Here is a 143,829-nt window from a genome sequence, read left to right as displayed (position 1 = left end):
ATGAGAGAACTTGAAAAACAAAAACAGATGTTGCAGAAGAGCATTTCCATTCAATTGTTACAAGAGGCTGACAACCCTGAAAGAAATAAGGACTACTCTTGAGGAAGAACTTCATTGACAAAATGAGCCTATATCTCATCTAAATCTGAGAGGCTCACTGGACCTCTCTCCTGGCCCGTAGCCAGAAAAGTTCTGGGGGAGGGGCCCCAGAGGATAAAAAATTGGTGGTGGGGCTGCAGAGCAGCAGTGGGGAATTCTGGCGAAGGCTGCAAGAATGGTTATGAGAGTGGGGGCCACCAGAAAAGCGGCGGGGAGTTTGGGAGGGGGCCGCAAGAGCAGCGGCGGGGAGATCGGGCGGGGGCAGCCACACCAGCATTGCGGAGATCGGGCGAGGGCTGCAAGAGCAGCGGCGCAGAGATCAGGGGCCGCAAGAGCGGCGGGGAAAGGACGGACAATACTTGTTGAGGGGGGGTTGGGTAGAGGGGCCTTCCCCCCCTGGGGCCTCCCTTAGCTACAGGCCTGCCTCTCTCGTAATATTTTAATGCGAGAATGGACCTTTCTTGTGCTGTTGTAATGTACAAAAAGATTATATGGTTTCTCCAAAAAGGTTTTACCAAACATTGTTATCCGGGACACCTTCTCAGGCTTCGGTGACGGCCACAACACTGGTCTCAGTCGCCCCTCACCAAAGCTGGAAAGGCCTCAACATGATGTATTGCTGTTCAACAGTTTGATTCCTGCATCATCCCAGGGGCACCAACTCACACCTTTGGCCCTTGTGAAAGCTCCTTACCCAGAGAGATGACGCTTCCATAGTTCTCCCGCATGACTTCCCTGTAGAGAGTCCTCTGGCCCGGATCCAGCAGGGCCCACTCTCCTGGGGTGAAGCAGACAGAAACCTCCTCAAAGGAAACGGGGCACTGAAAGAAAAAACAGATTCCCTCGTCAGCGATCACAAAATCTAGAGTTGGAAGGGACCTCCAGGGTCCTCTAGTCCAACCCCCTGCACAATGCAGGAAACTCACAAAACCCTCCCCCTAAATTCACAGGATCTTCATTGCTGTCAGACGGCCATCTAGCCATGTGTCTTGTTTTCTTTCTTTTTAATGGTTTTAACTGTTTAATTTTAACTGTCTTATTGTGGGATTTAATTATTTTATTATATTGTAATCTGCCCTGAATCCGACTTGGGAAAGGGCGGACTAGAAATCCGCAAAATAACTAAATAAAATAAATAAACCTCCAAGGAAGGAGAGCCCACCAACTCACAAGGAAGCCTGTTCCATGCAGGACAGACATTGCACACTAGAAGGGAGGAGTCTGGGGCGGAACAGGATATACGGCTTGGCATGGGGAAAGGGAGCTGCATTTAGATCCTCTCTCATATGGACCGTTAGAGAAACTGTGGGAGCAAAAGCCCTCCTCCCTGAGAAAGAAGGGAGACCCAAGCCGTTTCCCGCTCATCTCCCCTACCTGGACTGGAGGTAAAGCAGCCGTTTCCACACCTCCAGCAAGACAGCGGTTCAACAGCGTCTCTCCACTGCCTGTTCATAACAGAAAGGAAGAAGGGAGGGTGTTTGACTTCTTATTCCATTTGCTTTGTCACTCCCTGCTTCACGCACCCCCTTCCCAGGCGTCCGAGATGTTGCCCTGTGTACACTCAACACATTCTTTCACACTTTTTACTAAATCCTGGGAAATGCAGAAGAGAAATACCCAGAAGCCTCAGGCTGAAAATCTCTGCCAACATATTTCAGACTTCAAACGTGCTCTGGGAACTCTGGAGTTCCTAAAGTTACAGCATCCCTGCTGGATCAGAGCACAAACTCAGGAATCCCATTCTTCTGCCGGCTGGGCCCTTGAGTCTGGGCTGGGGGTGGATATAGACAGGGGTGGAAATGACGTTGCATGAAATGTCACCATCGCATTCAGCCCAAATCCCAGATGTCACTGGAGCATTACTGGAGATTCCAGGGAAGGGGTATCAAAGAATTGGCCCGCATGCTAGAAGCGGCCCACCCCGGCCTTTGATCAGGCCCACGGAGCTCTTTTCTGCCCCTCTGGTGCTTACCCTTTGAACCTCGAAGACTACCTCCCTTTCAGTTTTCAGGCTCTTAGAAGCTCTAAGGCAGAGTCTCCTTCAGCTGGTAGCTTCAAAATCTCTTTGAAGCCCCCCTTGAAGCTCCCAGGCTGAGTATCAGTTCCCAGCTCTTGCTGCCTTCCTTTGCTGCTGCTGCAAGGAAAACGTGGGGTGGATTTTAAGGTCCGTTCCATGTTTTCCTTGCAGCTTTGTCTTTGCTCTACAATGGTTTCAAATGGAGTGGAGAGGGTTACATTTTCAAAGTTCCTATAGGCAGCTCAAACTCCCACTTCCTGGAGTTATGTCCTTGCAAACAAAAGGTTGATGCTTTCAGCCAGTTTATCCGTTGAATGGCCCCAATCTAGTGAGTACTCTAATGTGGGAACCCACAGCCAAAGGGGGATATTGTACTGGAAAGCCATTGCCAACCTGAGTAGTATTGGGGGTGGGGGAGAAGCTTACAATGCCATTTCACTGTTTCCACAGAGTTAGGCCCTTTGTGCTTTTTTATTTCAAAATTGCACTGCCAAATTCCACTGATCCTCCTCCTTTCAAACTTAAAAAAAAATTGGAAAAGTTTCAAGCATGTTTGTATTAAGTTTAAAAATATCTTTTAACTGTGTTTGTCTGTGTCCGTTATAAAGTTTGTATCTCCACCAATGTTCCCCCTAAGCTGAGTTAATGTGAGCTATCTCACAGTTTTTTAGCCTCTAGCTCACACATTTTTGTCTTAGCTCAGGAAAAATAGCCCGAGAGGAAGCTAATTTATGCAGTACCTCATAGCTTTATTGCCAATAGCTCACAAAGTAGAATTTTTGCTCACAAGACCCCACAGCATAGAGGGAACATTGATCTCCACTACCTGACAATATATTTTATGAGACACACCGCCTGGCCCCACAAAGTCCCATTTGTGCCAGCTCCAGCCCTCCTAACGAAAGAGTTTGACACCCCTGATCTAGGGTACTCTCCGTGCCCAGCTTCACACCAAGGCCTCCCCAAATCTCCTGGGGTTCCGGCCACACCCTGTCATCCCAATTGCACAATCCTGTTTCCCACAGTGGCCCCTCAGATGCCCCTATAAGCACAGGCACAGAAGCCACATCTCCCCCTTGATTATTGGCCTCTAGGAACTGGTTTCCAGCGCTCTGCTGCCCCAGAAGGCTGAAGCTCCCTATAGTCACCAAGCTGAATAGCTCTGCCCCAGTTTGTCTGCATTTCTTTTTGAGCCACCTTGACCTCCTCTGATGGAAGGAAGGTGGAAGATGAATAATGAGTGAGAGGACTTGCCCTCCACGAATTGGTCTGATCCCCGTGGAGAAGAATGAGGGTTAGTGGATATTGAGTGCTGTGTGTTCTGTGGAGACCTATTTAATTCCTTTCCTGACCTTAATGCTCTCCCCATCACATTCACGGGGTGCCCCAATCGCCTCCAGGCACAAAGAGTCCTTACCAGAGGAGAGGGCATCTTGGGCACCCTCCTGGGCCTGCGCCCCCTGTCCTTCCTCCAAGGAAGCTCCGTCTGCCCCAGAGAATGCAGCTTCTGCCTTCACCGATGGTTCCCACATCTGAAACAGCAGTGAGGGATAGGGGTCAGAGATGGAAAGGAAAAGAGGCCAAGCACTGGATCCTGCCCCACTCCCAGACTCTGCACCCTTCCATCAGCAGACCTGGACACTTATCTGGAGGGAGCAGAAATTATCTACTAGAAGAGGCTGCTGAAGGAGGGATTAAATCTCCCATTTGGAGGATTAACTCTTGGACAAATTTCCCTCAGGGAAACCTTAGATAAGGCCAGATATTGTTTTAAACAATTTATTGGTAGCATATGGTTACAAAGCTTATCTATTTCTTAATTTTTTTCTTTTTTTTCACATTAACCCATATGACATTTCCATCCCCCCTCCCTCCAATGTTGACTTCCCCGAGGTTATAAGTTCAAATCCATACTAAAGGCACTTCTGATTGCTCAAAGTTCCGTATATATATTCTTACAACTAAAAAAATGTCCAATATTTCTTTACTTTCCAAGTTTTCTCCATATATCCTTTAAATTTTCTCCACTCCCTTTTGAATATCTCTAAATCATAGTCTCTTAGTGTTCTGGTTAATTTGTCCATTTCACACCACGATAAAACTTTCATGGTCCATTCCCATTTCTCTGGTATTTTTTCTTGCTTCCAAAGCTGCGCGTACAAAGTCCTAGCAGCTGATAACAGGTACCAAATTAAAGTCCTGTCTTCTTTTGGGTATTTTTCTAATTGTAATCCAAGTAAAAACGTCTCTGCAATTTTCTTAAAATCATAGCCCAAAATTTTGGTGATTTCTTGTTGTATCATCTTCCAGAATTCTTTCGCTCTTTCACATGTCCACCACATATGGAAGAAAGAACCTTCATGTTTTTTACATTTCCAACATCTATCCGACATTTTCTTACTTATCTTAGCCAATTTTTTCGGAGTCATATACCACCTATACATCATTTTAAAACAGTTCTCCTTAATGCTTTGACAAGTTGATATCTTCATTGAGTTCTTCCAGAGGTGCTCCCATGTTTCCATTTGTATTTCTCTATTCACATTAATTGCCCATTTGACCATTTGAGACTTTACTACTTCTTCTTCTGTAGACCATTTCAATAATAACTTATATACTTTTGATATCAATTTTTCATTGTCACCTAACAGGACTCTTTCCAGTTCTGTTTGTTCTCGTCTAATCCCCTCTGATTTTATGTCATTTTCCATCAAACTTTTAATTTGTTGCATTTGAAACCAATCATAATTGTTATTTAGCTCTTCTGAGGTTTTTAATTCAATTTTGTCTCCTTGAATCTTAAGCAGTTGGTTATATGACATTTCTCTTTTTTCTTCAGAATCAGCTGTTATTTTTATTACTTCTGCTGGCACTATCCATAATGGTTTTCTCTCGTCCCCGTATTTCTTGTATTTTATCCAAGTATTTAGTAATGTATTTCTGACATAGTGGTGAGAGAAAAAACCATCCATTTTATTCTTCCCATAATACATGTATGCATGCCAGCCGAATCTATTTCCGTGAGCTTCTAACCACAAAGGTTTTTTATCTAACAGCATTATCCAATCTTTTATCCATGTCAAACAAACTGCATCGTGGTATAATCTTAGATCGGGAAGTTGAAAACCTCCTCTCTCTTTGGCATCCGTTAAGATCTTCATCTTTATCCTTGGTTTCTTTCCGGCCCAAATGAAATCAGAGATTTTCCTTTGCCATTTGTTGAATTGTTTTGCTTCTTTTACAATCGGGATGGTTTGAAACAAATACATTATCCTTGGCAAAATATTCATTTTGATTGCAGCTATCCTGCCCAGTAAGGACAAGTTGAGTTTATTCCATTTCATCAAATCTTTGTCCATCTTACACCACAGTTTTTCATAATTGTTTTTGTATAAATCAATGTTCTTCATTGTTATCTCTATTCCAAGGTACCTAACTTTGGTTGTGACTTCACAACCTGTCACCTTTTGTAGTTCGTTTGTTTTATTTGGTTGCATGTTTTTACAGAGGAATTTCGATTTCTCCTTATTTATGTATAATCCTGCTAGTTCTCCGTATTCTTTTATCTTAGCTAACAGCAGTGGTGACACTTGAACCGGATTCTCCATTATGAACACTATATCATCTGCAAAAGCTTTATATTTATAAGAGAATCTTCTAATTTTTAGACCTTCTATTTTTTCATCTTTTTGAATTTGTTGTAACAAAATTTCAAGAGTCATTATAAACAACAATGGTGATAGCGGGCATCCTTGCCTTGTTCCTTTACTCACTTTCAATTCTTTGGTAAGGTCTGCATTTATACACAATTTTGCATGCTGATCTGTATATATTGCTCTTGTCATTTTTATAAATTGTTCCCCTAAATTAATTTTTTCCATTACCGCAAACATAAAGTCCCAATTTAAGTTGTCGAAGGCTTTCTCTGCGTCAACAAAAAATAAGGCCACTTCTTTTTCCGGGTGCTTTTCATAGTATTCCACAACATTAATAACAGCTCTTACATTGTCCCTTATTTGTCTTTTAGGAAGAAATCCCGCTTGGTCTTTGTTTATAAAGTTGGTCAGGTATTGTTTCAGTCGCTCTGCTAAAATTCTTGTATAGATCTTATAGTCATTATTCAACAATGAGATTGGTCTATAATTTTTTACGTTTGTGCTATCTTTATCTTCCTTAGGAATCAGAGAGATTACAGCTTCCCTCCAGGTCTTTGGGATTTTCCCTTCTTCTCTTATCGTGTTTAACAACTTCAACAGTTTGGGTGTTAATTCATCCTTGAGAGATTTGTAAAATTTTGACGTGAATCCATCTGGCCCTGGAGCTTTACCCTCTTGCATTGCTATTATTGCTGCTTCTATTTCAATTTTCTCTATTGGGTCATTTAATATCTTTTTCATATGTTCCGTCAAAGGTGCCACCTGAATGTTTCGTAGATACTCTTCCACTTTTTCTTTACTTACATTCACACCCTTGAATAAATTTGCATAGTATTTAAAGAATTCTCTTTTAATTCCTTCTTGATCCACTACTGTTTTCCCATTTGCCATGATTTTATTTATAGTCTTATTTTCTTTCCTTTTTTTTAATTGCCAGGCCAGGTATTTACCAGGTTTGTTTGCACTTTCAAACGATTTCTGTTTCAAATTTTTTAAATTCCATTCTAATTCTTTATTCAGCAAATGTTTAACTTGGGATTGTAATATCGTAATTTCTTTTATTAATTTTTTCTTCCCTGGTCTTTTTTTTAAGTCCTTTTCTTTTTTATCTATTTCATTTTGCAGTGCTGACAGCCTTTCTTCTCTTGCTCTTTTGTCTTTATTATTCAATGTAATTAATATACCCCTCATTACTGCTTTATAAGTGTCCCATACTGTTGGATATTCCATATCATCCGTTTCATTTATTTGGAAGAATGCTGCAGTCTCCTTTTCTAAGAATGATACAGTGTCTTTATTTTGTAGTAAATCCTCATTAATTCTCCATCTTCTTGATTTTCTTTGCAATTTTGTTGACCAGCATATTGGATTATGGTCCGCCCAAACCTTTGGAAGAATCTCAATTTTTTTTGTTATGAGGCCCAAGCCTTGGGAACCCCACAACATGTCAATTCTAGAAAAAGAATTATGCCTTGCTGAGAAAAATGTATAGTCTCTTACCTCAGGGTTGAACTTTCTCCAAATGTCTTCTAGATTTTCCTGTTTAATCAACTCAAAGAAAGAATTGGGCAGCTTCCCTTCTTTATCATTCTTCTTTGGACTTGATCTGTCAAGGTTATTTTGTATTGTCCCATTAAAATCGCCCATCATCAATACCTGGTCATAAGTCTCTTCGTCCATTTGTCTATTTATGTCTTTAAAGAATTTGTCTTTCGCTCCATTGGGTGCATAGAGCCCTAGTAGTAACGTTTTTTTCGCCTCTATCGTCACCTCAACAGCAATGTATCTTCCTTCTTTGTCTTTAAAGATTAATTTTGGGTCAAGTTGTTCTTTAATGTAAAAAACCACCCCTCTTTTCTTTTGCTCTGCTAGTGAAAAAAATTCCAACCCCAAATTTCTATTCCACAAAAATTTACTGTCCTTGCGTTGTATATGAACTTCCTGTAAACAAATTATATTACATTTTTGCTTTTTAATCCAATGAAATGTTCTCCTTCTTTTCTGTGGTGAATTTAGTCCATTTATATTCCAAGATAGTAATTTGTACTCCATTATGATGTTGGTTCTTTATTTTCTTCAAAAAAGCTATGCATCTCTTGTTCGCTTCTTATTGTAATCCTTTTGCCATTTTGTTCAAATCCAAGACCCTCTGGTATTATCCATCTATATCTTGTGCCCTCTGCACGCAACTGATCGGTTAGCTTCTTGTACTTTTTCCTATCGCTGTTCACTTCTCTTGGTAGCTCTTTCATTATTTTAACTCTGCTCCCTTCTATTGCCCAGGCTTTTTGGTACCCTTTCCTCAAAATTTTCTCTGCCACTTCTTTTGATCTTAATCTTATGACGATGTCTCTTGGCAGACCTTTATTTTTCGCATAAACTGAGTTGACTCTGTAGGCACCCTCCAACATACTCTTAAATCTGTCAGGGTCTTCTTCTATGTACTCAGTGATGATATCCACCATATAGCCTTTTAAGTCTGTGTCTTCTTTTTCAGGTACCCCTCTTAGACGCACTTGTGACTCCAGCAACTTACAGTCGTGTATTATGACCTTTTCTTGAATTTTTAGCAAGGCAGAGGCCTGTGTATCCACTTTCATCTCTACCTCTTTCACTTTATTTTGAGTCTCTTCCTTAAAATTCTCTATCTCCTTCTTAAGGTCTCCAACTTCTTTTTTAATATCTTTTTTTATTGCCAAATGCAATTTGTCCATAGCTTTTAACATTTTTGCCTCCAGAGCGTCAAATTGAGCCTGCATCTTGTCAAATGATTGGGCTCTTGCACGTGTTGTTCTTTCTACTGACATATAAAAAATCACCAAACCTTAAAAAAATCCCCACATAAAATTTAGCATCCAATCCAATAGCTTAGAGCCAGTTCTTTCAGATGAGACTAGTTTCGTTTTTCTCCCTTCTTCCTGAGCAAAGATATTGAATTTTAACAATTTTGACAGTTTTTCTCCCTTTTAAAATGGCAATCGTTATTTCTCTATGGTACAGTTCCAGCCTAGAGAGGTCTCTCTTCGTCTTTCTTGATCTGAGTCTTGGACTCAATTCCTTCCTAGTTCAAAGGTCGGATGTCACAGCTCTTGTTGTCCTTATAGGCTCTGATTTATTGTCCAGCCCCTTTTAGTTTCACTTCCTGTCACAGCTTAGACTGATCTCGTGTCTAATCTCGCAGTTTTTTGATCTGCATGAAGAAACCGCAACCACAAAAATTCACAACAATATGTCCTTTCTCCAAAATATCTTTGAAGGCAATTGTTTTTACGGCGTTCAGTTTTCCCAAGCTGAATTCTTTTCCTGCTGTGCCCCCACTCAGCTCAGTTCATTCTAGGTTCTGCAGTTTATGGGCATATATACACGGCAACTCTCTTTTCTTTCTTCTGCGTCACCAGCCTCCCATTGCCAACTTTCACTCTTATCTTGAAAGGTTTTTTTTTTTTTTTTGCTGTTGTTCACATCCAAAGCCACAGAGCTCAGCTTAACAAGGTAAAAGTTTTTTTTTCCATTCAATTATGCTTTGCCTTCGTCTGTTATTAATCCACTCAGTGTTTAAACTATATTCAAAGTCTCTCAGAGTGAAGATAAGAATGATGAGTCTACCTTTTAGATGTTCTCAACTCCCCCGGCTGCTATTTTCTTGCAATTAAAATCAGTCCTTCTAGCGTGCTTGGATTCCAACAGCCTTAAGTGACCGAAGTCACTTTAGAGTCACTGCAGACGATGGTTGACATTCCATTGCCGGACATCAAGAAATGAAGGAGTCAGCTCCCTGACTGCTCCAGTTCGATATCAACAGCATTAAAGGAAGATAAGTCGTCTTGGGTTAACCCTTGCCTAGGGTTAATGAGCATAGACCTTATCAGGGGTCTTTAATACCCTGAACAGTGACAATAAAATCCCCCTCTGTTAGGGAGCTGCAGACTGTCTTCCAGCCAAACAGGAAGTCGATAAGGCCAGATATTGAATTAGACGCAGCCGGAGGAAACCCCCTCACCTGCTGCTCTGGCTGCCTCTTCTCCTCTGCCTGACTCAGGAGGAAACCTTCGGCCAAGGCCACCGCCTGGGAACTGGTCTCCGGCCCACATCCTCTGACCCAGCACTGCATTTCCTGGGGCAGGAGGGCCAGGAACCGCTCCAGAACCACCACATCCAGGACCTGCTTCTTGGTGCGCCTCTCTGGCTTCAGCCAGTGGTTGCAAAGGCGATGGAGCTGGCTGCAAACCTCTCGGGGCCCATCAGCCTCATGGTAGTGGAACTGCCTGAAGCGTTGGAAATGTGCGTCTGAGGTCAAGGTGTCCTTAGGCAGAACCTCTGGCACAGGGCTTTCCCAGAATTCAACGTTGCTCCCAGCTAGGGTGGGACGGGGGCCTTTGCTTGCCGTCTTCCCGGCTCCACGTCCTTCTAGGTCCTGTTCTTCCATCTCCTTCCCCTTCTCTTGTGCCACCTCCGTCTGTGTCAATGTCCCTTTAGTGAGTTGGCTACAAAGAAAGGTTTCTTTCTGGGGAGGGGTAAAGAGAGACAGAGACAGTTAGATGTCACAAGGAAAGCAAATGAGAATTGCCCCAGTGGATCAGTGCAAAAGTGCTTCTTGTGGTTGGTAGATCAGGTTTATTTCCATTTTGCTATAAAACATACCAAACTATTTTAGATAAGTCTCCCTCATTCTTTTGGGAAAGTTCACTGTCTCTGTTTAGTTCTTTAAGGATGTTACAAGCTTAACCTCTCATTACATTGGTTCAGTCTGTCCCAGGGGTGAATTCATCAGGTAAACTGAAGCCCCCAAAGGACCACAGGGACTGGTGACCTCCTTCACCATTGCTTCTATCCCCTGCATAGACCTGAACTATTAGGCAAGAGCGCCTCTTTCAAAAACCATGGAGCGAGCCCCCCTTGGATCTATGGGGCTCACTTGGTCAGATCCGGGTTAGATGTCCAGCAAAGAGGTATTTGGGGGAGGCTGAAAACCAGCTCCTCAGGGCTCTCCTCTCAGCTAGAAGGAAACTCTCAGTGCAGTTGCAGGATTGCAGATCATAACAGAACAACAGGGTCTCAGTTAATGACTCTCAGCACTCCACAATTAAGAAGGGTACATTTACACATCAGTCTCCAGTTTCCATATATTTATTTACTTCCCTGTTTCCCCTGGCCCAGTATTCGATCCAAGCCAATGAGGACCATATAAACTAACCATGTTATTCCTGTTGGGTCCTCGCATCTCTTAAACATCTTCATCAGATTGTATGCTAATCTGCTGCTCACCTTCTTTGCCTATAGGTATGGACATTTCGGTGTATCTGAGGAAGTGGGCGTTCACACAAAAGCTTATACCTTGGATAAAACTGTTGGTCTCAAAGGTGAACATATGAAGCTGTCTTATACTGAATCAGACCCTTGGTCCATCAAAGTCAGTATTGTCTTCTCAGACCGGCAGCGGCTCTCCAGGGTCTCAAGCTGAGGTTTTTCACCCCTTTGCCTGGACCCTTTTTTGGAGATGCCAGGGATTGAACCTGGGACCTTCTGCTTCCCAAGCAGATGCTCTACCACTGAGCCACCATCCCTCCCTCAGTTCAGGTGCCACTGAACTCAAACACTATTCAAAATTAGCCAAAAATACTGAAGAATGAAAAGCTTCTGGAGCATGAAATTTCTTGGAAAAGGCTCTGTAAGTGTGGGATTTAATAGGAATAGCAAGGAAGCACCATTGCTTAATCATATTTGTATTACTTGCACTAATAAGTTCTTGACTGTAAATCAAACTCACTGGCACAGATGTGGTCCTTGCAGAATAGGAAAGCCAAATGTGTAAAAGTATTTTGATGTTTGCAAATGGGTAGCTATTCAAATCCCATGCATGTTGGCATACAAAATATTGTGTCCGGAGATCACGGAGTTAATTTCACCAGACTACAACTTTCGCACAAGAAAAGGAAGGGGAGTTCCCTAAAACAGACAAGTGTGTCTTTGGACTTTGTGCTTCTGACCGTTTGTATTTTTTCTTAGCCTGCAAGGAAATTTTGTATGCAAAAACTGTACGGGATCTGAATTGTTACCCATTTGCAAGCATTGTAATACTTGTACATATTGTTCTTTATTCAGTATTTTTCAATACACTGCTATATTTACAGCTGGTGTGGCTATGAGCATTTGTGCTTTTTCTTCTTTACTTTTACATGGCTTCCTCTTCTTTGGGTATTGAACAGCAAAGCCGACAGAGCGCCGAGAGATTCTGATTCCCAGAGAAAGGAGTCTCGTAAGCTGCCTATAAACCGAGTGTCAGGGCCACCCTGCTTCTGAGAAGGGATCCACAAGGGAGCAAGGAGATTCCTGCATTTTTGTTATATTGCTAATGCTAAGTCCACAGAGGAGAGAGATCCAGGCGGGCAGCCGTGTTGGTCTGAAGCAGCAGCAGAACAAAGCAAGAGCCAACAGGAACCTTTAAGACCAACAAAGTCTTATTCAGTGATGAAGGGTGCTTCTAGCACACCAAAGCTTACATTGTGAATCCACAGGACCCTCATTGCTGTCAGAGGGCCACGCAGCCTCTATTGAAACACCACACAGGAAGGAGAGCCCAGTTAAAGCACAGAATCCTAGAGTTGGAAGGGATCTCGAGGGTCATCTAGTCCAGCTCTCTGCACAATGCAGGAAACCCACAAACACCTCCCCCTAAATTCACAGGATCCTCATTGCTGTCAGAGAGCCATGCAGCCTCTCTTGAAACACCTCCCAGGAAGGAGAGCCCAGTTAAAGCATAGAATCCTAGAGTTGGAAGGGACCCCCAGAGTCATCTAGTTCAACCCCATGCACAATACAGGGATCTCACAAGCCCCTCCCCCTCAATCCACAGGACCCTCATTCCTGTCAGGGGGCCATTCAGCTTCTGTTGAAAAACCTTCCAGGAAGGGGAGCCCAGTTAACGCACAGAATCCTAGAGCTGGAAGGGACCTCCAGGGTCATCTAGTCCAACCCCGTGCCCAATACAGCGATCTCACAAACCCCTCCCCCTCCATCCACAGGACCCTCATTGCTGTCAGACGGCCCCGCAGCCTCTCTTGAAACCCCTCCCAGGAAGGAGAGCTCAGTTAACGCACAGAATCCTAGAGCTGGAAGGGGCCTCCAGGGTCATCTAGTCCAACCCCGTGCCCAATACAGGGATCTCACAAACCCCTCCCCCTCCATCCAGAGGACCCTCATTCCTGTCAGGGGGCCATCCAGCATCTGTTGAAAAACCTCCCAGGAAGGAGAGCCCAGTTAAAACAGAATCCTAGAGTTGGAAGGGATCTCCAGGGTCATCTAGTCCAAACCCTGCACAATGCAGGGAACTCACCAGCCCCCCCCCCCCCCCGGAATCCACAGGACCCTCCTTGCTGTCAGGGGCCCCGCAGCCTCTCTTGAAGCCCCTCCCAGGAAGGAGAGGCGGGTCCTTCCCTGCAGGCTCCCGGAGCCCTCTCTGCTTGCCAAGCCCTCCCGCCTCCTTTCGCGGGGCTCCGTGCATTGAGCGAGCGGGGCTGCCTTCGGGGAGCCAGAGCCGGCGTGCAAGAGCAGCAGGAGGGGGCTGCAAGACTCACCAGTCCGCCGGCTCCGTTCCCCCAGGGCCTCCGGGTGCAGCAGCCACAATGCGCCGGCCTTGCCGAGAAACTGCTCTCCAGCCCCTGGGTTCCGCGCCCCAACAGTTCCGGCCTCCCCGCCCCCTGCCTGGCCCAGCGGCACCGGCCTCCCTCCCTGGGACTCCCTTCCTTCTCTCCCTCCTTTCTTCTTTCCTTCCCTCCTTCCCTCCTTCCTTCCTTCCTTCTTTCCTTCTTTCCTTCCTTCCTTCCTTCCTTCCTTGCAGATGGGCGGTCCTTTCCATGCTCCGTCTTTTAGCCCGGGCCGGTAAACGCAACGGGACCTGCTCCTGCTCCCATTTCCTTGCAGAGCTCTGCGTTTTCTGCGTTGCAGAAGGGCAGGCAGAAGCTCAGCGGGTGAAGTTCGGGACCTTGCATTAGGGATGCCAAGTCCCATGCAAGAAATATCTGGGGACTTTGGGGGTGGAGCCAGGAGCAAGGCTGTGAAAAGCACCATTGTACTCCAGATTTGACTGCACACCTTTTTAAATGCCTTCCCTCCATGGGGAAAAATGAAGGATATGGGCACTTTCTTTGGGGGCTCATAGAATTGAACCCCCTGGTGCGATCTTTTTGAAACTTGGAAGGCATTTTGGAGAGAGGCACTGGATACTATGCTGCAGGTTTGGTACCCCAACCGCAAAAAAGAGCCCCCCTCCGAGCCCCAGATACCCGCAGATCAATTCTGTATTATACCCTATGGGAATTGGTCTGCCTAGGGAATAATGGAGTGCTCGAAGACATTTTCCTCGTCCTCTGCTTTCTGATGACCCTGAAGCGGGGTGAGGGCCTCTAAACAGCTCACCCTCTCCAGGCTACAGAACCAATGGATGCTTTGGGGGGGGGGGCAGGGAGTGGACGGACTCTATGGCATTGCACCACAGCTAGGGTTGCCAACTTCCAGTTTGGGCCTGGAGAGGGATCTCCTGGCATTGCTGCTGATCGATAGTTAACTAGAGAGATCAGATTCCCTGCTTCAGCAGTCAACCCCTATAGCCCTGTGCCCTGATGAGCTCTCCTCCCCAAACTCCTCCCTCACCAGGCTACACCTCCAGATCTCCAGCTCTTTCCCAACACACACCTGGCCACCCTACACCCCACTGAGTTCTCCCTCCTCCGCTGGCTCCACCCCCAAATCTCCAGCTCTTTCCCCACACACAGCTGGCCACCCTGCACCCCACTGAGGTCTCCCTCCTCCGCTGGCTCCACCCCCAAATCTCCAGCTCTTTCCCCACACACAGCTGGCCACCCTGCACCCCACTGAGGTCTCCCTCCTTCGCTGGCTCCACCCCCAAATCTCCAGCTCTTTCCCCACACACAGCTGGCCACCCTGCACCCCACTGAGGTCTCCCTCCTTCGCTGGCTCCACCCCCAAATCTCCAGCTCTTTCCCCACACACAGCTGGCCACCCTGCACCCCACTGAGGTCTCCCTCCTCCGCTGGCTCCATCCCCAAATCTCCAGCTCTTTCCCCACACACAGCTGGCCACCCTGCACCCCACTGAGTTTTCCCTCCTCCGCTGGCTCCACCCCCAAATCTCCACCTCTTTCCACCGCCAAATCTCCAGCTCTTTCCCAACACACAGCTGGCCACCCTGCACCCCACTGAGGTCTCTCTCTGGCGCCATGCCCAAATCTCCAGGAATTTCCGCACCTGGAGTTGGCAAGCCTCCATCTCCAATCCCCCACTGATTTATTGATTGATTGATTACTTATTAAGAGCCCCGTGGTGCAGAGTGTTAAAGCTGAAGTACTGCAATCCTAAGCTCTGTTTATGACCTGAATTCGATCCCTGGCGGAAGCTGGTTTTTCAGGTCGCCGGCTCGAGGTTGACTCAGCCTTCCATCCTTCCGAGGTCGGTCAAATGAGTCCCCAGCTTGCTGGGGGGAAAGTGTAAAAGACTGGGGAAGGCAATGGCAAACCACCCCGTAAGAAGTCTGCCGTGAAAAGGTTGTGAAACCAACGTCACCCCAGAGTCGGAAACGACTGGTGCTGGCACAGGGGACTTTTCCCTTTCCTTTCTTATTACTTTAGACTTTTTTCCCGCCCTCTCCGCAAGCGGACTCAGGGCGGCTAACAATCAGTCGAAACATCTACAATTACAATTTTAAAACGATAAAAACAATTTAAAAACATTTTACTGTGCTGCTTAACTTCAGTGTCGGCGGGATCTTTCTTTCTTCTGCCAGTGATCGGAATTCCTCAGCAGTGCAGGGGGGCAGGCCTCTCCCGGTTCGGTGTCGAAGATCTGTCAAAACTATTCAGTTTTGCAGGCCCTGTGGAATTGGGAAAGATCCCACAGGGCCGCATCTTTGACACCCCTGCCCTAGCCCGTGTAGAACACAGTCTGGCCTCCCTTGATCCGGGGATAAACGGTAGGTTTTGTGTCCCTGAACGCAGTGCTCTCTGGGGAACAGGCGGAGAAAGGCGGTCCCATAGGTAGGCAGGGCCCCGACCATATAGAGCTTTAAAGGTCAATAGCAACGGACACGGAACACAATAGGTAGCCAGTGCAGCTCTTTCAGCACCGGTTGAATGTGCTCCCATCGAGGGAGCCCCGCTAACAGCTGTGTTGCAGGGTTCTGCACTAGCTGTGGTTTCTGAGTTAGGGTCAAGGGCAGTCCCACAAACAGAGCATTACAGTGATAAATAACCTGTCACCCCTATCCTGGGACGATTACAATTCATTTCATTAAGCTTCACCTTTCCTTATAGTTCAAAGTGGTTACAATAACGGTTGAAACTGTTTTCATTTAAGGAAGAAGAAAAGGAAAGGTCCCCCCTGCAAGCACCAGTCGTTTCCAACTCTGAGGTGACGTTGCTTTCACAACGTTTTTACGGGGTGGTTTGCCATTGCCTTCCCTGGTCATTACACTTTCCCCCCAGCAAGCTGCGGACTCATTTGACCGACCTCGGAAGGATGGAAGACTGAGTCAACCTTGGTCAGGCTACCTGTATCCAGCTTCCGCCCGAATCGAACTCAGTCGTGAGCAGAGAATTCAGACCACAGTACTGCAGTACTGCTGCTTTACCACTCTGCGCCACGGGGCCTTTCATTTAAAAATACTTTTAAAAATCCCTAGTCCTCCCTCCGTTAAACGAGATGCCTGCCAATTCAAACCCTCCCCCCCCCCCCGGGATACTCGGTCTTTCACCAATCACGGATGAGCGGGCGGGGGGGGGAGGGGTAGCACTACTCATACGGGAGGATTACTCCTTTCGGGCTCTCCCGGATCCAAAGATTGATGGGATTGAATGCACCGGTCTGGCATGGGATGTTGGAGAGGGGTTGGCGGTTTGGCTGGTGTACCGTCCGCCCAACGCACCAGCTAACGCCTTACCATCACTATTGGAGGCAGTGGCGGGCTGGGCGTTGGAGTACCCGAGGCTTATGGTCCTGGGTGACTTCAACGTCCATGCCGACGACACGGCCTCCACTCAGGCGATGGACCTAGTGTCGTCCATGGCGACACTGGGACTCTCTCAATTTGTCACGACTCCCACGCATCAGGCCGGGCATACATTAGACCTGATCTTTGCAGCCGGGATTTTGGTGAACGATATCGCCGGAGAAGCGGTACCATGGTCGGATCACCTAGCCCTTAAGGCCCGTGTGGGGATGCCGCCCCAACAGTACAAGAAAGGTCATTCTCACATTACAATATTACAAGAAAGGTCCAATGTGCACCCAGAAACTCACCATTCAATCCTTTTGGAGCTTGCATTCTGCCATCAAAAGGAAGGGCTTGCTCCTAATAAAAATATTGTAGAGAGCAATTTGCCAGCAAGCTCCAGAAGGCTTTTGCATCTGCTTAAAGAAGTGGTTCAGGACTGGCTTAAGCTCCTAATAAATATATATATATATATACATACACTTGTGGGATTGAGTGGCAAGTTTTTAACAAGAATTTACAATATCTTAAAATTTAAAAATTATCTATTTCCACTCAGCTTTGTGCTGTGTCCTGTTGTTATCGCCATGGTTTATCCCACGATGAAAGAACTTGAAAAAAACAGATGTTGCAGAACAGCATTTACATTCAATTGTTACAAGAGGCTGAGAACCCTGAAAGAAATAAGGACTACTCTTGAGGAAGAAGTTCATTGACAAAATGAGCCTATATCTCATCTAAATCTGAGAGGCTCACTGGACCTCTCTCCAGACCCGTAGCCAGAAACTTTCTGGTGGAGGGGCCCCAGAAGAAAAAAAAATTGGTGGCGGGGCTGCGGAGCAACAGTGCAGAATTTGGGCGGAGGCCGCAAGAGTGGTGATGAGAGTGGGGGCCACCAGAAAGAGTTTAGGCGGGGGCCACAAGAGCAGCGGTGGGGAGATCAGGCAGGGGCAGCCAGACAATCAGTGCGGAGATTGGGCGAGGGCCACAAGAGCAGCGGCTTAGAGATCAGGGGCCGCAAGAGCGGCGGGGAAAGGAGGGGCCATACATGTGGAAAGGGGATTGGGTGGAGGGGCCGTGTCCCCCTGGGGCCTCCCTTAGGTACGGGCCTGCCTCTCTTATAATACTGTAATGTGAGAATGGATCTTTCTTGTGCTGTTGTAATGTACAAAAAGATTATATGGTTTCTCCAAAAAGGTTTTACCAAACATTGTTATCCGGGACACCTTCTCAGGCTTCGGTGACGACCACAACACTGGTCTCAGTCGCCCCTCACCAAAGCTGGAAAGGCCTCAACATGATGTATTGCTGTTCAACAGTTTGATTCCTGCATCATCCCAGGGACACCAACTCACACCTTTGGCCTCTGTGAAAGCTCCTTACCCAGAGAGATGACGCTTCCATAGTTCTCCTGCATGACTTCCCTGTAGAGAGTCCTCTGGCCCGGATCCAGCAGGGCCCACTCTCCTGGGGTGAAGCAGACAGAAACCTCCGCAAAGGAAATGGGGAACTGAAAGAAAAAGCAGATTCCCTCGTCAGCGATCACAAAATCTAGAGTTGGAAGGGACCTCCAGGGTCCTCTAGTCCAACCCCCTGTACAATGCAGGAAACTCACAAACCCCTCCCCCTACATTCAAAAGATCTGCCTTGCTGTCAGACGGCCATCTAGCCATCTTTCTTGTTTTCTTTCTTTTTAATGGTTTTAACTGTTTAATTTTAACTGTCTTGTTGTGGGATTTAATTGTTTTATAATATTGTAATCAGCCCTGAATCCGACTTGGGAAAGAGCGGACTAGAAATCCGCAAAATAACTAAATAAAATAAATAAACCTCCAAGGAAGCCTGTTCCATGCCGGACAGACATTGCACACTGGAAGGGAGGAGTCTGGGGCGGAACAGGATATACGGCTTGGCATGGGGAAAGGGAGCTGCATTTTGATCTTCTCTCATCTGGACTGTTGTAGAAACTGTGGGAGCAAAAGCCCTCCTCCCTGAGAAAGAAGGGGGACCCAGGCCGTCTACTGCTCATATCCCCTACCTGGACTGGAGGTAAAGCAGCCGTTTCCACACCTCCAGTAAGACAGCGGCTCAACAGCATCTCTCCAAAGCCTGTTCATAACAGAAAGGAAGAAGGGAGGGTGTTTGACTTCTTATTCCATTTGCTTTGTTGCACCCTGCTTCACACCCCCTTCCCAGGTGTCCAAGACGTTGCCCTGAGTACACTCAACACATTCTTTCACACTTTTTACTAAATCCTGGGAGAAGCAGAAGAGAAGTACCCATGAGCCTCGGGGCGAAAATCTCTGCCAACATATTTCAGACTTCAAACGTGCCCTGGGAACTCTGGAGTTCCTAAAGTTACAGCATCCCTGCTGGATCAGATCACAAACTCAGGAATCCCATTCTTTTGCCGGCTGGGCCCTTGAGTCTGGGCTGGGGGTGGATATAGACAGAGGTGGAAATGACGTTGCATGAAATGTCACCATTGCATTCAGCCCAAATCCCAGATGTCACTGGAGCATTTCTGGAGAATCCAGGGAAGGGGTATCAAACACGCGGCCCGCGTGCCAGAAGCAGCCCACCCAGGGCTTTGATCAGACCCACGGAGCTCTTTTCTGCCCCCTCTTATCCTTGCCCTTTAAACTTCAAAGACTACCTCCCTTTCAGTTTTCAGGAGCTTTGAAGCTCTGTGGCAGAGTCTCCTTCAGCTGGTAGCTTCGAAAGCTCTTTGAAGCCCCCCTTGAAGCTCCCAGGCTGAGTCTCAGTTCCCGGCTCTTCCTGCCTTTCTTTGCTGCTGCTGCAAGGAAAACGTGGGGTGGATTTTAAGGTCCATTCCATGTTTTCCTTGCAGCTTTGTCTTTGCTCTACAATGGTTTCAAATGGAGTGGAGAGGGTTACATTTGCAGAGTTCCTATAGGCAGCTCAGACTCCCACTTCCTGGAGTTGTGTCCTTGCAAACAAAAGGTTGATGCTTTCAGCCAGCTTATCTGTTGAATGGCCCCAATCTAGTGAGTACTCTAATGTGGGAACCCACAGCCAAAGGGGGATATTGTACTGGAAAGCCATTGCCAACCTGAGTAGATTTGAGGGTGGGGGAGAAGCTTACAATGCCATTTCACTGTTTCCACAAAGTCAGACCCTTTGTGCTTTTTTTATTTCAAAATTGCACTGCCAAATTCCACTGATCCTCCTCCTTTCAAACTTAAAAAAAAATGAAAAAGTTTCAAGCATGTTTGTATTAAGTTTAAAAATATCTTTTAACTATGTTTGTCTGTGTCCGTTATAAAGTTTATATCTCCACCAACGTTCCCGCTAAGCTGAGTTAGTGTGAGCCATCTCACAGCTTTTTAGCCTCCAGCTCACACATTTTTGTCTTAGCTCAGGAAAAATGGCTCCAGAGCAAACTAATTTATGCAGTACGTCATAACTTTAATGCCAATAGCTCACAAAGTAGATTTTTTGCTCACAAGACCCCACAGCATAGAGGGAACATTGATCTCCACTACCTGACAATATATTTTATGAGACACACCGCCTGGCCCCACAAAGTCCAATTTGTGTCAGCTCCAGCCCTCCTAACGAAGGAGTTTGACACCCCTGATCTAGGGTTCTCTCCGTGCCAAGCTTCACACCAAGGCCTCCCCCAAATCTCCTGGGGTTCCGGCCACACCCTGTCATCCCAATTGCACAATCCTGTTTCCCACAGTGGCCCCTCAGATGCCCCTATAAGCACAGGCACTGAAGCCACATTTCCCCCTTGATTATTGGCCTCTAGGAACTGGTTTCCAGCGCTGTGACCTTAATGCTCTCCCCATCACATTCACGGGGTGCCCCAATCGCCTCCAGGCACAAAGAGTCCTTACCAGAGGAGAGGGCATCCTGGGCACCCTCCTGGGCCTGCGCCCCCTGCCCTTGCTCCAAGGAAGCTCCGTCTGCCCCAGAGAATGCAGCTTCTGCCTTCACCGATGGTCCCCACATCTGAAACAGCAGTGAGGGAAAGGGGTCAGAGATGGAAAGGAAAAGAGGCCAAGTACTGGATCCTGCCCCACTCCCAGACTCTGCACCCTTCCATCAGCAGACCTGGTCAGTTATCTGAGCAGAAATTCTCTAGAAGAAGCTTCTGAAGGAGGCTGAGAAATCTCCCATTTGGAGGATTAACACTTGGACAAATATCTCTCAGGGAAAGTTTATATCTCTCAGTGGGGTGCCGCAGGGCTCGGTACTGGGTCCCATGCTCTTTAACTTGTTCATAAATGATTTAGAGTTGGGAGTGAGCAGTGAAGTGGCCAAGTTTGCGGATGACACTAAATTGTTCAGGGTGGTGAGAACCAGAGAGGATTGTGAGGAACTCCAAAGGGATCTGTTGAGGCTGGGTGAGTGGGCGTCAACGTGGCAGATGCGGTTCAATGTGGCCAAGTGCAAAGTAATGCACATTGGGGCCAAGAATCCCAGCTACAAATACAAGTTGATGGGGTGTGAACTGGCAGAGACTGACCAAGAGAGAGATCTTGGGGTCGTGGTATATAACTCACTGAAAATGTCAAGACAGTGTGCGTCTGCAATAAAAAAGGCCAACGCCATGCTGGGAATTATTAGGAAGGGAATTGAAAACAAATCAGCCAGTATCATAATGCCCCTGTATAAATCGATGGTACGGTCTCATTTGGAGTACTGTGTGCAGTTCTGGTCGCCGCACCTCAAAAAGGATGTTATAGCATTGGAGAAAGTCCAGAGAAGGGCAACTAGAATGATTAAAGGGCTGGAACACTTTCCCTATGAAGAAAGGTTGAAACGCTTGGGACTCTTTAGCTTGGAGAAACGTCGACTGCGGGGTGACATGATAGAGGTTTACAAGATAATGCATGGGATGGAGAAAGTAGAGAAAGAAGTACTTTTCTCCCTTTCTCACAATACAAGAACTCGTGGGCATTCGATGAAATTGCTGAGCAGAAAGGTTAAAACGGATAAAAGGAAGTACTTCTTCACCCAAAGGGTGATTAACATGTGGAATTCACTGCCACAGGAGGTGGTGGCGTCCACAAGTATAGCCACCTTCAAGAAGGGTTTAGATAAATATATGGAGCACAGGTCCATCAGTGGCTATTAGCCACAGTGCATGTGTGTATATAAATTTTTTTGCCACTGTGTGACACACAGTGTTGGATTTGATGGGCCGTTGGCCTGATCCAACATGGCTTCTCTTATGTTCTTATGTTTAGGAGAAGGTCAGATATGGAATGGGACATAGCTGGAGGAAGCCCCCTCACCTGGAATGGGACATAGCTGGAGGATAACCCCCCCCACACAGGAAAATAGTCATTGCAATATCACTCTGAAAGCCCCTGAAAGCAGAGAATCATAGAGTTGGTAGGGACCTCCAGGGTCATCTAGTCCAACCCCCTGCACAATCCAGGAAACTCACAAATACCTCCCCCTAAATTCACAGAAACCTCATTGCTGTCAGATGGCCATTAGCCTCTGCTTATAAACCTCCCCAGAAGTAGACCCCACCACCTCCTGAGGAGGCCCATTCTACTGAGGAACTGTTCTAACGGTCAGGAAGCTCTTCCTAATGTTGAGCTGGAAATTTTTCTGATTTAATTTCAACCCACTGGTTCTGGTCCTACCTTCTGGGGCCACAGAAAACAATTCCACACCATCCTCTAGATAACAGCCCTTCAAGTACTTGAAGATGGTGATCATATCACCTGTCAGCTACCTCCTCTCCATGCTAAACATGCCCAACTCCTTCAACCTTTCTTCATAGGACTTGGTCTCCAGACCCCTCACCATCTTCGTCGTCTTGCTGAAGGAAGCTGAGAAATCTCCCTTTTGGAGGATTAACACTTGGACAAATATCTCTCAGGGAAAGTTTAGGAGAAGGTCAGATATTGAAAGGGACGTAGCTGGAGGAAACCCCCTCACCTGCTGCTCTGGCTGCCTCTTCTCCTCTGCCTGACTCAGGAGGAAACCTTCGGCCAAGGCCACCGCCTGGGAACTGCTCTCCGGCCCACATCCTCTGACCCAGCACTGCATTTCCTGGGGCAGGAGGGCCAGGAACCGCTCCAGAACCACAACGTCCAGGACCTGCTTCTTGGTGCGCCTCTCCGGCTCCAGCCAGAGGTTGCAAAGGCGATGGAGCTGCCTGCAAACCTCTCGGGGCCCATCAGCCTCATGGTAGCAGAACTGCCGGAAGTGTTGGAAATGTGTGTCTGAGGACACGGTGTCCTTAGGCAGGACCTCTGGCACAGGGCTTTCCCAGAATTCAACGTTGCTCCCAGCTTGGGTGGGATGGGGGCCTTTCCTTGCCGTCTTCCCAGATCCAGGTCCTTCTGGGTCCTGCTCTTCCATCTCCTTCCCCTTCTCTTGGGCCACCTCCGACTGTGTCAATGTCCCTTTAGTGACTTGACTATAAAGAGAGGCTTCTTTCTGCGGTGGGGGAAAGAGAGACAGAGACAGTTACGTGTCACGAGGAAAGCAAATGAGAATTGCCCCGGTGGATCAGAAGAAAAGTGCTTCTTGTGGTTTGTAGATCAGGCTTAGTTTCATTTTGCTATGTAATGTAATGTATGTAACATACAAAACTATTTTAGATATGCCTCCTTGGTTCTTTGGGAAAGTGAATTGTCTCTGCTTGGCTCTTGAAGGATGTTACGAGCTTAGCCTCTCCAGCAAAGAGGAGATCTTTGGGGGAGGCTGAAAACCAGCTCCTCAGGACTCTCCTCTCAACTAGAAAGAACTCTCAGTGCTGAGTGCACTTGCAGGGAGAAGAGCATGACAACAGTTAATGACCCTCAGCATTCCACAATCAAAAAGGGTACATTTGCACATCAATCTCTAATTTCCATATATTTATTTGCTTCCCCATGTTTACCCCCAGAACTAGATACAAACAAATGCAGTCCCTACAATGGTCCGGGTGAGAAAGGCTCTGAGCTCCGCTCCCTTCACCAGTGTCAAGCTATACATCCTGTACCGTCCCATCCTGTACCATATGGGGACCATATAAACGAAGCTTGTTATCCCTGTTGGGTCCTCACATCTCTTAAACATCTTCACTATGTTGTGTGCTAATCTGCTGCTCACTCTTTTCATTTTAGTGTATCTGAAGAAGCAGGAGCCCTAAAGCTGCTTACAAGTACAAACAATGAGGTAAGGAGGATGACCCTCCACAAACATGAAAATAGTCATTGTAATATCACCCAAGCCCCTGACAGCAGAGAATCCTAGAGTTGGAAGGGACCTCCAGGGTCATCTAGTCCAACCCCCTGCACAATGCCGGGAACTAACAAACCCCTCCCCCTAAATTCACAGAATCCTCATTGCTGTTAGAGGGCCAACCAGCCTCTGTTGAAAAACCTCCCAGGAAGGAGAGCCCAGTTAAAGCACAGAATCCTAGAGTTGGAAGGGACCTCCAGGGTCATCTAGCCCAACCCCCTGAACAATGCAGGGATCTCACAAGCCACGCCCACTCAATCCACAGGACCCTCATTGCTGTCAGGGGGACAGGCAGCCTCTGTTGAAACACCTCCCGAGAAAGAGAGCCCAGTTAAAGCACAGAATCCTAAAGTTGGAAGGGACCTCCAGGGTCATCTAGCCCAACCCCCTGCACAATGCAGGGAACTCACAAGCACCTTCCCCTCAATCCAGAGGACCCTCATTGCTGTCAGAGGGCCATGCAGCCCCTGTTGAAACACCTCCCAGGAAGGAGAGCCTAGTTAAAGCATAGAATCCTAGAGTTGGAAGAAACCTCCAGGGTCATCTAGTCCAACCCATTGCACAATTCAGGGAACTCATAAGCCCCTCCCCCTCAATCCACAAGACCCTCATTGCTATCCGAGGGCCATAAAGGCTCTGTTGAAACACCTCCCAGGAAAGAGAGCCCAGTTAAACATAGAAACCTAGAGTTGGAAGGGACCTCAAAGGTCATCTAGTCCAACCCCCTGCACAATGCAGGGAACTCACAAACCCCTCCTCCTCAAGTCACAGGACCCTCATTGCTGTCATAGGGCCATCCAAACTCTGTTGAAAAACCTCCCGGGAAAGAGAGCCCAGGTAAAGCATAGAATCCTAGAGTTGGAAGGGATCTCCAGGGTCATCTAGTCCAACCCCCTGCACAATGCAGGGAACTCACAAGCCCCTCCCCCTCAAGCCACAGGACCCTCATTGCTGTCAAAGGGCTATCCAGCCTCTGTTGAAAAACCTCCCAAGAAAGAGAGCCCAGTTAAAGCATAGAATACTAGAATTGGAAGAGACCTCCAGGGTCATCTAGTCCAACCCCCTGAAAAATGCAGGGAACTCTGAATTCTAGAGTTCAGCCCCCCGCACAATGCAGGGAACTCACAAGCCTCTCCCCCTCAATCCACAGGACCCACATTGCTGTCAGGGGGACAGGCAGCCTCTGTTGAAACACCTCCCGAGAAAGAGAGCCCAGTTAAAGCACAGAATCCTAAAGTTGGAAGGGACCTCCAGGGTCATCTAGCCCAACCCCCTGCACAAGGCAGGGAACTCACAAGCCCCTCCCCCTCAATCCACAGGACCCTCATTGCTGTCAGAGGGCCATCCAGCCGATGTTGAAAAACCTCCCAGGAAGGAGAGCCCAGTTAAAGCATAGAATCCTAGAGCTGGAAGGGAGTTGGAAGTTGGAAGGGACCGCCAGGGTCATCTAGTCCAACCCCCTGAACAATTCAGGGAACTCACAAGCCCCTACCCCTCAATCCACAGGACCCTCATTCCTGTCAGAGGGCCATTCAGCTTCTGTTGAAAAACCTCCCAGGAAGGAGAGGCCAGTTAAAGCATAGGGGATCCCAGTGCTCATGGGGAGGGGAAGGTATGACGGTGGGAGCAGACGGAATTATGCGGGAAGGAGGCGGAGACAAAACAGTGCTCGGCCCTCTTCCGGTCTGCGTCCCATCCCGAGGGTGGCAGGTAGTGGGGCCAAGAGGGAAAGTCAGTCTCCGTCATTGGTGTTATGTAACGCCAGGTCCATAAATAATAAGACCTCAATCCTCAGGGATTACCTGCTTAAGCAGGATATGGACCTGGCTTGCGTGACCGAGACCTGGGTGCGGGATGGAGAGACGGTGGGTCTCTCCCAGATGGCGCCCCCAGGCTACTTGGTCTTTCACCAATCACGGACAACTGGCCGGGGGGGAGGGGTGGCGCTATTCATACGGGAGGGTTACTCCTTTAGGGCTCTCCCGGCCCCAACGATCGATGGCTTGGAATGTGCCGGTCTGGCGTGGGAAGTGGGGGATGGGTTGCCGATCTAGCTGGTGTACCGTCCGCCTAACGCACCAGCCAGCGCCTTACCGGCCCTGATGGAGGCGATGGCGGGCTGGGCGTTAGAGTTCCCAAGGCTTATGGTCTTGGGTGACTTCAACGTCCATGCAGACGACGCGGCCTCCAATCAGGCGCTGGACCTAGTGTCTTCCATGGCGACACTGGGACTCTCCCAATTTGTTACCACCCCCACGCATCAGGCCGGACACATGTTAGACTTGATCTTTGCGGGATTTTGGTGGACGGTATCGCAGTAGAAGCGGTGCCATGGTCGGACCACCTAGCCCTCAAGGCTCGTATGGGTGCGCCTCCTCGACCCTGTACAGGCGGCGAGCCTATTTTGGCTCGCCCGCGGAGTCAGATGGACCCTGAGCGGTTCCAGAGGGCTCTGCGGGACCCCTGGCCCCCTAGCAACTCCCTTGATGACCTGGTAGATACCTGGCATGACAGGTTATCCAGGGTCATCAACGAAATTGCACCCCTGCGTCCTCTGCGCCCCCGAAGTAGGCTGGCTCCTTGGTACACCTTGGAGCTACGCCAACTGAAACAGGGACTCAGACGACTAGAGAGGCGGTGGCGGCATACTCGTGACGAAGCGACGAGAACATCCTATAGAACGTTTATGAAGTCTTATGAGATGGCAGTCAAAGCCGCAAAGAAGGACTACTTTGCGGCTAGGATTGCATCTGCAAATTCGCGCCCAGCACAATTATTTAAGATAATTGAGAATTTGACCACTCTGCCCCAAGGCAGACCAAACATGAGAGAATTGGAAATAGGCTGTGAGGCTTTTGCGAATTTTTTTGCAGATAAAATCTCGTCGCTCCACCAGGACTTTCCTGCCACATTGAATGCAGTAGATGAACCCGGGGCTCCGTACCTGTCTTCTGATGTTATCTTGGATCACTTCGACGCGCTTAGTCTTGGGGAAGTCGACGAAGTCCTCTCAACTGTACGCCCTACAACTTGTGACCTTGACCCATGCCCCTCCTGGCTAATTAAATCCTGCCAGAGGGAGCTTAGATATCCTATACGGGCTATCATAAATAGATCCCTCTTGGAAGGGCAATTCCCAACATCTTTGAAGGAGGCCATGGTCCACCCTCTCCTAAAAAAGAGTACAGCAGATCCGGCCGAATTGGCAAATTATCGACCGGTCTCGAACCTACCATTTTTAGGTAAGGTTATAGAGAGGGCAGTGGCGTTACAGTTGCAGAGTTTTTTGGATGACACTTCCGCCTTAGACCCTCACCAGTCCGGCTTCCGTCCGGGTTATGGGACGGAGACAGTGCTGGTCGCCTTGGTGGATGACCTCCAGCGGCATCTGGATCGAGGCGGTGTGGCGGTGCTGATACTGTTAGATCTGTCGGCCGCATTTGATACGGTTGATCATCAGTTACTGGCCCGCCGCCTCGCCGACACGGGGATTGGGGGATTGGCCTTACAGTGGCTTTCCTCCTTCCTCGAAGGACGGGGACAAAGGGTGGCCATTGGGGGGGAACGGTCCTGGAGGCACCCACTAGTATGTGGGGTCCCACAAGGGGCAGTTCTCTCCCCGATGTTATTTAACATCTATATGCGCCCCCTTGCCCAGATTGCCCGGAGGTTTGGACTTGGGTGCCATCAATATGCTGATGACACCCAACTCTATCTGCTAATGGATGGCCGGCCTGGCTCCGTCCCAGAAAGCCTGGACCTAGCATTGCAAGCCGTGGCAGGCTGGCTCAGACTGAGTGGGCTGAAGTTGAATCCAACGAAGACAGAGGTCCTGTGCTTGGGTCGTGGTGCCTTGGGAGGGGAAATCCCCTTGCCAGTCCTTGACGGTGTGCAGCTTAAAGCGGCACATAAGGTCAGGAGCCTGGGGGTTCTTCTGGAGCCTTCATTATCAATGGAGGCACAGATAGCAGCCGCTGCCAAGTCCGCGTTTTTTCATCTTCGATGGGCGAAGCAGTGGGCCCCCTTCCTGGAGCACCGTGACCTAGCAATGGTGATCCATGCTACGGTCACCTCGAGACTGGACTACTGCAACGCCCTCTACATGGGGCTGCCCTTGTGTCGAACTCGGCGGCTGCAGCTGGTGCAGAACGCGGCGGCTAGGCTGTTGCTGGGGCTCCCAAGGTGGAAGCACATACAGCCGGGGCTGCGCGGGCTGCACTGGCTGCCAGTGGTATACCGAGTTCGCTACAAAGTGCTGGTTATTACCTTTAAAGCCCTATATGGCCGAGGACCTACCTACCTGAGGGACCGTCTCTCCCCATATGAGCCCCAGAGGGCACTGAGGTCATCTGGGAAAAACCAGTTGAATATCCCTGGGCCAAGGGAGGCCAGACTAAAGGCCACCCGGGATCGGGCCTTCTCTGTCACCGCTCCACTATTGTGGAATCAACTCCCTGAGGAGGTGAGGGCCCTAAGATGTTTAGATCGATTTCGTAGGGCCTGTAAGACCCACCTTTTCAAGATGGCCTTCAACTAGTGACAGAATTAGTGAAAAAGCTAGGTATGCTGCTGGAAATGTTTTTATTCTTGAAATGTTTTATTCTTGGAAGTCTACTAAAAATCTAATGTTATAACGCCATATTATTATTGTTATGTTAATTTTAATAACATAATTGTTTTAACTATGTTTTATAATATAAATTGATGTAATATGTATTTTATGCTGTGAGCCGCCCTGAGCCTGCCCCGGCGGGGAGGGCGGGATAGAAATAAAAAATTATTATTATTATATATTATATATAAGATACATGAGCATCATTGTCAGATAACAGAGACAGGAAGTTTCAAACTCTCAGACCCAGGTGACCAGGAGGGTAAAAGGCTAATCCCCCTAAAGGAAGGCCTCCAGCAGCATTAAAGACCCTGCCAGCCAATCAAGGCCAAAAGATAAAGTATCATTTGCAGGTGTGGGATGCTTAGGGAGAACACACCAAAGCCCCAGCTGGAATACTTCACAGGTGGTTAGAACAGCACTCCTTTGGCAGCTGGAGCCGAAGCAACTTACAATTTGTGTTGCTGGTCAAACATCTGAGAGGGAACAAACTTCAATAACAAATGATACTTCTGTTCACCCCAGCCCCCACAATTACATGGGAAAAAATTACAATTTACAATCTCTCTCTCTCTCTCTCTCGGCTTGACTTCGCGAACGAAGATTTAAGAAAGGTGCAGTAGTCCACGTCTGCTGCAGGCTCGCTGGTGGCTGACAAGACCAATGTGGGACAGGCAGATCCGGCCACCGTGGCTGCAGGGAAAAGTCTGATATGGGGTTGGTGCTGTAGCAGTGCGATTCTTCCTCAATCTCCTTTTGTCCTCAAGACCAACTATGCGTGCGTTCTCAAAGGAAGAGACAGCCTGGTGGATGGTATGCCTCCATGCTTTGCGATCTGAGGCTAGGTCAGACCACTGGTGATGGTTGATGCGACAGGCGCCAAGGGATTTCTTCAAGGAGTCCTTGTACCTCTTCTTTGGTGCCCCTCTATTTCGATGGCCGGTGGAGAGTTCGCCATACAGAGCAATCTTGGGAAGGCGGTGGTTTTCCATCCTGGAAATATGCCCTGCCCAGCGCAGCTGCATCTTCAACAGCAGTGCCTCGATGCTTGTAACCTCCGCCCTCTTGAGGACTTCAGTGTTGGTCACAAAGTCACTCCAGTGGATGTTGAGGATGGTGCGAAGGCAGCGCTGATGAAAGCGTTCAAGGAGTCGCAGGTGATGACGGTATAAAACCCACGATTCGTAGCCGTAGATGAGGGTTGTCATCACAACCGCTTTGTAAACATTGATCTTTGTGCCTTTTTTCAGATGCTTGTTGCTGCACACTCTTTTATGCAGTCGGCCAAATGCACGGTTTGCCTTTGCCAGCCTATTGTCAATTTCCTTGTCGATCTTGGCGTCTGAGGAGATGATGCACCCCAGGTAGCTGAACTGCTGGACTGTCTTCAAAACTGATTCGCCCACTGTAATACAAGGAGGGTGATAATCTTCCTGGGGTGCAGGCTGGTGGAGAACTTCTGTCTTCTTCAGACTGACTTCTAGGCCAAATAGCTTGGCAGCCTCTGCAAAGCAGGATGTCATATGCTGCAGAGCTGATACCGAGTGGGAGACGAGTGCAGCATCATCAGCAAACAGTAGCTCTCGAATAAGTTTTTCCATTGTCTTGGAGTGGGCCTTTAGTCGCCTCAGGTTGAACAGGCTGCCATCGGTGCGATAGCGGATGTAGACACCATCTACTGCAGCTCTTTGAAGCATCATGCTAAAAAAGATCGTAAAGAGAGTTGGCGCGAGAACATAGACTTGCTTTACACCTGTGCCTATTGGGAAGGGCTCCGAGAGATCGTTGCAATGTCTGACTTGGCCTCGCTGATCTTCATGTAGCTGGATCACCATACTGAGGAACCTTGGGGGACATCCTAAACATTCCAAGATTTGCCACAGGCCGTTCCTGCTAACGGTATCAAAAGCTTTGGTAAGGTCGACAAAAGTCACATATAGACCCTTGTTCTGTTCCCTGCATTTCTCTTGGAGCTGCCTGAGAACAAATACCATATCGGTGGTGCTCCTGTTAGCTCTGAATCCGCACTGGCTCTCTGGGAGGAGTTCTTCTGCAATGGTGGGCACCAGTCTGTTCAGGAGTATTCTGGCAAGGATTTTGCCTGCGATGGAGAGCAGGGTTATCCCCCGGTAGTTGGAGCAGTCTGACTTTTCCCCTTTGTTCTTGTATAGGGTGATGATGATTACATCGCGAAAGTCCTGTGGTAATTTGCCTTGTTCCCAGCAGGTGACAAGTACTTTGTGAAGTGAGCTATGTAGTACTGTGCCCCCATGCTTCCAGATCTCTGGTGGAATTCCATCAACTCCCGCTGCCTTGCCACTTTTCAGTTGCTTGATGGCTTTAACAGTCTCTTCTAGGGTGGGGATCTCATCCAACTCTGTTTTCACCGGTTGAAGTGGGGTGAGGTGGATTGCTGAATCTTGAACTACGCGGTTGGCACTGAAGAGAACCTGAAAATACTCCGACCAACGGTTCAGTATGGATGCCTTGTCTGTGAGGAGCACTTGGCCGTCTGCACTACGCAAGGGACTCTGAGCCTGATATGATGGACCATATACTGCCTTCAGGGCTTCATAGAACCCTCTTAAATTACCAGTGTCTGCACACAGCTGGGTTCTCTCTGCAAGCTAAATCCACCACTCGTTCTGAATGTCTCGAAGCTTGCACTGGAGGTTGCTACATGCAGTGCGAAAGGTTGCTTTTTTCCCGGGACAGGAGGGCTGAGCAAGATGTGCTTGGTAGGCAGATCTCTTTTTCGCCAGTAATTCTTGGATCTCTTGATTGTTCTCGTCAAACCAGTCCTTGTTCTTCCTCGTGGAGAACTCAAGGACTTCTTTAGAGATCAACAGGATGGTAGTTTTTAGGTGTTCCCAGAGTGCTTCTGGAGAAGGGTCTGTGGGGCAACTGGGGTCCTCAATTCTTGACTGGAGTTTTGCCTGGAAGGCAGCTTTAACTTCGGCTGACTGGAGACTGCCAACCTGAAACTTCCTCCGAGGGATACCTCCTCTCCTGGGTGTAGATTTAAAGTGAAGACGGAGATTGCAGCGTACTAGACGATGATCCATATGACATTCTGCACTGGGCATTACTCGGGTGTGTAAGACATCTCGAAGGTCTCTCTGGCGCACCAGAATGTAGTCGATAAGGTGCCAGTGCTTGGACCGTGGGTGCATCCAGGTTGTCTTCAGGCTGTTCTTCTGCTGAAAGATAGTGTTGGTAATGTTGAGCTGATGCTCCCTGCAGAATTCTAGCAGGAGGCGCTCATTATCATTGCAGTTTCCAATGCCGTGTTTGCCAAGTACTCCTTTCCAGGCTTCCGAGTCTTTACCTACTCTGGCATTAAAGTCGCCAAGGATGATCACCTTGTCCTTTGTAGGGGTCTTCCGTACGAGGTTGCGTAGATCAGCATAGAACTTGTTCTTTTCTGCAGGATCTGATTGAAGAGTTGGGGCATACACACTAAAGAGTGTTGCATGCTGCTTGTTTTGAAGTGGGAGGTGCATAGACATGATGCGATCTGAGTGACCTCTTGTCAGGTTTTCGAGTTTAGAGGCAATGGAGTTCCTGACCATGAAGCCAATGCCAGAAAGGCGGCTCTCAGCCTTTGACTTACCTGACCAGTAGAGGTTATAGCCAGCACCGTGTTCTTGAAGACTACGTTCCTCAGGGAAACGGATCTCACTGAGAGCTGCTATGTCGATATTCAACCTGAGAAGTTCGTGGGCAACTAGAGCAGAGCGTCGTTCAGGGCGACCACTGTCTACTGTGTCAAGCATGGTTCTGATGTTCCAACACGCAAGCTTTAGTCTTTGCACATAAGAACATAAGAGAAGCCATGTTGGATCAGGCCAACGGCCCATCAAGTCCAACACTCTGTGTCACACAGTGGCAAAAATTTTATATACATACACTGTGGCTAATAGCCACTGATGGACCTGTGCTCCATATTTTTATCTAAACCCCTCTTGAAGGTGGCTATACTTGTGGCCGCCACCACCTCCTGTGGCAGTGAATTCCACATGTAAATCACACTTTGTGAGGCAGGTGCATGCCTTTTCTTTGTTGTTATTTTTCGACTGCAAGTAAGGATGCCCGTTGACCGCGGCTAGCCAACTGGGGGGGAAGGAGACTAGCTTTGTTTAGGCCACCTTTTCTAGGCCCCTCTCCATATGGAGCAAGCAGTGCTGTCCCTAAATAAGGCTGCTTGGTCGTTCAGGGTGCTGCCGAAAAATGCTTTAGTCTCCGGGTCAGCATCAGACGACCAATACCCTGAACCGCCTACATGCAGGATCGGGACTGCGGCTTCCAGTGGCATCTTCCACCTGCCGTTTCGCCCCTTGCCCATCGCTGTAGGACTTGGTATGTTGTGGGTTGTGGATGTGGATACTCTTCAGGCCTGCGCAGAGGAATTTTTAGGTGAAGCGCACTGTGCGCAGTACTGGCTCCACCCTTTCACCATGGGGTCATCTGCCATGGCCCAGTAAGCCGGGACGCCAGCAGCGAGTCCTCCAGGTGGTAGATGTTACATTAACGAGCTCTGTCTGCCCGGGCTTGATGTTAGAGTTTTCCTTCTCTTGGCTGGCGAGGTTGGTGAGCCCAGCCTGCCCATCCGGTTATACCGCCGGACATTCGGTCGCACCATAACATGGCAAACTCTGTGAAAACGGGGGGGGGGGGGACCAGTGAGAAGGTGTTGCCACGGATGCAGTAATGTAGGAGAGGCCATTGCAATGACCATCTGCAGGCATAGCCAGACAGCGACCATGCAGCGTTCACTACACTGGGAAAGGAGAGGCTATGTATTGCGCATGCACTTCCCCTGGGGGAGCAGGACACCCAGAGGGAGCCCACCCCCACCCCACCCCAAGAACTAGTGCCTTGGCTATTCCCCGTTTCTTTTATTTGAAAGGGAACCGATATGTCCCTTTGGCCCTAAGAGCTTTTAATGCGAAATCTAGACCCCAACTTTTATATGGTGCCCCTATATGGATCAGTGCCTTTGATCACACCACTGAAGGCCTACAATCCTTCTTTTTGAGGAAAATTCTGGGACTACCCAACTGTGTTCCTTATGCTGCAATTTGCATGGAAACTGGACTGTTGCTGATGGAAACTCGCGCCTGACTTTTGACCTTTAAGTTTTGGCTGCACCTTTTATTTAATTCTGATCAGAATTCTTTCACCTTTTTGATGCTGATGGACCATCATGCATCCAAATGGTTGACCCTGATCCAAAAAAAAATCACATCCATAGGAATTTCCTTGGATGCATTTTATCTATCCTCTGCTTCTGCAGTATTTCAATCCATCAAACGCAGACTACTAGATATCCAGTTGCAACATCTAACTGAGGCAGCTCGGAAAACTTGCTCCCCAAGCTATCTGGGTTTATCCCAGATTTCTGGGCTTTTAGCTCCCTATTTCCTCTTTTTAACTGATCCTCACCAAAGAAGAGCATTCATGCTGGCTAGATTTAATGCATTACCATCGGCCATCCTTTTCGGAAGAATCCCCCGCAATCTCAGACGATGCCCTTGTAGTCAAGGAGTCATCGAAACGGTCCCTCATGTTCTTTTGGACTGCCCCTTTTATAGCAGTCCATGTGCAAGATATCTAGATGCACTGCTTTCTGACCATCAAGACCTTTCTGACAATGCCAAGGTTCGTTTTTTACTCCACGGGAAACACAACTTTGTCACTACTCACGTTGCTTGCTTTTTACAGGTTGTGATCCAAATCAGAGAGGCTTTTACTCATGCATAGCCTACTGCTATTTTATATCATTTAACTTTTGCTGGTTTTTTAAGGTTTTATTATATTCTATAGTGTCACTGTTGGTTTTAAAGTATACTGTATTCTTCTATTAATGCCAATAAAGGTCTATGGTATGGTACTAATAAAATATTAATAATCACTTAATGTCTTCCCCATACATTACCCTTTTCCCTCCCCCCCCCCAATCTTAATTATAAACACTGGTAACATAAGGTAACAATTTTTATTTCTACATCCTTAATCATTTTTCACCACCATTCCCTATACTACTTTCTAATTACCCTCCCCCCATTACTTGGCTCCCGCTGATGATAACAATTCAAAATAATAATATTTAAAGGTACTCTATTCTAATCAAGAACCAATATTTATACGCTATCTTCTTCTAAAACTTAATCTTAATCATTATCAAAAATTGCTAACATTTAAAGATACACTTAACTCCTAAACCAAAAATTAATATTCTTCTTAGAAGAATTGTCCAATGTCCTTTTACTTTCCACTCTTTTTCTGCATATCTTCTAAATTTTTTCCACTCCATCTTAAAAGCCTCCAAATCACAGTCTCTTAAAGTTCTTGTTAATTTGTCCATTTCACTCCATGTCATAACTTTAACTCTCCAATCCCATTTTTCTGGTATTTTTTCTTGCTTCCACAACTGCGCATATAATGTCCTAGCAGCTGAGAGCATATACCATATTATAGTTCTATCTTCTTTTGGAAACTTTTCCATTTGTAATAATAATAATATTTAATTTGTATCCCAGGTGCCATCAGGAATAGAAGAACATAAGAGAAGCCCTGTTGAATCAGTCCAATGGCCCATCCAACACTCTGTGTCACATAAGAACATAAGAGAGGCCATGTCGGATCAGGCCAGTGGCCCATCCAGTCATAAGAACATAAGAGAAGCCATGTTGGATCAGGCCAACGGCCCATCAAGTCCAACACTCTGTGTCACACAGTGGCAAAAAATGTTATATACACACATACACTGTGGCTAATAGCCACTGATGGACCTCTGCGCCATATTTTTATCTAAACCCCTCTTGAAGGTGGCTATACTTGTGGCCGCCACCACCTCCTGTGGCAGTGAATTCCACATGTTAATCACCCTTTGGGTGAAGAAGTACTTCCTTTTATCCGTTTTAACCTGTCTGCTCAGCAATTTCATCGAATGCCCACGAGTTCTTGTATTGTGAGAAAGGGAGAAAAGTACTTCTTTCTCTACTTTCTCCATTCCATGCATTATCTTGTAAACCTCTATCATGTCACCCCGCAGTCGACGTTTCTCCAAGCTAAAGAGTCCCAAGCGTTTCAACCTTTCTTCATAGGGAAAGTGCTCCAGCCCTTTAATCATTCTAGTTGCCCTTCTCTGCACCTTCTCTAAAGCTATAATATCCTTTTTGAGGTGCGGCGACCAGAACTGCACACAGTACTCCAAATGAGACCGCACCATCGATTTATACAGGGGCATTATGATACTGGCTGATTTGTTTTCAATTCCCTTCCTAATAATTCCCAGCATGGCATTGGCCTTTTTTATTGCAAACGCACACTGTCTTGACACTTTCAGTGAGTTATCTATCATGACCCCAAGATCTCTCTCTTGATCAGTCTCTGCCAGTTCACACCCCATCAACTTGTATTTGTAGCTGGGATTCTTAGCCCCAATGTGCATTACTTTGCACTTGGCCACATTGAACCACATCTGCCACGTTGACGCCCACTCACCCAGCCTCAACAGATCCCTTTGGAGTTCCTCACAATCCTCTCTGGTTCTCACCACCCTGAACAATTTAGTGTCATCCGCAAACTTGGCCACTTCACTGCTCACTCCCAACTCACTCTGTGTCACATAAGAACATAAGAGAGGTCCTGTTGGATCCGGCCAGTGGCCCCTCCAGTCCAACACTCTGTGTCACAAAAGAACATAAGAGAAGCCATGTTGGATCAGGCCAGTGGCCCATCCAGTCCAACACTCTGTGTCACATAAGAACATAAGAGAAGCCTTGTTGGATCAGGCCAATGGCCTATCCAGTCCAACACTCTGTGTCACATAAGAGAGGCCATGTTGGATCAGGCCACTGGCCCCTCCAGTCCAACACTCTGTGTCACATAAGAACATAAGAGAGGTCCTGTTGGATCTGGCCAGTGGCCCCTCCAGTCGAACACTCTGTGTCACAAAAGAACATAAGAGAAGTCCTGTTGGATCAGGCCAATGGCCCATCCAGTCCAACACTCTGTGTCGCACAAAGATTGAAAAAAACAGGCGCCATCTGGAGGTCCATCAGTGGGACCAGGACACTAGAAGCTCTCCCACTGTGCCCCAAGCACCAAGAATACAGAGCATCACTTGCCCCAGACAGAGAGTTCCATCTATACTCTGTGGCTATCAGGGTTCCCAGTGTCCTGGCCCCACTGATGGTGCCTGGGTTTTTTACATGAGCATCATTGTCAGATAACAGAAAGTTTCAAACTCTCAGACCCAGGTAACCAGGAGGGTATGAGGCTAATCCCCCTAAAGGAAGGCCTCCAGCAGTATTAAAGAGCCTGCCAGCCAATCAAGGCCGAATGATTAAGTATCATTTGCAGGTGTGGGATGCTTAGGGAGAACATCCCAAAGCCCCAGCTGGAATACTTCACAGAGGGTTAGAACAGCACTCCTTTGGCAGCTGGAGCTGAAGCAACTTACAATTTGTGTTGCAGGTCATACTTAGTCATGGATATATGCTTTGTGTGTGTAAGTCTGCCATACAAGAAATGGATAAATGGCCCTTCAGCCTCAATTCAACTTCATAGAGTCCCCCCCGCCCCTCTCCATTCTGGAGAGCCAGTTTGGTGTAGTGGTGAAGTGTGCGGACTCCTATCTGGGAGAACCGGGTTTGATCCGGTTGATCCGAAGTGGGAGCACATACAGCCAGGGCTGCGCGGACTGCACTGGCTGCCAGTTACATACCGGGTTTGCTACAAAGTGCTGGTCATTACCTTTAAAGCCCTATATGGTCGAGGACCTGCCTACCTGAGGGACCGTCTCTCCCCATACGAGCCCCAGAGAGCACGGAGGTCAGCAGGGAAGAACAAGCTGACTATCCCTGGGCCAAAGGAGGCGAAACTGCAGAACACCCGCGCACGGGCCTTCTCCATTGCAGCTCCACGCCTATTGAACCAGCTCCCAGAAGAGGTGTGGGCCCTGCGGAGCCCTGACCAATTCCGCAGGGCCTGCAAGACCATCCTCTTTAGGATGGCCTTTGCGGACTGCTGATTGAAGAATTGCTGAACTGATGGATTCGCCTGACTTCCGCCTAAGTGATCTTCGCCATTATGTCAACTGACAGAATAGCACCAGAAATACCACTGTTATTGTTAAATGTAAATTAGAATGGTTTTTAAGACTAATGCTGATTTTAAAGTTTTGTATAACTATTGTATGGATATGTTGTTAGCCGCCCTGAGCCTGCCTGGGCGGGGAGGGCGGGATATAAATAAAATGTTATTAGTATTATTATTATATTATTATCCCCCACTCCTCCACTTGCACCTGCTGGAATGGCCTTGGGTCAGCCATAGCTCTGGCAGAGGTTGTTCTTGAAAAGGCAGCTTCTGTCAGAGCTCTCTCAGCCCCCACCGACCTCACAGGGTGTCTGTTGTGGGGAAAGATATAGGAGATTGTAAGAACTGTCCTTGAAAGAGAAGTTGCTGTGAGAGCCCTCTCAGCCCCACCCACCTCACAGGGTGTCTGTTGTGGGGGAGGAAGGGAAAGGAGATTGTGAGCCGCTCTGAGACTCTTCGGAGTGGAGGGCGGGATATAAATCCAATATCTTCCATTCTATACTACCCACTCCTTCCCCAGAAGAAGCAAGTCTGTTCTTATAAACGGTGGTGGCTACAAGCATAGATGGCTCCACTTGAAGCTACCTGATACTGAATCAGACCATCCATCCATTAATTTGCCTCTACTCAAATTGGCAGTGGCTTTCTGGGGTCTCAGGCAGAGGTCTTTCTCATCACCTACTGCAGGGATGGGGAACCTTTTTTCTACCAAGGGCCATATGGATATTTATAACATCATTCACGGGCCATTAAAAATTATCTACTTAAAAAACAGTGTTCCGCTGAGGTAGAATGATTCAGGCCAGCAAAATTAATGAAAATAATTGTTTCTTTTATTAATTAATTTATCTTCTCCTTCCACAAGAGACACCCTGTGAGGTAGGTGGGGCTGAGAGGACTCTCACAGCAGGCGCCCTTTCTTGGACAACCTCTGCCACAGCTATGGCTAACCCAAGGCAATTCCAGCAGCTGCAAATGGAGGAGTAGGGACTCAAAGCCTGTTTTCCCAGATAAGAGTCCGTGCACTTAACCACTACACCAAACTGGCAATCAAAATTACATTTGATATCACTCTTGCTCTTATCTTCTTAGCTGCACGGGCAAGCAAAGAGTCTCTAGAGCATACATGAGCATCATTGTCAGATAACAGAAACAGAAAGTTTCAAACTCTCAGACCCAGGTGACCAGGAGGGTAAAAGGCTAATCCCCCTAAAGGAAGGCCTCCAGCAGCATTAAAGACCCTGCCAGCCAATCAAGGCCGAATGATTAAGTATCATCTGCAGGTGTAGGATGCTTAGGGAGAACACACCAAAGCCGCAGATGGAATACTTCACAGGTGGTTAGAACAACACTCCTTTGGCAGCTGGAGCCGAAGCAACTTACAATTTGTGTTGCTGGTCAAATATCTGAGAGGGAACAAATTTCAATAACAAATGATACTTCTGTTCACCCCAGCCCCCACAATTACATGGGAAAAAATTACAATTTACAATAATTTAGCAATTTACAATAATTTCATAGCAGTATTCATCAATTTATTAAAACTAATTTCAAAAGACCAGATAACTATGTATAAGGAGTATAAGTCTGATGTACTTGATACACATAATAATCTCTTAAGCAACCTATGAACATTCCTTCGTTCAGCTTCGTTTTCTCAGATTAATAAACAATCTAGGGTTGCCAACTGCCTGGAAGAAAAGAGTATGGTGTCTTCCTGAGATCATATGGGATAGTGGGATGTATTTGAAGGCTTCAAACACGGCTAAAGTTTCTTCCATATTTAGAGCATTTTTAAATATTTCTTCCTGGTTACAGTAACATTTCTGTGCAGACTCAAGCTTTCTACAATAGTTTATATAGTGCCAGTTCTTTACACGGATTGTGGCTCTTTTTTAGTTATGAAATAAGATAAAAGCTGTTTTAACAGGCTAAGCAATTACATGGTTTCTATTCTTTGGTGCCGCTGAAGAGTGTCACTCCGACTAAATCTCTTTCTACGCTCTAAGCATTGGAAAGGTCTCTCCGTTGGGTGGATTTTCTGATGATTAGGAAGAATGTCACTCCCACTGAATTTATTTCCGCACTCTGAGCATTCAAACGGTCTCTCTGAGGGCTTTGAAGATGGCCACTCTGACTGAACCTCTTTCCACACTTTGATCATTCAAAAGGTCTCTCCACAGTGTGGGTTTTCTTATGGCGTTGAAGATTCTGTCTATCACTGAACCTCTATCCACACTCTGAGCATTCAGAAGGTCTCTCCCCTGTGTGGGTTCTCTGTTGACTCTGAAGATGGCCACTCCGACTGAATCTCTTTCCACACTCTGAGCATTCAAAAGGTCTCTCCCCTGTGTGGGTTCTCTGATGACACTGAAGATGGCCACTCTGACTGAATCTCTTTCCACACTCTGAGCATTCAAAAACTTTCTCCCCAGTGTGCGTTCTCTGATGAATTTGAAGACTGCCACTGTGACTGAATCTCTTTCCACACTCTGAGCATTCAAAAGGTTTCTCCCCTGTGTGTGTTCTCTGATGCCTTCGAAGAGTGCTACTGTCATTGAATCTCTTCCCACACTCTGAGCATTCAAAAGGCCTCTCCCCTGTGTGGGTTCTCTGATGACTTTGAAGATTGCTGCTCTGTCTGAATCTCTTTCCACACGAGCATTCAAAAGGTCTCTCCCCGGTGTGGGTTCTCTGATGACTTTGAAGAGCGCTACTGACAGTGAATCTCTTTCCACACTCTGAGCATTCAAAAGGTCTATTTCCTGTGTGGGTTCTCTGATGACTTTGAAGAGTGCTACTCTGTCTGAATCTCATTCCACACGAGCATTCAAAAGGTCTCTCCCCGGTGTGGGTTCTCTGATGGCATTGAAGAGCGCTACTGACAGTGAATCTCTTTCCACACTCTGAGCATTCAAAAGGTCTATCCCCTGTGTGAGTTCTCTGATGAATTTGAAGAGTGTTACTGTGACTGAATCTCTTTCCACACTCTGAGCATTCAAAAGGTTTCTCCCCTGTGTGAGTTCTCTGATGGTTTTGAAGATTGCCACTCTGACTGAACCTCTTTCCACATTCTGAGCATTCAAAAGGTCTCTCCCCAGTGTGGGTTCTCTGATGGTGTTGAAGAGCGCTACTGACAGTGAATCTCTTTCCACACTCTGAGCATTCAAAAGGCCTCTCCCCTGTGTGGGTTCTCTGATGACTCTGAAGATGGTCACTCCGACTGAATCTCTTTCCACACTCTGAGCATTCAAAAGGTCTCTCCCCTGTGTGGGTTCTCTGATGAGTTTGAAGATTGCTACTCTGACTGAACAACTTTCCACACTCTGAGCATTCAAAAGGTCTCCCCCCTGTGTGGGTTCTCTGATGCTTGTGAAGATTCCCTGTCTCACTGAATCTCCTTCCACTCTCTGTGCATTCAAATGGTTTCTCCCCTCTTCGTTGTCTTTGGTGCAGAGGGAGCTGTGATCTGGTTTTGAAGTGCTTTACACACTGAACGGATGTACTTGCCCTCATTATACTCTGCTTTGGAAAACGTGCATTATGTCGTCTTCCATCTCTCTTCTCAGCTGTATGGCTGCCTTTCTTTCTCTTAGGTCTGCCTGGATTCCTGAAGTTTTCTTTCAAGTCCACATTTTTAGCTCGATCTGGCAACTGCTGATCCAGTTCCTTACCCTCCTCATTGCTCTGATCATTCTGGGCTGGAATAAGAAGAGAGATCCCATTAACACCTGGAGGGCAGGTAAGTTCTAAAAGCATCGATGTGACTGCAGGAGCAAAGGACTGAGGGCCCTTCGGCTTGCCTGATCTTAACCTCTCTCCCACCCTCCCCAGATATCTAGTCTTTCAGGATACCTCATCCCTACGAGAGCCACACCTGAGCTCTTGCTCAGAGGGAGCTCCTGACCCTACAAGTCCCAGTCCCCAGAAGGCCTCCTGTCCCTGCAGTGGACTGTCTGATTGTACCAACCAAATGTTGCTCCGAACTCAATCCAAAATCCCCCATGGCTATTCCTTGCCTCTTCCAGAGCCAGTTTGGTGTAGTGATGAAGTGTGCGGACTCTTATCTGGGAGAACGGGGTTTGATTCCCCACTCTTCCACTTGTAGCTGCTGGGATGGCCGTGGATCAGCCATTGCGCTCGCAGAGCTGTCCTTGAAAAGGCAGCTTCTGAGGAGACCTCTCTCAGCCCCACCCACCTCACAGATCCAATATCTTATTCTTCTTGACATCCCCAGAAGGACTCCTCCCCCCCCAGTGGGTTGTATGATTGTACCAACCTGCACTGGAGACACTGTACTGATCGCCTGTAGTGTTCTCAGCCTGGCTCAAAGTGCTGGTTTGGCCCTTTAAAGCCCTATATGGCTTGGGTCCTGTCTACTTTCTGGACTACCTTTCCCCACACAAGCCCTAGAGAGCACTACAATGAAGCTTGTTAAATCTGTTAAAGACCCCCGGGCTAAAGGAGGCCCGTTTGACCACTACAAGGGCAAGAGCCTTTTCCGTGGCTTCGCCTGCCCCCTGGAAGGCCCTGAGGAGACCAGGGCCCTGCGGGATTTATCACAATTCTGCCGGGCCTGTAAGACATACCTGCTCAGGCAGGCTTTTAATAACAAAGTGGAGGCACTTTTAACATCTATGGGGTGTGTACTATCTACCCCACAATGGCATCACAAATTAATTCAAAACAGACAAAGCGTGCTATGTGAACTGTATTCAAACTGTTATAAAATTTTAATAATGTTTTATTGTTATAATGTGAATCTGTCATCGAATTGTGACCGTTGTTAGCCGCCCTGAGCCCGTTTGGAAGAAGAAGATAGAAGATATTGGATTTATATCCCGCCCTCCACTCCGAAGAGTCTCAGAGCGGCTCACAATCTCCTTTACCTTCCCCACAACAGACACCCTGTGAGGTGGGTGGGGCTGGAGAGGGCTCTCACAGCAGCTGCCCTTTCAAGGACAACTTCTGCCAGAGCTATGGCTGACCCAAGGCCATTCCAGCAGGTGCAAGTGGAGGAGTGGGGAATCAAACCCGTTTCTCCCAGATAAGAGTCCACACACTTAACCACTACACCAAACTGGCTCTCCCCACAAGGGCGGGATACAAGTACAAGAAATAAAAATAAAATAAATAACTAAATCTTGCTTCGAAGTCAATCCAAACTCCCCCATGGCTATGCCTTGCCTCTTTCTTGGCCTAACTGAATGATACTTACTGTCAGACAGCTCATTTGGGGAGGAAATATGCTCTTGAGATCCTGTTGAGAAACTCCCCAGCTTTTCTTTGGATGCAAGGCGATTGTCTTTCACCACCAAAGTCTCTCTTATACTTCTGGCTTCATTTGCAGAGAGAGAGAAAGAAAAAGTAATCATTCTTCCATCGGGAAGGAAATAAATTCAAGAGTAAAAACTCTTCTGGAATCATGGTCAGGATCTTAGCCCGCAATCCCAGCCAGTGTAAGAGGGACAGATCTGTGAGGCAAAGCAGCCTAGTTCCCCTCAAGGGTTAATGTGAGTATTAAATGGTCCGTCTGACTTGCAGATGTTGATGATTTCACCCCGTCCCCCAACCTTATCTTTCTCAAGGCTGGCTTTGGTGAATCCTGAGAACCTGTATCCGGTTGTGTAACCAGGAGTTAGAGGGGACTGGGAGGGTGCTGACAGCTTCTGCAAGATTCCATATGGGAGGACCCTCGATTGGGTCATTCGGACCACCTGACACTACAGAGGTAGAAGTATATTAACAGGGGGACCAAGGCTTCGGTTCTTGACAGGATCTTTTCCAGGTCACAGTCAAAGGGGATGTTTGTAATCCCATCCAGGGGGGAGGGGGTGTTGTAAATGTAAGCAGCAGAGAAATGAGGATCTGGCGCATTCCAGATTCTTTGTCAGGGTCTCTTTCATCTCCACCTTTGCCTCCGGCTGGGACACCTTCTCAGTAACACCAACAAAGCAGGATCACATTTCACACAACAAAAGAAACAAACACTGGTGTACTGGCTAACAATGTTTAGTAAAACCTTTTTAGAGAGCAGCCTCGTGGCGCAGAGTGGTAAAGCAGCAGTGCTGCAGTCTGAACTCTCTACTCACGACCTGAGTTCCATTCCGGCGGAAGCTGGATTCAGGTAGCCGGCCCAAGGTTGGCTCAGCCTTCCATCCTTCCGAGGTCGGTAAAATGAGTACCCAGCTCACTGGGGGGAAAGTGTAAAAGACTGAGGAAGGCAACGGCAAACCACCCCGTAAAAAGTCTGCCGTGAAAACATTGTGAAAGCAACGTCACCCTAGAGTTGGAAACGACTGGTGCTTGCACAGGGGACCTTTCCTTTCCTTTTAGAAAAACCATAATTTTTTTTGTACATTACAAAAACACAAGAAAGGTTCATTCTCACATTGCAATATTACAAGAAAGGTCCAATGTGCACCCAGAAACGTGCCACTCAATCCCTTTGGAGCTTGCTTTCTGCCATCAAAAGGAATGGCTTGCTCCTAATAAAAATATTGTAGAGAGCAATGTGCCAGCAAGCTCCAGAGGGCTTTTGTATCTGATTAAAGAAGTGGTTCAGGACTGGTTTAAGCTCCAAGTAAATATATATATATATATATATATATATATATATATATATATATATATATATATATACACACACACACACACACACATACACACACACACACACACACACACACTTAAGTGGGACTGAGTGGTAAGTTTTTACCAACAATTAACAATATCTTAAAATTTAAAAATTATCAATTTCCATTCAGCTTTGTGGTGTGTCCTGTTGTTATCGCCATGGTTTATCCCAAGATGAGAGAACTTGAAAAAAACAGATGTTGCAGAAGAACATTTACATTCCATTGTTAGAAGACGTTGAGAACCCTGAAAGAAATAAGAAGGACTACTCTTGAGGAAGAAGTTCATTGACAAAATGAGCCGATATCTCATCTAAATCTGAGAGGCTCACTGGACCTCTCTCCAGGCCAATAGCCAGAAAATTTCTGGTGGAGGGGCTCCAGAGGGAAGAAAAATTGGTGGCGGGCAGCGGAGCAGCAGTGATGAATTCAGGTGGGGGCCACAAGAGCGGTGATGAGAGTGGGGGCCACCAGAAAAGCAGCGGGGAGTTTGTGCGGGGGCTGCAAGAGCAGCGGCGGGGAGATCGGGTGGGGCAGCCAGACAAGGAGTGAGGAGATCGGGCAAGCGCCGCAAGAACAGCAGCAATGAGATCAGGGGCTGCAAGAGCGACGGGGAAAAGAGGGGCCATACATGTTGAGGAGGGGTTCGGTGGAGGGGCCGTGCCCCCCTGGGGCCTCCCTTAGGTACGGGCCTGCCTCTCTTGTAATACTGTAATCTGAGAATGGACCTTTCTTGTGCTGTTGTAATGTAGGAAAACATTCTATGGTTTCTCCAAAAAGGTTTTACCAAACATTGTTATCCGGGACACCTTCTCAGGCTTCGGTGACAGCCACAACACTGGTCTCAGTTGCCCCTCACCAAAGCTGGAAAGGCCTCAACATGATGTATTGCTGTTCAACAGTTTGATTCCTGCATCATCTCAGGGGTACCAACTCACACCTTTGTCCCCTGTGAAAGCTCCTTACCCAGAGAGATGGCGCTTCCATAGTTCTCCTGCATGACTTCCCTGTAGAGAGTCCTCTGGCCCGGATCCAGCAGGGTCCACTCTCCTGGGGTGAAGGAGACAGACACTTCCTCAAAGGAAACGGAGCACTGAAAGAAAAAGGAGATTCCCTCGTCAGCGATCACAAAATCCTAGAGTTGGAAGGGACCTCCAGGGTCCTCTAGTCCAACCCCCTGCACAATGCAGGAAACTCACAAACCCCTCCCCCTACATTCACAGGATCTTCATTGCTGTCAGATGGCCATCTAGCCATCTGCCTTATTTTCTTTCTTTTTAATGGTTTTAACTGTTTAATTTTAACTGTCTTATTGTGTGATTTAATTATTTCATTATATTGTAATCTTCCCTGAATCCGACTTGGGAAAGGGCGGACTAGAAATCCGCAAAATAACTAAATAAAATAAAGAAACCTCCAAGGAAGGAGAGCCCACCACCTCCCAAGGAAGCGTGTTCTATGCAGGTCAGACATTGCACACTGGAAGGGAGGAATCTGGGACGGAACAGGATATACGGGTTGGCATGGGAAAGGGAGCTGGATTTAGATCCTCTCTCATCTGGACCGTTGTAGGAACTGTGGGAGCAGAAGCCCCCCCTTCTCGAGAAAGAAGAGGGACCCAGGCTGTCACCCGCTCATCTCCCCTACCTGGACTGGAGGTAAAGCAGCCGTTTCCACACCTCCAACAACACAGCGGCTGAACAGCGTCTCTCCACTGCCTGTTCATAACAGAAAGAAAGAAGGGAGGGGGTTTGACTTCTTATTCCATTTGCTTTGTCACTCCCTGCTTCACGCACCCCCTTCCCAGGCGTCTGAGACAAGCCCTGTGTACACTCAACACATTCTTTCACATTTTTTACTAAATCCTGGGAGAGGCAGAAGAGAAATACCCATGAGGCTTGGGGTGAAAACCTCTGCCAACATATTTCAGACTTCAAACGTGCCCTGGGAACTCTGGAGTTCCTAAAGTTACAGCATCCCTGCTGGATCAGATACCAAAGCCAGGAATCCCATTCTTCTGCCGCCTGGACCCTTGAGTCTGGGCTGGGGGTGGATATAGATAGGGGTGGAAATGACGTTGCATGAAATGTCACCATCATGTTCAGCCCAAATCCCAGATGTCACTGGAGCATTTCTGGAGAATCCAGGGCAGGGGTGTCGAACACTTGCACCGTGTGCCAGAAGCGACTCGCCCAGGGCTTCAATCAGACCCATGGAGCTCTTTTCTGCCCCCTCTTGTCTTTACCCTTTGAACTTCTAAGACTACCTCCCTTTCAGTTCTCAGGTTCTTTGAAGCTCTGAGGCAGAGTCTCCAGTTTGGAGCTTTAAAAGCTCTTTGAATCCCTCTTTGAAGCTCGCAGGTTGATTCTCAGTTCCCAGCTCTTCCTGCCTTTCTTTGCTGGCTGCTAAAAGGAAAACGGGTGGTGGATTTTAAGGTCTGTTCCATGTTTTCCTTGTAGCTTTCTCTTTGCTCTGCAATGGTTTTAAATGGAGCGGAGAGGGTTACATTTTCAGAGTTCCTACAGGCAGCTCAAACTCCTGCTTCCTGGAGTTGTGTCCCTGCAAACAAAATGTTGATACTTCCAGCCAGCTTATCTGTTGAATGGCTCTAATCTAGTGAGTACTCTAATGTGGGAACCCACAGCCAAAGGGGGATATTGTACTGGAAAGCCATTGCCAACCTGAGTAGACTTGGGGGTGGGGGAGAAGCTTACAATGCCATTTCACTGTTTCCACAGAGTCATACCCTTTGTGCCTTTTCTTGATGTTTTATTTTAAAAACTGCACTGCCAAATTTCACTGTTCCCCCACCTTTCCAACAAACAATATACTGGAAGAGTTTTAAGTAAATTTGTATTTTAAGTTTAAAAATAATATCTTTAACTGTGTTTGTCTGCGTCTGTTATAAAGTTTATATCTCCACTATCTGGCAATATATTTTATGACATAAAAGGCCTGGCCCCACAAAGTCCCATTTCTGACAGCTCCAGCCCTCCTAACGAAGGAGTTTGACGCCCCTGATCTAGGGTACTATCCGTGCCAAGCTTCACACCAAGGCCTCCCCAAATCTCCTGGGCTTCCGGCCACACCCTGTCATCCCAATTGCACAATCCTGTTTCCCACAGTGGCCCCTCTGATGCCACTATAAGCACAGGCACAGAAGCCAAATCTCCCCTTTGATTCTTGGCCTCTAGGAACTGGTTTCCAGTGCTCTGACCTTAATGTTCTCCCCATCACATTCACGGGGTGCCCCAATCGCCTCCAGGCACAAAGAGTCCTTACCAGAGGAGAGGGCATCTTGGGCACCCTCCTGGGCCTGCGCCCTCTGCCCTTGCTCCAAGGAAGCTCTGTCTGCCCCAGAGAATGCAGCTTCTGCCTTCACCGATGGTCCCCACATCTGAAACAGCAGCGAGGGAAAGGGGTCAGAGATGGAAAGGAAAAGAGGCCAAGCACTGGATCCTGCCCCACTCCCAGACTCTGCACCCTTCCATCAGCAGACCTGGTCACTTATCTGGAGGGAGCAGAAATTATCTACTAGAAGAGGCTGCTGAAGGAGGGATTAAATCTCCCATTTGGAGGATTAACTCTTGGACAAATTTCCCTCAGGGAAACCTTAGATAAGGCCAGATATTGAATTGGACGTAGCCGGAGGAAACCCCCTCACCTGCTGCTCCGGCTGCCTCTTCTCCTCTGCCTGACTCAGGAGGAAACCTTCGGCCAAGGCCACCGCCTGGGAACTGCTCTCCGGCCCACATCCTCTGACCCAGCACTGCATTTCTTGGGGCAGGAGGGCCAAGAACCGCTCCAGAACCACCACGTCCAGGACCTGCTTCTTGGTGCGCCTCTCCGGCTTCAGCCAGTGGTTGCAAAAGCGATGGAGCTGGCTGCAAACCTCTCGGGGCCCATCAGCCTCATGGTAGCAGAACTGCCAGAAGCGTTGGAAATGTGCGTCTGAGGTCAAGGTGTCCTTAGGCAGAACCTCTGGCACAGGGCTTTCACAGAATTCAGCGTTGCTCCCAGCTAGGGTGGGACGGGGGCCTTTGCTTGCCGTCTTCCCGGTGCCACGTCCTTCTGGGTCCTGTTCTTCCATCTCCTTCCCCTTCTCTTGGGCCACCTCCGTCTGTGTCAATGTCCCTTTAGTGAGTTGGCTATGAAGAAAGGTTTCTTTCTGGGGAGGGGTAAAGAGAGACAGAGACAGTTAAATGTCACAAGGAAAGCAAATGAGAATTGCCCCAGTGGATCAGAGCAAAAGTGCTTCTTGTGGTTGGTAGATCAGGTTTATTTTCATTTTGCTATAAAACATACCAAACTATTTTAGATACGTCTCCCTCATTCTTTTGGGAAAGTTCACTGTCTCTGTTTAGTTCTTTAAGGATATTACAAGCTTAACCTCTCATTACATTGGTTCAGTCTGTCCCAGGGGTGAATTCATAAGTCCACGGAGGAGAGAGATCCAGGCGGGCAGCTGTGTTGGTCTGAAGCAGCAGCAGAACAAAGCAATAGTTAAGTGGCACATTTAAGACCAACAAAGTCTTATTCAGTGATGAAGGGTGCTTCTAGCACACCAAAGCTTACATTCTGAATCCACAGGACCGCCATTGCTGTCAGAGGGCCATGCAGCCTCTTTTGAAACACCTCACAGGAAGGAGAGCCCAGTTAAAGCACAGAATCCTAGAGTTGGAAGGGATCTCGAGGGTCATCTAGTCCAGCTCTCTGCACAATGCAGGAAACTCACAAACACTTCCCCCTAAATTCACAGGATCCTCATTGCTGTCAGAGAGCCATGCAGCCTCTCTTGAAACACCTCCCAGGAAGGAGAGCCCAGTTAAAGCATAGAATCCTAGAGTTGGAAGGGACCTCCAGGGACATCTAGTCCAACCGCCTGCAGGATGCAAGGAACTCACAAGCCCCTCCCCCTGAATCCACAGGACCTTCACTGCTGTCAGAGGGCCATGCAACCTCTGTTGAAACACCTCCCAGGAAGGAGAGCCCAGTTAAAGCACAGAATCCTGGAGTTGGAAGGGACCTCCAGGGTCATCTAGTCCAACCCCGTGCACAATGCAAGGAACTCACAAGCCCCTCACCCTAAATCCACAGGGCCTTCATTGCTGAGAGAGGGCCATGCAGCCTTTGTTGAAAAACCTCCAAGGATGGAGAGCCCAGTTAAAGCATAGAATCCTAGAGTTGGAAGGGACCTCCAGGGACATCTAATCCAACCCCTGCAGAATGCAGGAAACTCACAAGCCCCTCCCCCTGAATCCACAGGACCTTCATAGCTGTCAGAGGGCCATGCAACCTCTGTTGAAACACCTCCCAGGAAGGAGAGCCCAGTTAAAGCACAGAATCCTAGAGTTGGAAGGGACCTCCAGGGTCATCTAGTCCAACCCCTGCACAATGCAAGGAACTCACAACCCCCTCCCCCTCAATCCACAGGATCCTCATTGCTGTCAGAGGGCCATCTAGCCTCTGTTTAGAAACTTCCAAAGAAGGAGAGCCCAGTTAAAGCATAGAATCTTAGAGCTGGAAGGGACAAGAAACCCCTCCCCCTCAATCCACAGGACCCTCATTGCTGTCAGGGGGACAGGCAGCCTTTGTTGAAACACCTCCCAGGAAGGAGAGCCCAGTTAAAGCACAGAATCCTAGAGTCAGAAGGGACCTCCAGGGTCATCTAGCACAACCCCCTGCACAATGCAGGGAACTCACAACAACAACAACAATTTTTATTTATATCCTGCCCTCCCCGCTGAAGCAGGCTCAGGGCGGCTAACAACAAGCCCCTCCCCCTCAATCCACAGGACCCTCATTACTGCCAGAGGGCCATCCAGCCTCTGTTGAAACACCTCTCAGGAAGGAGAGCCCAGATAAAGCACAGAATCCTAGAGTTGGAAGTGACCTCCAGGGTCATGTAGTCCAACCCCTGCACAATTCAGGGAACTCACAAGCCCCTCCCCCTCAATCCACAGGACCCTCATTGCTGTCAGAGGGACATCCAGCCTCTGTTGAAAAAACTCCCAGGAAGGAGAGCCCAGTCAAAACAGAATCCTAGTGTTGGAAGGGACCTCCAGGGTCATCTACTCCAACCCCGTGCCCAATACAGGGAACTCACAAGCCCCGCCCCCTCAATCCTCAGGACCCTCATTGCTGTCAGAAACCAATCCAGCCTCTGTTGAAACCCCTCCCTGGAAGGAGAGCCCAGTTAAAGCATAGAATCCTAGAGCTGGAAGGGACCTCCAGGGTCCTCTAGTCCAACCCCTGCAAAATGCAGGGAACTCACAAGCCCCTCCCCTCCATGCACAGGACCCTCATTGCTGTCAGGGGCCCCGCAGCCTCTCTTGAAGCCCCTCCCAGGAAGGAGAGGCGGGTCCTTCCCTGCAGGCTTCCGGAGCCCTCTCTGCTTGCCAAGCCCTCCCGCCTCCTTCCGCTGGGCTCCGTGCATTGAGCGAGCGGGGCTGCCTTCGGGGAGCAAGAGCAGCAGGAGGGGGCTGCAAGACTCACCAGTCCGCCGGCTCCGTTCCCCCAGGGCCTCCGGGTGCAGCAGCCACAGCACGCCGGCCTCGCCGGGAAACCCTCCCCGGCCCCTGGGTTCCGCCCCCAACAGTTCCGGCCTCCTCCAGGAGTTCTCGCCCGGCGGCACCGGCCTTCTCCCTCCGTCCGGGGGACGCCCTTCCTTCCTCCCTCCCTCCTTCCTTCCCTCCTGCCTGCCAGTCCGCCTGCTCCGTTCCCCCAGGGCCTCCAGGTGCAGCAGCCACAGTGCGCCGGCCTTGGCGGGAAACCGCTCTCCAGCCCCTGGGTTCCGCGCCTTAAGAGTTCCGGCCTCCCAGCCCCTGCCTGGCCCAGTGGCACCGGCCGGCCTCCCTCCCTCCCTGGGACTCCCTTCCTTCTCTCCCTCCTTTCTTCTTTCTTTCTTTCCTTCCTTCCTTCCTTCTCCCTCCATCCTTCCCTCCCTCCTTCCTTGCAGATGGGCGGTCCTTTCCATGCGCTGTCTTTTAGCCCGGGCCGGTAAACGCAACAGGACCTTCCCCTGCTCCCGTTTCCTTGCAGAGCTCTGCGTTGCAGCAGGGCAGGCAGAAACTCAGCGGGTGAAGTTCGGCGCCTGGCATTAGGGTTAACAAGTCCCATGCAAGAAATATCTGGGGGCTTTGGGGGTGGATCCAGGAGCAAGGCTGTGAAAAGCACCATTGTTCTCCAAATTTGACTGCACACCTTTTTAAATGCCTTCCCTCCCTTGGAAAAAATGAAGGATATGGGCACTTTCTTTGGGGGCTCATAGAATTGAACCCCCTGGTACGATCTTTTTGAAACTTGGCAGGTATTTTGGAGAGAGGCACTGGATACTATGCTGCAGGTTTGGTACCCCAACCGCAAAAAAGAGCCCCCCTCCGAGCCCCAGATACCCACAGATCAATTCTGTATTATACCCTATAGGAATTGGTCTGCATAGGGAATAATGGAGTGCTGGAAGACATTTTCCTCGCCCTCTGCTTTCTGATGACCCTGAAGCGGGGTGAGGGCCTCTAAACAGCTCACCCTCTCCAGGCTACAGAACCAATGAATGCTTTTTTGGGGGGGGGAGTGGATGGACTCTATGGCATTGCACCGCAGCTAGGGTTGCCAACCTCCAGTTAGGGCCTGGGGAGGGATCTCCTGGCATTGCTGCTGATCGATAGTTGATTAGAGAGATCAGATTCCCTGCTTCAGCGGTCAAGCCCTATAGCCCTGTGCCCTGATGAGCTCTGCTCCCCAAACTCCTCCCTCACCTGGCTCCGCCTCCAAATCTCCAGCTCTTTTCCAACACACACCTGGCCACCCTGCACCCCACTGAGGTCTCTCTCCTCCGCTGGCGCCATCCCCAAATCTCCAGGAATTTCCCCACCTGGAGTTGGCAAGCCTCCATCTCCCACCCCCCACTGATTTATTGATTACTTATTAAGAGCCCCGTGGCGCAGAGTGTTAAAGCTGAAGTACTGCAGTCCTAAGCTCTGTTCACGACCTGAATTCGATCCCCGGCGAAAGCTGGGTTTTCAGGTCGCCGGCTCAGCCTTCCCTCCTTCCGAGGTCGGTAAAATGAGTCCCCAGCTTGCTGGGGGGAAAGCCATAGTATGTGTGTATATATATATATATGTGTGTGTGTGTGTGTGTGTGTATACACACACACATATATTGGCCACTGTGTGACACAGAGTGTTGGACTGGATGGGCCATTGGCCTGATCCAACATGGCTTCTCTTATGTTCTTATGATCAATTCTCCATTATACCCTATGGAAATCGGTCTCCATAGGGATTCATAGAGTGCTCGAAGCCATTTTCCTCGCCCCCTGCTTTCTGATGACGCTGAAGCGGGGGGAGGGCCTCCAAACTGGGGGATCCCCTGCCCCCCACCTGGGGATTGCAGCAAACCAAAGAAATAGCGTGATACAATAACGAAGAAACCATCCAATTCACTTATACAAATTTATCAAAAATGATCATAGCTATAGTGATATCAATTTTTGATAAATTTGTATAAGTGAATTTGATGGTTTCTTCATTATTGTATCACGCTATTTCTTTGGTTTGCTGTCCCCCCTGATTCTCCCTGGTTGTATTACCCACCTGGAAATTGGCAGCCCTACCTGGCATGTTGAAATACCTGCCTGTCCGGAGAGTGCTCAAGAGAAGCCCCACAGGGGAGGGGGAGCCAGGGGTGTAGCTAGGATTTTAAAAGTCAGGGGGCCCCCTTTCCCAGCCACAATGGGGCTTGCTGCTTCTCAGAAGCTTTCTGGGGTTGGAGCAAAAGCTGGAGGTTCTGAAAGCGGCCAAATCGGGGCAGCCAATCCTAACATTTTGGAGTCAAGAAGGGACTGCAGTGTGCAAGCAGCCAGCAGCCGGATCCCTTCCTCCCCTTCCCGGTCCATTCCATGCCTCCACCACCTGCTCCTCCTCCCCTAGCACAGCCATGGACAGAGAGAGAGAGAGAGGCTGTGCCCCAGAGGGCCTCCTGGAAGTCGGGGGGCAGTGCCCCCATGGGCCCCCCTGTGGGTACAGGGCACAGGCCAGGGGGGGGCAGAGGGGAAAGGAAGGGGTGGCCTGACTGGTGCTAAGGATAAGCAAATGCAGTGCAATGAGTGCCCAGCGCATTTTGCGGGGAGCGTACGGGAAAGGGTGGGCTGGTGGAGTTGCAAACCTCTAGGTGGGGCTTGGAGATCTCCCGGAATTTCAGCTCACCATCTTCAGGCTACAGAACCAATGGGTGCTTTTTTTTGGGGGGGGGGGGGTGGATAGACTATGGCATTGCACCCCAGCTAGGGTTGCCAACCTCCAGTTAGGGCCTGGGGAGGGACCTCCTGGCATTACAGCTGACCTATAGCTGACTAGAGATATCAGAGTCCCTGCTTCAGCGGTCGAGCCCTATAGCCCTGTGCCCTGATGAGCTCTCCTTCCCAGGTTCCACCCACAAAATCTGCAGCTCTTTCCCAACATGCAGCTGGACACCCTGCATCCCACTGAGGTCTCTCTCCTCCGCTGGCTCCGCCCCCAAATCTCCAAGAATTTCCCAACCTCCCAATCTCCAGAAATTTCCCAATCAGCAGTGCTTGTAGAGAAAAAGTTAGGAAAGCTAAAGCTCAGTATGAGCTTAGGCTGGCCAAAGATGCTAAAAACAACAAAAAAGGGTTCTTTTCTTATGTTCAGAGTAAGAAAAAGAGCAAGGACACGGTAGGCACATTGCGAGGGCAAGAAAGTGAAATTGTAACAGGTAATGAAGAGACGGCGGAACTGCTCAATTCCTACTATTCCTCAGTCTTCCCTTCTGAGGGAAACGGTACTCAACATGGCAAAAACATAACATATAAGGAGGGTATGAAGTTCCAACCTAGGATCAGCATAGGGGTACTACATAAACACCTAGTTTCTTTAAATGAAACTAAGTCCTCAGGGCTAGATGAATTGCATCCAAGGGTTCTAAAAGAGCTTGCAGATGTAATTTCTGCGCCTTTGGATATTATTTTTGAGAATTCTTGGAGAACAGGAGAGGTGGTGGAAGATTGGAGGCGGGCGAATGTTGTCCCCATCTTCAAGAAGGGGAAAAAAGACGATCCGGATAACTACCGACCTGTCAGCTTGACGTCTATACCTGGAAAAGTTTTAGAACAAATCATCAAACAGTCGGTCCTGGAACATTTAGAAAGAATGGATGTGATTACTAAGAGCCAGCATAGTTTTCTCAAGAACAAGTCATGTCAGACTAACCTGATCTCTTTTTTTGAGAAAGTGACTACCTTGCTGGATCAGGGGAATGCTGTAGACATTGTTTTTCTTGATTTCAGTAAGGCTTTTGATAAAGTTCCACATACTATCCTTGTTGAGAAGTTGGTAAAATGTGGTTTGGATCCTGTTACCGTTAGGTGGATCTGTAACTGGTTGACAGATCACATCCAAAGAGTGCTTGTGAATGGTTCCTCATCCTCTTGGAGAGGAGTGACAAATGGAGTGCCTCAAGAATCTGTCCTGGGACCTGTTTTGTTCAACATCTTTATCAATGATTTGGATTAAGGAATAGAGAGAATGCTTATTAAATTTGCAGATGATACTAAATTGGGAGGGGTTGCAAACACAAAAGAAGACAGAAACAGGATACAGGATGACCTTGACAGGCTGGAAAACTGGGCTAAAATGAACAAAATGATTTCTAATGGGGATAAATGTAAAGTTCTGGATTTAGGTAAGAAAAATTCAATGCATGGTTATAGGATGGGGGAGACTTGTCTTAGCAGTAGTATGTGAGAAAAGGATCTAGGGGTCTTAGTGGATCATACGCTGAACATGAGTCAACAGTGTGATGCGGTGGCTAAAAAGGCAAATGCGATTTGGGGTGTATCAACAGAAGTATAGTGTCCAGATCACGTGATGTGATGGTATCGCTTTACACTGCTCTGGTAAGACCTCATCTGGAGTCTTGTGTTCAGTTATGGGCACCACATTTTAAGAAACATCTAGACAAGCTGGAATGGGTCCAGAGGAGGGCGACGAAGATGTTGAGGGGTCTGGACACCAAGTCCTAGGAGGAAAGCCTGGAGAGGAGGCGGCTGAGAGGCAATAGGATCACCATCTTCAAGTACTTGAAGGGCTGTCCTATAGAGGATGGTGTGGAATTGTTTTCTGTGGCCCCGTAAGGTAGGACCAGAACCAATGGGTTGAAATTAAATCAAAAGAGTTTCCGGCTCAACATTAGGAAGAACATCCTGACTGTCAGAGCAGTTTGTCAGTGAAACAGGCTTCCTTCTCGGGAGGTGGTGGTCTCTCTTTCCTTGGAGGTTTTTAAACAGAGGCTAGATGGCGATGTGACAGCAATGAAGATCCTGTGAAGTTAGGGGGAGGTGTTTGTGAGTTTCCCCTGTATTGTGCAGGGGTTTGGGCTAGATGACCCTGGAGGTCCCTTCCAGCTCTATGATTCTGTGAACCTGGAGCCAGCAAGCCTCCATCTCCCATACCCCACTGATGGCCACGGGTGACCTGTCACTCCTAGCCTGGAATGGTCATCTAATTAAGCTTCACCTTTCCTTATAGTTAAGTGCCGGCCCAACAGTTGAAGAGTTTGGGAGTGATTCTGGATGCCTCTCTTTCTATGGAGGCCCAGGTCACGATGGCTGCTGAGTCTGTCTTTTACCATCTACGGCAGATCAGGCAACTAGCACCATCTCGGTCACCCCAACACCTGGCTGCAGTGACCCCTGCAATGATCACCTCCAGGCTGGACTACTGTAACTTGCTCTACGCTGGCTTGCCCTTGACGCTGATCCGGAAACTGCAGTGGGTGCAGAATGCGGCAGCTCACCTGCTGACTGCATCACCTGTATGGGTGAGCATATGGCCAGCGCTCCACGGCCTGCACTGGCTGCCTATAGAGTACCGGGTCCGTTTCAAGGTGCTAGTTTTGACTTCTAAAGCCTTGCGTGGCCTGGGACCAACATATCTGTGGGACCGTCTCTTCCCATAGATGCCCCGGAGATCGCTTTGTTCAGCTTCCCAAGATCTTTTGACCGTCCCTGGCTTAAGAGATGCCCATCTTGCCTCTACCTAGTGGAATCAGCTCCCTATGGAGATCTGGGCCCTACCTGGCTTGTTAGCCTTTCGTAGGGCCTGTAAAATGGAGCTGTTCCGCCAGGTGTTTTGATGAGGCGGCGGGTATCTATCTATTAGAACAGTTGGCCTCCCCTACTGTATCATCTTGCTGGACAATCCTGTTGCACTACCAACTAAATATTGTTATTGGCTTTTATTGTGATGTTATTGTGATTTTATTATTACTTATGTTGATGTACTCTGTCCTGAGCCCCCACGGGGGAATGGGTGGAATAATAATAATAGTAATAATGATTACTATTACAGTAACAGTTGAAAATGTTTTCATTTTAAAATACTTTTAAAAACCCCTCGTCCTCCCTCCGTTAAAAGAGACGCCTGCCAATTCAAACTCCCTGAAAAGCTCTGGCAAACAGATGGGCCGGGCAGCCCCTCCTGAAGCTGAGGAATGCCAGCCAGGGTCTCTCAGCCTCCGGTTGCCAAGTCTGACTCTAGAAATATCTGGGGACTTTGGAGGTGGAGCCAGGTGTGGCAAGCACAATTGAACTCCCAAGGGAGTTTTGGCAATCACATTTAAAGGGACCTCATGCCTTTTAAATAAATGTTAAAAACATAAGAGAAGCCATGTTGGATCAGGCCAAAAAAACCAGGTGCCATCTGGAGGTCCATCAGTGGGGCCAGGAGACTAGAAGCCCTCGCACTGTGCCCCCTCCCAAGCCCCAAGAATACAGAGCATCAGTGCCCTAGACATAAGAACATTAGAGAAGCCCTGTTGGATCAGGCCAGTGGCCCATCCAGTCCAACACTCTGTGTCACATAAGAACATTAGAGAAGCCCTGTTGGATCAGGCCAGTGGCCCATCCAGTCCAACACTCTGTGTCACATAAGAACATCAGAGAAGCCCTGTTGGATCAGGCCAGTGGCCCATTCAGTCCAACACTCTGTGTCACATAAGAACATAAGAGAAGCCATGTTGGATCAGGCCAGTGGCCCCTCCAGTCCAACACTCTGTGTCACATAAGAACATAAGAGAAGCCCTGTTGGATCAGGCCAATGGCCCATCCAGTCCAACACTCTGTGTCACATAAGAACATAAGAGAAGCCATGTTGGATCAGGCCAGTGGCCCCTCCAGTCCAACACTTTGTGTCACATAAGAACATAAGAGAAGCCATGTTGGATCAGGCCAATGGCCCCTCCAGTCCAACACTCTGTGTCACATAAGAACATAAGAGAAGCCATGTTGGATCAGGCCAACGGCCCCTCCAGTCCAACACTCTGTGTCACATAAGAACATAAGAGAAGCCCTGTTGGATCAGACCAATGGCCTCTTCAGTCCAACACTCTGTGTCACATAAGAACATAAGAGAAGCCCTGTTGGATCAGGCCAGTAGCCCCTCCAGTCCAACACTCTGTGTCACATAAGAACATAAGAGAAGCCCTGTTGGATCAGGCCAATGGCCCATCCAGTCCAACACTCTGTGTCACACAGTGGCCCAAAAACCAAGGTGCCATCAGGAGGTCAATCAGTGGGGCCAGGACACTAGAAGCCCTCGCACTGTGCCCCCTCCCAAGTCCCAAGAAGACAGAGCATCAGTGCCCTAGACATAAGAACATAAGAGAAGCCATGTTGGATCAGGCCAATGGCCCATTCAGTCCAACACTCTGTGTCACATAGTGGACAAAAAACATAGGCACCATCTGGAGGTCCATCAGTGGGACCAGGACACTAGAAGCCCTCCCAATGTTTTCCCCCACCCCAAACACCAAGAATACAGAGCATCTCTGCCCCAGATATAAGAACATAAGAGAAGCCATGTTGGATCAGTCCAACGGCCCATCCTGTCCAACACTCTGTGTCACACAGTGGCCCAAAAACCCAGGTGCCATCAGGAGGTCCATCAGTGGGGCCAGGACACTAGAAGCCCTCCCACTGTGCCACCCCCAAGCACCAAGGATACGGAGCATCACTGCCCCAGACAGAGAGTTCCATCTATACTCTGTGGCTAACAGGGCTCCCAGTGTCCTGGCCCCACTGATGGTGCCTGGGTTTTTTTGGCCTGATCCAACATGGCTTCTCTTATCTTCTCAACATTCAAGAGTCCAATTGGGATCTCTCTGTCAGGACCTCCTGGCCGTGAGGTATGGGACAGTAGAAGACTTAACGACTAACAAAATTTCCGGCAGGGTGTGAGCTTTTGTGAGTCACTGCTCATCTCCTCAGATGCCAGTCATTTGTAGGAGGAAAATTTTAAAAGGGGGGGGGGGGAACGGGACTCAAAACAAAACAGAAGAAAACATTTCCTATGATGGAAAATCCATTTGTCAAATGGCATAAAAGACCCTGGGAACTTCTACATGCCAAGCAGTTGCTGTAGACGGTTTCAGACATTTTAAAAAACGCTGTTTCAATCCACTTTAGTGACCGTTTGCAAGTGGATTTTGGCCTTTCATGCAGTAAACTGCAGTTGCAGAGTGCATGGAAAGTGCATTTTTTAGTGTGCATAAAACAGCCCCGCACCACTGAGCCACGGCCCTTTGGCTCCTTTCCAGCCTTTGGTACACCATGTTTTATTTCAGTTGACCAGATAGCTATGTGTAAGCAGTTAACAGTATAATCCTTCGTGGACTTGGACGTTCTCTTCCCCCCCAACCCTGGCTCTGCACGTCAAAAGTTGCAGGGGCGTCTGGCCTCGAGTTGGCAAGCCGTGGTTTGTTGGATTAACAAGAATTAAAACCCTCTCCCCTTCAAAGGCCCACCTCCCCAGTCTCCAGTTCAGCTCTGGGATGGGAAACGCACTTATTAATAAAAGTGTTCCACACTTCAGCTTTGAAAAAACCTGACAAAGTTTATTCAGAACAAGTTGAAAGAGTAACAAATCACTGTCTGATGATAGAGAAAAAAGAATACCAATGCCAATAGCAAAGTTTCACTCAGTCAAAAATTTATTGTGTATAGCCATTGGCCATTACAAAACAGAACACAAGCACCAATGGTCCCAGAAAACATCTTAAAAGTTCCCCAGAAGGGCTGACCTTAAGAAGTGATTGATGGATGATACTGGATTTATACCCCACCCTTCACTCTGAATCTCAGAGCATCATACAATCTCCTATATCTGCTTCTTCCACAACAGAAACTCTGTGAGGTAGGTGGGGCTGAGAGGACTCTCACAGCAGCTGCCCTTTCAAGGACAATCTCTGCCAGAGCTATGGCTGATCCAAGGCCATTCCAGCAGCTGCAAGTGGAGGAGTGGGGAATCAAACCCTGTTCTCCCAGATAAGAGTCCACACAATTAACCACTACACTAAACTGGCTATCAAAGTTACATTTGATATCACTCTTGCTCTTATTTTCATAGATGCAGGGGCAAACAAAGAGACTTACAGATACATGAGCAGTACCGTTATGTAACAGAGACAGAAAGTGGCTATTAGCCACAGTGTCTGTGTGTGTGGCCGCTGTGTGACACAGAATGTTGGACTGGATGGGCCACTGGCCTGATCTAATATGGCTTCTCTTATGTTCCACCCCGTTTAATAACATTTATTAATCAACAAACATTCAAGACATATTTTACAAAAACTTAACACAAACATCACATACAACATCTAACACCTAAAGAAGCGTTAGGATATCATCTAATGTCTATATCTTAATCTATCTTACAATTTCAAAATGTTTCACCCATTTATACATTGGTTGCCATGTTTTCTCACATTCTATAACATTTCCTTCTTGTACTCTTGTAGTGAGCAAATCCATTTCTGCTATTTCCATTATTTTATTTATTTATTTATTTTATTTATATTTCGACTTATATCCCGCCCTTCCCACCGAAGTGGCTCAATAAATTCTTTTCTATTAGGTGTTTCCCCTGTTAAATATTGTTTATTTAACAATAAATTCTTTTCTATTAAGTGTTTCCCCTGTTTTCCACTGCTTGGCATATAATATTCTGGCAACAGTTATCATGTGTAATAAAAGCTTTTTCTCCGCTTTGGTTGTCTCAATTTTGCAAACATTTACAAATATAATTCTGGTAAATGAGGAATTTGCTTTTTTAATATCTTATGGATCCATATAAGAACATAAGAGAAGCCATGTTGGATCAGGCCAATGGCCCATCAAGTCCAACACTCTGTGTCACACAGTGGCAAAAAATTTTATATACACATACACTATGGCTAATAGCCACTGATGGACCTGTGCTCCATATTTTTATCTAAATCCCTCTTGAAGGTGGCTATACTTGTGGCCGCCACCACCTCCTGTGGCAGTGAATTCCACATGTTAATCACCCTTTGGGTGAAGAAGTACTTCCTTTTATCCGTTTTAACCTTTCTGCTCAGCAATTTCATGGAATGCCCACGAGTTCTTGTATTGTGAGAAAGGGAGAAAAGTACTTCTTTCTCTACTTTCTCCATCCCATGCATTATCTTGTAAACCTCTATCATGTCACCCCGCAGTCGACGTTTCTCCAAGCTAAAGAGTCCCAAGCGTTTCAACCTTTCTTCATAGGGAAAGTGCTCCAGCCCTTTAATCATTCTAGTTGCCCTTCTCTGGACTTTCTCCAATGCTATAATATCCTTTTTGAGGTGCGGCGACCAGAACTGCACACAGTACTCCAAATGAGACCGTTCCATCGATTTATACAGGGGCATTATGATACTGGCTGATTTGTTTTCAATTCCCTTCCTAATAATTCCCAGCATGGTGTTGGCCTTTTTTATTGCAGACGCACACTGTCTTGACATTTTCAATGAGTTATCTACCACGACCCCAAGATCTCTCTCTTGGTCCGTCTCTGCCAGTTCACACCCCATCAACTTGTATTTGTAGCTGGGATTCTTGGCCCCAATGTGCATTACTTTGCACTTGGCCACATTGAACCGCATCTGCCACGTTGACGCCCACTCACCCAGCCTCAACAGATCCCTTTGGAGTTCCTCACAATCCTCTCTGGTTCTCACCACCCTGAACAATTTAGTGTCATCCGCAAACTTGGCCACTTCACTGCTCACTCCCAACTCTAAATCATTTATGAACAAGTTAAAGAGCATGGGACCCAGTACCGAGCCCTGCGGCACCCCACTGCTTACTGTCCTCCACTGCGAAGACTGCCCATTTATACTGACTCTCTGCTTCCTATTACTAAGCCAGTTTTTGATCCACAAGAGGACCTGTCCTTTTACTCCATGACTCTCAAGTTTTCTAAGGATCCTTTGATGAGGAACTTTATCAAAAGCTTTCTGGAAGTTAAGGTAAACAACATCTATCGGGTCTCCTTTGTCCACATGTTTGTTCACCCCCTCAAAGAAATGTAACAGGTTAGTGAGGCAAGATCTTCCCTTGCAGAACCCATGCTGAGTCTTCCTCAATAACCCGTGTTCATCAATGTGCCTACTCATTCTGTCCTTGATAATGGTTTCTACCAACTTTCCCGGTATTGAAGTCAGACTGACTGGCCTGTAATTTCCCGGATCTCCTCTGGAACCTTTTTTAAAGATGGGGGTGACATTTGCTACCTTCCAGTCCTCAGGAACGGAGGCAGATTTCAATGAAAGATTACAGATTTTTGTTAGAAGATCCACAAGTTCAACTTTGAGTTCTTTCAGAACTCTCGGATGTATGCCATCTGGACCCGGTGACTTATTAGTTTTTAATTTGTCTATCAGTTGTAGGACCTCCTCTTTTGTCACCTCAATCTGACTCAGGTCTTTCAACACCCCTTCCAAAATTAGTGGTTCTGGGGCAGGCAAAAAGTTCTCGTCTTCCATAGTGAAGACGGAGGCAAAAAATTCATTTAGCTTCTCAGCCATTTCCCTATCCTCCTTCAGTAATCCTTTTACCCCATGGTCATCCAAGGGCCCCACTGCCTCCCTGGCTGGTTTCCTACTTCTAATATATTTGAAGAAAGTTTTATTGTTGGTCTTTATGTTTTTTGCAATATGCTCCTCATAGTCCCTTTTTGCCTGCCTGATCACAGTCTTGCATTTGATTTGCCACAGCCTGTGTTCCCTTTTACTAATCTCACTTGGACTGGTTTTCCACCGCTTAAAGGAGTCCTTCTTACCTTTTACAGCTTCCATTACTTTGCTGGTTAACCATGCAGGCCTTTTCTTATGCCTGTTTGTGCCTTTCCTAACTTGTGGTATGTATTTTATCTGAGCTTCTAGGATTATAGTTTTAAATAGCGTCCAAGCTTCCCCAAGGGTTTTGACCGTATGTACCTTTCCTTTCAGTTTCCTCCTCACATGCCTCATCTCAGTGTATTTACCCCTTTTAAAGTTAAACGTGGTTGTGGCGGTCTTTTTGGACAACTCCCTATTTATACAAATGGTGAAATCAATAACATTATGGTCACTGCTCCCAAGCGGCGCAATCACTTTTACATCTCTCACCAAGTCTTGGGCATTACTTAGGACCAAATCCAGGATCACCCCACCCCTGGTAGGTTCTGAGACCATCTGCTCCATAGCACAGTCATTGAGAGCATCAAGAAACTCAATCTCTTTCTCTCGACCAGAACACATATTGACCCAATCAATCTGCGGGTAGTTAAAATCACCTATTACGACACAGTTTTTACGTTTAGCCGCTATCTTTAAGAAGATATTGGATTTATCCATCATATTATAATGGCCTTATAAAAGCCTTCCATCATATTATAATCGTCCTCTATCTTTTGATTTGGTGGGCGATAACAAACTCCCATAGTTAAATTTCCTTTTGGGCCCTCTATTTCAACCCAAAGCATTTCTAAAAGTGGATCTAATTCTCTGACCTCAGTCTTACTGGACCGTATATCCTCTCTGACATACAGAGCCACCCCACCTCCAACCCTTCCCTCCCTACCCTTCCGATATAACTTATATCCAGGAATCACCGTGTCCCACTGATTCTCCTCATTCCACCAAGTTTCTGAAATTCCCACAATGTCTATGTTTTCTCCCAACACTAAACATTCCAATTCACCAATTTTACTTCGAACACTTTACTTCGAACACTTCTAGCATTTGCATACAAACATTTAAATAAGGCTCTCCTAATCTCATGTCTGAGAAAATGGCTATCTTTTGCTGGGGAACTATACCAAATATAAGAGTGCCATCCCCTTGTCAGATCTGCACCTTCTAATGTTAACAATTTCTTATTTCGTAATAATAACAACCAGTCTTTAACCCAAGATAATATACAAGCTTTGTGATATAATTGCCAGTCTGGAAGTCCAAATCCTCCTCTCAATTTAGAGTCCTGCATAATTTTTAGTTTAATTCCGGGTTTCTTATTCTGCCATATAAATTTTGTTACTAATTTGTTTAATTGTTGAAAAAAAGTTTGAGAGAGAGAAATTGGTATCATTTGAAACAAAAACAAAACCCTTGGTAAAACACTCATTTTAACCGAAGCCACTCTTCCTAGTAAGGATATTTGCATGTCACCCCACCTTTCCAGATCAGATCTTATTTCTTTTAAAATCTTTTCATAATTATCTCTTTGAAGCATTTTTAATTCCGCAGTTAGGTAAATACCTAAATATCTAACTTTCTTTTCATGAGAAAATCCTGATTTTGTTTCCAATTCTAAAATTTGATCTTTTGTCATATTTTTAGCCAGAAATTTGGTTTTTTGATAATTTACTTTGAATCCCGCCACTTCTCTATATTGCTTTAATTTCCCTTTTAAATTTTCGATCGAGCTATTTGGATCTTCAAGAGTAAACAATACATCATCCGCAAATGCTTGTGTTTTAAATACTTCTTTTCTTACTCTGACACCTTGAATCTCTTTATCTTCTCTTATTACCTTCTGGAAGGGTTCTAAAGTGAACGCAAACAGCAGAGGGGAAAATGGACATCCTTGTCTAGTTCCTTGTACAACTTTTATAACTTCAGTCAACGATCCATTAATATTAATCTTTGCTTTTTTACATGTATAAATTCTCCTAATTATTTTCACAAAATCTTCTCCACATCCAATTGCCATTAATGTCTTAAAAATGAAATCTCAATTTACATTGTTGAAAGCTTTTTCAGCGTCTAAGGTAATTGCTGCAAATTGTTTTTCTGGATGTTCTTTGTAATATTCCAAAATATTCAGGATAACTCTCAAATTCTTTCTTATTTCTCTTCCAGGGATAAAACCTGTTTGGTCTTCTTCTATTATATCTGGCAATATTTTTTTAATCTATTTGAGAGAATAGTACAAATTTTATAGTCTATATTTAGTAGAGAGATTGGTCTATAGTTCCGAATTTCAGTTGGATCTGATCGTTCTATGTGAATTAGAGATATTAACGCCTCTTGCCACGATACTGGTATTCTTGCTTTATCTGCTCTCTCTTCCAATACTCTTTTATACGGAATTATCAACTCTTCTTCAAAGCATTTATAAAATTCAACTGGAAGACCATCTAGACCAGGTGCTTTATTATTTTTCTGTTTCTTCTGTTTCTTGATGGCTCAGTGGTAGAGCATCTGCTTGGGAAGCAGAAGGTCCCAGGTTCAATCCCTGGCATCTCCAAAAAAGGGTCCAGGCAAATAGGTGTGAAAAACCTCAGCTTGAGATCCTGGAGAGCCGCTGCCAGTCTGAGAAGACAATACTGTCTTTGATGGACCAAGGGTCTGATTCAGTATAAGGCAACTTCATATGTTCATTGCTTCTGTTATCTCTTGCATTGTTATTGAATACCCTAATGATTTTTTCTGTTCCTCTGATATTTGTTTCAATTTACTTTGTTTCAAATAATTTTCTTGATCAAGTTCTGAAACTTCTTGCCCACTATAAAGTTTTTGGAAAAAATTTATTACAGTTTCTTCTATTTGTTTTTTTTGTGTCACAACCACCTTGTTTTCATCCTTTAAAGATCCAATAATTTTCTTTTCTCTTTGCTTTCTCAATTTATAAGCTAACCATCTGCTGGTTTTGTTTGCATTCTCGAAATAATTTTGTTTGGTCCATTTTAATTTTTTCTCCAATTCTTATGCCAACAACAAATTAATTTGATGTTGTATTATCTGGATCTTCATTCTAATTTCTTCTGTATTTCTAACCTTTTGCAATTTCTCTTGTTTGCTTAAATTGTTAAGTAATTCATTATATTTTTGCATTCATTCCCTTTTTCTTTTCGCCGAATAGCTAATTGCCATACCTCTGAAGAAAGCCTTAAAAGCATCCCATATTATTTGTATCGGTGTATCCGCTTCTCGGTTACAATCAAAAAACATTTTTATCTTATCTTTTGCTTCTTTCATGAATTCTTGGTCTTTAAGTATTTGGGTATTTAATATCCACCGAATTCGAGTTGGTAATTTTTGCAAAACAATCTGAATCGGATTATGGTCCGCATATGTTTTTGGAAGAATATTGGCTTGTTCTATTGTTGTGGCTAAGAACATGGACATCCAGCACATGTCGATTCTGGACCAGGATCTGTGTACATGTGAAAAATAAGTAAAATCCACCGTAGAAGGATTTTTCAGTCTCCATGCATCTACCAAACTCAGCTCGTCTGCCATCTTAAAGAAGCTCTTTGGTAAAGACCCCTGCAATTTTTTAGCTTTTTTCTTCTCTGTCTTCTTATCCTTGCTTACATCATATACTGCATTGAAATCTCCAAAGATGTAGTAATTCGTGGCTTCAAATTCATTCAATTTCTTATGTAGGTTAACAAAGAATTTTTCTTGGCTGTTATTGGGTGCATATATGTTGCCAATTATTATTCTTTTCCCGTCTATCTCTACTTCTACTAGTAAAATCCTTCCCAAGTCTTCACTATAAAGTACATTCGATTTTATATATTCCTTCACATAAATAGCAACTCTTCTTTTTCTTTTTAAATCTGATGCTATGTATAGTTGACCCAATTTTTTGTTTTGTAAAAATCTCGAATCTTCTTTTTTAATGTGGGTTTCTTGAAGACAAATTATATCCGATTGTGTTTTATTTAATTGAAGAAAAGTTTTTTTCCTTTTTTCTCGGTTCATTTAATCCATTAATATTGACCGATGTAATTCTCAATCCCGCTTTATTCATTTTCTTTCAGTTACTATCCAATATCTTCTTTTTCTCTTTAGCTGTTTGTAGTCTTGTCTTTATTCTACCTTTCCCTCCTCTTGCAACTTCACCTTCTTCAATACTACTTGGATCTTCTTCTTCTTCTTTATTATCTTCTAGTTCAGAATCTTGGCTATCTGAGTCTACATATTTGCTCCAAAAATCCTGCACTTTATCTAAAGATGTTAGATTGAACCTTTTGCTTTGGTAGGTAAAAAGGACGCCTTCCGGGACTAGCCATCTGAATGGAATTGACTGTTCCATTAACCATCCCGTTAACCTCCTATATCCCATTCTTCTGTTTCTTATACTCCATGGGATATCTTTCAGGACTTTTATTTTATTTCCTTTCCATGTCAATTCTGCTTCATGTATAGTTCTTAAAATCCTCTCACTTGTTGAAGCTCTCATAAATTTTACATGTACCTCCCTCGGCAGTTTGTGGTTTTTTTGTATATGAGGTTGTCACTCTCCTAATATAATCAATTTCTTTCTCTCCTTTTATTATTTGTTCTTCTTGTGAAGATAGAATTTCAATAACTGTTTTATAGATACCCTCCCCTTTTTCTTCAGGAATATTTTGCAATCTCAAATTATATAGAGCTTTATCCCATTCAATTCTAGCTATTCTATCTTCCAACTGTGAAGATTGATCTTTAGATTCTCTCAACTTAGATCTTATCACCTTCCCTTGTTCTTCCAAAGTTCCCACTTTTGCTGACAGTTTGTGAATTTGTTGCGTGTTTGCCAATAGCTGTTGCTGAATTGTCTACTTTCTCATTCGTCTTTTTTATCTCTTCCTTAAACTCCGTCTTAATTTCTTCCAGAGCTTCCTGATTCTGCTTGAATCCTGCCACCATTATACTTTGTAATTTATCAATGGCATCTTGATTAATTGTTGTTGTTACTGACTTCCCTAGTCTAGGGGATGAACCCTGTAACATTTTTTTTTGTTTTAGTCTTCATTGCTTGCCAAATTACGAATTTATTTTATCCTATCTTCTCTTACTATTTGTCTTAAGGTCCAAATTGAACCTTTCCCCTTATTTCTTATATTCTGATACTATTTATATCCCCCACACTTCTCTAATTAATAGCTCTACTTACCTTTATCTCTATCTGCAAATTATTTAACAATTCTACCATTTAATTAACAATCTTAATATCATTCAACACTCTATATCAGTCTAATATCCCCCTATACACAATAGTATCCCAATTAAATTAATCAACAATTACACTAGATATTTTCTCTTTAAGACGACAAATCTCATTCAGAATAGTCCCACCTTTCCGTCTTTCCTTTTTTCTTCTTTTTCCCAGCAGGCTCTATAAATAGGTCTTAGTCCACTAGGAATCCCACCATTTTAAAATGCAAAATCCTTATTTTAGTTCCTCTGTCTTAAAGTCTGGTCCACCTTTTATATTCAAAGTTAATTCCAGTAAAAATACTTTTTTCAAACAAACCACTCTTCAAGAGAGAGATAGCCGCAGCTAAGTTTGCTGCTAAAAACTATCTCTCCCTCCTTTTCCTCGAACAAGCTGCTGTGTTGTCATTTTCTTTCTCTGCTCTTTCTTTTAACCTTTCTTCTTCCTTCTTTACCTAGTTCAAAATTTCCCCAACATCCTTCCCTTTTCCTTCTTTACTCTTACTTATTTCTTCCCAAAAGCTTTCTGCATTTCCACTTTATAACTTCCCCCTTCTTTCTTCCTTCTCCTTCCTCCCGCCACACAGACACTTCCCCCTTCCTTCCCAAACCTTCCCTGTTCTTTCTTCACTTTCAAACATCGTCTTCTTTCACCTCTCAAGTCTCGATTCTCCGCTTCTCTGCTACCATGCGCTGTCCAAATTCTCCGTTCCGTCTTCCTCTCCCTTTCTCAGCATTCACCACATTGACAATTCCGCCATCTCCGTCTCTGTCTTCTTCATCTTCTACGCCATCCTCTCCGCCGCCATTAATCCGTCTTCATTCTCTCAGCCGCCATCAATCCCTCCACTCACAACCTTGAGCTTTCCCATCTGTCTCCCACCTCTCGACTCTCCACCTCTTCATTCACTTTCTCCAAGCTCGCCACAATTTTCTGTGTTTTTCTTGTCGCTCCGCCTCTACCTCATTCACCCCGTCACCATTCTGGTCGTCTCCGTCTTCCTCCTATTCTCCGCCATCGTTCGTCTCTTCACCACACCGCCCTCTCTGTCAGCTGCCAGTAGGTAGGTATTTCTACTCCTTCCTACTGCCCATATTCTAGATAAAAGTCAGACCTTGAGATGATTTGATGGAGCTTCGCTTGGTCCTTCATGCTCCTTTTTCAGCAGCCCAGTTACTGCTAGAAGCACTTGCAGCCTCTGCCTAGAGAAAGGTTGGAGACGTGAGGAGAAGCCTCCGCTGCTTCCCTCAAATTTCCACCAGCTCTCCTGGCTGCGGTGTGTCATCTGACACTCCTTTAAGGGGTACCCACCAAAGGAGGTCCCCTCTGAGGCTTGCAAATACAGAACGTTCCCACCAGCTATGGGACTTCGTTCCGTGTCACTGCGCCATCTTGCTGAATCTCCGAGACAGAAAGTTTCAAGCTCTCAGACCCAGGTGACCAGGAGGGTAAAAGGCTAATTTCCCTAAAGGAAGGCCTCCAGCAGCATTAAAGAGCCTGCCACCCAATCAAGGCCAAAAGATAAAGTATCATTTGCAGGTGTAGGATGCTTAGGGAGAACACACCAAAGCCCCAGCTGGAATACTTCACAGATGGTTAGAAAAGCATTCCTTTGGTAGCTGGAGCCAAAGCAACTTACAATTTGTGTTGCAGGTCAGACATGTGAGAGGGAACAAACTTCAATAACAAATGATACTTCTGTTCACCCCAGCCCCCACAATCAGATGGGAAAAAAATTACTGTTTACAATAATAATATAGTAATTTACAATAATTTCATAGCAGTATTCATCAACTTATTAAAACTAATTTCAAAGGACCAGATAGCTATGTATAAGGAGTATAAGTCTCATATACCTGATACGCATAATAATCTCTTAAACAACCTATGAACATTCCTTAGTTCAGCTTTGTTTTCTGAGATTAATAAACAATCTAGGGTTGCCAACCGCCTGGAAGAAGAGTCTGGTGTCCTTCTAATACCATATGCAGTAGTGGGATGTATATGAAAGCTTCAAACACGGCTCAAGTTTCTTACATATTTAGAGCATTTTTAAATATTTCTTCCTGGTTACACTAACATTTCTGTGTACATTCAAGCTTTCTACAATAGTTTATATAGTGCCAGTTCTTTATACGGATTGTGGCTCTTTTTTAGTTATAAAATAAGATAAAAGCTGCTTTAACAGGCTAAGCAATTACATGGTTTCTATTCTTTGGGGGTTTTGGTGTCGCTGAAGAGTGTCACTCTGACTAAATCTGTTTCCATGCTCTGAGCATTGAAAATGTCTCTCAGTTGGGTGGGTTTTCTGATGACTTTGAAGACTGCCACTCCGACTGAATCTCTTTCCACACTCTCAGCATTCAAAACGTCTCTCCCTTGTGTGGGTTCTCTGATGACTTTGAAGATGACCACTCCGACTGAATCTCTTTCCACACTCTGAGCATTCAAAAGGTTTCTCCCCTGTGTGGGTTCTCTGATGACTTTGAAGACTGCCACTGTGACTGAATCTCTTCCCACACTCTGAGCATTCAAAAGGTCTCTCCCCTGTGTGGGTCCTCTGATGACTTTGAAGATGACCATTCTGACTGAATCTCTTTCCACACTCTGAGCATTCAAAAGGTCTCTCCCCTGTGTGGGTTCTCTGATGCTTTTGAAGACTGCCACCCTGACTGAATCTCTTTCCACATTCTGAGCATTCAAAAGGTCTCTCCCGTGTGTGGGTTCTCTGATGACTTTGAAGATAGCCACTCCGACTGAATCTCTTTCCACACTCTGAGCATTCAAAAGGTCTCTCCCCTGTGTGGGTTCTCTGATGACTTTGAAGACTGCCACTGTGACTGAATCTCTTTCCACACTCTGAGCATTCAAAAGGTCTCTCCCCTGTGTGAGTTCTATGATGCCTCTGAAGATTCCGTCTCTCACTGAACCGCTTTCCACACTCTGAGCATTCAAAAGATCTCTCCCGTGTGTGAGTTGTCTGATGGCTTTGAAGATGGCTACTGTGACTGAATCTCTTTCCACACTCTGAGCATTCAAAAGGTCTCTCCCCCGTGTGGGTTGTCTGATGCATCTGAAGAGTCCGTCTCTCACTGAATCTCTTTCCACACTCTGAGCATTCAAAAGGTCTCTCCCCTGTGTGGGTTCTCTGATGACTTTGAAGATTGCCACTGTGACTGAATCTCTTTCCACACTCTGAGCATTCAAAAGGTCTCTCTCCTGTGTGGGTTCTCTGATGCCTTTGAAGAGTGCCACTCTGACTGTATCTCTTTCCACACTCTGAGCATTCAAAAGGTCTCTCCCCTGTGTGAGTTCTATGATGCCTCTGAAGATTCCGTCTCTTATTGAACCTCTTTCCACACTCTGAGCATTCAAAAGGTCTCTCCCCTGTGTGGGTTCTATGATGATTTTGAAGAATGCCGTTCTGACTGTTTCTCTTTTCACTTTCTAAACAGTCAAAAGGTCTCTCTCCTTTGTGGATTCTCTGATGCTTGTGAAGATTCCCTCTCTCACTGAATCTCTTTCCACACTGTGAGCATTCAAAAGGTCTCTCCCCTGTGTGGGTTCTCTGATGCCTTTGAAGACTGCCACTGTGATTGAAACTCTTTCCACACTCTGAGCATTCATAAGGTCTCTCCCCTATGTGGGCTCTCTGATGACTTTGAAGACTGCCACTGTGACTGAATCTCTTTCCACACTCTGAGCATTCAAAAGGTCTCTCCCCTGTGTGGGTTCTCTGATGACTTTGAAGACTGAAACTCCGACTGAATCTCTTCCCACACTCTGAGCATTCAAAAGGTCTCTCCCCTGTGTGGGTTCTCTGATGACTTTGAAGATGACCATTCTGACTGAATCTCTTTCCACACTCCGAGCATTCAAAAGGTCTCTCTCCTGTGTGGGTTCTCTGATGCTTTTGAAGATTGCAACTCCGACTGAATCTCTTTCCACACTCTGAGCATTCAAAAGGTCTCTCCCCTGTGTGGGTTCTCTGATGACTTTGAAGAGAGTCACTCCGACTGAATCTCTTTCCACACTCTGAGCATTCAAAAGGTCTCTCCCGTGTGTAAGTTCTCTGATGACTTTGAAGATGGCCACTCTGACTATTTCTCTTTTCACTTTCTAAACAGTCAAAAGATCTCTCCCCTTTGTGGATGCTCTGATGCTTGTGAAGATTCCCTCTCTCACTGAATCTCCTTCCAAACTCTGTGCATTCAAATGGTTTCTCCCCTCTTCGTTGTCTTTGGTGCAGAGGGAGCTGTGATCTGGTTTTGAAGTACTTTACACACTGAACGGATGTACTTGCCCTCATTATCCTCTGCTTTGGAAAACGTGCATTATGTCGTCTTCCATCTCTCTTCTCAGCTGTATGGCTGCCTTTCTTTCTCTTAGGTCTTCCTGGATTCCTGATGTTTTCTTTCAAGTCCACCTTTTCAACTCGATCTGGCAACTGCTGATCCAGTTTCTCACCCTCCTCATTGCTCTGATCATCCTGGGCTGGAATAAGAAGAGAGATCCCATTAACAACTGGAGGGCAGGTAAGTTCTAAAGGCATCGATGTTACTGCAGGAGGAAAGGACTGAGGGCCCTTCGGCCTCCTTTGGTTTACCTGATCTTAACCTCTCTGTCACCCTCCCCAGATATCTAGTCTTTCAGGATACCTCATCCCTACGAGAGCCACACCTGAGCTCTTGCTCAGAGGGAGCTCCTGACCCTACAAGTCCCAGTCCCCAGAAGGCCTCCTGTCCCTGCAGTGGGCTGTGTGATTGTACCAACTGAATGTTGCTCTGAACTCAATCCAAAATCCCCCATGGCTATTCCTTGTCTCCTCCAGAGCCAGTTTGGTGTAGTGCTGAAGTGTGCGGAGTCTTATCTGGGAGAACGGGGTTTCATTCCCCACTCTTCCACTTGTAGCTGCTGGAATGCCCTTGGGTCAGCCATAGCTCTTGCAGAGCTGTCCTTGAAAAGGCAGCTTCTGAGGAGAGCTCTCTCAGCCCCACCCATCTCACAGGGTGTCTGTTGTGGTGCGGGGGGAAAGGTAAAGGAGATTGTGACCTCTCTGAGAGTCTTGAGATTCAGAGTATAGGGCGAGATATAAATCCAATATCTTTGTCTTCTTGACATCCCCAGAAGGACTCCTCCCCCCCGCAGCGGGCTGTGTGATTGTACCAACCTGCAGTGGAGACGCTGCACAGGTTCTCTGTAGTTTTCCGAGCCCAGTTCAAAGTGCTGGTTATGACCTTTAAAGCCCTATATGGCTTGGGACCTGTCTACTTTCTGGACCGCCTTTCCCCACACGAGCCCCAGAGAGCACTACGACGAAGCTCGTTAAATCTGTTAAAGATCCCCGGGCTAAAGGAGGCCCGTTTGACCACTACAAGGGCAAGAGCCTTTTCCGTGGCTGCGCCTGCCCTCTGGAAGGCCCTTCCTGAGGAGACCAGGGCCCTGCGGGATTTATCACAACAAGGTTTTTAACAACTAAACGGAGGTACTTTTAACATCTATGGGGGTGTGTACTATCTACCCCACAAGAGCATCAGAAATTAATTCAAAACAGACAGAGCGCGCCATCTGAGCTGCATTTAAACTGTTTTAATATTTGAATGTTTTAATAATGTTTTATTGTTATAAGTTGAATCTTTCATCAAATTGTGACTGTTGTTAGCCGCCGTGAGCCCGTTTGGGGAGGGCGGGATACAAGTGCAAGAAATAAAAATAAAATAAATAACTAAATGTTGCTCTGAAGTCAATCCAAACTCCCCCATGGCTATGCCTTGCCTCTTTCTTGGCCTAACTGAATGATACTTACTGTCAGACAGCTCATTTGGGGAGGAAATATGCTCTTGAGATCCTCTTGAGAAACTCCCCAGCTTTTCTTTGGATGTAAGGCGATTGTCTTTCTCCACCAAAGTCTCTCTTATACTTCTGGCTTCATTTGCAGACAGAGAGAAAGAAAAAGTAATCATTCTTCTATCGGGAAGGAAATAACTTCAAGAGTAAAAATTCTTCTGGAATCATGGTCAGGATTTTAGCCCGCAATCCCAGCCAGCGTAAGAGGGACAGATCTGTGAGGCAAAGCAGCCTAGTTCCCCTCAAGGGTTAATGTGAGTATTAAATGGTGTGTCTGACTTGCAGATGTTGATGATTTCACCCCGTCCCCCAACCTTATTTTTCTCAAGGCTGGCTTTGGTGAATCCTGAGAACCTGTATCCACTTGTGTAACCAGGAGTTAGGGGGTGCTGACAGCTTCTGGAAGATTCCATCAGGGAGGACCCTCGATTGGGTCATTCAGACCACCTGACACTACAGAGGTAGAAGTATAATACCAGGGGGACCCAGGCTTGGGTTCTTGACAGGATCTTTTCCAGGTCACAGTCAAAGGGGATGTTTGTAATCCCATCCAGGGGGGGAGGGGGTGTTGTAAATGTAAGCAGCAGAGAAATGAGGATCTGGCCCCTTCCGGATTCTCTCTCACGTTCTCTTTCTCTCCACCTTTACCTCTGGATGGGACACCTTTTCAGTAACACCAACAAAACGGGATCACACTTCACATTACACACAACAAGAGAAACAAACAGTGCGGTGTAGTGGCTAGCAATGTTTAGTAAAACCTTTTTAGAAAGCAGCCCCGTGGCGCAGAGTGGTAAAGCAGCAGTACTGCAGTCTGAACTCTCTACTGACGACCTGAGTTCCATTCTGGCGGAAGCTGGATTCAGGTAGCTGGCTCAAGGTTGACTCAGCCTTCCATCCTTCTGAGGTCGATAAAATGAGTACCCAGCTTGCTGGGGGGAAAGTGTAAAAGAATAGGGAAGGCAACGGCAAACCACCCCGTAAAAAGTCTGCTGTGAAAACATTGTGAAAGCAACGTCACCCTAGAGTCGGAAATGACTGGTGCTTGCATAGGGGACCTTTCCTTTCCTTTTAGAAAAACCATAATTTTTTTTGTATATTACAACAGCACAAAAAGTTCCATTCTCACATTACAATATTACAAGAAAGGTCCAATGTGCACCCAGAAACTTACCATTCAATCCCTTTGGAGCTTGCTTTCTGCCATCAAAAGGAATGGCTTGCTCCTAATAAAAATATTGTAGAGAGCAATTTGCCAGCAAGCTCCAGAAGGCTTTTGTATCTGATTAAAGAAGTGGTTCAGGACTGGTTTAAGCTCCAAATAAATACATATATACACTTAGGTGGGACTGAGTGGTAAGTTTTTACCAACAATTAACAATATCTTAAAATTTAAAAATTATCTATTTCCATTCAGCTTTGTGGTGTGTCCTGTTGTTATCGCCCTGGTTTACCCCAGGATGAGAGAACTTGAGAAAAACAGATGTTGCAGAAGAGCATTTACATTCAATTGTTACAAGAGGCTGACAACCCTGAAAGAAATAAGGACTACTCTTGAGGAAGAAGTTCATTGACAAAATGAGCCTATATCTCATCTAAATCTGAGAGGCTCACTGGACCTCTCTACTGGCCCGTAGCCAGAAAAGTTCTGGGGGAGGGGCCCCAGAGGAAAAAAAAATTGGTGGGGGGGGGCTGCGGAGCAGCAGTGAGGAATTCAGGTGGGGGCTGCAAGAGCGGTGATGAAAGTGGGGGCCACCAGAAAAGCGGCGGAGAGTTTGGGAGGGGGCCGCAAGAGCAGCGGCGGGGAGATCGGGCGGGGGCAGCCAGACCAGCATTGCGGAGATCGGGCGAGGGCTGAAAGAGCAGCGGCGCAGAGATCAGGGGCCGCAAGAGCGGCGGGGAAAGGAGGGACAATACTTGTTGAGGGGGGTTGGGTAGAGGGGCCTTCCCCCCCTGCGGCCTCCCTTAGCTACAGGCCTGCCTCTCTCGTAATATTTTAATGTGAGAATGGACCTTTCTTGTGCTGTTGTAATGTACAAAAAGATTATATGGTTTCTCCAAAAAGGTTTTACCAAACATTGTTATCCGGGACACCTTCTCAGGCTTCGGTGACGGCCACAACACTGGTCTCAGTCGCCCCTCACCAAAGCTGGAAAGGCCTCAACATGATGTATTGCTGTTCAACAGTTTGATTCCTGCATCATCCCAGGGGCACCAACTCACACCTTTGGCCCTTTTGAAAGCTCCTTACCCAGAGAGATGACGCTTCCATAGTTCTCCCGCATGACTTCCCTGTAGAGAGTCCTCTGGCCCGGATCCAGCAGGGCCCACTCTCCTGGGGTGAAGCAGACAGAAACCTCCTCAAAGGAAACGGGGCACTGAAAGAAAAAGCAGATTCCCTCGTCAGCGATCACAAAATCCTAGAGTTGGAAGGGACCTCCAGGGTCCTCTAGTCCAACCCCCTGCACAATGCAGGAAACTCACAAACCCCTCCCCCTACATTCACAGGATCTTCATTGCTGTCAGATGGCCATCTAGCCATCTGCCTTATTTTCTTTCTTTTTAATGGTTTTAACTGTTTAATTTTAACTGTCTTATTGTGTGATTTAATTATTTCATTATATTGTAATCTTCCCTGAATCCGACTTGGGAAAGGGCGGACTAGAAATCCGCAAAATAACTAAATAAAATAAAGAAACCTCCAAGGAAGGAGAGCCCACAACCTCCCAAGGAAGCGTGTTCTATGCAGGACAGACATTGCACACTGGAAGGGAGGAATCTGGGACGGAACAGGATATACGGCTTGGCATGGGAAAGGGAGCTGGATTTAGATCCTCTCTCATCTGGACCATTGTAGGAACTGTGGGAGCAGAAGCCCCCCCTACCCGAGAAAGAAGGGGGACCCAGGCTGTCTCCCGCTCATCTCCCCTACCTGGACTGGAGGTAAAGCAGCCGTTTCCACACCTCCAGAAAGACAGCGGCTGAACAGCGTCTCTCCACTGCCTGTTCATAACAGAAAGGAAGAAGGGAGGGTGTTTGACTTCTTATTCCATTTGCTTTGTCACTCCCTGCTTCACGCACCCCCTCCCCAGGATTCTGAGACAAGCCCTGTGTACACTCAACACATTCTTTCACATTTTTTACTAAATCCTGGGAGAGGCAGAAGAGAAATACCCATGAGGCTCGGGGTGAAAACCTCTGCCAACATATTTCAGACTTCAAACGTGCCCTGGGAACTCTGGAGTTCCTAAAGTTACAGCATCCCTGCTGGATCAGATACCAAAGCCAGGAATCCCATTCTTCTGCTGCCTGGACCCTTGAGTCTGGGCTGGCAGCCACATGTACAGGGCATTACAGTAGTCTAACCTCAAGGTGACCATTGCATGGATCACTGTTGCCAGGTTGTTGCGCTCTAGGAAGGGAGCCAACGGTCTCGCCCGCCTAAGATGAAAAAAGGAGGATTTGGCAGTGGCTGCTATCTGGGCCTCCATTGTCAAGGAAGACTCCAGTAGCACTCCCTTCAAACGTGCCCTGGGAACTCTGGACTTCCTAGAGTTACAGCATTCCTGCTGGATCAGAGCACAAACCCAGGAATCCCATTCTTCTGCCGCCTGGACCCTTGAGTCTGGGCTGGGGGTGGATATAGATAGGGGTGGAAATGACGTTGCATGAAATGTCACCATCATGTTCAGCCCAAATCCCAGATGTCACTGGAGCATTTCTGGAGAATCCAGCGCAGGGGTGTCGAACACTTGGAGCGTGTGCCAGAAGCGACCCGCCCAGGGCTTCGATCAGACCCACGGAGCTCTTTTCTGCCCCCTCTTGTCTTTACCCTTTGAACTTCTAAGACTACCTCCCTTTCAGTTCTCAGGTTCTTTGAAGCTCTGAGGCAGAGTCTCCTTCAGTTTGGAGCTTTAAAAGCTCTTTGAATCCCTCTTTGAAGCTCGCAGGTTGATTCTCAGTTCCCAGCTCTTCCTGCCTTTCTTTGCTGGCTGCTAAAAGGAAAACGGGTGGTGGATTTTAAGCTCCGTTCCATGTTTTCCTTGTAGCTTTCTCTTTGCTCTGCAATGGTTTTAAATGGAGTGGAGAGGGTTACATTTTCAGAGTTCCTACAGGCAGCTCAAACTCATGCTTCCTGGAGTTGTGTCCCTGCAAACAAAATGTTGATGCTTTCAGCCAGCTTATCTGTTGAATGGCTCTAATCTAGTGAGTACTCTAATGTGGGAACCCACAGCCAAAGGGGGATATTGTACTGGAAAGCCATTGCCAACCTGAGTAGACTTGGGGGTGGGGGAGAAGCTTACAATGCCATTTCACTGTTTCCACAGAGTCATACCCTTTGTGCCTTTTCTTGATGTTTTATTTTAAAAACTGCACTGCCAAATTTCACTGTTCCCCCACCTTTCCAACAAACAATATACTGGAAGAGTTTTAAGTAAATTTGTATTTTAAGTTTAAAAATAATATCTTTAACTGTGTTTGTCTACGTCTGTTATAAAGTTTATATCTCCACTATCTGGCAATATATTTTATGACATAAAAGGCCTGGCCCCACAAAGTCCCATTTCTGTCAGCTCCAGCCCTCCTAACGAAGGAGTTTGACGCCCCTGATCTAGGGTACTATCCGGGCCAAGCTTCACACCAAGGCCTCCCCAAATCTCCTGGGGTTCCGGCCACACCCTGTCATCCCAATTGCACAATCCTGTTTCCCACAGTGGCCCCTCAGATGTCCCTATAAGCACAGGCACAGAAGCCAAATCTCCCCTTTGATTCTTGGCCTCTAGGAACTGGTTTCCAGCGCTGTGACCTTAATGCTCTCCCCATCACATTCACGGGGTGCCCCAATCGCCTCCAGGCACAAAGAGTCCTTACCAGAGGAGAGGGCATCTTGGGCACCCTCCTGGGCCTGCGCCCTCTGCCCTTGCTCCAAGGAAGCTCCGTCTGCCCCAGAGAATGCAGCTTCTGCCTTCACTGATGGTCCCCACATCTGAAATGGATAAGAGATGGGATGGAGAGACCATGCACTGGATCCTGCCCCACTCCCAGACTCTGCACCCTTCCATCAGCCGACCTGGTCACTTATCTGGAGGGAGCAGAAATTATCTACTAGAAGAGGCTGCTGAAGGAGGGATTTAAATCTCCCATTTGGAGGATTAACTCTTGGACAAATTTCCCTCAGGGAAACCTTAGATAAGGCCAGATATTGAATTGGACGTAGCCGGAGGAAACCCCCTCACCTGCTGCTCTGGCTGCCTCTTCTCCTCTGCCTGACTCAGGAGGAAACCTTCGGCCAAGGCCACCGCCTGGGAACTGCTCTCCGGCCCACATCCTCTGACCCAGCACTGCATTTCCTGGGGCAGGAGGGCCAAGAACCGCTCCAGAACCATCATGTCCAGGACCTGCTTCTTGGTGCGCCTCTCCGGCTTCAGCCAGTGGTTGCAAAGGCGATGGAGCTGGCTGCAAACCTCTCGGGGCCCATCAGCCTCATGGTAGCGGAACTGCGTGAAGCGTTGGAAATGTGCGTCTGAGGTCATGGTGTCCTTTGGCAGGTTCTCTGGCACAGGGCTTTCCCAGAATTCAACGTTGCTCTCAGCTTGGGTGGGACGGGGGCCTCTGCTTGCCATCTTCCAAGCTCCAGGTCCTTCTGGGTCCTGCTCTTCCATCTCCTTGCTTTTCTCCGTCTGTGTCAATGTCCCTTTAGTGAGTTGGCTATGAAGAAAGGTTTCTTTCTGGGGAGGGGTAAAGAGAGACACAGACAGTTAAATGTCACAAGGAAAGCAAATGAGAATTGCCCCAGTGGATCAGAGCAAAAGTGCTTCTTGTGGTTTGTAGATCAGGTTTATTTCCATTTTGCTATAAAACATACCAAACTATTTTAGATACGTCTCCCTCATTCTTTTGGGAAAGTTCACTGTCTCTGTTTAGCTCTTTAAGGATGTTACAAGCTTAACCTCTCATTACATTGGTTCAGTCTGTCCCAGGGGATAAATCATAAGGTAAACTGAAGCCCCCAGAGGACCACAGGGACTGGTGACCCCCTTCACCATTGCCTCTATCCCCTGCATAGACCTGAACTATTAGGCAAGAGCGTCTCTTCCAAAAACCATGGAGCGAGCCCCCCTTTGAACGGTGGGGCTCACTTGGTCAGATCCTGGTTAGATGTCCAGCAAAGAGGTATTTGGGGGAGGCTGAAAACCAGCTCCTCAGGGCTCTCCTTTCAGCTAGAAGGAAACTCTCAGTGCAGTTGCAGGATTGCAGATCATGACAGAACAACAGGGTCTCAGTTAATGACTCTCAGCACTCCACAATTAAGAAGGGTACATTTACACATCAGTCTCCAGTTTCCATATATTTATTTACTTCCCTGTTTCCCCTGGCCCAGTATTCGATCCAAGCAAATGAGGACCATATAAACTAACCATGTTATTCCTGTTGGGTCCTCGCATCTCTTAAACATCTTCATCATATTGTATGCTAATCTGCTGCTCACCTTCTTTACCTATAGGTATGGACATTTCGGTGTATCTGAGGAAGTGTGCGTTCACACAAAAGCTTATACCTTGGATAAAACTGTTGGTCTCAAAGGTGAACATATGAAGCTGTCTTATACTGAATCAGACCCCCCTCGGTCCATCAAAGTCAGTATTGTCTTCTCAGACCGGCAGCGGCTCTCCAGGGTCTCAAGCTGAGGTTTTTCACCTCTTTGCCTGGACCCTTTTTTGGAGATGCCAGGGATTGAATCTGGGACCTTCTGCTTCCCAAGCAGATGCTCTACCACTGAGCCATCGTCCCTCCCTCAGTTCAGGTGCCACTGAACTCAAACACTATTCAAAATTAGCCAAAACTACTGAAGAATGAAAAGCTTCTGAAGCATGAAATTTCTTGGAAAAGGCTCTGTAAGTGTGGGATTTAATAGGAATAGCAAGGAAGCACCATTGCTTAATCATATTTGTATTACTTGCACTAATAAGTTCTTGACTGTAAATCAAACTCACTGGCACAGGTGTGGTCCTTGCAGAATAGGAAAGCCAAATGTGTAAAAGTATTCCAGTGTTTGCAAATGGGTAGCTATTCAAATTGTAACATCTACCACCTGGAGGACTCGCTGCCGGCGTCCTGGCTTACTGGGCCATGGCAGATGACCCCATGGTGAAAGGGTGGAGCCAGTACTGCGCACACTGCGCTTCACCTAAAAATTCCTCTGCGCAGGCCTGAAGAGCATGTCCACATCCACAACCCACAACATACCAAGTCCTGCAGCGATGGGCAAGGGGCGAAATGGCAGGTGGAAGATGCCACTGGAAGCCGCAGTCCCGATCCTGCATGTAGGCGGTTCAGGGTATTGGTCGCCTGATGCTGACCCGGAGACGAAAGCATTTTTCGGCAGCACCCTGAACAACCAAGCAGCCTTATTTAGGGACAGCACTGCTTGCTCCGCATGGAGAGGGGCCTAGAAAAGGTGGACTGATACAGCACCAACCTCAAATCAGACTTTTCCCTGCAGCCACTGTGGCTGGACCTGCCTGTCCCGCATTGGTCTTGTCAGCCACCAGCGAGCCTGCAACAGACGTGGACTACTGCACCTTTCTTAAATCTTCGTTCGCGAAGTCAAGCCGAGTGAGAGCTATTCAAATCCCATGCATGTTGGCATACAAAATATTGTGTCCGGAGATCACAGAGTTAATTTCACCAGACTACAACTTTCGCACAAGAAAAGGAAGGGGAGTTCCCTGAAACAGACAAGTGTCTCTTTGGACTTTGTGCTTCTGACCGTTTGTATTTTTTCCTGGCCTGCAAGGAAATTTTGTATGCAAAAACTGTACGGGATCTGAATTGTTACCCATTTGCAAGCACTGTAAGACTTTTACATATTGTTCTGTATTCAGTATTTTTCAATACACTGCTATATTTACAGCTGGTGTGGCTATGAGCATTTGTGCTTTTCTTCTTTACTTTCACATGGCTTCCTCTTGTTTGGGTATTGAACAGCAAAGCCGACAGAGCGCCGAGAGATTCTGATTCCCAGAGAAAGGAGTCTCGTAAGCTTCCTATAAACCGAGTGTCAGGGCCACCCTGCTTCTGAGAAGGGATCCACAAGGAAGCAAGGAGATCCCTGCATTTCTGTTATATTGCTAATGCTAAGTCCACAGAGGAGAGAGCTCCAGGCGGGCAGCCGTGTTGGTCTGAAGCAGCAGCAGAACAAAGCAAGAGTCAAGTGGCACCTTTAAGACCAACAAAGTCTTATTCAGTGCTGAAGGGTGCTTCTAGCACACCAAAGCTTACATTCTGAATCCACAGGACCCTCATTGCGGTTAGAGGGCCATGCAGCCTCTGTTGGAAAACCTCCCAGGAAGGAGAGCCCAGTTAAAGCACAGAATCCTAGAGTTGGAAGGGATCTCGAGGGTCATCTACTCCAGCTCTCTGCACAATGCAGGGAACTCACAAGCCTCTCCCCCTAAATTCACAGGATCCTCATTGCTGTCAGAGGGCCATGCAGCCTCTCTTGAAACACCTCCCAGGAAGGAGAGCCCAGTTAAAGCATAGAAACCTAGAGTTGGAAGGGACCTCCAGGGACATCTAGTCCAACCCCCTGCACAATGCAAGGAACTCACAAGCCCCTCACCCTAAATCGACAGGACCTTCATTGCTGTCAGAGGGCCACGCAGCCTCTGTTGAAAAACCTCCAAGGAAGGAGAGCCCAGTTAAAGCATAGAATCCTAGAGCTGGAAGGGTCCTCCAGGGTCATCTAATCCAACCCCTGCAGAATGCAGGAAACTCACCAGCCCCTCCCCTCAATCCACAGGACCCTCATTGCTGTCAGGAGGCCATGCAGCCTCTCTTGAAACCCCTCCCAGGAAGCCCAGTTAAAGCATAGAATCCAAGATCTGGAAGGGACCTCCAGGTTCATCTAGTCCAACCCCCTGCAAAATGCAGGGAACTCACAAGCCCCTCCCCTCAATCCACAGGACCCTCATTGCTGTCAGGGGCCCCCGCAGCCTCTCTTGAAACCCCTCCCAGGAAGGAGAGCCCAGTTAAAGCACAGAATCCTAGAGTTGGAAGGGATCTCCAGGGTCATCTAGTCCAACCCCCTGCACAATGCAAGGAATTCACAAGCCCCTCCCCTCAATCCACAGGACCCTCCTTGCTGTCAGGGGCCCCCGCAGCCTCTCTTGAAACCCCTCCCAGGAAGGGGAGCCCAGTTAAAGCACAGAATCCTAGAGTTGGAAGGGACCTCCAAGGTCATCTAGTCCAACCCCTGCACAATGCATGGACCTCACAAGCCCCTCCCCTCAATCCACAGGACCCTCATTGCTGTCAGGGGGCCATCCAGGCTCTGTTGAAACCCCTCCCAGGAAGCCCAGTTAAAGCACAGAATCCTAGAGCTGGAAGGGATCTCCAGGGTCATCTAGCCCAAATCCCTGCACAATGCAGGGAACTCACAAGCCCCTCCCCTCAATGCACAGGACCCTCACTGCTGTCAGGGGGCCCCGCAGCCTCTCTTGAAGCCCCTCCCAGGAAGGAGAGGCGGGTCCTTCCCTGCAGGCTTCCGGAGCCCTCTCTGCTTGCCAAGCCCTCCCGCCTCCTTTCGCTGGGCTCCGTGCATTGAGCGAGCGGGGCTGCCTTCGGGGAGCCAGAGCCGGCGTGCAAGAGCAGCAGGAGGGGGCTGCAAGACTCACCAGTCCGCCGGCTCCGTTCCCCCAGGGCCTCCGGGTGCAGCAGCCACAGCACGCCGGCCTCGCCGGGAAACCCTCCCCGGCCCCTGGGTTCCCCCCCCAAGAGTTCCGGCCTCCCCGCCCCCTGCCTGGCCCGGCGGCACCGGCCTCTCTAGCTCCCTCGGGTTCGGTTCTTCCTTTTTTCCTCCCGGGGACTCCCTTCCTCCTCCCTCCTCTCTTCCTTCCTGCCTGTCAGTCCGTTGCTCCACAGCACGCCGGGAAACCCTCCCCGGCCCCTGGGTTCCGCGCCCCAAGAGATCCGGCCTCCTCCAAGAGTTCTGGCCCGGCGGCACCGCCCTCCCTCCCTCCCTTCCTTCCGGGGGCTCCCTTCCTTCCTTGCAGGTGGGGGGGGGCTGGGTCCTTTCCATTCGCCGTCTTTTAGCCCCGGCCGGAAAACGCAACCTGACCTTTTCCTGCTCCCGTTTCCTTGCAGAGATCCCGCGCTTGGCCTTGCATCCCGCGTTTCCGCCTTGCATCAGGGCAGGCAGAAACTCAGCGGGTGAAGTTCGGCGCCTGGCATTAGGGTTGCCAAGGCTAATGCAAGAAATATCTGGGGGCTTTGGGGGTGGAGCCAGGAGCAAGGCTGTGACAAGCACGATTGAATTCCAAAGTGACTGCACACCTTTTACATCTCTCACATCCTTTGGAAACAATGCAGGATACTCACAAGCCCCTCCCCCTCAATGCACAGGACCCTCCTTGCTGTCAGGGGCCCCGCAGCCTCTCTTGAAACCCCTCCCAGGAAAGAGAGCCCAGTAAAAGCATACAATCCTAGAGCTGGAAGGGACCTCCAGGGTCATCTAGTCCAACCCCTTGCACAATGTAGGAAACTCACAAGCCCCTCCCCCTCAATCCACAGGACCCTCCTTGCTGTCAGGGGCCCCGCAGCCTCTCTTGAAGCCCCTCCCAGGAAGGAGAGCCCAGTAAAAGCATACAATCCTAGAGCTGGAAGGGACCTCCAGGGTCATCTAGTGCAACCCCCTATCCAATGCAGGGAACTCACAAGCCCCTCCCCTCAATGCACAGGACCCTCATTGCTGTCAGGGGCCCCGCAGCCTCTCTTGAAGCCCCTCCCAGGAAGGAGAGGCGGGTCCTTCCCTGCAGGCTTCCGGAGCCCTCCCTGCTTGCCAAGCCCTCCCGCCTCCTTTCGCTGGGCTCCGTGCATTGAGCGAGCGGGGCTGCCTTCGGGGAGCCAGAGCCGGCGTGCAAGAGCAGCAGGAGGGGGCTGCAAGACTCACCAGTCCGCCGGCTCCGTTCCCCCAGGGCCTCCGGATGCAGCAGCCACAGCGCGCCCGCCTCCCTCCCTCCCTCCCTCCGGGGACTTCCTCTCTCCCTCCCTCTTTCCTTCTTCCTTCCTTCCTGCTTCCTGCCAGTCCGCCGGCTCCGTTCCCCTAGGGCTTCCGGGTGCAGCAGCCACAGCACGCCGCCCTCGCCGGGAAACCCTCCCCGGCCCCTGGGTTCCGCGCCCGAACAGTTCCGGCCTCCCCGCCCCCTGCCTGGCCCAGCGGCACCGGCCTCCCTCTCGGGGGCTCCCTTCCTTCCTTCCTTCCTTCCTTCCTTCCTTCCTTGCAGATGGGCGGTCCTTTCCACGCGCCATCTTTTAGCCCCGGCCCGACCTGCTCCTGCTCCCGTTTCCTTGCAGAGCTCTGCCTTGCAGCAGGGCAGGCAGAAACTTAGCGGGTGAAGTTCGGCGTCTGGCATTAGGGATGCCAAGTCCCATGCAAGAAATATCTGGGGACTTTGGGGGTGGAGCCAGGAGCCTTTGGGGGTGGAGCCAGGTCCAGGAGCAAGGCTGTGAAAAGCACCACTGTACTCCAGATTTGACTGCACACCTTTTTAAATGCCTTCCCTCCATTGGAAAAAATGAAGGATATGGGCACTTTCTTTGGGGGCTCATAGAATTGAACCCCCTGGTGCGATCTGTTTGAAACTTGGAAGGCATTTTGGAGAGAGGCACTGGATACTATGCTGCAGGTTTGGTACCCCAACCGCAAAAAAGAGCCCCCCTCCGAGCCCCAGATACCCGCAGATCAATTCTGTATTATACCCTATGGGAATTGGTCTGCCTAGGGAATAATGGAGTGCTCGAAGACATTTTCCTCGCCCTCTGCTTTCTGATGACCCTGAAGCGGGGTGAGGGCCTCTAAACAGCTCACCCTCTCCAGGCTACAGAACCAAAGGATGCTTTTTTGGGGGGGGGGGGGGCGGGGAGTGGATGGACTCTATGGCATTGCACCACAGCCAGGGTTGCCAACCTCCAGTTTGGGCATGGAGAGGGATCTCCTGGCATTGCTGCTGATCGATAGTTGACTAGAGAGATCAGATTCCCTGCTTCAGCAGTCAACCCCTATAGCCCTGTGCCCTGATGAGCTCTCCTCCCCAAACTCCTCCCTCACCAGGCTACACCTCCAGATCTCCATCTCTTTCCCAACACACAGCTGGCCACCCTACACCCCACTGAGTTCTCCCTCCTCCGCTGGCTCCACCCCCAAATCTCCAGCTCTTTCCCCACACACAGCTGGCCACCCTGCACCCCACTGAGGTCTCCCTCCTCCGCTGGCTCCACCCCCAAATCTCCAGCTCTTTCCCCACACACAGCTGGCCACCCTGCACCCCACTGAGGTCTCCCTCCTCCGCTGGCTCCACCCCCAAATCTCCAGCTCTTTCCCCACACACAGCTGGCCACCCTGCACCCCACTGAGTTTTCCCTCCTCCGCTGGCTCCACCCCCAAATCTCCAGCTCTTTCCACCCCCAAATCTCCAGCTCTTCCCCAACACACAGCTGGCCACCCTGCACCCCACTGAGGTCTCTCTCTGGCGCCATGCCCAAATCTCCAGGAATTTCCGCACCTGGAGTTGGCAAGCCTCCATCTCCAATCCCCCACTGATTTATTGATTGATTGATTACTTATTAAGAGCCCCGTGGTGCAGAGTGTTAAAGCTGAAGTACTGCAATCCTAAGCTCTGTTTACGATCTGAATTCGATCCCTGGCGGAAGCTGGTTTTTCAGGTCGCCGGCTCGAGGTTGACTCAGCCTTCCATCCTTCTGAGGTCGGTCAAATGAGTCCCTAGCTTGCTGGGGGGAAAGTGTAAAAGACTGGGGAAGGCAATGGCAAACCACCCCGTAAGAAGTCTGCCGTGAAAAGGTTGTGAAAGCAACGTCACCCCAGAGTCGGAAACGACTGGTGCTGGCACAGGGGACTTTTCCCTTTTCTTTCTTATTACTTTAGACTTTTTTCCCGCCCTCTCCGCAAGCGGACTCAGGGCGGCTAGCAATCAGTCGAAAAATCTACAATTACAATTTTAAAACGATAAAAACAATTGAAAAACATTTTACGGTGCTGCTTAACTTCAGTGTAGGCGGGATCTTTCTTTCTTCTGCCAGTGATCGGAATTCCTCAGCAGTGCAGGGGGGCAGTCCTCTCCCGGTTCAAGACCTGTCAAAACAATTCAGTTTTGCAGACCCTGTGGAATTGGGAAAGATCCCACAGGGCCGCATCTTTGACACCCCTGCCCTAGCCCGTGTAGAACACAGTCTGGCCTCCCTTGACCCGGGGATAGACGGTAGGTTTTGTGTCCCTGAACGCAGTGCTCTCTGGGGAACAGGCGGAGAAAGGCGGTCCCGTAGATAGGCAGGGCCCCGACCATAGAGGGCTTTAAAGGTCAATAGCAACGGAGACGGAACACAATAGGTAGCCAGTGCAGCTCTTTCAGCACCGGTTGAATGTGCTCCCATTGAGGGAGCCCCGTTAACAGCTGTGTTGCAGGGTTCTGCACTAGCTGTGGTTTCTGAGTTAGGTTCAAGGGCAGTCCTACGAACAGAGCATTACAGTGATAAATAACCTGTCACCCCTATCCTAGGACGATTACAATTCATTTCATTAAGCTTCACCTTTCCTTATAGTTCAAAGTGCTTACAATAACAGTTGAAACTGTTTTCATTTAAGGAAGAAGAAAAGGAAAGGTCCCCCCTGCAAGCACCAGTCGTTTCCAACTCTGAGGTGACGTTGCTTTCACAACGTTTTTACGGGGTGGTTTGCCATTGCCTTCCCCGGTCATTACACTTTCCCCCCAGCAAGCTGGGGACTCATTTGACCGACCTCGGAAGGATGGAAGACTGAGTCAACCTTGGTCGGGCTACCTGTATCCAGCTTCCGCCCGAATCGAACTCAGTCGTGAGCAGAGAATTCAGACCACAGTACTGCAATACTGCTGCTTTACCACTCTGCGCCACGGGGCCTTTCATTTAAAAATACTTTTAAAAATCCCTAGTCCTCCCTCCGTTAAACGAGATGCCTGCCAATTCAAACCCTCTGAAAAGAGAGTTCAGTTCCCACTAAAGAAAATGGCTGCTTTGGAAGGTGGACTCTGTGTAGGGTTGCCAAATCCGACTCAGGAAATATCTGGGGACTTTGGGGGTGGAGCCAGGTATGGCAAGCACGATTGAACTCCCAAGGGAGTTTTGGCAATCACATTTAAAGGGACCTCGTGCCTTTTAAATGAACGTTAAGAACATAAGAGAAGCCATGTTGGATCAGGCCAAAAAAACCAGGTGCCATCTGGAAGTCCATCAGTGGGGCCAGGACACTAGAAGCCCTCGCACTGTGCCCCCTCCCAAGCCCCAAGAATACAGAGCATCAGTGCCCTAGACATAAGAACATAAGAGAAGCCCTGTTGGATCAGGCCAGTGGCCCATCCAGTCCAACACTCTGTGTCACATAAGAACATAAGAGGGGCCATGTTGGATCAGGCCAATGGCCCATCCAATCCAACACTCTGTGTCACATAAGAACATAAGAGAAGCCCTGTTGGATCAGGCCAATGGCCCATCCAGTCCAACACTCTGTATCACACAAAGGTTGAAAAAAACAGGTGCCATCTGGAGGTCCATCAGTGGGACCAGGACACTAGAAGCCCTCCCACTGTGCCCCCAAGCACCAAGAATAAAGAGCATCACTTGCCCCAGAGAGTTCCATCTATCCTCCTTGGCTAATAGGGCTCCAAGTGTCCTAGCCCCACTGATGGTGCCTGGGTTTTTTTGGCCTGATCCAACATGGCTTCTCTTATCTTCTCAACATTCAAGAGTCCAAATTGGATCCCTCTGTCAGGACCTCCCGGCCGTGACGTATGGGGCACCAGAAGCCTTAACGACTAAAAATTTCCGGCAGGGTGGGAGTTGTGAGTCACTGCTCATCTCCTCGGATGCCAGTCATTAGTAGGAGGAAAAATTTTTAAAAGGGGGGGGGGACTCAAAACAAAACAGAAAAAAGGTTTCCTATTATGGAAAACCCATTTATCAAATGACATAAAAGACCCTGGGAACTTCTACATGCCAAGCAATTTCTGTAGGCCAGTGTTTCCCATTTGCAGGGTCGTGACTCAGTACCGGGCCACGGAAGCCTCACTACTGGGTCACAAGAAAAGCCAAAGCTAGCCCCGCCCCCAGCAAAGCCTGACCTGTGCTCTGCTTCCTTTCTTCCCCCGTCTCTCTGTTGTGTAGAGAAAAGCTAGCCTTGAAGACTGACACAGGCTGCAGAGCCTGAGCTCCATTTAGCTTCCTTCCTTTCCCCGTCTCTCTGTTGTGCAGAGAAAAGCTAGTCTTTGAGACTGACACAGGCTGCAAAGCCTGAGCTCCATTTGGCTTCCTTCCTTCCATCTCTCTGTTGTGCAGAGAGGAGCTAGCCTTGAAGACTAGCACAAACTGCAAAGCCTGAGCTCCATTAGGATTCCTTCCTTCCTCCATCTCTGTGTTGTGCAGAGAGGAGCTAGCCTTGAAGACTGACACAGGTTGCAAAGCCTGAGCTCCATTTGGCTTCCTTCCTTCCCCCGTCTCTCTGTTGTGCAGAGAGGAGCTAGTCTTGAAGACTGACACAGACCGCAAAACCTGACGTCTACTTGGCTTCCTTCCTACCCCTTCCTTCCTTGTTTTTTTTTGTCCCCCCCCCCCTTTTATCTTTCTTTCCCTGTAAGTGGTGCTCTGTCTGTATTCTTGGAGCTGGGGGGGGGGTGGGGCGGGAAACACAGCCAGTAAAAAGCTGCAAGCCCCTCATAAATATCCTTTTTGGGATAACTGCAGAAAAGGTTGTATGAACTTTATAGAACTTAAAATTAATTCATTAATTGCAGTCCAATTCTCTGCTACCTTTCACAGCAATTTCCCAGTGTTTTAGCCAAGTATGAAAAATAGCTGTCAAAAGATTTTCTTGAAACCAAGCAAGCTTGGTTGTAGCTTGAGGCAGGGTTCCAGTAGCAGCAGCTGAAGGAAAGGCCTACTAAATGTGTCAGATATTTTGAGGTAGAGCAGCTGCCAGGGCCCAGTGTGGGTGGTATACAGTGCTGGCATTCCTGATGGCAATGGCAACAGCACTCCCAACTGCATATACTGGCCAGTGCTGTTGAGGAAGGGGTGTGTAGGTAGTGCAGGCAACTGAACATGGGCATGAGGAAGGTGGAGAAGAACACACAGATAGATGCCTGCAGGTGTGGAGGTGGAAAGAGGGGACTCTGGGAATGTATGAAAAAGTTGCAGACTGCCCACTTTCCACTCCCATTTTGGCTCAGCATGAGTTTCAGAGAGATTTTTCTGAAAACGAAGTTACTTAAGAAGAAGGAGCAGGTTTGGGGGAATGCCCTGGAATTGACCATCACAGGAAATGGTAGAGTTTTGGTTCAGTGTGCCCCAGAAGTGACATCACTTGGCCCTTGACCTGGAAGTGACACCACAGGAAATGACATAATTCCTGTCTCCCAGCTTCACCCCCGAAGTCTCCTGGCTCCACTCCCACATTTTAGTGGGCCACGAAGAAGTGTAAAAATAACCGGGCCGCCGGAAAGAAAAGTTTGGGAAACCCTGCTGTAGGCGGTTTCAGACATTAAAAAAAACTGTTTCTATCCACTTTAGTGACCACTTGCAAGTGGATTTTGGCCTTTCGCACAGTAAACTCCAGTTGCAAAGTGCATTGAAAGTGCATTTTTCAGTGTGCGTGAAACAGCCCCGCACCACTGAGCCATGGTCCTTTGGCTCCATTTCAGCCTTTGATACACCATGTTCCAATTCAGATGACCAGATAGCTATGTGTAAGTAGTTAATAGTATAATCCTTCGTGGACTTGGAGCTTCTCTCCCCGCCCCCAACCCTGGTTCTGCATGTCAAAAGTTGCAGGGGCGTCTTGCCTCGAGTTGGCAAGGAGTGGTTTGTTGGATTAACAAGAATTAAAACCCTCCACCCTTCAAAGGCCACCTTCCCAGTTTCCGGTTCGGCTCTGGGATGGAAGACACACTGATTAACAAAACTGTTCCACACTTCAGCTTTGAAAAAACCTGAAAAAGTTTATTAAGAAAAAGTCAAAAAAGTAACAAATCACTGTCTGATGATAGAGAAAAAAGAATACCAATGCCAATAGCAAAGTTTCAGTCAGTCAAAAATTTATTGTGTATAGCCATTGGCCATTACAAAACAGAAAACAAACGCCAAAGTTCACAGAAAACATCTTAAAAGTTCCCCAGAAGGGCCGCCCTCAAGAAGTTGTTGTTGATGGATGATATTGGATTTATACCCCACCCTTCACTCTGAATCTCAGAGCAGCTTAGAAACTCCTTTTCCTTCCCCTCCCGACAACAGACACCCTGTGAGGTAGGTGGGGCTGAGAGAGCTCTGACAGCAGCTGCCCTTTCAAGGAGAACTCCTAAGAGCTACGGCTGACCCAAGGCCATTCCAGCAGCTGCAAGTGGAGGAGTGGGGAATCAAACCCCGTTATCCCAGAAAAGAGTCTGAACACTTAACCACTACACCAAACTCTCCATCAGTTACATTTGATATCACTCTTGCTCTTATCAGCTGCAAAGGCAAGCAAAGAGACTCTATAAGATACATGAGCATCATTGTCAGATAACAGAAAGAGAAAGTTTCAAACTCTCAAACCCAGGTAACCAGGAGGGGAAGAGGCTAATCCCCCTAAAGGAAGGCCTCCAGCAGCATTAAAGAGCCTGCCAGCCAATCAAGGCCGAATGATTAAGTATCATTTGCAGGTGTGGGATGCTTAGGGAGAACACACCAAAGCCGCAGCTGGAATACTTCACAGAGGGTTAGAACAGCACTCCTTTGGTAGCTGAAGCCAAAGGAACTTACGATTTGTGTTGCTGGTCAAACATCTGAGAGGGAACAAGCTTCAATAACAGATGATACTTCTGTTCACCCCAGCCCCCACAATTAGATGGGGAAAAAAATTACAGTTTACAATAATAATTTAGTAATTTACAATAATTTCATAGCAGTATTCATCAACTTATTAAAACTAATTTCAAAGGACCAGATAGCTATGTATAAGGAGTATAAATCTCATATACCTGATACACATAATAATCTCTTAAACAACCTATGAACATTCCTTAGTTCAGCTTCGTTTTCTCAGATTAATAAACAATCTAGGGTTGCCAACTGCCTGGAAGAAAAGAGTCTGGTATCCTTCTAATACCATATGAGGTAGTAGGATGTATTTGAAAGTTTCAAATACGGCTAAAGTTTCTTCCATATTAAGAGCATTTTTAAATATTTTTTCCTGGTTACAGCAACATTTCTGTGTACATTCAAGCTTTCTACAATAGTTTATATAGTGCCTACTCTTTATACGGATTGTGGTTGTTTTTTAGTTATAAAAGAAGATAAAAGCTGCTTTAACAGGCTAAGCAATTACATGGTTTCTATTCTTTGGGGGTTTTGGTGTCGCTGAAGAGTGTCACTCTGACTAAATCTCTTTCCATGCTCTGAGAATTGAAAATGTCTCTCCGTTGGGTGGGCTTTCTGATGATTTGCAAGAATGTCACTCCGACTGAATCTCTTTCCGCACTCTGAGCATTCAAAAGGTCTCTCTCCTGTGTGGGTTTTCTGATCACTTTGAAGACTGCCACTCCAAGTGAATCTCTTCCCACACTCTGAGCATTCAAAACGTCTCTCCCCTGCGTGGGTTCTCTGATGATTTTGAAGATGACTATTCTGACTGAATCTCTTTCCACACTCTGAGCATTCAAAAGGTCTCTCCCCTGTGTGGGTTCTCTGATACTTTTGAAGACTGCCACTGTGACTGAATCTCTTTGCACACACTGAGCATTCAAAAGGTCTCTTCCCTGTGTGGGTTCTCTGATGACTTTGAAGACTGCCAATCTGACTGAACCTCTTCCTACACTCTGAGCATTCAAAAGGTCTCTCTCCTGTGTGGGTTCTCTGATGACTTTGAAGACTGCCACTGTGACTGAATCTCTTTCCACACTCTGAGCATTCAAAAGGTCTCTCCCCTGTGTGGGTTCTCTGATGACTTTGAAGATTGCCACTGTTACTGAATCTCTTTCCACACACTGAGCTTTCAAAAGGTCTCTCCCCTGTGTGGGTTCTGTGATGATTTTGAAGACTGCCAATCTGACTGAACCTCTCCCCACACTCTGAGCATTCAAAAGGTCTCTCTCCTGTGTGTGTTCTCTGATGACTTTGAAGACTGCCAATCTGACTGAACCTCTTCCCAGACTCTGAGCATTCAAAAGCTCTCTCCGCTGTGTGAGTTCTATGATGCCTCTGAAGATTTCGTCTCTTACTGAACCTCTATCCACACTCTGAGCATTCAAAAGGTCTCTCCCCTGTGTGGGTTCTATGATGCTTTTGAAGAGTGCCACTCTTACTGTTTCTCTTTTCACTTTCTAAACAGTCAAAAGGTCTCTCTCCTTTGCAGATTCTCTGATGCTTGTGAAGATTCCCTCTCTCACTGAATCTCCTTCCACACTCTATTCAAAAGGTCTCTCCCCTGTGTGGGTTCTCTGATGCCTTTGAAGACTAACACTGTGACTGAATCTCTTTCCACACTCTGAGCATTCATAAGGTCTCTCCCCTGTGTGGGTTCTCTGATGAGTTTGAAGATTGCCACTCCGACTGAATCTCTTTCCACACTCTGAACATTCAAAAGGTCTCTCCCCGGTGTGGGTTCTCTGATGAAGTTGAAAATGGCCACTCTGACTGAATCTCTTTCCACACTCTGAGCATTCAAAAGGTCTCTCCCCGGTGTGGGTTCTCTGATGAAGTTGAAAATGGCCACTCTGACTGAATCTCTTTCCACACTCTGAGCATTCAAAAGGTCTCTCCCCTGTGTGAGTGCTATGATGCCTCTGAAGATTTCGTCTCTTACTGAACCTCTTTCCACACTCTGAGCATTCAAAAGGTCTCTCCCCTGTGTGGGTTCTATGATGCTTTTGAAGAGTGCCACTCTGACTGTTTCTCTTTTCCCTTTCTAAACAGTCAAAAGGTCTCTCTCCTTTGCAGATTCTCTGATGCTTGTGAAGATTCCCTCTCTCACTGAATCTCCTTCGACACTCTGAGTATTCAAAAGGTCTCTCCCCTGTGTGGGTTCTCTGATGACTTTGAAGACTGCAACTCCGTTTGAATCTCTTTCCACACTCTGAGCATTCATAAGGTCTCTCCCCTGTGTGGGTTCTCTGATGAAGTTGAAAATGGCCACTCTGACTGAATCTCTTTCCACACTCTGAGCATTCAAAAGGTCTCTCCCCTGTGTGGGTTCTATGATGCTTTTGAAGAGTGCCACTCTGACTGTATCTCTTTTCACTCTCTAAACAGTCAAAAGGTCTGTCTCCTTTGTGGATTTTCTGATGCTTGTGAAGATTCCATGTCTCACTGAATCTCCTTCCACACTCTGTGCATTCGAACGGTTTCTCCCCTCTTCGTTGTCTTTGGTGCAGAGGGAGCTGTGATCTGGTTCTGAAGTGCTTTACACACTGAACGGATGTACTTGCCCTCATTATCCTCTGCTTTGGAAAACGTGCATTATGTCGTCTTCCATCTTTCTTCTCAGCTGTATGGCTGCCTTTCTTTCTCTTAGGTCTGCCTGGATTCCTGATGTTTTCTTTCAAGTCCACCTTTTCAACTCGATCTGGCAACTGCTGATTCAGTTCCTCACCCTCCTCATTGCTCTGATCATCCTGGGCTGGAATAAGAAGAGAGATCCCATTAACACCTGGAGGACGGGTAAGTTCTAAAGGCATCGATGTGGCTGCAGGAGGAAAGGACTGAGGGCCCTTCGGCCTCCTTCGGCTTGCCTGATCTTAACCTCTCTCCCACCCTCCCCAGATATCTAGTCTTTTAGGATACCTCATCCCTACACCTGAGCTCTTGCTCAGAGGGAGCTCCTGACCCTACAAGTCCCAGTCCCCAGAAGGCCTCCCATCCCTGCAGTGGGCTGTCTGATTGTACCAACCAAATGTTGCTCCGAACTCAGTCCAAAATCCCCCATGGCTATTCCTTGCCTCTTCCAGAGCCAGTTTGGTGTAGTGCTGAAGTGTGCGGACTCTTATCTGGGAGAACGGGGTTTGATTCTCCACTCTTCCACTTGCAGCTGCTGGGATGGCCTTGGGTGAGTTATAGCTCTCGCAGAGCTGTCATTGAAAAGGTAGCTTCTAAGGAGAGCTCTCTCACAGGGTGTCTGTTGCGGTGCGGCGGGGGAGGTAAAGGAGATTGTGACCGCTTTGAGACTCTTGAGATTCAGAGTATAGGGCAAAATATAAATCCAATATCTTTTTCTTCTTGACATCTGCAGAAGGACTCCTCGCCCTGCAGCGGGCTGTATGATCGTACCAACCTGCAATGGAGACGCTGCACAAGTTGTCTGTAGTGTTCCGAGCCCGGTTCAAAGTGCTGGTTATGACCTTTAAAGCCCTATATGGCTTGGGACCTTTCTACTTTCTGGACCGCCTTTCCCCACACGAGCCCCAGAGAGCACTACGATCAAGCTCGTTAAATCTGTTCAAGATCCCCGGGCTAAAGGAGGCCCGTTTGACCACTACAAGGGCAAGAGCCTTTTCCGTGGCTGCGCCTGCCCTCTGGAAGGCCCTCCCTGAGGAGACCAGGGCCCTGCGGGATTTATCACAATTCCGCAAAGCCTGTAAGACATACCTGCTCAGGCAGGCTTTTAATAACTAAGTGGAGGCACTTTTAACATCTATGGGGTGTGTACTATCTACCCCACAAGAGCATCACACATTAATTCAAAACAGACAGAGCGCACTATGTGAACTGTATTCAAACTTTTTAAATATTTTAATAATGTTTTATTGTTATAATGTGAATCTGTCATCGAATTGTGACCGTTGTTAGCCGCCCTGAGCCCATTTGGGGAGGGCGGGATACAAGTGCAAGAAATAAAAATAAATAAAATAAATAACTAAATGTTGCTCCAAAGTCAATCCAAACTCCCCCATGGCTTGGGCTAACTGAATGATACTTACTGTCAGACAGCTCATTTGGGGAGGAAATTTGCTCTTGAGATCCTCTTGAGAAACTCCCCAGCTTTTCTTTGGATGCAAGGCGATTGTCTTTCTCCACCAAAGTCTCTCTTATACTTCTGGCTTCATTGGCAGAGAGAGAGAAAGAAAAAGTAATCATTCTTCTATCGGGAAGGAAATAAATTCAAAAGTAAAAATTCTTGTGGAATCATGGTCAGGATCTTAGCCCGCAATCCCAACCAGTGTAAGAGGGACAGATCGGTGAGGCAAAGCACCCTAGTTCCCCTCAAGGGTTAATGTGAGCATTAAATGGTCCGTCTGAGTTGCAGGTGTTGCTAATTTGACACCCCCCCCCCCTCCAGCTTATCTTTCTCAAGGCTGGCTTTGGTGAATCCTGAGAACCTGTATCCAGTTGTGTAACCAGGAGTTAGGGGGGACTGGGTGGGTGCTGACAGCTTCTGGAAGATTCCATCAGGGAGTACCCTCGATTGGGTCATTTGGACCACCTGACACTACAGAGGTAGAAGTATAATACCAGGGGGACCCAGGCTTGGTTCTTGACAGGATCTTTTCCAGGTCACAGTCAAAGGGGATGTTTGTAATCCCATCCAGGGGGGAGGGGGTGTTGTAAACGCAAGCAGCAGAGAAATGAGGATCTGGCCCCTTCCAGATTCTCTCTCAGGGTCTCATTCATCTCCACCGTTGCCTCCGGCCGGGACACTTTCTCAGTAACACCAACAAAATGGAGTCACACTTCACATTACACGCAATAAGAGAAACAGACCCTCTGATGTACGGGCTAACAATGTTTAGTAAAACCGTTTTAGAAAAACCATATAATTTTTTTGTACATTACAACAGCACAGGAAAGGTCCATTCTCACATTACAATATTACAAGAAAGGTCCAATGTGCACCCAGAAACTTACCACACAATCCTTTTGGAGCTTGCTTTCTGCCATCAAAAGGAAGGGCTTGCTCCTAATAAAAATATTGTAGAGAGCAATTTGCCAGCAAGCTCCAGAAGGCTTTTGTATCTGGTTAAAGAAGTGGTTCAGGACTGGTTTAAGCTCCTTAAATGTATATATATACACACACACACACACACTTAAGTGGGACTGAGTGGCAAGTTTTTAACAACAATTAACAATATCTTAAAATTTAAAAATTATCTCTTTCCATTTAGCTTTGTGGTGTGTCCTGTTGTTATCGCCATGGTTTATCCCACGATGAGAGAACTTGAAGAAAAAGATGTTGCAGAAGAGCATTTCCATTCAATTGTTACAAGAGGCTGACAACCCTGAAAGAAATAAGGACTACTCTTGAGGAATAAGTTCATTGACAAAATGAGCATATATCTCATCTAAATCTGAGAGGTTCACTGGACCTCTCTCCAGGCCTGTAGCCAGAAAAGTTCCGGTGGAGGGGCCCCAGAGGAAAAAAAATTGTTGGGGGGGCGGGGCTGCAGAGCAACAGTGCGGAATTTGGTCGGAGGCCACAAGAGTGGTGATAAGAGTGGGGGCCACCAGAAAGAGGTTAGGCGGGGGCCGTAAGAACAGCGGTGGGGAGATCGGGCGAGTGTCGCAAGAACAGCAGTGCAGAGATCAGGGTCCGTAAGAGCGGCGGGGAAAGGAGGGGCCATACATGTTGAGGCGGGGTTGGGTGGAGGGGCCATACCCCCTTGCAGCTCCCCCTCAGCTACAGGCCTGCCTCTCTCGTAATATTGTAATGTGAGAATGGACCTTTCTTGTGCTGTTGTAATGTATAAAACGGATAGAAGGAAGTACTTCTTCACCCAAAGGGTGATTAACATGTGGAATTCACTGCCACAGGAGGTGGTGGCGGCCACAAGCATAGCCACCTTCAAGAGGGGTTTAGATAAAAATATGGAGCAGAGGTCCATCAGTGGCTATTAGCCACAGTGTGTGTGTGTGTGTGTGTGTGTGTGTGTGTGTATATATATATATATATATATATATATATATATATATATATATATATATATATATATATTTGGCCGCTGTGTGACACAGAATGTTGGACTGGATGGGCCATTGGCCTGATCTAACATGGCTTCTCTTATGTTCTTGTGTACAGAAAGATTATATGGTTTCTCCAAAAAGGTTTTACCAAACATTGTTATCCGGGACACCTTCTCAGGCTTCAGTGACGGCCACAACACTGGTCTCAGTCGCCCCTCACCAATCAGCTGGAAAGGCCTCAACATGATGTATTGCTGTTCAACAGTTTGATTCCTGCATCATCCCACGGGCACCAACTCATACCTTTGGCCCTTGTGAAAGCTCCTTACCCAGAGAGATGACGCTTCCATAGTTCTCCCACATGACTTTCCTGTAGAGAGTCCTCTGGCCCGGATCCAGCAGGACCCACTCTGCTAGGGTGAAGCAGACAGAAACCTCCTCAAAGGAAACAGGGCACTGAAAGAAAAAGCAAATTCCCTCGTCAGCGATCACAGAATCATAGAGTTGGAAGGGACCTCCAGAGTCCTCTAGTCCAACCCCCTGCACAATGAAGGAAACTCACAACCCCCTCCCCCTAAATTCACTGGATCTTCATTGCTGTCAGATGGCCATCTAGCCATCTGCCTTATTTTCTTTTATTTTAATGGTTTAACTTTAATTTTAACTTTTTATTGTGTGATTTAATTATTTTATTATGTTGTAATCCGCCCTGGATCCGACTTGGGAAAGGGCGGACTAGATATCCGCAAAATAGCTAAATAAAATAAATAAACCTCGAAGGAAGGAGAGCCCACCACCTCCCAAGGAAGCGTGTTCCATGCCGGACAGACATTGCACACTGGAAGGGAGGAGTCTGGGGCGGAACAGGAGATATGGCTTGGCATGGGGAAAGGGAGCTGCATTTACATCCTCTCTCATCCGGACCGTTGTAGAAAATGGAAGCAAAAGCCCCCCCTCCCTGAGAAAGAAGGGGGACCCAGGCCGTCTCCCACTCATCTCCCCTACCTGGACTGGAGGTAAAGCAGCCGTTTCCACGCCTCCAGCAAGACAGCAGCTCAACAGCGTCTCTCCACTGACTGTTCATAACAGAAAGGAGGAAGGAAGGGTGTTTGACTTCTTATTCCATTTTCTGGCTGGTTCCCTGCTTCACGCACCCCCTTCCCAGGAGTCTGAGACAAGCCCTGTGTATACTCAACACATTCTCTCACACGTTTTACTAAATCCTGGGAGAAGCAGAAGAGAAGTACCCATGAGCCTCGGGGTGAAAATCTCTGCCAACGTATTTCAGACTTCAAACGTGCCCTGGGAACTCTGGAGTTCCTAAAGTTACACCATCCCTGCTGGATCAGAGCCCAAACCCAGGAATCCCATTCTTCTGCCGGCTGGGCCCTTGAGTCTGGGGTGCCAGTGGATATAGACAGGGGTGGAAATGACGTTGCATGAAATGTCACCATCACGTTCAGCCCAAATCCCAGATGTCACTTGAGCGTTTCAGGAGAATATAGGACAGGGGTGTCAAACACTTGGCCCGTGTGCCAAAAGCGGCCCGCCCAGGGCTTTGATCAGGCCCACGGAGCTCTTATCTGCCCCCTCTTGTCCTTACCCTTTGAACCTCGAAGACTACCTCCCTTTCAGTTCTCAGGCTCTTTGAAGCCCTCTTTCAAGCTACCAGAGTGAGCCTCAGTTCCCAGCTCTTCCTGCCATTCCTTGCTGGCTGCTGCAAAGAAAACGTGGGGTGGATTTTAAGGTCTGTTCCATGTTTTTTTTGCAGCTTTGTCTTTGCTCTGCAATGGTTTCAAATGGAGTGGAGAGGGTTACATTTTCAGAGTTCCTACAGGCAGCTCAAACTCCCGCTTCCTGCAGTTGTATCCTTGTAAACAAAAGGTTGATGCTTTCAGCCAGCTTATCTGTTGAATGGCCCTAATCTAGTGAGTACTCTAAGGTGGGAACCCACAGCCAAAGGGGGATATTATACTAGACAGCCATTGCACACCTGAGTAGACTTGGGGGTGGGGGAGAAGCTTACAATGCCATTTCATTGTTTTCACAGAGTCACACCCTTTGTGCTTTTTCTTCATGTTTTATTTTAAACATTGCACTGCCAAATCCCACTGTTCCCCCACCTTTTCAACTTAAAAAAAAATTGGAAAAGTTTTAAGCATGTTCGTATTTTAAGTTTAAAAATATCTTTTAACTGTGTTTGTCTGTGTCCGTTATAAAGTTTATATCTCCACCAATGTTCCCCCTAAGCTGAGTTAGTGTGAGCTATCTCACAGCTTTTTACCCTCCAGCTCACACATTTTTATCTTAGCTCAGGAAAAATGGCCCAAGAGGAAGCTAATTTATGCAATACCTCATAACTTTAATGCAGTTAGCTCACAAAGTAGAATTTTTCCTCACAAGACCCCACAGCATAGAGGGAACATTGATCTTCACCACCTGGCAATATATTTTATGAGACACACGGCCTGGCCCCACAAAGTCCCATTTCTGTCAGCTCCAGCCCTCCTAACGAAGGAGTTTGACACCCCTGATCTACGGTACTCTGAGTGCCAAGCTTCACACCAAGGCCTCCCCAAATCTCCTGGGGTTCCGGCCACACCCTGTCATCCCAATTGCACAATCCTGTTTCCCACAGTGGCCCCCCCAGATGCCCCTATAAACACAGGCACAAAAGCCACATTTCCCCCTTGATAACTGGCCTCTAGGAACTGGTCTCCAGCACTCTGCTGCCCCAGAAGGCTGAAGCTCCCTGTAGTCACCAAGCTGAATAGCTCTGCCCCAGTTTGTCTGCCTTTCTTTTTGGAGCCACCTTGACCTCCTCTGGTGGAAGGAAAGTGAAATATGAATAATGAGTGAGAGGACTTGCCCTCCACGAATCGGTCTGATCCCCTTGGAGAAGAATGACAGTTAGTGGGTATTGAGTGCTGTGTGTTCTGTGGAGACGTATTTAATCCTTTTCCTGACCTTAATGCTCTCCCCATCACATTCACGGGGTGCCCCAATCGCCTGTAGGCACAATGAGTCCTTACAGAGGAGAGGGCATCTTGGGCACCCTCCTGGGCCTGCCCTTGCTCCAAGGAAGCTCCATCTGCCCCAGAGAATGCAGCTTCTGCCTTCACCGATGGTCCCCACATCTGAAACAGCAGCGAGAGAAAGGGGTCAGAGATGGGATGGAAAAGAGGCCATGCACTGGATCCTGCCCCACGCTCAGACTCTGCACCCTTCCATCAGCAGACCTGGTCAGTTATCTGGAGGGAGCAGAAATTATCTACTAGAAGAGGCTAGTAATCCTTCATTTGGAGGATTAACACTTGGACAAATTTCCCTCAGGGAAACCTTAGATAAGGTCTGTGACGGAACGGCCCTGGTTTGCCTACCAGACCCCCGTTCCCCTTTTTGGAGGGAGCTATTTCTCCTCCGGCCACTTGGGCTCGCTGCCACCACCTGCTCAGTCTAGGGGTTCAGATTGAGAAGAACAGGACTCCCAATCCCCCTCTCCAGCTCTGAGGCCAGGCCTCAAGGTCCTCTGCCACCCTGTACTTGGCTATCACAGAGATCACAGCACTTCTTCGGGGAACCCCTGGAGGATTGGCACCTTATTCAACTACTTGCCTTCCCCCTTTCCCCGGGGGCCCCTTCATAAAGCAATGTGGTCTAAAGCAGTTGGGGATCTATGTGGTACAAAGTTTGACTGCCAGCATTCAAAATAGTAAAAATATTTAATTAGAAGAGAAAAAGAAAAGAAAAGAAAAAAAACAAAAGCAGTTTCATGTAACAGTTTAGCACAGCACCCGAATAGCAACCAGAAGGACAAATAAAAGGTGGATTTAAACACATCCTCCCGTCCCTGGTCTAAACTTGCCCTGCCTTGTGGGTGACTTCCTCAGTCTGATTGCCTAGAGTCCTCTCCCTCTTGAGAAGTCCTCTCCCACAGGCAGGAGCCCAGACTGACAACCTCTCTCCTTGAGGGCCAGCCGAGAACTGACCTTTTCCCGCCTCACTCCAATAAAACAAAAGAACTTCCTGCCCCTCTAGGAGGCTTTCCCCATAGAGTTGATGGTTTAACTCCAGAAGGGAGGAGGGAATGAGGGGAAGGCTAGGCCACAAAGCCTGCCTTAGCAGTTTCATGTTCCCTCCCAACCAAGCACCACCATTAACTAAGATGGCGTTTCTCCACAAGGTCAGATATGGAATTGGATGTAGCTGGAGGAAATCCCCTCACCTGCTGTTCTGCCTGCCTCTTCTTCTCTGCCTGACTCAGGAGGAAACCTTCAGCCAAGGCCACCGCCTGAGAACTGGCCTCCGGCCCACATCCTCTGACCCAGCACTGCATTTCCTGGGGCAGGAGGGCCAAGAACCGCTCCAGAACCACCACATCCAGGACCTGCTTCTTAGTGAGCCTCTCCGGCTTCAGCCAGTGGTTGCAAAGCCGATGGAGCTGGCTGCAAACCTCTCGGGGCCCATCAGCCTCATGGTAGCGGAACTGCATGAAGCGTTGGAAATGTGTGTCTGAGGTCACGGTGTCCTTTGGCAGGTTCACTGGCACAGGGCTTTCCCAGAATTCAACATTGCTCCCAGCTAGGGTGGGACGGGGGCCTCTGCTTGCCATCTTCAAAGCTCCAGGTCCTTCTGGGTCCTGCTCTTCCATCTCCTTCCCCTTCTCTTGGGCCACTTCCGACTGTGTCAATGTCCCTTTAGTGACTTGACTATGAAGAGAGGCTTCTTTCTGGGGAGGGGGAAGGAGAGACAGAGAGAATTACATGTCACAAGGAAAGCAAATGAGAATTGCCCCGGTGGATCAGAAGAAAAGTGCTTCTTGTGGTTTGTAGATCAGGTTTTGTTTCATTTTGCTATGTAATTAGATCCAAGTAGTCAGCCATGTTGGTCTGAAGTAGTAGAACAAAACAGGAGTCAAGGGGCACCTTTAAAACCAACTTAGTTTTATTCAGAACGTAAGCTTTCGTGTGCTCTCTAAGCACACTTCATCAGACGAGGAATTCGGTACAGGGAGCAAATGGTGATCCCTGGGCCGAGAGAGGTCAAGCTCCAAAAAACTAGAGCTCGGGCCTTTTCAGTTGCGGCCCCTGCACTGTGGAATCAGCTTCCGGAGGAGGTGCGGGCCCTGCGGAGCCTTGACCAGTTCCGCAGGGCCTGCAAGACCGTCCTTTTTAAACAAGCGTATATCGACATCGACTGCTGAATTGCTGTGAATAAAGAATCCACCATCTACACTACTATTGAACCATTTAAACTGGCAGAATCAGCGTCACGGAATTAACCATTACTACTGCCAGATAAATTTAAAAATCTAAAAATCTAAACTAACTTAAATTATGTATTGAAATCTACTAACTGGTTTTTATATGTTTAATTTTAATTGTTAAATTTAAAGTTTTTATCTATTGATGTAAATGTATAGAATGTTGTTAGCCGCCCTGAGCCGCCTGGACGGGGAGGGCGGGATACAAATAAAATTTATTATTATTATTATTATTATTATTATTATTATTATAAAGCCACACACAGCTGGTAGTCAGTGGCTCAGAATGCAAACTGGTACAAATTTAAGATCCAATCACAGTATAGTAAAATTGTCTGGTAGGGAGTGGTTTAGAATGCAAATTTAAGATTCAATGACAGAATAGTGATTAAGAGATGGAGCAAACCTTTGATCTGAGAAGCATGAGCATGCAAAAGCAATAAAACAGTAACATGTCAAAATGTGAGAATGTCTGTTAATGACTATATTGTATTAAGCTGAGATATAAATACCTTCCTTTTGAGCCAGGCTTAATACCATATAGTCGTTGACATTCTCACACTTTGACATATTACTGTTTTATTGCTTTTGCATGCTCATGCTACTCAGATCAAAGGTTTGCTCAATTTGTTAATTTTACTATCAATCAAGAGCTTTTATTGGCATATATCAGATTATAAACAAACAGATAAACAGCTACAGAAATAATAAAACAGTCTTATGCAGCTATACATTGGATTAATTTTACTATTCTGTCATTGAATCTTAAATTTGCATTCTAAACCACTCCCTACCAGACAATTTTAATATACTGCGATGGGATCTTAAATTTGTACCAGTTTGCATTCTGAGCCACTGACTACCAGTTAGGTGTGGCTTTGCTCCCTGTACCGGATTCCTCGTCTGATGAAGTGTGCTTACAGAGCACGTGAAAGCTTATTTTCTGAATAAAACAATGTTGGTCTTAAAGATGCCACTTGACTCCTATTTTGTTCTATTACTTCAGACCAACATGGCTGACTACTTGGATCTAATTACATAGCAAAACGAAACAAAACCTGACCTACAAACCACAAGAAGCACTTTTCTTCTGATCCACCGGGGCGATTCTCATTTGCTTTCCTTGTGACATGTAATTCTCTCTGTCTCTCCTTCCCCCCTCCCCAGAAAGAAGCCTCTCTTCATAGCCAAGTCACTAAAGGGACATTGACACAGTCGGAGGTGGCCCAAGAGAAACTAATACTTTGTTATCAGAGATCCAGTTATTCTTAGTGTCATATTTCCTATGGAAATACCCTTTCTAGATTTCTTAGTAATTTAGTAGGCAGGATTCCTGAAAACTCTTGGGTCGTTTTCGCACTTAGCGTTTGCTCCCCTTATTCCGCGGCGCAATTATGTCCGGATCATTTTCCTCGTTTTCGCACTAGTGACTCTTTTGCGGACTCGCTTTCCCTGAAGCCCCGGCTCAAATCGTTTTCGCACTGGCATCGAATTGACTTCGATGCCATGTCAATCTTTTTTTTTTAAGCGCAATTCCAGTTGCGTAACAACGTAATAGAGAATCCCCTTTTTCGCGGGCAAACCATCACGTGACGCTTCTGGTTAAGTATTGGCTGCAGCAGCAGCATCCTCCATACTGCCTTGTATCGTCAGAAGCATTCACAATGGAGAATCCAGATGACGAGACTATGGCGCTGCTTTATTCAGCATTGGAGCTTCTGCTTCTGTGCCTCTGCGCCGGGCGCCAAGTCCTCTGCACCGGAGGAAAACTCCTCACTCATCGTGCATTTAGATCCCGGAATCCTCTGATCTCCTCTAGAAAGTCTGACGCCTGGCTTCGGCTGATTAGAGGTGGCACTCGCCGCCAGGAACGTAGATGGCACTATCTTGCCGGTATCAGGTTCTCGCCCAGGTATTGGCTGTTCCCCCGTGATGTGCTCTGGTGGGAGAACTTTGTGCTTGTGTACTGGGGTGACGAGCAATGGCTTCATAACTTCCGGATGACCAGAGTGACCTTCCTGGAGATTTATGCCGCTGTGAAGGACAAGCTGGAAAGGCAAACCACACGGATGAGGTCTCCGGTCCACCCTGAGAAGCGGCTCGCGGTAGCGCTATGGTACCTCGCAACCGGAAGTGCCTATTGGGAAATCAGCTGGCAGTTTGGGATCGGCCTTTCCACTGTCCATGGGATTGTGATGGAGGTCTGCGAAGCCATCGAGACCCGTCTGTTTTCAAAGGTCGTCTGCCTCGGTGACGACATTGGAACGGTGTGTATATTTTTTTTCCCCCTTCCCTAGTTTTGCGTTATAACGCAATATCGATATATAAGACCATGATGTGATTCTCCATTGCTAATACAGTGGACGTTGCATTAACCTTGACCTGATCCATTGTACTCCATTTCTCAACAGATTATGGATGGTTTCGGTAAACTCGGTATGCCGCATACGGTGGCTGCTGTGGACGGATCGCACATCCCGATACGGGCGCCTGGGGGAAGAACTGAGGAGTTCTGCAACCGGAAGATGTTCTGTTCGGTGATCCTCCAAGGCACGGTTGATCACACAGGACGCTTCCTGGATGCAGAGTTTGGCTTCACCGGGAGGACCAACGATGCCTTCGTTTTTGCAAACAGCCATCTCTGCACCGGCAATGATGCAGGGCTCTGGGTTCCAGGGAACCCCACGGTGACTTTTGGAAATGTGACCATCCCTGCGCTTGTATTGGGCGACGGAGCGTACCCCCTTAGGCCGTGGCTGTTGTCCCCGTACAGGAAACCCATCGGGCCCGTGCAGAAGCACTTTAACAAGAAGCACGCCAGGGCCAGGAACGTGGTGGAGCGTGCTTTCGGGAGGCTTAAGGCTCGCTGGCGTGTCCTGCTAACGCGAATGAACGCACAGTACCGGAGTGTGTTCTCCATCGTGACCGAATCTGTGACTCTGCACAATATTTGTGAGGAAAAGGGACATGCGGTCACGCTGGATATTCCTGATAAGGGGATAACACTCCTCCCGGACCCAGAAGAGCCAGACTTTAGGGTGATCAACAGGAGGCAATTAGAGAGGGGGAGGATTGTGCGGGATGCTGTCGCAGAATATATTTATCAAAGGAGAAGATGATTCTGCGGCTTCCTGTCCCCCATGTCTCTCGCTCCCGCCGCCTGCGACTGAAAGACTGCTGTTTCGTTGTTACGAAGTTACACTATTACAACCGTTCCCTGTCTGCCTTTTTTAGCCTATTTTCAGCTTCCGCCCAGTAATACTGCATATTTCTTAACATTATGCCTGCATTTCTTTAGGCTGCTTCCCGTTACAGCGAATAAAGTTTTGAGCATTATAAACTGCATTGCTTTCATTTACTTTGGTGGTGGTTGGGGGGGGGAGTAATATTTCGGTGCACCAGGGGTCTTACACGTGCTTCTGGCCTGGGTCTGTTTTTGCCTTGTCGATCAGGATATGCCTTCCCCATAATTGGATAAATCAAAGCGGAAAGGGGAGGCTGCTATTCGCAAAATCGAAAGTGCGTTATTTCGAAATGACGGCCAGGGGAAGGAGAGGGACGTTCTGGCAGCGGGAGGAGGTGCTGGCAATGTTGGAGATTGTGGAGAGGAGCGGGCACGCTCGCGAAGTAATGTCCAGCACCCACCTCACCACAAGCCACATCTATGAGGCGATAGCCAGGAGGCTGCAGCGGAGGGGGTTTGAACGGACTGCTGCGCAGTGCCGCTCAAAAATCAAACGCCTCCGCTGCAGCTTCATGGCAAGCCTGCAGGCATGGGGCGGCATCCCCAGGGCGTCAGGCAGGACACCCTACCACGACGCCATGGTGCGCCTGTGGGAGTTGGCGGGGAGGCCCCGTTGGGAGGACCGTCATCATGACTGTGAGTAACACCACACACACGCCACACACAAACGCCACACACACCCCTTCCTTCTTTATTACTGCTTCATGGCAGTACAGTACAAGATCCACCCCCCCCCTTCTATGCTCTGCTATGCCTTCCTGGTGGGATGTGGGGGGGGGGAGGCACCATGGATGATCACAGAAACCTCATTAATTGGATCCCCCCCCCTTCTATGCTCTGCTGTGCCTTCCTGGTGGGATGTGGGGGGGGAGGCACCATGGATGATCACAGAAACCTCATTAATTGGATTCCACCCCCACCCCCCTTCTATGCTCTGCTGTGCCTTCCTGGTGGGATGTGGGGGGGGAGGCACCATGGATGATCACAGAAACCTCATTAATTGGATCCCACCCCCACCCACCCCCTTCTATGCTCTGCTGTGCCTTCCTGGTGGGATGTGGGGGGGGGAGGCACCATGGATGATCACAGAAACCTCATTAATTGGATTCCACCCCCACCACCCCCCTTCTATGCTCTGCTGTGCCTTCCTGGTGGGATGTGGGGGGGGGGAGGCACCATGGATGATCACAGAAACCTCATTAATTGGATTCCACCCCCACCCCCCTTCTATGCTCTGCTGTGCCTTCCTGGTGGGATGTGGGGGGGAGGCACCATGGATGATCACAGAAACCTCATTAATTGGATCCCACCCCCACCCACCCCCTTCTATGCTCTGCTGTGCCTTCCTGGTGGGATGTGGGGGGGGGGGAGGCACCATGGATGATCACAGAAACCTCATTAATTGGATTCCACCCCCACCACCCCCCTTCTATGCTCTGCTGTGCCTTCCTGGTGGGATGTGGGGGGGGGGGAGGCACCATGGATGATCACAGAAACCTCATTAATTGGATCCCACCCCCACCCACCCCCTTCTATGCTCTGCTGTGCCTTCCTGGTCCAATACGTATTACCTGCAGATTACAGTCCAGTTTTCACATATGTTGTGTGCTTTCATTCACATCACTTGCATGTATGAGTTTCATTGCTTGGTTTTTTTCTATATCATGCCACAGTTGACACCCGTCCACGAGGCGTGGCAGAGCGGCCAGGCCCACCCTTGGAGGGAAAGGAGGATGAGCAGCAGGGTGCGGAGGAGCAAGAAGGTACATTACCTGGCAAAGCGGCCACCTCTGGGTTACTGCGCATTAAACGCATTAAGAAGCCATGTGCGCAGGGCGTTCAAGAAAATAATATAATGATTACTTTTGCAAATCTTAGGCGGTGGGAGCCCAGCAGCCGAGGAGGGAGCCCAGGAGGAGGGTGCTGTTCCTGCCGGAGAGGCCGCTGAGGAGGCAGGTGGGTTCGCTGAGCCGCAGATAGAAATCAATAGGCATGGCGTGCAAGTTTCAAATAAATATGATGTTCTAATAAATATGATGTTGCAGCCTTGTCAGCCGCCCTGTCAGATGATTACAGGAGTGCACTAACTACCTGCCTCTAGGGCCACTGTGCAATAACATTGCTACACAATGCACACATGCCTATAGTTTTCTAATGTGCATGGTGTGCTTGCATTTCAGGGCCACCTCTGGGTTACTGCACATTAAACGCATTAAGAAGCCATGTGCGCAGGGCGTTCAAGAAAATAATATAATGATTACTTTTGCAAATCTTAGGCGGTGGGAGCCCAGCAGCCGAGGTGGGAGCCCAGGCGGAGGGCGCTGTTCCTGCCGGAGAGGCCGCTGAGGAGGCAGGTGGGTTCGCTGAGCCGCAGATAGAAATCAATAGGCACGGCGTGCAAGTTTCAAATAAATATGATGTTCTAATAAATATGATGTTGCAGCCTTGTCAGCCGCCCTGTCAGATGATTACAGGAGTGCACTAACTACCTGCCTCTAGAGCCACTGTGCAATAACGTTGCTACACAATGCACACATGCCTATGGTTTTCTAATGTGCATGGTGTGCTTGCATTTCAGGGCCGTCGGGAGGGGCAGCGGTGGAGGGGCGTGTGCGCCAAGCACAACCCGAGCCACAACTGGAAGCCATTGCCCGGCTGGAGGCCCTCTGCCGCTCAACATGTGAGTGTTCAGTATTTTGCATGATGGATAGTTCTTGTGAGTGGCTGAGTGACTGAGTGCTGTGCATACATTACTGAGGACGTTGCACTTACTTGCTTCTTTTCTAAATTGCAGTCAGCACCTTCACCCGGAGGATTGATGCATTGGAGCGGCGGATTGAGCGGCGTTTCCAGCGCATTGAACGGGCCATTGGGAGGGGCGGGGGTTTTGGGGAATAAAGTTTTACTGTTGTTTATATGTTTTGTTTGTCGGTTCTAATAAATTATTGTTGATGTTGAAACCTTAAGATATCTTTTTTCTTTGCCTAAACACCAAACTGGGACCTGTGCAAAACATAACTTTATTAAAAGTGCGTTGACCTGACAAGAACACAACATCAGCTGTACAGCTGTTGCGTATTAATCTCTAAGGTAGGAACACCCTGCCCCCGCAGGTATAAACAATGAAATAACATCATCAATAACAACATGCACAACATGTAAACAATGCCTGCAACTCACTGCCTCCCTTGATGGGCATTGATTCTGGTACCCATAAATGGGACAGTGCTGAAAAGCACAGCAAAATAAAAAGGCAGAGCAGCAGTACCTGCATCTGTCATAGACAGCATTGCATGTCAGAAGCAGCCAACCAGTAATGAAATGATTTTAGGGCTCAAAATACACCCACTGCTTCCCTGTGCAGGATCTTTTCTTGCCCCTACGTGAAGCCGCCACACTGCTACTTGAGCAGGGTGCAGGAGACAGGAGGCTCTGACTCTCAGGCATAGAGTCTTCTGCCAAAACCGGGTAAACTATATCTGAAGGCAGTGGTCCCCGAGTTTCGCTGCAGTCACAGTTTAGGTGCAGCTGCCTATGTGTAACAGATGGTGGAGATGCTGCATATGGTGGAGATGTTGCAGTGGCTGGCACCTCACCCACCCTTCCCTGTGCCCGACCTGTCAGAACTGGGAAGAACTTCGAATGATTCCAATACTGGTTGTAAAGTAAGGATCTTTATTGAGGAACTACAGCACTGAAGCTACAAGATAACAGTAATGCCGAGCCTTGGTCATAGGTTACATTTTATGCCATTGGCAAGGCACAATAAAACCATCATTCACACGGGTTCCAGACAAGTGTCTCTTTCCCAGCCCTTGTTATCAGAAGGGAGGATGCTTCCCTGTGGTGAAGGCCAAACGGCCTGTCTTCAAAGGGCACCTGTGGATGTTAAACAGAGACTATCTGTCGCCCTCCTTAGAGCTCTAAATATTTGAAATAACTACAGGGGGGTTGTGGTTAACTGCTCAGGCTGGGCATTCTATATTAGCATTAAAGTACAACATGGAGTCAGTTTGGTCAAGCAAGCATAGGAAAGTTACAAGTTCTGACATACTGCCCCCCCTTAGCTCTTCGCTCGGGGCTTGTGCGGGTACAGCAGGTGAAATTTCTTGAGCAATTGCGGTGCGGATACATCAGTAGATTTCACCCATTCATCACAGCTTGGGGGAAAGTACTTCCACCTGATAAGGTAGTACAACACACCCCGCTGGAACTTAGAGTCCAGAATCTCTTGCACCTCATGGTGACTCTGCCCCCTCACTTGCGTCGGAGGCGGTTCCGGAGGGCGAGGGTGAAAGGACGTAGCTCCAGGGTCCTTGCGCAAAAGGCTGCAATGAAAGACAGGGTGGATCTTACTCAGCGACTTTGGCAGTTCAAGTTCTACGGTCACCTTATTGATAACTTTCTTTATCTTAAAGTAGGGTGGCCAGATCGTCCCGGGCACCCGGGAAAGTCCCTCCCCCGCACCCAAATTCCCGCCTCCCGGCTTAGCTATCCCGGGACCATTAAAAGTCCCGGTTCAGCTAAAATGTATCTAATGGTGAGGGCTCCACATTAGCTGCCAGCCTGCCCAGCCACTGGGGACCAGTCTTGAAGTGGTCTGGGGGCGTGGCAGGCAGCTAGGGGCCCTCACCATTGGACCGTGGGACGTGGCTGCCCACCCCTGCTTCCCGCGCTGTACTTTCCCTTCCTACTCTGATCTGGGCTGGGCAGCAGACGAGGAGCTCGATCTGCTCTCCTTGCCCATTGCAGAGAGAGAGAGAAAGAGAGAGAAGAAGAAAGAGAGAGAGGAGAAGAAGAGGAAAACCCTAGACTACAGTAAGTGTGGCCTTCCCCCCTTCCCCCCATTTGCCGAAGCCTGCTCGGCGGCTGGGCCCGCCGGCGCGGCGGCCCAGGCCGCCGAGCGATCCCCAGCCTGGCCTGCCCTGTGCTGCCCGCCCCGCCCACCTGCTCGGCGGCTGGGCCCGCCGGCGCGGAGGCCCAGGTCGCCGAGCGATCCCCGACCTGGCTGCGCTGCCCGCCCCGCTCACCTGCTCGGGGGCTGGGCCCGGCCCGCTGGGGCGGCGGCCCAGGCCGCCGAGCGATCCCCACCCTGGCCTGGCTGCGCTGCCCGCCCCGCCTCGCTCACCTGCTCGGCGGCTGGGCCCGCTGGCGCGGCGGCCCAGGCTGCCGAGCGATCCCCGGCCTGGCCTGGCTGCGCTGCCCGCCCCGCTCACCTGCTCAGCGGCTGGGCCCGCCAGCACGGAGGCCCAGGCCGCCGAGCAATCCCCGGCCTGGCCTGGCTGCGCTGCCCGCCCCGCTCACCTGCTCGGCGGCTGGGCCCACTGGCACAGCGGCCCAGGCCGTCGAGCGATCCCCGGCCTGGCCTGGCTGCGCTGCCCGCCCCGCTCACCTGCTCGGGGGCTGGGCCCGGCCCGCTGGGGCGGCGGCCCAGGCCGCCGAGCGATCCCCACCCTGGCCTGGCTGCGCTGCCCGCCCCGCCTCGCTCACCTGCTCGGCGGCTGGGCCCGCTGGCGCGGCGGCCCAGGCTGCCGAGCGATCCCCGGCCTGGCCTGGCTGCGCTGCCCGCCCCGCTCACCTGCTCGGCGGCTGGGCCCGCCAGCACGGAGGCCCAGGCCGCCGAGCAATCCCCGGCCTGGCCTGGCTGCGCTGCCCGCCCCGCTCACCTGCTCGGCGGCTGGGCCCACTGGCACAGCGGCCCAGGCCGTCGAGCGATCCCCGGCCTGGCCTGGCTGCGCTGCCCGCCCCGCTCACCTGCTCGGCGGCTGGGCCCGCTGGCGCGGTGGCCCAGGCCGCCGAGCGATCCCCGCCCTGGCCTGGCTGCGCTGCCCGCCCGGCCCCGCTCCCTGCTGGGTGGCTGGGCGCGGCGGCTCAGGCCGCCGAGCGATCCCCGGCCTGGCCTGGCTGCGCTGCCCGCCCGGCCCCGCTCGCCTGCTGGGTGCCTGGGCGCGGCGGCCCAGCGATCCCCGGCCTGGCCTAGCTGCGCTGTCCGCCCGGCCCCGCTCCCTGCTGGGTGGCTGGGCGCGGCGGCCCAGGCCGCTCAGCGATCCCCGGCCTGGCCTGGCTGCGCTGCCCGCCCGGCCCCGCTCCCTGCTGGGTGGCTGGGCGCGGCGGCCCAGGCCGCTCAGCGATCCCCGGCCTGGCCTGGCTGCGCTGCCCGCCCGGACCCGCTCCCTGCTGGGTGGCTGGGCGCGGCGGCCCAGGCCGCCCAGCGATCCCCGGCCTGGCCCTGCGCTGCCTGCCCGGCCCCGCGCTGCCCCGCTCACCTGCTGGAACCTTCCATTGAGCCACACATCAAATAGGTAAGATAACTGCAAGTAGGGGGTGGATCTCATTTCCTCTCTCCCACGCTATTTCTTCCTTCCTTTCTAGTATCCTGGCTTCTAGTGTTCTGGCCCCATTGATAGATCTCCTGATGGCAGTGGCACCTAATTTTTTTGGCTTCTGTGTGACAGAGTGTTGGACTGGATGGGCCATTGGCCTGATCCAACATGGCTTCTCTTATGTTCTCTCAAAGTCCCCATAGCCTCTCCCCTTTTCCTGCTTCCTTCTCTCCTTTCACTTACCAGCCAACTTGCTTTTACCTGTCCCTTTGTCTTCAGTTTTTCCCTCCTAAATTATGGGCACTGCAAACAGACTTAATGCTTTAATGTTGCTCAGAACTTGTTTGGGGGGCAGTTTGGCTTGCAGTTGCAACTTAGGGTGCATTTCATGCCTGCTGAGTTGTGTTCAATCTATATTACAGTTTCTGAGTTGATGTGAATTGAGACACTCACTTTCCAGTGTGTTCCTCCTCCACATTCTTTAAAAAGATATCTCTGTCCACCTTCACATTACTGGGACTTCTGAGTCAGCTTTCCTTTCATTTTAAAACCAGGATGTTCCTACTGCTGGATTTGCAAATACCACACGTAGTAAATCGCACCTGCTGCAAATTCCATCATTCCTTTGATTGTTCTTTGAACTGATCTTAACTAATTCCTTCCACTAAAGAGTGTGGAGGAGAACTTTGATGTTGTTAAATAGTATCACGGTTGATTTTCTTAAGGATGAATAAACAAGTAGTTCCAGTAGGCACAATCCCGGGGAGCGGGGGTTAATCTCCTTCAAATAGTTCTTTTGAAACACTTTCTTTGCTTGCTATTTATTTATCAAAGTTTTATACTACAGTTCTGTTGTTTTCTTTTTTGTATTTGGAACAACAGGATTTTTAAAATTGGATATGTGGTGTACTTAGCAAAGTTTCAGTGCATTTTTTGGCTTTCTTTGTTGAGTTCCATGTTATTTAATGGCTGTGTTGAAAGTCACTGCATTGTTAATATTTAGAAATGTGTCCGGGATTGCCAGGCCCCTAACAGGGGCAGAGTATCCCCTGTCCACAGGCCCTGCCCCCTGCTTCCAATAATCTGGCCAGTGGAGGAATTTACCAGCACTGGGGAGAAAGCCTAGGTCGACATAGCTACAACATTGCTGGGAACATAGCGATATCACTTCTAGGCATGCACCAGAAGTTACATTATCACAGCAATGGCAATGTGGAATGCTCTGACACTTGAGCAAAACCTCTATGGTGAAAACAGCTTCTGCCACAGAGTTTTTGCCCAAATTCCAGAGGGCTGCCACTTTGCTGATGTCACTTCCTGCTTCCGGCAGGTGGCGCGGGGGAAACGATGTCACAGGAAGTGATGTCACTTCCTGCTTCCGGCAGGTGGCGCGGGGGGGGGACGATGGCACAGGAAGTGATGTCACTTCCTGCTTCCGGCAGGTGGCGCGGGGGAAATGATGTCATAGGAAGTGATGTCACTTCTTGTTTCTGGCGGTGGCATGACGTCACAGGAAGTGACGTCACTTCCTGTTTCCGGCGGCGCGGGCGCTTTGCACGCACGCACCCCTACCTTCCCCCCCAAGGTGTCGCTGGCTGACCTTCAGACATTATGGCCACCCTATCTGGCCATCACATTGGAAGGGACCACTGCATACCTTTTAAATTCCTCCCCTCCATTAGAAACAATGAAGGATACGGGCACTTTCTTTGGGGACTCATAGAATTGGACCCCCTGGTCCAATCTTTTTGAAACTTGGAAGGTGTTTTGGAGAGAGGCACTGGATACTGTGCTGCAAATTTGGTACCTCTACCTCAAAAAACAGTCACTCCCCGAGCCCCAGATACCCACAGATCAATTCTGCATTATGTCCTATGGAAATCGGTCTACACAGGGATTAATGGACTGCTCGAAGACATTTTCCTCCCCCCCAACTTTCTGGCCTCCCTTGATCCGGGGATAGACAGTAGGTTTTGTGTCCCTGAACGCAGTACTCTCTGGGGAACATGTGGAGGAAGGCGGTCCCGTAGATAGGCAGGGCCCCGACCATATAGGGCTTTAAAGGTCAATAGCAACGGAGACGGAACACAATAGGTAGCCAGTGCAGCTCTTTCAGCACCGGTTGAATGTGCTCCTATCGAGGGAGCCCCGTTAACAGCTGTGTTGTAGTGTTCTGCACTAGCTGTCGTTTCTGAGTTAGGGTCAAGGGTAGTCCTACGAACAGCATTACAGTGATAAATAACCTGTCACCCCTAACCTGGGGCAGTTACAATTCATTTCATTAAGCTTCGCCTTTCCTTATAGTTCAAAGTGCTTACAATAACAGTTGAAACCGTTTTCATTTAAAAATACTTTTAAAAACCCCTCGTTCTCCCTCCCTTAAAAGAGACACCTGCCAATTCTAACTCCTTGAAAAGCCCTGGCAAACAGACGGGCCGGGCAGCCCCTCCCAGCCTATGGTTGCCAGCTCTGGGGTGAGGAGACGTAGATCCTGGATGCAGCCTGGCCCTCAGTCACTTCTCCGTGCAGCTAGTGGGGCCTGGAGGTCTCCCACAGTTCCACCCAATCTCCAAAATACAGAGTTCAATTTCCCCTAAAGAAGATGGCCGCCTTGGAAGGTGGACTCTGTGTAGGGTTGCCAAGTCCGACTCTAGAAATACCTGGGGACTTTGAGGGTGGAGCCAGGAGCAAGGGTGTGGCAAGCACGATTGAACTCTAAAGGGAGTTCTGGCCATCACATCCAAAGGGACTGCACGCCTTTTAAATGCCTTCCCTCCACTGGAAATAATGAAGCATAGGGGCACCTTCTTTGGGGGCTCATAGAATTGGACCCCCTGGTCCAATCTTTTTGAAACTTGGGGGTTATTCTGAGGAGAGTCACCAGATGTTATGGTGAAAATTTGGAGCATCTAGCTCAACAAACAGCCCCCCCCCAGAGCCCCAGATACCCACAGATTGATTTTCTATTATACCCTATGGCAGGGTTGGCCAAACTTGCTTAAAGTAAGAGCCACACGGAATAAATGTCAGATGGTTGAGAGCCACAAGGCATGAACATAAAAGTTTTGAGAGTTGCAAGAAATGAATGTCCGATGTTTGAGAGCCGCAAAATGGGAGAGAGGGAGGTGGAAAGAAATCAACTTTAAATGCATTCTCCAAGCCACCGGCTGGCTTGGCTTGACAAAGTGATTTAAAGAGAGAAAAGCCTTCTCCAAGGCAGCTGATGGGGGGGGGGGCTTCAAAAGCCACACGATATGTGTGAAAGAAAGGCCAAGCGCAGAAGAACAGACGCTTTGGAGATGTGGTGCTGGAGAAGACTCTTGAGAGTCCCTTGAACTGCAAGAATTAGTAGGAGAAAAATGTTAAAAAAGGAAAAAAAAACACCAAACAAAACAGAAGACAAAATTTCCTATGATGGAAAACCCATTTATCAAAAGGCATAAAAGACCCTGGGAACTTTTACATGCCAAGCAAGTACTGTAGGCGGTTTCAGATATTTTAAGAAACGTTGTTTTAATCCACTATACTGATAGTTCACAAGTGAATTCTGGCCTTTCACACGGTAAACTGCACTTGCAAAGTGCATGGAAAGTGCATTTTTTAGTGTACGTGAAACAGCCTCGCACCACTGAGCCATGGCCCTTTGGCTCCATTTCAGATAACCAGATAGCTATCTGTAAGTAGTTAACAATATAATCCTTCGTGGACTTGGAGCTTCTCTCCCCCCCCAACCCTGGCTCTGCACGTCGCAAGGGCGTCAGGCCTCGAGATGGCAAGGAGTGGTTTGTTGGATTAACAAGAATTAAAACCCTGCCCCCTTCAAAGGCCCACCTCCCCAGTCTCCGGTTCGGCTCTGGGATGGAAGACATGCTTATTAACAAAACTGTTCCACACTTCAGCTTTGAAAAAAACTGACAAAGTTTATCCAGAACAAGCTGCAGGGGCAAACAAAGAGACTCTATAGGATACATGAGCATCATTGTCAGATAACAGAGACAGAAAGTTTCAAACTCTCAGACCCAGGTGACCAGGAGGGTAAAAGGCTAATCCACCTTAAGGAAGGCCTCCAGCAGCATTAAAGAGCTACCAGCCAATCAAGGCCAAAAGATAAAGTATCATTTGCAAGTGTAGGATGCTTAGGGAGAACACACCAAAGCCCCAGCTGGAATACTTCACAGATGGTTAGAACAGCACTCCTTAGGTAGCTGGAGCCGAAGCCATTTACAATTTGTGTTGCAGGTCAAACATCTGAGAGGGAACAAATTTCAATAACAAATAATACTTCTATTCACCCCAGCCCCCACAATTAGCGGGAAAAAATTACAGTTTACAATAATAATGTAGTATTAGGGTCTTTCGGGATCAAGTGCCGTGTTCATTGTTGAACATGCACTTCAAGAAGGAGACCACGTCATCCACTTTGAAAGAACTGAAGTCCTTTCTACGGTCTCACATGATCATACTCGCCTGAACAGAGAAGCTATTGAGATTTACAAACACCAGCACAATTTTAACAGAAAGGAAGAAGGCATTTTCATCCACCAATCTTGGTACCCAGCTCTGCAAAACACCCTACAGACTATAAATTGCAGAAAGTCTCAGAACAACCAGCAAATTCCACAGAACAATCAGCACAGTCAACAACCATCTTCCTTATCTTCAAACCCCTTCCAACCTTCCCAGCAATTAACACAGAACAATGGTCACATTCAACAGCCAGTTTCCTTATCACTACCCTTCCAGGAAGCCCCACCAAACAATGGGCACATCCACAAACCAATTGCCCTTTCATCACACCCCCTCCAGCCTACAAATAGCAGCTCTGCAGCAGCCCTGGCCCCACTCAATGCACAGCAGCCAAGAAGGTCTGAGCGCCTGCTCCGTCTGCAATGCCACTGAGGATGTTCTCCGCAGCTGAGAATGAAACGTCTGGAAGGAAAACTTTCTCCAGTAGAACACGGCACTTGATCCCGAAAGATTCTACAAACCCTAATGATGTTACCAGCCGTGAAAACCTGAAATCTTTGATAATAATGTAGTAATTTACAATAATTTTATAGCAGTATTCATCAACTTATTAAAACTAACTTCAAAGGACCGGATGTATAAGGAGTATAAGTCTGATGTACCCGATACACATAATAATTTCTTAAACAACCTATGAAGATTCCTTAGTTCAGCTTTGTTTTCTCAGATTAATAAACAATCTAGGGTTGCCAACTGCCTGGAAGAAAAGAGTCTGGTGCCCTTCTAACATCATATGGGATAGTGGGATGTATTTGAAAGCTTCTGTAGCAGTAGAATAACGAGGCCCCACACATTGCTTGGTTTAAATCGAGATATTTTACTTTGATATCAAAGTGAACTTGTCAGCATAAGCTTCAAAATGAAAAAGTTAAAATCATCAGACTTCTGACCATTTTTATTCATCCCCAAAACAAGCAGACTAGCCCACAGTCCTTATCTAATTCAAATGCTCCACCTCCTGCTTTCCTTTCAGTAATTTCTTGTCATTTTCCTCTGCTGTGTTCCTTTGCCTTCATGTGTTTATCAGCTCTCGGCAAGGAACTTCTTCAGAGGGCCTGCCCATTATCAGTACACATCGGTTTCTTACACCCATTTGAGCTGCCTGCTTTTCTAACAATTACAGCTCTTCAAATATTGCATCAGACATTCTCTTTGCTGTTAAAGGCAAAACCATATTTTCAATTATTATTACTATAGGGGTATTCATAATTATTCAGGGGTCTCCCCTTCATTCCCCCCTTTCAGTCTCTGAAAGTATTTTTTTATTATTATTTTAAAATCTGAAAGAGACTGACCATCATCATTTTTAAACAAGTGTCCACTGTATGCCCACTCAAGAAAGGCAGCTAGGTGACAATTTGGTTTTCAACATTCCCAAGAAAGACTGAAATGACACTACAATGGGGTAATGCAGTAGTATATTGACAGAAATGGAGTACAGATGGGTCACAGGAGGAGAGAAACAGTGATGGGATTATCCATTCACACTGGCACATCCCAGTATTTTCCATCTAGAGAAGATGTGTGTGTCTTTTATACTCTGACAAGTTGATATCTTCATTGAGTTCTTCCAAAGGTGTTCCCATGCATCCATTTGTATTTCTCTATTCACATTGATTGCCCATTTGACCATTTGAGACTTTACTACTTCTTCTTCTGTAGACCATTTCAATAATAACTTATATACTTTTGATATCAGTTTTTCATTATCACCAAGCAGGACCCTTTCCTGTTCTGTTTGTTCTCGTCTAATTCCCTCCGATTTAATATCATTTTCCATCAAGCTTTTAATTTGTTGCATTTGAAACCAGTCGTACTTATTATTTAGCTCTTCCGAGGATTTTAATTCAATTTTGTCTCCTTGAATCTTGAGCAGTTGATTATATGACATTTCTCTTTCTTCATCGGATTCAGCTGTTATTTTTATTACTTCTGCTGGCACTATCCACAGCGGTTTTCTCTCATCCCCGTATTTCTTATATTTTATCCAAGTACTTAGTAAAGTATTTCTAACATAATGGTGAGAGAAAAAACCGTCCATTTTATTCTTCCCATAATACATGTACGCGTGCCAGCTGAATTTATTCCCGTGGGCTTCTAACCATAAAGGTTTTTTATCTAACAGCATTATCCAATCTTTGATCCCTGCCAAACAAACTGCATCATGATACAATCTTAAATCAGGAAGTTGAAAACCCCCTCTCTCTTTGGCATCCTTTAAGTTCGTCATCTTAATCCTTGGTTTCTTTCCGGCCCAAATAAAGTCAGAAATTTTCCTTTGCCATTTGTTAAATTGTTTGGCATCTTTTACAATCGGGATGGTTTGAAACAAATACATTATTCTTGGCAAAATATTCATCTTGATTGCAGCTATCCTGCCCAGTAAGGACAAGTTAAGCCTATTCCATTTCATCAAATCTTTGTCCATCTTACACCACAGTTTTTCATAATTATTTTTGAATAGATCAATGTTCTTCATTGTTATCTCTATTCCAAGGTACTTAACTTTGGTTGTGACTTCACAACCCGTCATCTTTTGTAATTCTTTTATTTTATTTGGTTGCATGCTTTTACATAACAATTTCGATTTCTCTTTGTTTATATATAATCCTGCTAATTCTCCATACTCTTTTATCTTAGCTAGCAACAATGGTGACACTTGAATCGGATTCTCCAATATAAACACTATATCATCTGCAAAAGCTTTGTATTTATAAGAGAATCTTCTGATTTTTAAACCTTCTATTTCTTCATCTTTTTGAGATGATGTATAGGTGGTATATGACTCCGAAAAAACTGGCTAAGATGAGCAAGAAAATGTCGGATAGATGTTGGAAATGTAAAAAACATGAAGGTTCTTTCTTCCATATGTGGTGGACGTGAAAAAGCGAAAGAATATTCGAAGATGATACAACAAGAAATCTCCAAAATTCTGGGCTGTGACTTCAAGAAAACTGCAGAGACGTTTTTGCTGGGATTACAATTAGAAAAATTTCCAAAGGAAGACAGGACTCTAATTTGGTACTTGCTATCAGCTGCTAGGACATTGTATGCGCAGCTTTGGAAGCAAGAAAAAATACCGGAGAAATGGGACTGGACTATGAAAGTTTTATCGTGGAGTGAAATGGACAAACTAACTAGAACACTAAGAGACTATGATTTGGAGATATTCAAAACGGAGTGGAGGAAATTTAAAGGATATATGGAGAAAGAGTGGAATGTAAAAAGACATTGGACAATTTTTTAGCATTATTGAGGGGAAAAAAAAGAAAAGGAAAAAAAGAAAAGAGAATATATACATTGAATTTTGATCAGTTAGTAATACCTTTAGTATTGAACTTGAATTTATAACTTCGGGGAATTCAACATTGGAGGCAGGGGGGACTGAAATGTCATATGGGTTAGTACTGAAATAATTAAGAAATAATTAAGTTTTGTAACCATATGCTATCAATAAATTGTTAAAACACGAGAAGATGTGTGTGTGGCAGAAGGTCACTCAGAGGCATGCCTTGGCTATGCAGTCTAGCCTTTCAATGTGGAGTTTTCCTGGTCTCCATCATGGGGGCTTTCTGGGCACACAGACTAGCTTGAGAGGGCCCCCCCCCTTGTCTTTTAAGGCTCCTCTCTTTATTTGGCAGCATTCTGGTATCAATTCCTCCTCTTTGGCACTGTCCAGTCCTTGCAGGGTATGTCACATTTCATGGTGCACTGCCAATCAGACTTCAAACAACCAGGGTTGAGACACAGTTGGGACAAAGGGAAAGCTTTAGGAATGTCAACTACCAAAAATAGGCTATGCCTGAGTGAAAAAATATAAAATAATCCATTCATGGTATATCCATTGAATAATTACATATGTCCAGTCTAAATTTGTGAACACAGATTTTGGAAGGATCCCAGATAAGTTATTTCTTTATCAATAAAACAACTAGTTATGATGCAAGAATACACGAACTCATCTCAATTCTAAAACACATAAGGGGCATTTGCAAATGACATGCTCTAAACGGAATCAACTCATGTACCTTTATGGCAAACACTTTGTTGTAGCCTAGGTGATTAAGATGCACACATTCAGACATAAGTGAGAGCATGGCCAGAAACCATATTAACATAAATAACAGCAGTGCCAGAAATGGGCAGTCCATACTGGCTCATTATTACAATATAAAAACCATTTCACTATTCATTTCTTGTTCCCCTCCCCCCTTAGTCTAACCAAAGGTCTTCTCTCTTGAGTTCATGGAGTTTGTGTGCTTTATGCATGACAATTGTTTTGTGATTAGCTGAGGCAACCAGCCTTTTGCTAGGCAAAGGAAGTTTCCTGGAAATAAGTTTTCTCCACAACTCAATTTGGATGGGGTTCTGGGGGAGGCCTTCCTTCCAACATCAATGAGGCATGACCAAGCAAATTTCAGGACCTCTAGGTAGATATGGAAGAGCCTGGAAAACATACTTGGAGAAACAAACAAATAAAACAACAATAATAGGTGCCTTTTCCCTTTAAAGCTTTCCTTGGCTGTCCACAAATTGCCATAACATGAGTCCAACCTTGTTGAGATAGGTTTGCATACATTAGCTAAATTACCATACTTGTTTTGGACAGGAGACTTCATCCTTGGTGTTTCAGTTTGACAAGGTCTCTACCTTTCCAATGTTAAAGGACAGATTTCATACAACATACATTATGCAGAACACAAATCCACAATATAAACCCATGCATCACTTCTCATGATTCAGGCTAGTGCATATCCATATAGAAAACAAGCATCTAGTGGTTCACGAGAGGCTTTTTATTTTCGTTGCAACAGATATGAATCTTAAAAAAGAAAACATGAAATTGTGCACAAAATTTGGAGCTCCAAAAAGAAATTACCAGAGTCGAAGTTACCCCTGGATTATGAAAATGGTCACAAAAAGGGAAGAAATACTTCAAAAACAAACACAAAACATAACTGAGGCCTCAATAGAACAATGCCAGCTTTTAACATACATGTATGTGAGGGATCAGACCCAAAAATGATTAGAGAACTGGATTAGAGAATTTAAACCATTGGACTTCAGTGGGGTGAACCCCATCTTCCTCTGTGTCAGCTCGTCCAAAATTTGTTCTGTGGGTCTCACATAGGTGTGAGAGTGGGTTTCAACAAATTTCAACAACAAAAATCCTAAAAACAAATAATAGTTAATCCTTAAACAATTCTTAGCAGACATACCAGTAATTCTTAAAATTACTATATAATAATGAGCATGCACTAAACTGGAATTGCAGATCCCGATTTTCTTCATATATATATATATAACAAAACAATCCTGGAAGACAAATTCTGGTTAATACACCTTGACAAAGAAGGTTGAAATAACAGAGAGGCAGAAACTTAAACAAATGGAAATGTGTTATCCGGTAGCAAGCCTGGCCGGGACTGGAGACTGGATTAAAACACAGAATCAAGCAGAATTAGAGCCCTACCATAGTAAGAACATGAAACATAGAAAGAATTTTCTGAACAAAACACTCAGAAAAGGTCAAACTCTAACAAGATACTATAGAGGCATAAAATAAAATAGATAAGCATGTAGATGCCTCTTTCCACAGGTAAGAGGTTCACCAACTAGCTAAATATGAAGATTGATATGTACAGTTCATAGATGGTTAAACTTGACTCTAAATGACATTAAAAGAGCAAATGATATGCATTTAAGGAATGCAGAACAGTATTAAAGTCCAGATTTCCAATGAAGACCAAGAGTTGTCAGGAATCCTGCCTACTAAATTACTAAGAAACCTAGAAAGGGTATTTCCATAGGAAATATGACACTAAGAATAACTGGATCTCTGATAAAAAAGTATTAGTTTCTCAAGACTTAAGAAAGAAGCTGCATAGTGAGAGGGCAGTTTCACCCAAGGAAGGGTATAGATGTTCCTCTATAACACGTTATAATTTCAAATGAAAAAGTTGTGAAGCAACCCAAAATAAGACAGAAAAACTGCCAGATGCAACACCTGAAGGCCTCTCTCTTGGCTTGACTTGGCGAACGAAGATTTAAGAAGGGTGCAGTAGTCCACGCCTGCTGCAGGCTCGCTGGTAGCTGACAAGACCAATGCGGGACAGGCAGATCCGGCCACAGTGGCTGCAGGGAAAAGTCTGATTTCGGGTTGGTGCTGTAGCAGTGAGATTCTTCCTCAATCTCCTTTTGTCCTCAAGACCAGCTATGCATGCGTTCTCAAAGGAAGAGACAGCCTGGTGGATGGTGTGCCTCCATGCTTTGCGATCTGAGGCTAGGTCAGACCACTGGTGATGGTTGATGCGACAGGTGCCAAGGGATTTCTTCAAGGAGTCCTTGTACCTCTTCTTTGGTGCCCCTCTATTTCGATGGCCAGTGGAAAGTTCGCCATACAGAGCAATCTTGGGAAGGCGGTGGTTTTCCATCCTAGAAATATGCCCTACCCAGCGCAGCTGCGTCTTCAAAAGCAGTGCCTCGATGCTTGTAACCTCCGCCCGCTTGAGGACTTCAGTGTCGGTCACAAAATCACTCCAGTGGTAGTTGAGGATGGTGCGAAGGCAGCGCTGATGAAAGCGCTCAAGGAATCGCAGGTGATGACGGTATAAAACCCACGATTCGGAGCCGTAGATGAGGGTTGTCAGCACAATCGCTTTGTAAACATTGATCTTTGTGCCTTTTTTCAGATGCTTGTTGCTCCACACTCTTTTGTGCAGTCGGCCAAATGCACGGTTTGCCTTTGCCAGCCTGTTGTCAATCTCCGTGTCGATCTTGGCATCTGAGGAGATGATGCACCCCAGGTAGCTGAACTGCTGGACTGTCTTCAGAACTGCTTCACCCACAGTGATGCAGGGAGGGTGATAATCTTCCTGTGGTGCAGGCTGGTGGAGAACTTCTGTCTTCTTCAGACTAACTTCTAGACCGAATAGCTTGGCAGCCTCTGCAAAGCAGGACGTCATACGCTGCAGAGCTGATACCAAGTGGGAGACGAGTGCAGCATCATCAGCAAACAGTAGCTCTCGGATGAGTTTTTCCATTGTCTTGGAGTGAGCCTTTAGTCGCCTCAGGAGGAACAGGCTGCCATTGCTGCGATAGCGGATGTAGACACCATCGTCATCATCTAGATCTACTGCGGCTCTTTGAAGCATCATGCTAAAGAAGATCGTAAAGAGAGTTGGCGCGAGAACACAGCCTTGCTTTACACCTGTGCCTATTGGGAAGGGCTCCGAGAGGTCGTTGCAGTGTCTGACTTGGCCTCGCTGGTCTTCATGTAGCTGGAGGATCATGCTGAGGAACCTTTGGGGACATCCTAAACGTTCCATAGGCCTTTCCTGCTAACGGTATTTGCCAAAGGCCTTTCCTGCTAACGGTATCGAAAGCTTTGGTAAGGTCGACAAAAGTCACATATAGACCCTTGTTCTGTTCCCTGCATTTCTCTTGGAGCTGCCTGAGAACAAATACCATGTCGGTGGTGCTCCTGTTAGCTCTGAAGCCTCACTTGCTCTCTGGAAGGAGTTCCTCTGTAATGGTGGGCACCAGTCTGTTCAGGAGTATTCTGGCAAGGATTTTGCCTGCGATGGAGAGCAGGGTTATCCTTCGGTAGTTGGAGCAGTCTGACTTTTCCCCTTTGTTCTTGTGTAGAGTGATGATGATTGCATCGCGAAAGTCCTGTGGTAGTTTGCCTTGTTACCAGCAGGTGACAAGTACTTTGTGAAGTGTGCTATGTAGTACTGTGCCCCCATGCTTCCAGATCTCTGGTGGGATTCCATCAACTCCCGCTGCCTTGCCACTTTTCAGTTGCTTGACGGCTTTAACGGTCTCTTCTAGGGTGGGGATCTCATCCAACTCTGTTTTCACTGGTTGAAGTGGGGTGAGGTGGATTGCTGAATCTTGAACTAAGCGGTTGGCACTGAAGAGAACCTGAAAATACTCCGACCACCGGTTCAGTATGGATGCCTTGTCTGTGAGGAGCACTTGGCCGTCTGCACTACGCAAGGGACTTTGAGCCTGATATGATGGGCCATATACTGGCTTCAGGGCTTCGTAGAACCCTCTTAAATCACCAGTGTCTGCACACAGCTGGGTTCTCTCTGCAAGCTTGGTCCACCACTCGTTCTGAATGTCTCTAAGCTTGCGCTGGAGGTTGCTACATGCAGCGCGAAAGGTTGCTTTTTTCCCGGGACAGGAAGGCTGAGCAAGATGTGCTTGGTAGGCAGATCTCTCTTTCGCTAATAATTCTTGGATCTCTTGATTGTTCTCGTCAAACCAGTCCTTGTTCTTCCTTGTGGAGAACCCTAGGACTTCTTCAGAGATCAACAGGATGGTAGTTATTAGGTGTTCCCAGAGTGCTTCTGGAGAAGGGTCTGTGGGACAACTGGGGTCCTCAATTCTTGACTGGAGTTTTGCCTGGAAGGCAGCTTTAACTTCGGCTGACTGGAGGCTACCAACCTGAAACTTCCTCTGAGGGATACCTCCTCTCCTGGGTGTGGGTTTAAAGTGAAGACGGAGATTGCAGCGTACAAGACGATGATCCGTATGACATTCCGCACTAGGCATTACTCGGGTGCGTAAGACATCTCGAAGGTCTCTCTGGCGCACCAGAATGTAGTCAATAAGGTGCCAGTACTTGGACCGTGGGTGCATCCAGGTTGTCTTCAGACTGTTCTTCTGCATGTGCATGTGGACCTCTCTCCTGTGTGGGTTCTATGATGCCTTTGAAGATTCCATCTGTTACTGAAACTTTTTCCACAATCTGAGCATTCAAAAGGTCTCTTCCTTGTGTGGGTTCTCCGATGACTTTGAAGATGGCCACTCCCACTGAACCTCTTCCCACACTCTGAGCATTCAAAGGTCTCTCCCCGGTGTGGGTTCTCTGATGCCTCTGAAGATTGCCACTCCGACTGAATCTCTTTCCACACTCTGAGCATTCGAATGGTCTCTCCCCTGTGTGGATTCTCTGATGACGATGAAGAGTGCCACTGTGACTGAATCTCTTCTCACACTTTGAGCATTCAAAAGGTCTCTCCCGCGTGTGGGTTCTCTGATGACTTTGAAGACTGCCACTGTCAGTGAATCTCTTCCCACACTCTGAGCATTCAAAAGGTCTCTCCCCGGTGTGGGTTCTCTGATGCCTTTGAAGACTGCCACTGTCAGTGAATCTCTTTCCACACTCTGAGCATTCAAAAGGTCTCTCCCCTGTGTGGGTTCTCTGATGACTTTGAAGAAGGTTACTCCGACTGAATCTCTTCCCACACTCTGAGCATTCAAAAGGTCTCTCCCCTGTGTGGGTTCTCTGATGCCTTTGAAGATGGCCACTCTGACTGAATCTCTTCCCACACTCTGAGCATTCAAAAGGTTTCTCCCCTGTGTGGGTTTTCTGATGCCTCTGAAGTTTCCGACTCTCACTGAACCTCTTCCCACACTCTGAGCATTCAAAAGGTCTCTCCCCTGTGTGTGTTCTCTGATGACTTCGAAGAGTGCCACTCTCACTGAACCTCTTCCCACACTCTGAGCATTCAAAAGGTCTCTCCCCTGTGTGTGTTCTCTGATGACATTGAAGATTGCCACTCCGACTGAATCTCTTCCCACACTCTGAGCATTTAAAAGGTCTCTCCCCTGTGTGGATTCTCTGATGCCTCTGAAGAGTCCCTCTCTCACTGAATCTCCTTCCACACTCTGTGCATTCAAATGATTTCTGCCCTCTTCGTTTTCTTTGGTGCAGAGGGAGCTGTGATCTGGTTTTGAAATACTTTACACACTGAATGGATGCACTTGCCCTCATTATCCTCTGCTTTGGAAAATGTGCATTATGTCGTCTTCCATCTCTCTTCTCAACTGCATGGCTGCCTTTCTTTCTCTTAGGTCTGCCTGGATTCCTGATGTTTTCATTCAAGTCCACCTTTTCAACTCGATCTGCCAACTGCTGATCCAGTTCCTCACCCTCCTCATTCCTCTGATCACCTTGGGCTGGAATAAGAAGAGAGATCCCATTAACACCTGGAGGGCAGGTAAGTTCTAAAGGCATCGATGTGACTGCAGGAGGAAAGGACTGAGGGCCCTTCGGCCTCCTTCGGCTTGCCTGATCTTAACCTCTCTCCCACCCTCCCCAGATATCTAGTCTTTCAGGATACCTCATCCCTATGAGAGCCACACCTGAGCTCTTGCTCAGAAGGAGCTCCTGACCCTACAAGTCCCAGTCCCCAGAAGGCCTCCTGTCCCTGCAGTGGGCTGTCTGATTGTACCAACCAAATGTTGCTCCGAACTCAATCCAAAATACCCCATGGCTATTCCTTGCCTCTTCCAGAGACAGTTTGGTGTAGTGGTGAAGTGTGCAGACTCTTAACTGGGAAAACAGGGTTTGATTCCCCACTCATCCACTTATAGCTGCTGGAATGGCCTTGGATTAGCCATAGCTCTTGCAGAGCTGTCCTTGAAAAGGCAGCTTCTGAGGAGAGCTCTCTCAGCCCCACCCACCTCTGTTGTGGTGTGGGGGGGAAGGTAAAGGAGATTGTGACCGCTCTGAGACACTTGAGATTGAGAGTATAGGGCGAGATATAAATCCAATAGCTTCTTCTTCTTCCTGAGGAGACCAGGGCACTGCAGGATTTATCACAATTCCGCAGGGCCGGTAAGACATACCTGCTCAGGCAGGCTTTTAATAATTAAATGGAGGTACTTTTAACATCTATGGGGGTGTGTACTATCTACCCCACAAGAGCATCAGAAATCAATTCAAAACAGAGCGTGCCATCTGAACTGTATTTAAACTGTTTTAATATTTGAATGTTTTAATAATGTTTTATTGTTATAATGTGAATCTGTCATCGAATAGTGACTGTTGTTAGCCGCCCTGAGCCCGTTTGGGGAGGGCGGGATACAAGTGCAAGAAATAAAAATAAAATAAATAACTAAATGTTGCTCCGAAGTCAATCCAAACTCCCCCATGGCTATGCCTTGCCACTTTCTTGGCCTAACTGAATGATACTTACTGTCAGACAGCTCATTTGGGGAGGAAATATGCTCCTGAGATCCTCTTGAGAAACTCCCCAGCTTTTCTTTGGATGCAAGGCGATCGTCTTTCTCCACCAAAGTCTCTCTTATACTTCTGGCTTCATTTGCAGAGAGAGAGAAAGAAAAAGTAATGATTCTTCTGTCAGGAAGGAAATAAATTCAAGAGTAAAAATTCTTCTGGAACTATGGTCAGGATCTTAGCCCGCAATCCCAGCCAGTGTAAGAGGGACAGATCTGTGAGGCAAAGCAGCCTAGTTCCCCTCAAGGGTTAATGTGAGTATTAAATGGTTTGTCTGACTTGCAGATGCTGACGATTTCACCCCGTCCCCCAACCTTCTCTTTCTCAAGGCTGGCTTTGGTGAATCCTGAGAACCTGTATCTAGTTGTGTAACCAGGAGTTAGGGGGGAATGGGTGGGTGCTGACAGCTTCTAGAAGACTCCATCAGGGAGGACCCTCGATTGGGTCATTCAGACCACCTGACACTACAGAGGTAGAAGTATACTACCAGGGGGACCCAGGCTTGGGTTCTTGACAGGATCTTTTCCAGGTCACAGTCAAAGGGGATGTTTGTAATCCCATCCAGGGGGGGAGGGGGTGTTGTAAATGTAAGCAGTAGAGAAATGAGGATCTGGCCCCTTCCAGATTCTTTCTCAGGGTCTCTTTCATCTCCACCTTTGCCTCCGGCTGGGACACCTTCAAAACGGGATCACATTTCACACAACAAAAGAAACAAACACTGGTGTACTGGCTAACAATGTTTAGTAAAACCTTTTTAGAAAGCAGCCTCGTGGCGCAGAGTAGTAAAGCAGCAGTACTGGAGTCTGAACTCTCTACTCACGACCTGATTTCCATTCTGGCAGAAGCTGGATTCAGATAGCCGGCCCAAGGTTGACTCAGCCTTCCATCCTTCCGAGGTCAGTAAAATGAGTACCCAGCTCGCTGGGGGGAAAGTGTAAAAGACTGGGGAAGGCAACGGCAAACCACCCCGTAAAAAGTCTGCCATGAAAACATTGTGAAAGCAACGTCACCCTAGAGTTGGAAACGACTGGTGCTTGCACAGGGGACCTTTCCTTTCCTTTTAGAAAAACCCTAAGTTTTTTTGTACATTACAAAAGCACAAGAAAGGTCCATTCTCACATTACAATATTACAAGAAAGGTCCAATGTGCACCCAGAAACTTCCCATTCAATCCCTTTGGAGCTTGCTTTCTGCTATCAAAAGGAATGGCTTCCTCCTAATAAAAATATTGTACAGAGCAATTTGCCAGCAAGCTCCAGAAGACTTTTGCATCTGGTTAAAGAAGTGGTTCAGGACTGGTTTAAGCTCCAAGTAAATGTGTGTGTGTGTGTGTGTGTATATATATATATATATATATATATATATATATACACACACACACATTTAAGTGGGACTTAGTGGTAAGTTTTTACCAACAATTAACAATATCTTAAAATTTAAAAATTATCTATTTCCATTCAGCTTTGTGGTGTGTCCTGTTGTTATCGCCATGGTTTATCCCACGATGAGAGAACTTGAAAAAAAACAGATGTTGCAGAAGAGCATTTACATTCCATTGTTAGAAGACATTGACAACCCTGAAAGAAATAAGAAGGACTACTCTTGAGGAAGAAGTTCATTGAAAAAATGAGCCTATATCTCATCTAAGTCTGAGAGGCTCACTGGACCTCTCCCGAGGCCCGTAGCCAAAAAATTTCTGGTGGAAGGGCCCCAGAGGAAAAAAAAATTGGTGGCGGGCTGCGGAGCAGCAGTGAGGAATTCAGGTGGGGGCCACAAGATCGGTGATGAGAGTGGGGGCCACCAGAAAAGCGGCGGGGAGTTTGTGCGGGGGCCGCAAAAGCATCGGCGGGGAGATCGGGTGGGGGCAGCCAGACAAGGAGTGCGGAGATCGGGTGAGGGTCGCAAGAACAGCAGCGCAGAGATCAGAGGCTGCAAGAGCGGCGGGGAAAGGAGGGGCCATACATTTTGAGGGGGAGTTGGGTGGAGGGGCCGTGTCCCCCTGGGGCCTCCCTTAGGTACGGGCCTGCCTCTCTTGTAATACTGTAATCTGAGAATGGACATTTCTTGTGCTATTGTAATGTACGAAAACATTATATGGTTTCTCCAAAAAGGTTTTACCAAACATTGTTATCCGGGAAACCTTCTCAGGCTTCGGTGACGGCCACAACACTGGTCTCAGCCGCCCGTCACCAAAGCTGGAAAGGCCTCAACATGATGTATTGCTGTTCAACAGTTTGATTCCCGCATCATCCCAGGGGTACCAACTCACACCTTTGGCCCCTGTGAAAGCTCCTTACCCAGAGAGATGACGCTTCCATAGTTCTCCCGCATGACTTCCCTGTAGAGAGTCCTCTGGCCCGGATCCAGCAGGGCCCATTCTCCTGGGGTGAAGCAGACAGACACCTCCTCAAAGGAAACAGGGCACTGAAAGAAAAAGCAGATTCCCTCGTCAGCAGTCACAGAATCCTAGAGCTGAAAGGGACCTCCAGAGTCCTCTAGTCCAACCCCCTGCACAATGAAGGAAACTCACAAACCCCTCCCCCTAAATTCACTGGATCTTCATTGCTGTCAGATGGCCATCTAGCCATCTGCCTTATTTTCTTTCATTTTAATGGTTTTAACTTTAATTTTAACTGTCTGATTTAATTATTTTATCATATTGTAATCAGCCCTGAATCCGACTTGGGAAAGGGCGGACTAGAAATCCGCAAAATAACTAAATAAAATAAATAAAGCTCCAAGGAAGGAAAGCTGACCACCTCCCAAGGAAGCCTGTTCCATGCTGGACAGACATTGCACACTGGAAGGGAGGAGTCTGGGGCGGAACAGGATATACGGCTTGGCATGGGGAAAGGGAACTGCATTTAGATCCTCTCTCATCCGGACCGTTGTAGAAACTGTGGGAGCAGAAGCACCCCTTCCCCGAGAAAGAAGGGGGACCCAGGCTGTCTCCCGCTCATCTCCTCTACCTGGACTGGAGGTAAAGCAGCTGTTTCCACACCTCCAGCAAGACAGCGGCTCAACAGCGTCTCTCCACTGCCTGTTCATAACAGAAAGGAAGAAGGGAGGGTGTTTGACTTCTTATTCCATTTGCTTTGTCACTGCCTGCTTCACGCACCCCCTGCCCAGGCGTCTGAGACAAGCTCTGTGTACACTCAACACATTCTTTCACACTTTTTACTAAATCCTGGGAGAGGCAGAAGAGAAGTACCCATGAGCCTCAGGGTGAAAATCTCTGCCAACATATTTCACACTTCAAACGTGCCCTGGGAACTCTGGAGTTCCTAAAGTTACAGCATCCCTGCTGGATCAGAGCCCAAACCCAGGAATCTCATTCTTCTGCCGGCTGGGCCCTTGAGTCTGGGCTGGGGGTGGATATAGACAGGGGTGGAAATGACGCTGCATGAAATGTCACCATCACGTTCAGCCCAAATCCCAGATGTCACTGGAGCATTTCTGGAGAATCTAGGGCAGGGGTGTCAACCACTTGGACCATGTGCCAGAAGCGGCCCGCCCAGGGCTTTGATGAGACCCACAGAGCTCTTTTCTGCCCCCTCTTGTCTTTACCCTTTGAACCTCGAAGACCACCTCCCTTTCAATTCTCAGGCTCTTTGAAGCTCTGAGGCAGAGTCTCCTTCAGTTGGGAGCTTCAAAAGCTCTTTGAATCCCCCTTTGAAGCTCGCAGGTTGAGTCTCAGTTCCCGGCTCTTCCTGCCTTTCTTTGCTGGCTGCTAAAAGGAAAACATGGGCTGGATTTTAAGGTCCATTCCATGTTTTCCTTGTAGCTTTCTCTTTGCTCTGCAATGGTTTCAAATGGAGTGGAGAGGGTTACATTTTCAGAGTTCCTATAGGCAGCTCAAACTCATGCTTCCTGGAGTTGTGTCCCTGCAAACAAAATGTTGATGCTTTCAGCCAGCTTATCTGTTGAATGGCTCTAATCTAGTGAGTACTCTAATGTGGGAACCCACAGCCAAAGGGGGATATTGTACTGGAAAGCCATTGCCAACCTGAGTAGACTTGGGGGTGGGGGAGAAGCTTACAATGCCATTTCACTGTTTCCACAGAGTCAGACCCTTTGAGCCTTTTCTTGATGTTTTATTGTAAAAATCGCACTGCCAAATTTCAGTGTTCCCCCACCTTTCCAACAAACAAAATACTGGAAGAGTTTTAAGCAAGTTTGCATTTTAAGTTTAAAAATAATATCTTTAACTGTGTTTGTTTGCGTCTGTTATAAAGTTTATATCTCCACTACCTGGCAATATATTTTATGACAGAAACGGCCTGGCCCCACAAAGTCCCATTTCTGTCAGCTCCAGCCCTCCTAACGAAGGAGTTTGACGCCCCTGATCTAGGGTACTCTCCGTGCCAAGCTTCACACCAAGGCCTCCCCAAATCTCCTGGGGTTCCGGCCACACCCTGTCATCCCAATTGCACAATCCTGTTTCCCACAGTGGCCCCTCAGATGCCCCTATAAGCACAGGCACTGAAGCCACATTTCCCCCTTGATTATTGGCCTCTAGGAACTGGTTTCCAGCGCTGTGACCTTAATGCTCTCCCCATCACATTCACGGGGTGCCCCAATCGCCTCCAGGCACAAAGAGTCCTTACCAGAGGAGAGGGCATCTTGGGCACCCTCCTGGGCCTGTGCCCCCTGCCCTTGCTCCAAGGAAGCTCCGTCTGCCCCAGAGAATGCAGCTTCTGCCTTCACCGATGGTCCCCACATCTGAAACGGCAGCGAGGGAAAGGGGTCAGAGATGGAAAGGAAAAGAGACCCGGCACTGGATTCCGCCCCACTCCCAGACTCTGCACCCTTCCCTCAGCAGACCTGGTCACTTATCTGGAGGGAGTAGAAATTATCTACTAGAAGAGGCTGCTGAAGGAGAGATTTAAATCTCCCATTTGGAGGATTAACACTTGGACAAATTTCCCTTAGATAAGGTCAGATATTGAATTGGACGTAGCTGGAGGAAACCCCCTCACCTGCTGCTCTGCCTGCCTCTTCTCCTCCGCCTGACTCAGGAGGAAACCTTCGGCCAAGGCCACCGCCTGGGAACTGGTCTCCGGCCCACATCCTCTGACCCAGCACTGCATTTCCTGGGGCAGGAGGGCCAGGAACCGTTCCAGAACCACCACGTCCAGGATCTGCTTCTTGGTGAGCCTCTCCGGCTTCAGCCAGTGGTTGCAAAGCCGATGGAGCTGGCTGCAAACCTCTCGGGGCCCATCAGCCTCATGGTAGCGGAACTGCCAAAAGCCTTGGCAAGGTGCATCTGAGGTCACGGGGTCCTTAGCTAGGACCTCTGGCACAGGGCTTTCCCAGAATTCAACGCTGCTCCCAGCTAGGGTAGGACGGGGGCCTTTGCTTGCCATCTTCGAAACTCCAGGTCCTTCTGGGTCCTGCTCTTCCATCTCTTTCCCCTTCTCTTGGGCCACCTCCGACTGTGTCAATGTCCCTTTAGTGACCTTGCTATGAAGAGAGGCTTCTTTCTGCACTGGGGGAAGGAGAGACAGAGAGAATTACATGTCACAAGGAAAGCAAATGAGAATTGCCCTGGTGGATCAGAAGAAAAGTGCTTCTTGTGGTTTGTAGATCAGGTTTTGTTTCGTTTTGCTATGTAATTAGATCCAAGTAGTCAGCCATGTTGGTCTGAAGTAGTAGAACACAATAGGAGTCAAGGGGCACCTTTAAGACCAACATAGCTTTATTCAGAACGTAAGCTTTCACGTACTCTCTAAGCACATTTCATCAGACGAGGAATCTGGTACAGGGAGCAAAGCCACACATAGCTGGTAGTCAGTGGCTCAGAATGCAAACTGGTACAAATTTAAGATCCAATCACAGTATAGTAATATTATCTGGTAGGGAGTGGTTTAGAATGCAAATTTAAGATTCAATGACAGAATAGTAAGATTAACAGATGGAGCAAACCTTTGATCTGAGAAGCATGAGCATGCAAAAGCAATAAAACAGTAATATGTCAAAATGTGAGAATGTCTGTTAATGACTATATGGTATTAAGCTGAGATATAAATACCTTCCTTTTGAGCCAGGCTTAATACCATATAGTCATTGACATTCTCACATTTTGACATATTACTGTTTTATTGCTTTTGCATGCTCATGCTACTCAGATCAAAGGTTTGCTCAATATGTTAATTTTACTATCTATCAAAAGCCTTTATTGGCATATATCAGATTATAAACAAACAGATAAACAGCTACAGAAATAATAAAACAGTCATATGCAGCTATAGAATGGATTAAATTTACTATTCTGTCATTGAATCTTAAATTTGCATTCTAAACCACTCCCTACCAGACAATTTTACTATACTGCGTTTGGATCTTAAATTTGTACCAGTTTGCATTCTGAGCCACTGACTACCAGCTATGTGTGGCTTTGCTCCCTGTACCGGATTCTTCGTCTGATGAAGTGTGCTTAGAGACCACATGAAAGCTTCTGTTCTGAATAAAACTTAAGTTGGTCTTAAAGGTGCCACTTGACTCCTATCTTGTTTTGCTATGTAATGTAATGCATGTAATGTACCAGACTATTTTAGATATGCCTCCTTGGGAAAGTTCACTGTCTCTGCTTGGCTCTTGAAGCTTCTGCCTTCACCGATGGTCCCCACATCTTAAACTGCAGTGAGGGCAAGGGCTAAGACTGCTAGCCTCCATTTTAATGAATCTGAAAAAGTGTGCTCAGCTCGAACATGACCCTCTATAACTGGCATTTCCTGCCACCAAACTACACAAAATTGTGCTTGATGCCTAAAAGGAGCCCCTAAAACCACTGCTTCTTGTTGTTTGAAGTGCCTGTATTCAAATAGAAAGCTTCACTACTTTCCACCACTTCCCCTCTCAGGACTTGGCAGAACTCCCACCAACAGGTGCCGGTTTTCAGTACCCACAAATACTGCCACAAAAAAGGGGGGCAGAAGCCCTAAAGCTGCTTGGTACAAACAATGAGGTAAGGAGGATGACCCCCCACACACATGAAAATAGTCATTGTAATATCACCCTGAAAGCATAGAATCCTAGAGTTGGAAGGGTCCTCCAGGGTCATCTAGTCCAGCCCCCTGCACAATGCAGGGAACTCACAAGCCCCTCCCCCTCAATCCAAAGGGCCCTTATTGCTGTCAGGGGGCCCCGCAGCCTCTCTTGAAACCCCTCCCAGGAAGGAGAGCCCAGTTAAAGCACAGAATCCTAGAGCTGGAAGAGACCTCCAGGGTCGTCTAGTCCAACCCCCTGCAGAATGCAGGGAACTCACAAGCCCCTCCCCTCAATGCACAGGACCCTCATTGCTGTCAGGGGGCCCCGCAGCCTCTCTTGAAGCCCCTCCCAGGAAGGAGAGGCGGGTCCTTCCCTGCAGGCTTCCGGAGCCCTCTCTGCTTGCCAAGCCCTCCCGCCTCCCTTCGCTGGGCTCCGTGCATTGAGCGAGCGGGGCTGCCTTCGGGGAGCCAGAGCCGGCGTGCAAGAGCAGCAGGAGGGGGCTGCAAGACTCACCCGTCCGCCGGCTCCGTTCCCCCAGGGCCTCCGGGTGCAGCAGCCACAGCGCGCCGCCCTCGCCGGGAAACCCTCCCCGGCCCCTGGGTTCCGCCCCCCAACACTTCCGGCCTCCCTCCCTCCCAACAGTTCCGGCCTCCTCCAAGAGTTCTGCCCAGCGGCACCGGCCTCCCTCCCTTCCGGGGACTCCCTTCCTTTTTTTCCTTCCTTCCTTCCTTCCCTCCCTCTTTCCTTCTTCCTTCCTTCCTTCCCTCCTTCCTGCCAGTCTGCCGGCTCCGTTCCCCCAGTGCTTCCGGGCGCAGCAGCCACAGTGCGCCGGCCTCGCCGGGAAACCGCTCCCCGGCCCCTTGGTTCCGGCCCCCAAGAGTTCCGGCCTCCCAGCCCCTGCCTGGCCCAGCGGCACCGGCCTCCCTCCCGGGGGCTCCCTTCCTTCCTTCCCTCCCTCCTTCTTCTTTCCCTCCTCCCTTCTCTCCTGCCTGCCAGTCCGCTGCTCCGTTCCCCCAGGGCCTCCGGGTGCATCAGCTACAGCACGCCCGCCTCGCCGGGAAACCGATCCCCAGCCCCTGGTTCCGCGCCCCAACAGTTCTGGCCTCCCCGCCCCCTGCCTGGCCCAGCGGCACCGGCCTGCCTCCCTCCCTGCTTCCTTCCTTCCGTCTTTCCATCTTCCTTCCTCCCTCCCTCCAGTCCCCCTGCCAGTCCGTAGGCTCCATTCCTCCGAGGCCTGTGGGTGCATCAGCTACAGCTCGCCGGGAAACCGCTCCCCAGCCCCTGGGTTCCACGCCCCAAGAGTTCCGGCCTCCCTCCCTCCTTCATTCCTTCCTTGCAGGGGAGCAGGTGGGGGCTCCTTTCCATGCGACCTCTTTTAGCCCGGCCCGACCTTCTCCTGCTCCCGTTTCCTTGCAGAGATCCTGCGCTTGTCTGCCTTGCAGCAGGGCAGGCAGAAACTCAGCGGGTGAAGTTCGGCGGCTGGCATTAGGGTTAACAAGTCCCATGCAAGAAATATCTGGGGACTTTGGGGGTGGAGCCTGGAGACTTGGGGGGTGGAGCCAGGAGCAAGGCTGCGACAAGCACCATTGAACTCCAAAGGGAGTTCTGGCCATCTCATTGGAAGGGACCACTGCATACCTTTTAAATTCCTCCCCTCCTTTAGAAACAATGAAGGATACTGGCACTTTCTTTGAGGTCTTATAGAATCGGACCCCCTGGGCCAATCTTTTTGAAACTTGGAAGGTGTTTTGGAGAGAGGCACTGGATACTGTGCTGCAAATCTGGTACCTCTACCCCAAAAAACAGCCCCTCCCCTAGCCCCAGATACCCGCAGATCAATTCTGCATTATGCCCTATGGGAATGGGTCTGCATAGGGAATAATGGAGTGCTCGAAGACAGTTTCCTCGCCCCCTGCTTTCTGGTGACCCCGAAGCGGGGGGAGGGCCTCCAAACCGGGGGGTTGCAGCAAACCAATCAAATACTGTGATACAATAGCGAAGAAACCATCCATTTCACTTATTCAAATTTATTAGAAATTGATATCACGATAGCTATGATCATTTTTGATAAATTTGTATAAGTGAATTGGATGTTTTCTTCATTATTGTATCACGGTATTTCCTTGGTTTGCTGTCTCCTCCTAATTCTCCCTGGTTCTCTTACCCTCCCGGGGACTGGCAGCCCCACCTGGCATGTTGAAATACCTGCCTGTCGGAGAGTGGTCAAGAGAAGCCCCACAGGGGGCGGAGCCAGGGCTGCAGTCAGCATTTTACAAGTCGGGGAGGGTTTAAAAAAAAAACCTCAGGCTTTCCCAGCCATAATGGGGCTTGCTGCTTCTCAGAAATAGGGTTGCCAGGTCCAATTCAAGAAATATCTGGGGACTTTGGGGGTGGAGCCAGGAGACTTTGGGGGTGGAGCCAAGATCAAGGCTGAGACAAGCATAGTTGAACTCCAAAGGGAGTTCTTGCCATCACATTTAAAGGGACGGCACACCTTTTCAATTCCTTCCTTCCATAGGAAATCATGAAGGATAGGGGCACCTTCTTTTGGGGCTCATAGAACTGGACCCCCTAGTCCAATGTTTTTGAAACTTGGAGGGTATTTTGGGGAGAGGCACTAGATGCTATACTGAAAATTTGGTGCCTTTACCCCAAAAAACAGCCCCTCCCCAGAGCTCCAGATACCTGCAGATCAATTCTCCATGATTTTCTATGGGAATAAATCTCCATAGGGAATAACAGAGTTCCCAGCAGACATTTCCCTCCCCTTCCCCCGCTTTATGACAACCCTGAAGCGGGGGGAGGGTCTCCAAACTGGGGAATCCCCTGCCCCCACCTGGGGATTGGCAACCCTAGCATCTGGAGGGTTCTTGTGGGAAATAGGATAGGAGAGTAGGGAAGGCTCACGGTGTCCTGGCACCCCCTGCTTGCTTTGGGGAAGGTTTGGGGTCAGATGTGATGTCATCTCCACACTGCATCTGGGTGAAAACCTGGTTGGGAGGACAAGAGATGCTCTGAAAACTCACTGACATCACCCTAGAACAGGGGTGTCAAACTCATTGGTTACAGGGCTGGATCTGACATAAATGAGATCTTGTCGGGCTGGGCCAGGTATGTAATGAAATGTAATGCCGGGGAGCAGAGATATAAACTTTATAAGGATACAAACACAATTTAAACATTTTTTTTAAAAAAACCCACCATAAATCATGCTTAACGTATGAGAACCCTTGCAATATTGTGGTCAGTATAAAAGCAAGCTCTCCCTCTCCCCCCATTTACCCAAGAGAGGAGCCTCAGCCAATGGGGAATATAGAGGCTTTCCTCTGTAGCTTTTGGGCAGTTGAGAAATCCTGGCAAAGCGACTTGTGATGAAGAAAAAAGGCAAAGAAAGGGAGAAAGTGGAAGCTGTAGAAGAAGGATAGCTTTAAGAAGTGCATAGCTCTTCCAAATGAGGTAAATAAAAGGGAACACAGGCTGTGGCAAATCAAATGCAAGTCTGTGATCAGGCAGGCAGAAAGGGACTATGAGGAGTTTGCAAAAAAACATAAAGACCAACAATAAAAATTTCTTCAAATACATTAGAAGCAGGAAACCAGCCAGGGAGGCAGTGGGGCCCTTGGATTTCCCCACCTGGAGCCGGGAAGCCTCCATCTCCCATCCCCCACTGATTTATTTATTTATTACTTTACACTTTTATCCCGCCCTCTCCACAATCAGTTGAAACATCTACAATTACAATTTTAAAACAACAAAAATAAAAGCAATTTAAAAACATTTTACGGTGCTGCTTAACTTCAGTGTAGGCGGGATCTTTCTTTCTTCTGCCAGTGATCGTAATTCCTCAGCAGTGCAGGGGGGCAGCCCACTCCCAGTTAGGTGTCGAAGGTCAGTCAAAACAATTCAGTTTTGCAGGCCCTGTGGAACTGGGAAAGATTCCGCAGGGCCGCATCTTTGACACCCCGGCCCTAGCCCGTGTAGAACACAGTCTGGCCTCCCTTGATCCGGGGATAGATGGTAGGTTTTGTGTCCCTGACGCAGTGCTCTCTGGGGAACAGGCGGAGAAAGGCGGTCCCGTAGATAGGCAGGGCCCCGACCATATAGGGCTTTAAAGGTCAATACCAACACCTTGAAACAGACTCGGAACACAATAGGTAGCCAGTGCAGCTGTTTCAGCACCGGTTGAATGTGCTCCTATTGAGGGAGCCCCGTTAACAGCTGTGGTTTCTGAGTTAGGGTCAAGGGTAGTCCCACGAACAGAGCATTACAGTGATAAATAACCTGTCACCCCTAACCTGGGACGGTTACAATTCATTTCATTAAGCTTCACCTTTCCTTATAGTTCAAAGTGCTTACAATACGCCGGCAGTGGGCCATGGCAGATGATCCCCAGGTGAAAGGGTGGAGCCAGTACTGCGCACACTGCGCTTCACCTAAAAAATTCCTCTGCGCAGGCCTGAAGGGCATATCCACACACACAACCCACAACGCATCAAGTCCTGCAGCGATAGGCAAGGGGCGAAACGGCAGGTGGAAGGTGCCACTGGAAGCCGCAGTCCCGATCCTGCACGTAGGCGGTTCAGGATATTGGTCGCCTGATGCTAACCCGGAGACGAAAGCATCTTTCGGCAGCACCCTGAACGACCAAGCAGCCTTATCTAGGGACAGCACTGCTTGCTCCACACGGAGAGGGGCCTAGAAAAGGTGGCCTAAACAAAGCTCGTCTCCCCCACCCCAGTTGGCTAGCCGCGGTCAACGGGCATCCTTACTTGCGGTCGAAAAATAACAACAAAGAAAAGGCGTGCACCTGCCTCACAAAGTGTGCAAAGACTAAAGCTTGCGTGTTGGAACATCAGAACCATGCTTGACACAGTAGGCAGTGGTCGCCCTGAACGACGCTCTGCTCTAGTTGCCCACGAACTTCTCAGGTTGAATATCGACATAGCAGCTCTCAGTGAGGTCCGTTTCCCTGAGGAAGGTAGTCTTCAAGAACACGGTGCTGGCTATACCCTCTACTGGTCGGGTAAGTCAAAGGCTGAGAGCCGCCTTTCTGGCGTCGGCTTCATGGTCAGGAACTCCATCGCCTCCAAACTCGAAAACCTTCCCACAGGTCACTCAGATCGCATCATGTCCATGCGCCTCCCACTTCAAAACAAGCAGCATGCAACACTCTTCAGTGTGTATGCCCCAACCCTTCAAGCAGATCCTGCAGAAAAGAACAAGTTCTATGCTGATCTACGCAACCTCGTACGGAAGACCCCTACAGAGGACAAGGTGATCATCCTTGGCGACTTCAATGCCAGAGTAGGTAAAGACTCGGAAGCCTGGAAAGGAGTACTTGGCAAACACGGCATTGGCAACTGCAATGACAACGGGCGCCTCCTGCTAGAATTCTGCATGGAGCACCAGCTCACCATCACCAACACTATCTTCCAGCAGAAGAACAGTCTGAAGACAACCTGGATGCACCCACGGTCCAAGCATTGGCACCTTATCGACTACATTCTGGTGCGCCAGAGAGACCTTCGAGATGTCTTACACACCCGAGTAATGCCCAGCGCAGAATGTCATACGGATCATCGTCTTGTACGCTGCAATCTCCGTCTTCACTTTAAACCCACACCCAGGAGAGGAGGTATCCCTCGGAGGAAGTTTCAGGTTGGCAGCCTCCAGTCAGCCGAAGTTAAAGCTGCCTTCCAGGCAAAACTCCAGTCAAGAATTGAGGACCTCAGTTGCCCCACAGACCCTTCTCCAGAAGCACTCTGGGAACACCTAAAAACTACCGTCCTGCAGATCTCTGAAGAAGTCCTCGGGTTCTCCACAAGGAAGAACAAGGACTGGTTTGATGAGAACAATCAAGAGATCCAAGAATTACTGGCAAAAAAGAGATCTGCCTACCAAGCACATCTTGCTCAGCCCTCCTGTCCTGGGAAAAAAGCAACCTTTCGCGCTGCATGTAGCAACCTCCAGCGCAAGCTTCGAGACATTCAGAACGAGTGGTGGACCAAGCTTGCAGAGAGAACCCAGCTGTGTGCAGACACTGGTGATTTAAGAGGGTTCTACGAAGCCCTGAAGGCAGTATATGGTCCATCATATCAGGCTCAGAGTCCCTTGCATAGTGCAGACGGCCAAGTGCTCCTCACAGACAAGGCATCCATACTGAACCGGTGGTCGGAGTATTTTCAGGTTCTCTTCAGTGCCAACCGCGTAGTTCAAGATTCAGCAATCCACCTCACCCCACTTCAACCGGTGAAAACAGAGTTGGATGAGATCCCCACCCTAGAAGAGACTGTTAAAGCCATCAAGCAACTGAAAAGTGGCAAGGCAGCAGGAGTTGATGGAATTCCACCAGAGATCTGGAAGCATGGGGGCACAGTACTACATAGCTCACTTCACAAAGTACTTGTCACCTGCTGGGAACAAGGCAAATTACCACAGGACTTTCGCGATGCAATCATCATCACCCTATACAAGAACAAAGGGGAAAAGTCAGACTGCTCCAACTACCGGGGGATAACCCTGCTCTCCATCGCAGGCAAAATCCTTGCCAGAATACTCCTGAACAGACTGGTGCCCACCATTGCAGAAGAACTCCTCCCAGAGAGCCAGTGCAGCTTCAGAGCTAACAGGAGCACCACCGACATGGTATTTGTTCTCAGGCAGCTCCAAGAGAAATGCAGGGAACAGAACAAGGCTCTGTATGTGACTTTTGTCGACCTTACCAAAGCTTTCGATACCGTTAGCAGGAAAGGCCTGTGGCAAATCTTGGAACGTTTAGGATGTCCCCCAAGGTTCCTCAGCATGATCATCCAGCTACACGAAGACCAGCGAGGCCAAGTCGGACACTGCAACGACCTCTCGGAGCCCTTCCCAATAGGCACAGGTGTAAAGCAAGGCTGCGTTCTCGCTCCAACTCTCTTTACTATCTTCTTTAGCATGATGCTTCAAAGAGCTGCAGTAGATCTAGATGAGGACGATGGTGTCTACATCCGCTATCGCACCGATGGCAGCCTGTTCAACCTGAGGCGACTAAAGGCACACTCCAAGACAATGGAAAAACTCATCCGAGAGCTACTGTTTGCTGACGATGCTGCACTCGTCTCCCACTCGGTATCAGCTTTGCAGCATATGACGTCCTGCTTTGCAGAGGCTGCCAAGCTATTTGGCCTAGAAGTTAGTCTGAAGAAGACAGAAGTTCTCCACCAGCCTGCACCCCAGGAAGATTATCACCCTCCCTGCATCACTGTGGGTGAATCAGTTCTGAAGACAGTCCAGCAGTTCAGCTACCTGGGGTGCATCATCTCCTCAGATGCCAAGATCGACAAGGAGATTGACAACAGGCTGGCAAAGGCAAACCGTGCATTTGGCCGACTGCACAAAAGAGTGTGGAGCAACAAGCATCTGAAAAAAGGCACAAAGATCAATGTTTACAAAGCGGTTGTGATGACAACCCTCATCTATGGCTCCGAATCGTGGGTTTTATACCGTCATCACCTGCGACTCCTTGAGCGCTTTCATCAGCGCTGCCTTCGCACCATCCTCAACATCCACTGGAGTGACTTTGTGACCAACACTGAAGTCCTCAAGCGGGCAGAGGTTACCAGCATCGAGGCACTGCTGTTGAAGACGCAGCTGCGCTGGGCAGGGCATATTTCTAGGATGGAAAACCACCGCCTTCCCAAGATTGCCCTGTATGGCGAACTCTCCACCGGCCATCGAAATAGAGGGGCACCAAAGAAGAGGTACAAGGACTCCTTGAAGAAATCCCTTAGCACCTGTCACATCAACCATCACCAGTGGTCTGACCTAGCCTCAGATCGCAAAGCAAGGAGGCACACCATCCACCAGGCTGTCTCTTCTTTTGAGAACGCACGCATAGCTGGTCTTGAGGACAAAAGGAGATTGAGGAAGAATCGCACTGCCACAGCACCAGCCCTAAATCAGACTTTTCCCTGCAGCCGCTGTGGCCGGACCTGCCTGTCCCACATTGGTCTTGTCAGCCACCAGCGAGCCTGCAGCAAACGTGGACTATTGCACCCTTCTTAAATCTTCGTTCGCGAAGCCAAGCCGAGAGAGAGCTTACAATAACGGTTGGAACTGTTTTCATTTAAGGAAGAAGAAAAGGAAAGGTCCCCCATGCAAGCACCAGTCGTTTCCAACTCTGGGGTGGTGTTGCTTTCACAACGTTTTCATGGCAGACTTTTTACGGGGTGGTTTGTCATTGCCTTCCCCGGTCATTACACTTTTCCTCCAGCAAGCTGGGGACTCATTTGAGTGACCTCGGAAGGATGGAAGGCTGAGTCAACCTTGGGCCGGCTACCTGTATCCAGCTTCCGCCGGAATTGAACTCAGTCATGAGCAGAGAATTCAGACCACAGTACTGCAGTACTGCTGCTTTACCACTCTGTGCCACGGGGCCTTTCATTTAAAAATACTTTTAAAAATCACTAGTCCTCCCTCCGTTAAACGAGATGCCTGCCAATTCAAACCCTCTGAAAACAGAGTTCAGTTCCCACTAAAGAAAACGGCTGCTTTGGAAGGTGGACTCTGTGTAGGGTTGCCAAATCCGACTCAAGAAATATCTGGGGACTTTGGGGGTGGAGCCAGGTGTGGCAAGCAAGATTGAACTCCCAAAGAAGTTTTGGCAATCACATTTAAAGGGACCTCGTGCCTTTTAAATGAACGTTAAGAACATAAGAGAAGCCATGTTGGATCATGCCAAAAAAACCAGGTGCCATCTGGAAGTCCATCAGTGGGGCCAGGACACTAGAAGCCCTCCTACTGTACCCCCTCCCAAGCCCCAAGAATACAGAGCATCAGTGCCCTAAACATAAGAACATAAGAGAAGCCCTGTTGGATCAGGCCAGTGGCCCATCCGGTCCAACACTCTGTGTCACATAAGAATATAAGAGGAGCCATGTTGGATCAGGCCAATGGCCCATCCAGTCCAACACTCTGTGTCACATAATAGGAGCCATGTTGGATCAGGCCAGTGGCCCATCCAGTCCAACACTC

General features: G+C 47.9%; 2 protein-coding genes and 1 pseudogene across 2 annotated transcripts; all 3 read right to left on the bottom strand.

Moving 5' to 3' along the window:
• Nucleotides 1-68,723: 68,723 nt before the first annotated feature.
• Nucleotides 68,724-71,242, bottom strand: LOC132590272 (zinc finger protein OZF-like; annotated as a pseudogene).
• Nucleotides 71,243-71,300: 58 nt separating this feature from the next.
• LOC132590265 (oocyte zinc finger protein XlCOF6.1-like) lies at nucleotides 71,301-105,334 on the bottom strand (the record flags this gene model as incomplete). Its single annotated transcript, XM_060263278.1, has 4 exons — nucleotides 105,260-105,334; nucleotides 97,762-97,888; nucleotides 93,765-94,157; nucleotides 71,301-71,734 (listed from the first exon to the last, which is right to left on the bottom strand). Coding segments are annotated over exons 1-4 (1,029 nt in total), but the record flags the coding sequence as incomplete, so codon positions are not given.
• A 4,862-nt stretch (nucleotides 105,335-110,196) lies between these two features.
• On the bottom strand, nucleotides 110,197-136,300 carry LOC132590261 (zinc finger protein 862-like). The gene is made up of 6 exons (XM_060263264.1): nucleotides 136,205-136,300; nucleotides 132,432-132,546; nucleotides 130,794-130,864; nucleotides 130,122-130,248; nucleotides 127,784-127,903; nucleotides 110,197-110,267 (listed from the first exon to the last, which is right to left on the bottom strand). The coding sequence occupies exons 1-6, from the start codon at nucleotides 136,298-136,300 to the stop codon at nucleotides 110,197-110,199; spliced, it is 600 nt and encodes a 199-aa protein (XP_060119247.1).
• Between the last annotated feature and the right edge of the window lie 7,529 nt (nucleotides 136,301-143,829).

The sequence above is a fragment of the Heteronotia binoei genome, chromosome 2 (genome assembly GCF_032191835.1).
Source record: "Heteronotia binoei isolate CCM8104 ecotype False Entrance Well chromosome 2, APGP_CSIRO_Hbin_v1, whole genome shotgun sequence".
Classification (NCBI taxonomy): Eukaryota; Metazoa; Chordata; class Lepidosauria; order Squamata; family Gekkonidae; genus Heteronotia; species Heteronotia binoei.
The sequence above is the reverse complement of the archived record's forward strand: the minus strand, read 5'-3'. Positions and strand labels throughout refer to the sequence as shown.

Coding starts and splice junctions, on each gene's coding strand:
- LOC132590261 (XM_060263264.1), bottom strand. CDS start 136,300: ATGCCAGCCGCCGAACTTCACCCGCTGAGTTTCTGCCTGCCCTGCTGC. Junction 132,547..136,204: donor GGAAACGGGAGCAGGAGAAG/GTCGGGCCGGGC, acceptor CTGCCGTTTCAG/ATGTGGGGACCATCGGTGAA. Junction 110,268..127,783: donor CCCAAATGAGCTGTCTGACA/GTAAGTATCATT, acceptor CTTTCATTGCAG/CCTTTTGCGCAAGGACCCTG.